We start from the raw sequence: 127267 nt of genomic DNA on the forward strand, positions 1-127267 counted from the left end.
GCTGAGGGGAGTGCAAAAGGTATCATTATCAGAGTTTGTGGAGTAAATCAGTCGTTGTCAAGAAGTCAATGAGAGAGTCAGGATTAAAGGAGGGTCCATCAGCAAGAAGGGAAGGTAAAGAGAGAATAGTAGAGCGGAGACGACGTTGGAGGTAAATTCTGCGTGCTCGTTGATAGAGAGGGCAGTCTAACAGAATGTGGCTAATTGATACTGGAACTTGACACTGCTCACAGAGAGGAACAGGGTGCCTCTCCATGAGATACCCATGAGTAAGTGTGGCCAACGCGAAGGCGGGAGAAAGTAGTCTCCCAACCTCGACGCTGATGACAAGAAGATGGCCAGTAACCTATGCTCGGTTTAATAGAATGAAGTTTGTTACCGAGCAGAGTTAACCAACGTTGTTGCCAATGGGTGTGAAGGTGGGTAGCTATTACAGTAAAATAGTCTGGAAACTGAACACCTCTATATGAAATTGGTAGGTCATGTACTGCTGATCGCACAGCAGTGTCTGCCTGTTCATTGCCCTGTACATCAACATGACCAGGGACCCAACAAAAAAACAATATCTTTATGCTTGGTAGAGATACGGCATAGCCAAAGTTGGATACGGAGAACTAGGGGGTGAGGTGTATCAAATTTCCGTATAGGCTGTAGAGCACTAAGGGAGTCTGAGACAACCACAAATGATGACACAGGCATAGATGCAATACGAATAAGTGCTGCAAGAATGGCATACAATTCAGCAGTAAAAATGCTAGCCGAAGATAGTAAATGCCCTCGCATGACGCTGTCCAGAAACACTGCTGCGAATCCGACACCGTCAGAAGACTTAGAGCCATCTGTGTGCACTGCGATGGCATGAGAATGAGAGTGGAAGTGGTCAAGAAAAAGAGAGCGGGAAGCCACCGTAGGCAGTTGGGCAGTTTCGAGCAAGGGAGTGAGAAAGAACAGACCCGAACAGCTGGACCTTCCCAGGGGGGTAGGGAAAAGTGAGATGCTACATGAACATATAAAGGTGATAACTGAAGGGAAGACAAGAGCGAATGTAGGCGAAGAGAGAAGGGACGGAGCAAACAGGGGCGGTGAACAAATAATGTCTACTAATATCGGTGACCATTCTATAAATTGAAGGATTGCGGAGATTGTGAGAGCGTACAGACAAGGATGGAACATTCGCTTCTGCATAGAGGCTCTCAACAGGGAAAGAGCAAAAAGCACCAAGATAAACATAATCCTTGGTGATGAATGGGGTTGAGGCTAGAGAGAGTAGCAGGAGAGGCCACTGAACAGATCTGGTCACCATAATCAAGTTTCGATAAAATGAGGGCTGAATGTAGGCGAAGGAGAGTTCGACGATCAGCTCCCCATGAAAGATGAGCAAGGGTTTTAAGAAGGTTCAGCCGGTTGTGACAAGTTGCCTTCAGAGAGGTAACGTGATGTTTCCAGGATAACCTATGGTCAAAGAGAAGGCCTAGAAACCTGACTATCACATTCAGGGATACAGGAGCCATAGAGGTACAAAGGATGATCGGAGCTGACAGAGCGTCTAGTGAAAGTAATTTGGTGAGTTTTGGTACTGGAAAATTTAAACCCGTGCATGGTGGCCCAATTGGAAACACGATCGACCGCATGCTAGGTTACTTCTTTCTTTTTAAGAAAAAAAAAAAGAAAAAAAAGGGGAATGGGGAATAGTTCCTAGGAGGAATGAAAGGGCCGGAAATCACTCTCCGCGCCCAAGAAGACCTCAACACCGCAAGTAGTGCAGATGCGGCATGGAACCCGTGCCATACCCTACCCTTCATGCCAGTAAACCAGCAATCCAGGATAGCAACCTCACATCTGCCGAGCTACCTCAGTGGACCAAAGAGAGGGCGGCCGGATATCTGCCACAAAGCATACCTCCTTTGGCCACCACCCCTGGAATCCAAAAGGCGGCCTCCAGAGATACACCCGTCACCCAAAAGACACCCAAAGCCACCCCCCGGAAGACCAGAGAGGGAATTGGATATCCCCAGGCAATCCAGATTCCACAGCAAACTACACCACCACAAGAACCTCAACGGAATGAGATTGACCCCGGTGCCCTTCCCCCTACCTAGGAACCAGTAAGCCTGTGGAAAGAATCCCAAAGGCCAAAAAGAGGAAGGGAATAAGGGAGGGATGGGGGGAGGAGGAAAGGAAAAAGGGGAGGATGGGATAGGAAAAGGGGGATTGGGGGGTAATTAGGTTTGGTCTGAGGAAGGAGACCAACAGGTCTAATTCATCAGACCAAGAGCCTCTTCACCATGCCAAGGAGCCCCCCTTGAAGAGGAATGCCAGTAGCAAGGGGCTAGTAACCCCTTCTCCTGTATACATCACTAAATATAAAAAAAGACTTGCTTTTCTATTTAGGTCGCCCTGCCTCAGTGGGATATGGCTGACACATTGAAAAACTTCTGAAAATTGTGAGACCTTTACTCACTCTGCCTGAGGTATCCCAGCAAGTGAGCATGTCTTCTGTATTATCCCAGTGCTTAACAGAATAGGAATGGCATAAGAGGGTACAAATAAAAATGGGAACTATGGCTATAGTTTACTTAATAACATAAAGAGCGAGAATACAACATATCCTGACGGAAAATTACACAACTGACCAATGAGACTTATTACCAGGGAAAGGGTAGATGTTATCAGTAACACAGACTTGTACTCTTAATTCACCGACCAGCTGACCCGAGATTCGCAATGCGTGGTCCACTAAACACACAGCTGTCCAGGGCTCCCATTCACTGGACCTGTCACCAACCTCCCTCTCTAGCTGTTTCCTTGAGCTTATATGGTCCTTAACCCTTTGAGGGTTTTGGTCGTACTAGTACGTCTTACACGTAGGGGTTTTTGTCGTACTAGTACGCATAAATTCTAGCGGCCTCAAATCTCGCAGGAAAAGGCTGATAAGCCTAGATGTGAGAGAATGGGTCTGTGTGGTGGGTGTGCGCAATAGGAAAAAAATCTGGGACCCAGTGGTGCATTGTGGGAATGCCATCATAGTACACAATTTCCACCGTGCCCTGCGGTAAGAAGTTCCTCACTCCTCGGCGAATTGGGACACTTTTGTTCCCCAGTGACAGTTCTAATACAGATGGAAGTGACAGTGAAGATGAGTTTCAAGGTTCTGGTGAGGTTTTGACCGAAACTAATGACCATAATATGGGTAATAGTGAGGAAAACCCAGACAACCCACAGCCTTCCACCTCTGGTGCTGGGCCGTCCTTCAATTGTACCAGAATCAAAGAGGAAACTCCTATTTTCCAAAATCCCAGACTCAGATGTGAGCATTGGTGATGATAATGATAGTGATTATGAACTACAAGCTCTTCAAACTTGTTCCAAGAATGGAGGAGGAGGAGGAGGCGGCAGAGGAGGAGGAGGCAGAGGAGGAGGAGGCAAGAGGAGGAGGAGGCAAGAGGAGGAGGAGGCAGAGGAGGAGGAGGAGGAGGAGGAGGAGGAGGAGGAGGAGGAGGAAGAAGAAGAGGAGGAGGAGGAGGAAGAAGAGGAGGAGGAGGAGGAGGAGGAAGAGGAGGAGGAGGAGGAGGAGGAAGAAGAATATGTAATGATAACAATAATACATAATAATACATAATAATAATAATACATAATAATAATAATACATAATAATAATAATACATAATAATAATAATAGGTAATAATAATAATATGTAATAATAAATGTTCACCCATGACAGTAACAAGATAAGGGGAGATAACATCTGATAAGTGCTGACGTTTGATGAGGGTAAATGAGGGTAGAGCTGATGCCAAAAGATGAGATGAACATCGCCCTCCCTTTGTTTTTGCTGGTATACTAACATTTCTGTCTGTCTATTTGCCTGTCTGTCAAGCTCCCTGTCTATCCATCTAGCTCTCTGTCTCAGAGAGCCACAAGACTGCGTCATCACTTTTACTCACATCTTCAAGCAGAGTATAGCACTTTGTCTGGGTTTCTTGGGTTATCCTAGGTAATTTATACTATGTATACTTGTATTTATGTGTACCTGTGAGACAGAGATAGACAGACAGATAGAATGAGGGAGAAAGATAATTAGATAAAATGGAGGAGGGGAAGCAGGATCCGACCCCATTGTTTTGACAGGCCGGAGGGGGAAAGAGTAATGAGCCAATATGTCACTTTGACAGCTGCCGACTCCTTGTAATTTACACTATGGACGAGGAGGAGGAAGAGTAGGGGGAAGAGGAAGAAGAGGAGGAGGAGGAAGAGGAGGAGGAGGAAGAGGAAGAGTAGGAGGAAGAGGAATAAGAGGAAGAGGAGGAGGAAGAGGAATAGTAGGAGGAAGATTAGGGGGAAGAGGAGGAAGAGGAAGAAGAGGAGGAGGAGGAAGAGGAAGAAGAGGAGGAGGAGGAAGAGGAGGAGGAGGAAGAGGAAGAGTAGGAGGAAGAGGAAGAGTAGGAGGAAGAGGAAGAGTATGAGGAAGAGTAGGGGGAAGAGGAGGAAGAGTAGGGGGAAGAGGAGGAAGAGGAAGAAGAGGAGGAGGAGGGTGGAACACTAGTACACTGGTATTGGTACACTAACATTTCTGTCTGTCTATTTGTCTGTCTGTCAAGCTCCCTGTCTATCTGTCTATCCGTCTAGCTCTCTGTCTCAGAGAGCCACAAGACTGTGTCATCACTTTTACTCACATCTTCAAGCAGAGTATAGCACTTTGTCTGGATTTCTTGGGTTATCCTAGGTAATTTATACTATGTATACTTGTATTTATGTGTACCTGTGAGACAGAGATAGACAGACAGATAGAAAGAGAGAGACAGATTGAAAGAGATAGAATGAGGGAGAAAGATAAAACACCATTGTGTATGACACCATGTTTCAGAGTTCCACAAGCTGCAGAACTAATAGGAATATGTTCAGTGACTGTATATTGGTATATACGTATATTATAGAACAATAATAATAAACAATGTTTTGTATTGTTTGTTTTTGTAAACAAGTTTTGTAAACAATATATTGATAATTATGTTTGTGTGCTTATTGTGTTGTATACAACGAGTGTATATATGTACATTGCACCTTACTTTGGTCTCATAGGCCACATAAGTTATGTGAAAAAATAAAATAGTGAAAAAAACAACAAACCTTCAAATACAAGTAAACTAAAGTTTACCGGGTGAGCGGCAGTCGCCGCTGTTGCCATACGCGGCTCATTTTCTGCAAACTTCATGCATCCATATCTCCGTAAGTATTGATGTTAAATTTTTTTTGTTTATCCTATAATGTTTAGAAAAAAAAACTATTTTTTCATAAGAAAAAATAATTTTTTTTTTTTTGAAATTTGGCCGACCCTGAGAACGAGTTTCGGAGAGGGCCTGTCGACCCTCAAAGGGTTAATTCGTTCCAGACACCCAGAAGTATCAAAAAAAAATTTTTTTTATCTCAAAGATAGATTTACATGCACAAAAGAATGGATTAAAGATAGATTTACATGCACAAAAGAATGGACATTCAACAGGACAGCTACCTTTATTGAAGGCTGTTGTTGATGAATAGAAGACAGGGAAGAGGAGAGAGGGAAGAGAGGTTATTGTTTGGAAGGGGAATCCCCCTCCATAATGACTCTAGGTCACTTCAGGGGTCACTTCCCTAGCTTAAATATAGATTTACATGCAGAAAAGAATGTGAAATAAATGTAAAGCACTAATAAAATGTATAAGTGAACATTTAACATCACAGTTACCTCTACTGAAGACTCTTGTTGGTGTATGGCAGACGGGGCAGAGGGAGGGGAGGCGAGTTCATTGTTGGAGAATATGACACTAATATCAACTCTACGGCTTATTTATCTATCACAATTCAACTAATATGACATAATAAACAATATTAATAACATAGAAACATGGAATATACTCTAGAAAGAATAAAATAAGTCATTATGTATGTCACGAGAGGTGTTGTGTTGTGTGGTTGAGTGTATAAGGGCCACTGAGAGCATAAGAAGTCCATAATGGTAGTGAAGCAGCAGCTGAGGTGGCAGTGTTTTCTGTAGCCCTATATAACTCCAACAACATTGGAGGAGTTCGTAGAATCGCTGAATTACTGAAGAAGGCACCCTCTACCACCATCACAGCCACTACCATCACTCCCACTCTCTACCATTATCACAACTGCTATCACTACCAACACCACTTTAATATTTTTCTACAAACTTTTTCTTAAATTATATGTGTTTCTCACATTCTTTACCAAAGGGCTGGCACTAGAAGCTTTCTTTGGAGCCATGGTGGCTTATTTAGCAGTTGCCAGCACTAAAACGAATGAAATACATATTATGAAATGTATCGTATAAACTTGTGGGATCATCCTCACTCACTGATAAACAATGGCACACTGGCTGGGAATGGTGTGGGGCTGCTTGGGGTCGTGCATATGCATCCGAGACAAACGACTATTTGCGAGTCAAATGACGATTTTCATGTCAGTGTTTTGACGAAAAAACGTTACGATTTTCGAAAATTACGACTTTCAAGCATTACGAAAAACGAGGATCCACTGTATTATTATTATTATTATTATTATTAATACATACTTTTTTTTTTCAACAAGTCGGCCGTCTCCCACTGAGGCAGGGTGACCCAAAAAAGAAAGAAAATCCCCAAAAAGAAAATACTTTCATCATCATTCAACACTTTCATCACACTCACACATTATCACTGTTTTTGCAGAGGTGCTCAGAATACAACAGTTTAGAAGCATATACGTATAAAGATACACAACATATCCCTCCAAACTGCCAATATCCCAAACCCCTCCAGGACTCAAGTCCGACTATATGAAAATAACCAGTTTCCCTGAATCCCTTCACTAAATATTACCCTGCTCACACTCCAACAGATCGTCAGGTCCCAAGTACCATTCATCTCCATTCACTCCTATCTAACACGCTCACGCACGCTTGCTGGAAGTCCAAGCCCCTCGCCCACAAAACCTCCTTTACCCCCTCTCTCCAACCCTTTCGAAGATGACCCCTACCCCGCCTTCCTTCCCCTATAGATTTATATGCTTTCCATGTCATTCTACTTTGATCCATTCTCTCTTAATGACCAAACCACCTCAACAACCCCTCTTCTGCCCTCTGACTAAAACTTTTATTAACTCCACACCTTTTCCTAATTTCCACACTCCGAATTTTCTGCATAACATTTACACCGCACATTGCCCTTAGACAGGACATCTCCACTTCCTCCAACCGTCTCCTCGCTGCTGCATTTACCACCCAAGCTTCACATCCATATAAGTATATAGCTAGTAGGTTGGTAGACAGCAACCACCCAGGGAGGTACTACCGTCCTGCCAAGTGAGTGTAAAACGAAAGCCTGTAATTGTTTTACATGATGGTAGGATTGCTGGTGTCTTTTGTCTGTCTCATAAATATGCAAGATTACAGGTATGTCTTGCTACTTCTACTTACACTTAGGTCACACTACACATACATGTACATGTTCATTTGTACACACTCATCTGAGTTTTCTTTGATTTTATCTTAATAGTTCTTGGTCTTATTACTTTTCCTTTCATATCCACGGGGAGGTGGAATAAGAATCTTTCCTCCGTAAGCCATGCGTGTTGTAAAAGTCAACTAAAATGCCGGGAACAATGGGCTAGTAACCCCTTTTCTTGTAAAGATTACTAAAAACAATAAAAAAAAAAAATTATTAATACTTATTATTATTATATACTCCAGTGTATCCAAAACATTGCTGGGACTTATAAATACTATGTATATATTTCTAGACAATAGTATGTGACTAAGGTAGGTAAAAATGTTCACCTGTCACTGTTTGTGACTAAGTGAGCACTATTTCAGTACCTAATATTAGTATCAGAACAAAGATTAACTATGAAATCACAAGAACTACTACAAATTGTCATTATCAGAATATAAAAATTATACAAATTAAAAAAAAAAAAAAAAGAGATAAAAAGATATATTGGCAACACATCTGTAAGTGGCAGTGCTTCAGGTTGCCATTAGATGAGTGATAAGTGCCGACTTTGCGGCCTTATACGTATCTCTAAGTGTACTGACTCTAATTTTTTTTTTATTACATTACTTTATGTAAAAAAAAATGTCCTCTTCATTTAAAAAAAAAAAATTATTTTTTTTTGTTTTCAAAATATTCAGAGCGCTGGGCAAGAGAACGTAGATCTACGTTTGGACAGTTAACCCTTTGGGGTTTTTGGCCATACTAGTATGTACGGCTTATGCCCCAGGGTTTTTGACGTACTAGTATGCCTAAATTCTAGCGCCCTCAAATCTAGTAAGAGAAAGCTGGTCTATGTGGTCAGTGTGTGCAGTATAAAGAAATCCTGCAGCACACACTGCGTAATGAGAAAAAAAAACTTTGACCGTGTTTTAGGATTAAAACAGCGACTTTGCACTGTATTTTCATATGTTATTTATTGTTGTATTCTAGTTTTCTTGGTCTCATTTTATAGAATAGAAGACATATTACAGAAATTGAGATGATTTTGACTGGTTTTACAATGAAAAGTACCTTGAAATTGAGCTCAAAGTAGCAGAAATGTTCGATTTTTACCAAAGTTCAAAAGTCAACAAATCATGCCAAGCGTCCAATACACGTCAACTGGTGAGTCTAATATTCTTTCACAAGTGCGCTGATATTATTTATATCATTTCTACACTAATGCAGTAGTCTGCATAACAGTAAATCTTCTATTTTTTGTAAGAATAAAAATTCAAAGTGGAAAGCCAAAGAAATATAAGAGGGGCCTGGGGATGTGACTAACGAACAGAGAACTTGTTATTTTAGTGCCAGGAATGTCTTTCTTGTTTATTCTGGACCCTATTCGGAAATTGGCATCTTTTGAAAATTGTGTGAAATTGGCAAAATTGCTAAATTCTGACCACTTTATTGGATAGTTGAAATCAGTAAATGGGTGGTTTCTTGTACTCATTCGATAGAAAAAATGGAGTTCTAGCGAAATAGTTATGATTTTTGTCGACTAGTACACTGGAATTGGCCGAAAATAGGGCTCAAAGTGAGCAAAATCGCCGATGCGTAAACATCGTCAAGACTGCTAACTTCGCGAAAGCATAATTCCCTAAGTTTTCCATCAAATTTCATACTTTTGGTGTCATTATGACCGGGAAAAGATTCTCTATCTTTTCCTAAGAAATTTTTTTTTTTTTTTTTTTGAAATTTTGGTGACCCTGAGAACAAGTCTCTGAGAGGGCCTGGCGACCCCCAAAGGGTTAAGGGGTTAACCCCTTGACTGTCGCAACCCCGAATCCTGAGGTGTCTCCTGGTGTTGCAAAATATAAAATTTCTTACAAAATGATAGAGAATCTTTTCCCGGTTGTAATGACACCAAAAAAAAAAAAACGAAATTTGATGGAAAGCTGACAGAATTACGCTCTCGCAAAGTTAGCGACCTCGGCAATATTTACAAATCGGCGATTTTGCCCACTTTGAGCCCTATTTTCGGCTAATTCCATTGTTCCAGTCAACCAAATTCATAGCTATTTCTTCAGAATTTCGTTTTTTTTCTATCACCTGAGTACAAGAAACTGCCTATTTACCGATTTCAACTACCCAATAATGTGGTCAGAAATTTGCAATTTGGCCAATTTCACGAAAATTAAAAAATATGACAATTTCAAAATAAGGTCCAGAATGAACAATGCAGACATTCCTGGCTCTAAAATAATATTTTCTTTGTTCATCAGTCACGTCTGCAGGCCTCTCTGATATTACTCTTGCTTTCTATATTGAATTTTCATTCAAATAAAAAATAGAAGATTTGCTGTTATGCAGACTACTGCTATATTTTAATAATTGTACACATAATGTCAACCCATTCATAACTGCATATTAGAATGGCTAGTTGGACATTTATTGGACAATGACATCATTTGTTTACTTTTGAACATCAGCAAAAATAAAACATTTCCCCTAATTTGAGCTCCATTTCCAGGTTCTTTTTATAATAAAAACCAATCAATATCACCTCTATTTCTATAATATGTTTTCCATTCTATCAAATGAGACCAAGAAAATGAGAATACAACCATAAATACTACATGTATATGAAAATAGACCACAAAGTCGGCATTTTAATTAAAAAAAAAACGGTCAGTTTTTTTTTCTCATGCACCGCGTGCTCCAGGATATTTTTATATGGTGCACACTGACCACACAGACCCATTCTCTCACATGTGGGCCTACCAGCTTTCTCCTGCTTGATTTGAAGCCGCTAGAATTTATGAGTATACGTATATATGTCAAACACGGTACCTCGGAGGACGTATATATACGACCAAAACAGTCAAAGGGTTAATATAAATGTTTTCATTAGTCTATCTATGATATTTTTTTCAAAATTATGTAAGAAACACGTTACATAGCATATATATAGGTGATACATACACCCAAAGTACAATAAATTTCGCATTAATATGAGATGTGATACCGGGAGGATGGGAAGAATTCTGTTTTCTCTGATCCAGCACCAAAGAAAATGTATATCAACGTGCATTTAATGCACTCAGCTTTGTTTATAAATTGTCGGCATGATTTCTCATCACTTCTGTTTATGATGCATATAAAGGTAGTTGTTAGAAATGATTAAACCCAGTGAACAAGATATGTTGATGGTAATAATAATAATAATATTGCTCTGGGGCGCTTTAAATATCATATATTACGCTTAGGTGTGGTAGCCAAGCGGCTACTCCTACCGGGCTACTTACACCTGACTTCCTACAAATAAATACTACTTACCTCTTACCCTACATTAAGACTACATATTTTAAGATAAGTAATGAGTGTACTGTATGTGAATTTTATCGCTCTGGGCCGCTTTTAATATCGTACCTATCTACACCTACCGGCTACCTATACCTACCAGATACCTGCAAATAAATACTATTCACCTCTCACCCTACATTAACCCTTAAACGGTCCAAACGTATATATACGTTCACTCGCGTAGCGCCTCAATTTTTTTGAGAGAAAAAATTGTCTTTTTTTAATAGGAAAAAAAGAGCATATGGTACCCAGGCGTCCCCAATTATTTTAATATGCCGCACAGTGAGTGCGCACACCCATTCTCTCATGTCTAGGTGACTCAGACTTATCGTGGCAATGTTGAATGAATGACAAAGAAAACATATATATACGTTTGGGGCGCTACGCATGTGAACGTATATATACGTTTGGACCGTTTAAGGGTTAAGACTACAAATGTTTTAAGTTAAGTAATGAATGTACTTTGTATGTATTTTACATTTGTTTTTTAATGCCTAATTCTACTGTTAGCTAAATATATGTTAATATAAACTTGTTATCTGGCATTTGTATGCATTTATAAGTGGAACAAAATGGCATTCTGCTTTCTGGTGGTAGCTTGGAACCTAACCTGCCATATAAGTGGGGCCCTACTCTGTGTGTGAATATTACTTGATAAAGACAATTTTCTGCAATGCAGCCATATGCTTACTTTATTCCACTCTCATAATAATGTTAGTAATTTTCCTTTATCAAATTCAAAATTAAAGCAAGCAAGGCACTTTAATAATGATGTGATTTCTCTTTGGGATAAGCTGTTAAATGTTTTGCTTTATCAACTTTAAATAGTATATTTTTCATACTGAACAGTGATGTAGTTTATCACTGTTTTCATAATTACAAATTACAATTATGAAAACACTTTAAATTGGTTGGTTTCTGCAGAACTTCTCATAATGTTTTCTTAGTGTGCAGTTATGTGAGAAGTGTTTCAAACACACATTACACTGAAATGGTTTCTCTCCTGTATGACTTCTCATGTGTGTTATAAGATTGGCTCTTCGTGAAAAGCATTTTGTACATACTTTGCACTGAAATCTCTTCCAACCTGTATGAACTACAGTGTGTGCCACTAAACAAGATATATCTGTAAAGACTAGCTTACATTCCACACATACATGTTCTTTTAATTCTGCATGAGCTGACCTATAATGCCTTGCCCAATGATTTTTACGGGCATAACCTTTATCACACACTGAACATTGATAGTAGTGTGATTTTTCTCCTGTACAGATATCTTTAACATGTACCATTTGATGCAAAACATCTGGAAAGTCTTCCATTGACTTATGTGATTTGTTTTTTTGATGAGAACTCAAATGTGTTGCTAAATCTGTTTTGGTTTTAAAATTTTCCATACACTCTGGACACTGATAAACAACTGCTAAATGACCAAGTCTCATATGTGATCTTAAATTTATTGGCTCTTTGAAGACTTTTAGGCATATTGAACATTGGTAGGGCTTCTCTCTAGTATGGACTTTCATGTGTTTTCCAAGACCAGATTTGCTTGAAAAAGTTCTTGAACATTCTGAACACTTACATTTCTCCACTTTGTGAGCTCTCACAGATGTTTCCAAAGATTTTCCTGAAGAGTTTGGCACAGCATTACTCATAATTTTGGAATGAGTTAAGTTTCCATCAATTCCTTTTGTTTTTTCATATTTTTAGATGCTTTCAACACCTAGATAACCACTTTCCTTACTCTACACATTATAATTATGAAAAATACTTTCAAGAAGCCGAATTATGATTTTTTCTTTGATGCTTCATGTGTTGTGCCACAGCAAACATGAATGAAGATAGTAAGTATAAAAAAAATACTTAGGAGATGAAACACACCCAGTGCAAATACAATACAAAAAAAAAGGAACAAGAATTACTCAAGTGTTAAAAACACTAATGTGCTGGTGAGCTTCCTGGGGTGTTAATACTGCTGGTGATATACATATACGCATATTATATTATATTTCACAGAGGCTGCTGAGGGTGTGTTGTGAAGCAGTCAGCTTGCTGGAGACAGCTTAAAGACAAGTATTCCACTTCTTCTATAACATAAATGATGCCAGTGCACCAGACACTGTGCTGACAGCTGTATATGTACAATTTATTTTTGTACAGTGTTCCTGCAGCTTACACCAGCTTACTGACAGTGGGAGTGTATGCTTGGTGTTGAAACCAAGTGTTGAAAATGGGTGTTGCAGCTGCAAGTCTACCACTGTTGGTGTCAAGATGAGCCTGGAAAAGATGAGTTAGTGATTAGGAAGATGAAGCAATGAGTTTTTTCTCCAACATTATGTTAAGAGCTTTAGCTAAGAGTCAGCCGAATAATTTTGGGATATTGACAGTTTAGAGGGATATGTTGTGTATCTTTATACGTATATGCTTCTAAACTGTTGTATTCTGAGCACCTCTGCAAAAACAGTGATAATGTGTGAGTGTGGTGAAAGTGTTGAATGATAATGAAAGTATTTTCTTTTTGGGGATTTTCTTTCTTTTTTGGGTCACCCTGCCTCGGTGGGAGATGGCTGAATTGTTGAAAAAAAAAAAAATCATCTTCTGAATACAGTAAACCCACAATAAGAGAGACCTCTATAAAGTGGAAATCAGCAAGAATGTACAAAAAATCTGACTGAACAAAGACTCAACTAGTACATTTAACCCTTTCAGGGTCCGTCCCGTAGATCTACGGCTTCACGTTGAGTGTCCAAACCGTAGATCTATGCCAAAATTCTAGCGCAGTCAAATTTAGCGCGAAAGCGCTCATAGGCCTACATGTGAGAGAACGGGTCTGCGTGGTGGGTGTGCGCCATAAACAAAAAATCTAGGCGCCCGCATAGCATTGTGGGAACGCCGGCTCAGTTACCCTTGTTCACCATGACTTGTCGCAAGTCAGCTCTCACTCCCCGAAAAATTGGGACTCTCCTCTTCCTATCTGATAGTTCTGACACTGATGGAAGTGGAAATGAAGACGAATTCTATGGCTTTGATAAGTTAGTGACCGAAAAGAATGACCAGGATATCGATAATAGTGCAGAAAACCGTGACGATCCTCAACCTTCTACCTCTGGTGTGGGCACTCGTGACTCATGGTCGGTTGTTCCTCAACGCAAGAGAAAACTAATATTTTCGCGTGGCCAGGCCTCTGACTTCAGTAATGATGATGATAGTGACGTGGATTGTGATTTTATTGAGCACAACGATCATTCGAGTAGTGATAGTGAGGAATCATATTCACCAGTGAAGCGTCGGTATGTTCGCCGCCGCATGCACTCGGGTAGTGTACCCTATGCTGTGCCCAGGGGACGGAGTACATCCCAGAGTACATCCCGTGGCCCTACACCAGTTTTAGGTAGTGATAGTGAGGATGATGTGGCTACACTTGGCATGGATAGACCACAGGCATCAGTGGATGGTGTTAGTGGTGATGGTAGTGGCACCGCCATGCGTGACTCACCAGCCCACGCTGGGACCCACGCTGCTGACTCGTCAGCTCAAGGACAAAGTGGAGCGTCAGCCACCAGCCCACCACAACCACAATCACCCGCACAACCAGCCTATGATGTCCAGTATCCACCAGCAAACCGTATGTGGGATTGGCAGCAAAATCCCAATTTTGTTCCCAAGCCTCACCACTTTGATGACTCTCAAAGTGGAATTCTACCTACTTGTCCCCTTGGAACCACGGCCAATGAACTGGAATTCTTTGAATTATTCTTTGACCAGCCATTGATGGAAACTATTGTCAGGGAAAGTAATAAGTATTTTGAGTACACCATGACAAATACGATCATATCACCACAGTCTAAGACTACACAGGTGGAAAGAGACGACTGTTGCAGAAATGTATTTGCTTTTTGCAACAATAATGCTTATGCCTCATGTCTATAAGCATAATATAAAAGCATACTGGTCCACAGATCGGCTAATTTCTACCCCGGTCTTCAGTGAAATCATACCAGTGAACAGGTTTATCTTACTCTTATGTATGTTGCACTTCTCTGACAAAACCAGGCCTGACAGAAGTGACAGGTTATACACGATTATAAATGTTTTCATGTATCTCAAACAAAAGTTCAGCATATACTTTTATCCATTCAAGAATCTTGTAATTGACGAGTCTTTGATTTTGTTCAAAGGTAGACTCTCATTCAAGCAGTATATACCGAGCAAGAGGAAACGCTTTGGTATAAAACTGTTTGTACTCTGTGATTGTGACAGTGGCCTTGTGTTGGATATTGTTGTATACACGGGTAGTAAAACATTGAAAGATACCCAGATGTTATTGGGTATCTCAGGTGACGTAGTGAGAAACATGATGGCACCTTATCTTGGTAAGGGGCATACATTATATACTGATAACTGGTACACAAGCCCATTACTCAGTGATTTCATGCGAGTGAACAAGACAGATGTGTGTGGCACAGTGCGTTCTAATCGTAAACATATGCCCAGGCTCAACGCAGGTGCTCGTGGTGATGACGTGCAGGTGTTTACTGCCAATGACATCATGGCATTACGGTGGCATGACAAACGAGATGTCACATTGTTGACAACCATTCACTGTAATGAAATGCAAGACAGTGGCAAAGTTGATCGAGTGACTAATGAATGTATTCAAAAACCAGTGACAGTGATTGATTATACACAAAACATGCTCTTGGTTGACAAATGTGACATGCAGATTGGTTTTGTTGACTGTGTTCGTAAGAGTTACAAGTGGTACATGAAACTTTTCTTCCATCTCATGGACATTTCAATGCTCAATGCATATAATATGTACCAAATAAAGACTGGCAACAGACCACCGTATGGTGAATTTTGTTTGTCTGTTGTCAGACAACTCATAATGAAGTACCAGGTAAGAACATCTGCTATACAACAAGGTCCTCGAATTACTCAGGATATACCCAAGCGTTTGAGGAGGGAAGGTGATCATTTCATAATACAACTTCCTTCAACTCAGAAGAGATGCATCGTCTGTGCACAAACAAAACGACGGCAACAAAGATGCAAAGATACTCGGTTTATGTGTGAGGAATGTAAGGTGCCTCTGTGCATGGTGCCTTGTTTCAAGGAGTTCCACAAGCTCCAGCAGTTCTAAAACCATGTCCAGTGATTGTAAATATGTAAATATATGATAGAACATTAGTATTATACAAGATTTGTGCATGTTTATTGTAATAAACAACAGTGGTAAACAATAATATGATAATAACTTCAGTGCGGTTATTGTGTTCAATACAGTGAGTTTATATATATACATTATATACGGTATTGGTCTCTCAGGCCCCAAATGTTAGTAGGAATAGAAAAAAATTGGAAAAGAAAAGAAAAAACTATAAAAAACGCAAAATAATGTAATGCGCGTATGTGGAATTCGTCGATGTTGCCGCCACCACATCATTTTTGACAAACTTCTTGGCACTGTATCTCAGTAAGTACTGATCAGAATTTTTTTTTTTGTCTTATTACCTTCACAAAAATATGCTCTTTAATTCTGTAAGAAAAAATATTTTTTTTTTTTTTTCAAAATTTCTTTGACACTGGAGCACCACTTCAGATTTTGGCCTTGGACCCTGAAGGGGTTAATGGGTTGTTTGATTAAAAGAGCCATGGAGCAGACCAACTCCACTTAATCGCAAATTTGTCCGGTCCAGGCTTCATCCTGGATACATCTAATTTCACTGTTCATGGGCAGTGGGACCAGTAACTCGGCCCACGTCAGTTTGTTACTGTCCGCATGCACACTCACATACCACTGTCATTTCGATTCCAACTGTCCCTTGATTTACATTGTTTTTAATAATTTTATTAAAGTACCATATACGTACAGTGGAACCTCTGCTTACGAACTTAAACTGTTCTGTGACCTTGTTCTTATCCTGATTTGTTCAAATGCTGAGTTAATTTTCCTCAGCAATAATTTTCCTCAGCCATTAATCCATTCCGGCAGAATTCCTGCTCTCAAGAGGCAGGAAAAATACACCTCAATATAATGTTAATATCAAAACTTGATGGCTTATTTATCTATCACAATTTATCTAATATGGCATAATAAACAATATAAATAACATAGAAACATGATATATACTCTAGAATAAATAAAATAGACCAAAATATGGCGAGTGGAGGCGGCCATAACCGCTCCCACATTGTTGTGGTATTCACTGCCTTTCGAAGCTGTCTAATATTATAATTATTACAGTGCTTTATTATATTATTATAATTTATTTATGTCTTTGCAAATAGTACAGTGAGATTATGTATTTACAATAATGGGTTGCAATGCAAAGAGAGCTTCTATTATGCCTAGGCATTATGGGCCAACTTAACAATATTGGCTTACTGACTACTTAACCCTTTCAGGGTTGGTGCCATACTAGTACGCATAAATTCCAGCAGCTTCAAATTTAGCAGGAAACAGCTGGTAGGCCTAGATGTGAGAGAATGGGGTCTGCATACTTAGTGTGCACAATAAGAAAAAATTCTGGGACCCAATGGCACATTGTGGGAATGCCATTTTGGTACACCTTGCTCACCATGCCTCACGGTACAAAACTCCTCACTCCTCGGCGAATTGAGACACTTTTGTTCCCCAGTGACAGTTCTAATACAAATGAAAGTGCCAGTGAAGATGAGTTTCAAGGTTTTGATGAGGTTGTGAACGAAACTAATGACCTGTTACGTTGGTTTGTCCCTTATTACTTTGATAGTAAGGTTCTCACTACATGTTCTAGTGTGGGGTAGCTTTTACTTAATGGCCTTATTTGTCTAGGGGTAATACTTACATCATGGCTGATCATCTTGAGTGTCTCTGATACCCTTTCACCAGCCCTCTTCACAGGTTATGTAAACTACTACTATAAAAATATAACTGTATTCTCAATAGATATGTACAGAATATACAATCACAGCCTCCATTTTCAAAACAAAATCTACACACTCCATACCTGTGCTCCACATGGTGTGTTGCAACAACTCTTGTCCTTCACTCTTCCTGACATAACTCTGGGCTAACCAGTGTTTTGACACACTTTAGTCACCCTGGGTATGGTGGCCAAAACTTAAATTATAAAAACTCACCCCTGGAGCACACATGATGCCCCAAAAGATAGGAGAAGGACCCAGAGATCCTGCCAGGTTGAAGGTCAGCCACAGAGAGAGAGAGTCAGTGAGAGGGAGAGAGAGAGAGAGCCTGGCTAAGCTCCTCCCACCAAAACAAAAGACTGTTGCCAAGCACAATTCTCCAGTTACCACAATTCTACCACACCTTAATTTTACTTTTACAAAAAGAAATACAACTTTATAAACTACTTATTTAAATTGTGTGTTTATGTGTCTATAGTATAACCTATTATATTGAGAAAAATAGGCTTGACCCAGCTGCCTCTCAGTCATAAGGTTGATCAGTCCTTCTGACATTTAGAGCAAAGTCCCCATCAATTCAATATAATTAGGTATTTCAGAGTAACTGTTACTTATAAATACATGTTGGGTCCTATAGCCCCATAACACCCCCACCTCCAGACGAAGTCTCACAAAAGCTAGCCGTGTCCCTCAGGATACGGCTAGTAAAAAGTATATTGCTTAAGTCTGAAGGCGGTAACCAAGACTACTAGAAATGCTACATATTTCCCAGCACCATAACTACTCTTCACTTTACTGTTATTTACAACAGATTGCAGATTTTTTTATAAAAGCATTTTAACCATACCCATATACTCAAGGGTGTAACTATTTACAATTTTAGTGACTTTTAAACAATACACATTACAATGCAAAATTGCACACAATGCCCACTGTGAAAGCCCGCACCAACAGGCCTGTGCCTCTGCTACGGTAATCCAGCAAGCAACTGGTACTCCAGGGTGGCATCTTCCTGATCAGGAGACGAGAGTAGAGCCAAACCCAGAGCAGTCAGGTGTACACCAGGCAGGAAACTTCACAAAACATGTCAAGGTGTCTCTCACTTGGTGGCCGAACCAAACAGTGAGACTTCCAGTCAACACTCACGATCCTTAACATGGTCAGGCACTCAAGCCCATCTTCCGAGGTCCCACTCCACACAGATCCTCCAAACTTATGAAGAGGAGGCTGACATAGAACATGGAGGGGTCCAGGGGACCACAAAGGCAAACCGTCGGGCCGTTTTGTATATAGAGCACACCAAGACACAACATACCTTCCTGAACGTCTCATGTTACCGAAGGTTGTCAACCACTGCCTCAACTCACATTTACGTACACCCTGACCCTCGTTACACTTTTGGCTCTGACTCGACCCCTTCACAGTCAGATGGCTGGTAGAGAGTACTCAGGCTCGCTGAGAGTTCACCACTGCAAAAACAACAAGGTCAGCACAAGACAAACACTATGTACAAAGTACGCACCATGCATCTACATGAAACATCTAGAGAGAGCATCAGCAACCACATTCTCTGAGCCTTTTATATATTTGACTTCCAAATTAAAAGGCTGTAGGAACAAAGCCCATTTTAAGAGTCTGATTTTAGTCACTATACACAGGAACAGGATGAAGAGATCCTGAGACATGTACAAATGCTGAATAGCCAGCCCCAAAATGAAAATTTTCTTTCCTGTGGTAAAATGTTGACATTTAAACTTAGAAGGTTGTTCATAGACAGTAACAGTTCTGCAACCTCTCGCAGTGCAACAACAAACACCAAAGACATCTCTTTGCACCCAGGTTGGATACATCAAGTTTACACAAACACCATCACGTTCCATCTCACACAAATTTTAAACACACAATGAACACAATTTGCATTACACACATTAAAATGGTGCTTGAACACAGACCATGGAAATCACATCTTCCATGTTTTAGCTTATTTAAAATGTTTGCATCTTTTAGTGCATAAGTATCAATCTTTCTAATTCTGTAAACCTTAGTTGTTAAACGTACTCTGTGGTAGTCAGTGTTTATGCCCAGGGTGCCATCTAATTTGGGAACCATGAAGCATGGGAATGCCAACTGACTCTCACTAAGCACTACAAACTGGTGTTGGAAGAATTTCACTTCTTCCTCCATCTCCAATTTTTCATACAGATTTTTCCCACACAAAAATTGTTGAATTGGCTCAGTTTCCTTAACAATTTCCTCATTGAGTTTCAACTTTTCCCCATTACTGACATCCCAAACTTTTATAAAGTTCCAAGGTGGCTGAGCCAACTCTCCAACATTTTTCTCATTAAAACCAAGCATGCATTTCCCAAAATCTTTTACACATGTTATTTCTTAAATACACTTTTGGTATTTCATACTGATTATTGTTTTGCAGCCCTTTACATTCCATTAAAACATTGGTCTCTCTGAATTTTTGACATAACTTCAAACCCTTTAACCGGTTACTGTGTACACTATACTCATTCTTTTCTTGCTTGGGGGTGTGGGTTTTATATCTAGCCCCTGGGAACTTTCCCCACAACATGTTCAGCTCACAGCAACTTGCCATACAGATTTTCACATGAATTGGCTCCAGTATCAGCACTTCCTCTCCAGCCTCCAGAGTATCATGGTCCACATTATGGTCCCACATCATCATCCTGGTCTGGTTGATGAGCACGTTCACTGGTACCATCCACCTCATACGAGCCAAACAGTATCTGAAACTGAGAAAAAGCTCCGAGGGGGGAGCATCACCATCCTCCCCAAGCCAATAGCTCAGAGATTCCAGAGTGCTTCCCCACTCAGCAAATACAAAGAAAGAGATCCTCTCATCCCTGTTGTTAGTATTGTCTATACCATAGGCTTCCATCATTGTCTTGAGGGCTTGATGTAATTTCTCTATTTCCCCTTGAGATGGAGGGTGATAGGCCATTACAAAGTTAGGCTCTACTTTTAATTCCTTCAAAACATTTCTAAAAGACTTTGAGGTAAAGTTAGGCCCCTGGTCTTTTTGCACTGCTTGTGGAAAACCAACATGAAAAAAGAACTTCATCAAAACCCTTAAGACTACATGAGCAGTTATCTTATGTAGAGGGACTGCTTCCAGGTACCTGGTAGTGGAGCAAATATTTGTGAGTAAATAATCATTTCCCAGTTTGGTCCTTGGGAATGGACCAAGTACATCTACTACCAGCTTGCTGAAGAGCTCACCTGGTGCTGAAATAGCCTGAAGGGGAACAGGGTTAATACTTCGACTAGGTTTCCCTATAAATTGAAAGACATGACAGGTCTCAATGTACTCTCTGACAGTCTCCCACAGCTGAGACCAGAAGAAATGCCTGGAAACCTTGGACATCACCACCTGGGGACAAAGCCCTTGTTCTCCTTCCATCGATACTGCAAACAGAGGTGAATTCTTTATAAGAGTTTCCTCCCTGAAATGAAAACACTTATTTAACTGTAAAATCTCTTCCTCAGCAACAGCGACATTTTCCTGCACAGAAATTAATTGCCCCCTAGCAGGTGCAGCCTCTCTCACACTATTTAACTGATCCATTCTCCAATCAGGCTCAGCTCTGGCTGGAACATCCTTTACTTCAGTTGACTGCAGTTCAACATCAGAAAGCAGAGTTACCAAACTTAAGCCTTCACCATCCTCATGAGAAATATCATGAAGACTGTTGGTAGCATGATCATGAGCCATGCTTCTCATGGTGGAACCATCAGGGAGAAGGTCTGGCTGGGTTTTCCTAGCCATTTCCTCCCAACATTTTGGACTTGGTTTCCCCCAAACTAGTTGTTCCTCACTGTCTAACAGGCCCATAACATTATTCCCTAATAAGAGGTCGACCCCTTTGAAGGGAATTTCATCTGAGATACCTACAGGGAGATAGCCAACTTGGTATGCAGATTCTACCCATAATTTGTGTACTGGTGTCCTTATGGTTGAACCTGTAATACCCTTCAATAATATATCTACTCCAGTATAGGTATCCTTAGACACTGGCAGCACTCCAGCACGTAGCAAGGAGTAGGTGCTACATCCATCTCTCAAGGACACTATGTTCTCAACCCTACCCACATCCTTATGCAAAGCAACTGTGGACTTACTAGAAAATATACGCATCCTGGGGTCTAGATCCAAAAGTTCCTCCTCACCTTGCCTTGAAGACCTAATGCAGGCAACTGGATGTATCTCTGCAGTTAGAGTCCTCTGGGGTGGTTCCTCCCTTTCCTGATCTCGCCGCCTTGACCAGCAAAACTTTTGTGTGTGTCCAGTTTTGTTACAGTAGTAACAGATAAAACTCTTAAAGGTATTTTTACCATTTGGTGTAGGACTGGTACTGTTTACTCGAGGACCTGAAGCATTATCTGATTGTCTAGGTAAACTTTGAACTCCAGCTGACTTACCTTTTCCTTCTGTTTTAGAGGGCACCTCAGCCTTCATTTGTCCCTGAAAATTCTTGTCCCACTTACCTTTATGACCATAGGACTTGGAATAAGGTTTAGAATGAGTGGAGAAATTTTCAGAAGCAGCATGACTGTTTTTACTTACCAATTCCCTGTGAGCCAAGAATCGGTCACCTAGATCCAGTGCTTCTGAAAGATTATCTGGGTTTTTGTCCTCCAGATACTCTCTGAGGTCAACAGGGATTGTATTGTACAATTCCTCATGAACCATCAGATCTACTAATTTGTTATAGTCTTTATTAACTCCTTTGGAACAAACCCATTTCTTAAAAAGGAACAGTTTCTCATTCCCAAACTCAGTTAAGGTCTGCCCATCCTGAAATTTTTGATTCCTGAACTTTTGTCTATATTTCTCAGGTATCATTTGGTATGCAAGCAATACTTCCTCTTTAATCTTATCATAATCAGAAAAATCTTGCCCCTCCAGAGTCTCTACTCTCTGGAATCCTTTACCTACAAGTTGTGTGCGAACTAGGGTAGCCCACTTCTGTTTGGGCCATCCTTGCTCCAAAACAGTCTTCTCAAAAAAAGAAAAATATCTATCTGGGTCACTCTCTGTAAACTTAGGGACAAAATTTGCAGCTTTAGTTATGTTAAAGTACTGCTCAGGCTCTTGTTCTGAACCTCCTAACCTTTGACGTTCTTTCTCCTTAGCTTTCATTAATTTCATTTCAGCCTCTAGTACAGCTAATTTCAGTCTCATTCTCTCCATTTCCATATCACCTGGAGTAGGTGATTCCTCATCTTCACTATTAACAGGCATGTTTACTGATGAATTATTACCTTCTTCCCTGAAGCCTAAAAAATCTGAAGACTCATCTTCTGACATAGTTTTATCTTTAAACACTTGCTTCCCTCTTACAGTATCAGTGGACAAAGTTTTCCCACAGGCACATAAAATAACACAAATTGAATGTAAACTATGCACATAGCACTTACCATAACCACAACAAAAAATGTGTTACTCAACCTTTCTCCTACCTTAGGAGAAAAACAACCTGTAACTAATATATGAAAACAACACTTCCACTGACCCACCTTGATAAATCTTCTACCAGAAACATGCAACTGTTATTACCCCATACCAGCACATATAGTTCAAAGAATGTTTTGAGTTATTTTAGCAGTCAAATAACTCTCCCGGTCAAGCTCCCATGTTACGTTGATTTGTCCCTTATTACTTTGATAGTAAGGTTCTCACTACATGTTCTAGTGTGGGGTAGCTTTTACTTAATGGCCTTATTTGTCTAGGGGTAATACTTACATCATGGCTGATCATCTTGAGTGTCTCTGATACCCTTTCACCAGCCCTCTTCACAGGTTATGTAAACTACTACTATAAAAATATAACTGTATTCTCAATAGATATGTACAGAATATACAATCACAGCCTCCATTTTCAAAACAAAATCTACACACTCCATACCTGTGCTCCACATGGTGTGTTGCAACAACTCTTGTCCTTCACTCTTCCTGACATAACTCTGGGCTAACCAGTGTTTTGACACACTTTAGTCACCCTGGGTATGGTGGCCAAAACTTATATTATAAAAACTCACCCCTGGAGCACACATGATGCCCCAAAAGATAGGAGAAGGACCCAGAGATCCTGCCAGGTTGAAGGTCAGCCACAGAGAGAGTCAGTGAGAGGGAGAGAGAGAGAGAGAGCCTGGCTAAGCTCCTCCCACCAAAACAAAAGACTGTTGCCAAGCACAATTCTCCAGTTACGCAATTCTACCACACCTTAATTTTTTTTTTTTTTTTTTTTTTCAACAAGTCGGCCATCTCCCACCGAGGCAGGGTGACCCAAAAAAAAAGAAAGAAAATCCCCAAAAAGAAAATACTTTCATCATCATTCAACACTTTCACCACACTCACACATTATCACTGCTTTTGCAGAGGTGCTCAGAATACAACAGTTTAGAAGCATATACATATAAAGATACACAACATATCCCTCCAAACTGCCAATATCCCAAACCCCTCCTTTAAAGTGCAGGCATTGTACTTCCCATTTCCAGGACTCAAGTCCGACTATATGAAAATAACCGGTTTCCCTGAATCCCTTCACTAAATATTACCCTGCTCGCACTCCAACAGATCGTCAGGTCCCAAGTATCATTCGTCTCCATTCACTCCTGTCTAACACGCTCATGCACGCTTGCTGGAAGTCCAAGCCCCTCGCCCACAAAACCTCCTTTACCCCCTCTTTCCAACCCTTTCGAGGACGACCCCTACCCCTCTTTCCTTCCCCTATAGATTTATATGCTTTCCATGTCATTCTACTTTGATCCATTCTCTCTAAATGACCAAACCACCTCAACAACCCCTCTTCTGCCCTCTGACTAATGCTTTTATTAACTCCACACCTTCTCCTAATTTCCACACTCCGAATTTTCTGCATAATATTTACACCACACATTGCCCTTAAACATGACATCTCCACTGCCTCCAACCGTCTCCTCGCTGTTGCATTTACCACCCAAGCTTCACATCCATATAAGAGTGTTGGTACTACTATACTTTCATACATTCCCTTCTTTGCCTCCATAGATAACGTTTTTTGACTCCACATATACCTCAACGCACCACTCACCTTTTTTCCCTCATCAATTCTATGATTAACCTCATCCTTCATAAATCCATCCGCCGACATGTCAACTCCCAAGTATCTGAAAACATTCACTTCTTCCATACTCCTCCTCCCCAATTTGATATCCAATTTTTCTTTATCTAAATCATTTGATACCCTCATCACCTTACTCTTTTCTATGTTCACTTTCAACTTTCTACCTCTACACACATTCTCAAACTCATCCACTAACCTTTGCAATTTTTCTTTACAAAAAGAAATACAACTTTATAAACTACTTATTTAAATTGTGTGTTTATGTGTCTATAGTATAACCTATTATATTGAGAAAAATAGGCTTGACCCAGCTGCCTCTCAGTCATAAGGTTGATCAGTCCTTCTGACATTTAGAGCAAAGTCCCCATCAATTCAATATAATTAGGTATTTCAGAGTAACTGTTACTTATAAATACATGTTGGGTCCTATAGCCCCATAACATGACCTTAATACCAGTAATAGTGAGGAAAACCCAGACGACCCTCAGCCTTCCACCTCTGATGCTGGGCCGTCTTGTTCACATTCAGTTGTACCAGAACCAAAGAGGAAACTCCTATTTTCCCATATCCCGGACTCAGATGTGAGCATTGGTGATGATAGTGATAGTGAATATGAACTATAAGCTCTTGAAAACAGTTTCAGTAGTGATAGTGAAGTGGAATATTCTCCACTGAAGCGTCAGTATATGCACTCTGGTAGTGTGCCATATGCTATTCCAAGGGAAAGGAGTACATCTCGGAGTACATCCCGTGGCTGTACAACATGAACAGATAGTGAAAATGAAGATGACAGTGTTGCAATTGGGATGGAAAATGTGCATGGTGGTGGTAGTGGTGGTGCCAGCTGTGAGGCACCAGCAGTGGGCCATGCTGCCACCCACGCCGCTGCCTCAGCTGATCTACAACAAAGGCCACCATCCCCCACCCACCCACCACACCAGCCTCCACAACCACAACCTCTACAACCACAACCACCTGTCCATATCCAGTACCCACCAGCAGACTGCACTTGGGATTGGGAGGAAACTGCCAATTTTGTTCCAAATCCCCATCAGTTTGATGAAAGCCAAAGTGGAATACGGCCATCTTGTACACTTGGGAACAATGCCACTGAACTGGAATGTTTCGAGTTATTCTTTGACAAACCCCTGATGGAAATTATTGTCAGGGAAAGGAACAGATACTGCGATTACACCATGGCAAACACAATACTTTCACCAAACTCATGCCTACACCAGTGGAAGGAGACAACTGTGGCTTACATGTATCTTTTGTTTGCCACAATAATGCTTATGCCACATGTGTATAAGCACAGTGTGAAATCATACTGGCCAACAGACCGCCTGATTGCAACCCCAGGTTTTAGTGATATAATGGGAGTGAATCAATTTGTGCTACTATTACATATGCTTCACTTTTCAGGCAAAACCAGGCCTGACAGAAATGACAGGTTATATAAGATTAGGAATGTGTTTGTGTATCTGAAACAGAAATTAAATATGTATTTTTATCCCTTCAGGAAGCTTGTTATTGATGAGTCTTTGATTCTGTTCAAAGGAAGACTCTCATTCAAGCAGTACATACCAAGCAAGAGGAAACGCTTTGGTATAAAGTTGTTTGTGCTTTGTGATTGTTACAGTGGTCTTGTATTGGATATAATTGTGTACACTGGAAGTAATACATTGCAAGATACCAGGAAGTTACTGGGTATCTCCGGTGATGTGGTTAGAACAATGATGGAACCATATCTTGGTAAGGGCCATATATTATATACTGATTACTGGTACACAAGCCCCGTACTCAGTGATTTCTTGTGAGTGAACATGACAGATGTGTGTGGCACAGTGCGTGCAAATCGTAAACATATGCCCAGGTTCGACGCTGGCACTCGTAGAGGTGAGGTGAAGGTATTTGCTGCCAATGACATCATGGCATTTCAGTGGCATGACAAACGAGGTGTCACACTGTTATCAGTTCACCCTAACGAAATGGCAGACACTGGCAGGCAGCATAGAGAAAGCAATGAACCCATTCTAAAACCTGCAGCTGTGATTGACTACACCCTCAATATGCATTCAGTGGACAAATGAGACATGCAGATTGGGTTTGCTGATTGTGTTTGCAAGAGTTATAAGTGGTACATAAAACTCTTTTTCTATATTCTGGACATTTCCATGCTCAATGCTTATAATATATATAACATGAGGACCAGAAACAAACCACCATATGGCGAATTTTGCTTGTCTGTCATCAGACAAATAATAATCAAGTACCAAGGAACAACACCTGCAATAGAAAACCGCCCACGAAATTATCAACAACTACCTTCTCGACTGAAGCATGGTGATCACTTCCTAACAAAACTGCCTGATACTGCTTTCAAGAAAAAGGCTCAGAAGAGGTGTTACGTCTGTGCACAAACAAAAAAGAATGCCCACAACAATGCAGAGACACTCATTTTATGTGTGAGGAGTGTAAAACACTATTGTGCATGACACCATGTTTCAAAGACTTCCACAGGCTGCAGAACTTCTAGAAACATGTCCTGTGACTGTATATGTGCATATAAAATATAGAAAAATAGTAATAAACAACATTTTATATTGTTCATTTGTGTAAACAAGTTTTGTAAACAATATAGTGACAACAGTGTTTGTGCAGTTAATGTGTAGTACAGAAATAGAAATAACTTAAAAAATAGTGCTCATATTGGTTTCACAGGCCATACAAGTTACTTGAAAAAAAATTAAAAACAGAAAATAGTACCAAAAAAAGAAAAACAAATACCGGGTGACCAGCAGTTGGCGATGTTGCTGTATGCCGGTCATTTACTGTCAACTTCACGCCTCCATATCTCGGTAAGTATTGATGGTAAAAAATTTTTTGTTTAACCTATAATGTTTAGAAAAAACTATCTTTTCCTAAGAAAAAAAAAAATTTCTTTTTTCAAATTTTTACCGACCCTGAGAACAGGTTTGGGAGAGGGCCTGCCGACCCTGAAAGGGTTAACACTAAAGAATTATATCATAGTTGTACAGTAGCTCTATTAATTATAAGTGAATCTAATTTCTATAAAACAAAAGATATATTCATATACATGTATTCAAAAATGCTTTTTGTGAAACAATGACTCAATTATATTCCTGTCAGCAATGGACAATAGGTTCAAAAGTAATTAATGAAATTATGACATGGGAATACGTATTGAGTATGCGAATACTGAGTATTGAGCATTTAGTCTAGGGTGATTAAGTGACTTTTGAGAAGAGTCTTAAATTGATTTTCAAACTGGGTTACTTTAGTATCTTCTGGTAATGAATTCCATATTTTGGGGCCCTTTATGTGCATAGAGTTTTTACACAGTGTGATATGGACACGGGGTACGTCAAAAAGAGATGTGTGTCTTGTGTTATGGTCATGTGTCCTGTTAACCCTTTCAGGGTCCAGAGGTCAAATTTCAAAGTGCACACCAGGGTCCAAGAATTTTCAAAAAATAATTTTGTTATTTTTTCTTATGAAATGGTAGAGAATCTTTTTCTGAAGGTAATAAAACAAAAAAGTACGAAATTTGATGGAAAACTGACGAAATTATGCTCTCGCAAATTTTGATGTGTCAGCAATATTTACGCATTGGCAATTTTGCCAACTTTGACTCCCATTTTAGGCCAATTACATTATTCCAGTTGACCAAATTCTTAGCTATTTCACTAGTATTACTTACATTCTATCGATTGAGCACAAGAAATCACCAAGTCAACTGTTTCAACTACAAAATAAAGTGATCGGAAATTGGTAAATTGGGCAATTTAATGCAAAGTTCAAAATATTCCAATTTCAAAATAGGGTCCACAATAAACAATGCAGACATTCCTGGCACTAAACACTTCGTCTGTTCATCAGTTACGTTTTCAGGCTTTACAAATGAATTCCATTTTGATTTTTAATTCACATAATGAATTTTTATTAAAACCAAAAAATAGAAGATTTACTGTCATGCAATATTGCAATAATTATATAAATAATATCAGCACATTTATGAACATATATTAGACCCACCAGCTGGCGTGTATTAGATGTGTGAGGTCATTTGTTTACTCTTGAACATCGTCAAAAGTTTAACATTTCCGCTACTTTGAGCTCAGTTTCAACCCATTTTCAGTACTAAAACCAATAAAAATCATCTCTATTTCTGTAATATATCTTCCATTCTATCAAATGAGACCAAAAAATCGCAAATACAACTATGAAAAACATATGAAAAACACTGCAAAGTCGCTGTTTTAATCTAAAATTTCGGTCTCAGTTTTTTCTCTCATTATCCACTGTGTGCTGCAGGATTTGTTCTATGTGGTGCACACATACCACACAGATGTATTCTTTCATATCTAGACCCAAATTTACCACTCACAGCTTATCAGAGTGAGCTGAGCTCATGGCGTAGATCTACGATTTGGACCCTCAACGTAAAGCCGTAGATCTACAGCAAGGACCCTGAAAGGGTTAAGGTTGGTGAGAAGTTTGAGTGGAGGGTGTGGAAGCACTTGTGGGGGTAGGGGATGGAAGGTATTCAGGCTTAATTTACGGAACTGGAACATAAATCAAATTCCCTAGATCAAGAGCCCCTCACCAGGTACGTACTAATAATAATAATAATTATTATTATAACAATAATAACAATACAATATAATAGTAATAACAGTAATAACAACAATAATAACAGTAAAGAGAAACTTCAAAAGGCTGCCTGTAGTTGGTGCCACCATCAGCAAAACTTTGGTAACTACTTCTTTTCACCTGTCTAGACTTAAATATGCCATAAGTATTAAGTTAAGTCTGCCCAAAATGCCTCAGCATGATAGTGGCTTTCTTTGCTCCAATCATATTACATGTATATGTAAACACACATTGTAATCTTTGCAAAAAAAAAAAAAAAAAATTTATTTATTTAAGGAACCTCCCTTGAGGGGAAAGTATGCAACCTGAAATTTTGTATCCAGAAGCCAAAACTCGACTGAACGACGGTTGGTATCCTGAAAAGTTCACATGGTGGGGTGTTCATAAGCCGAGGCTCCACTGTATAGTTATTAACAATGGTCTCTAAAGAAATTGATGACAAGAATCATGTGACCTTGACTGTTAAACAGAAACTTGAATTAATAAGGAAGCTGGAGGCTGGCACTTCAGTGACTTGGGTGTGTGAGGAGTATAGTGTAGCAAAGCAGTGTCTGACATTTATAGAAAGAAGAAAAAATTAACATAATTTGCTCTGAAGTACATATAGTGCAGACCCTAACCTAAAAGGTTCTTTAGTTATTCATAGGAAGCATATGAAAATGGAGCAAGTGATGACTGGCTATGGTACACTTCCATAAGTGCTATCTATGGGCTGATTAACCCTTTCAGGGTCCAGAGGCCCTCTCCTAAACTCGTTCTCAGGGTCGAAAATTTTTCGAAAAAAAAAAAATTATTTTTTCTCATGAAATGATAGAGAATCTTTTCCCAATCATAATGACACCAAAAGTATGAAATTTGATGGAAAACTTACAGAATTATGCTCTTGTGAAGTTAGCGGTCTCGACAATGTTTACGCATCGGCGATTTCTCCCACTTTGAGCCCTATTTTCAGCCAATTCCAGTGTACTAGTCGACAAAAATCATATCTATTTCGCTAGAACTCCATTTTTCTATCGAATGAGTACAAGAAATCACCCATTTACCGATTTCAACTATTCAATAGTGGTCAGAAATTGGCAATATTGCCAATTTCACACAAATTTCAGAAGATGCCAATTTCCAAATAGGGTCCAGAATAAACAAGACAAACATTCCTGGTACTACTAAAATAACATTTTCTCTGTTCATTAGTCACGTCCCCAGGCCCCTCTTACATCTCTTTTGCTTTCCACTTTGAATTTTTATTCTCAATTAGACTCGCCAGTTGAAGTGTATTGGACGCTTGGCATGATTTGTTTACTTTTGAACTTTGGTAAAAATTGAACATTTCTGCTACTTTGAGTTCAATTTCAAGGTACTTTTCATTAAGAAACCAATCAAAATCATCTCAATTTCTGTAATATGTCTTCCATTCTATAAAATGAGACCAGGAAAACTAAAATACAACCATAAATACCATATGAAAATACAGTGGACCCCTGGTTAACGATATTTTTTCACTCCAGAAGTATGTTCAGGTGCCAGTACTGACCGAATTTGTTCCCATAAGGAATATTGTGAAGTAGATTAGTCCATTTCAGACCCCCAAACATACACGTACAAACGCACTTACATAAATACACTTACATAATTGGTCGCATTCGGAGGTGATCGTTATGCGGGGGTCCACTGTACATTGCAAAGTCGCTGTTTTAAACCAAAAACACAGTCGGAGTTTTTTTTTCTCATTGTGCACTGTGTGCTGCAGGATTTTTTTTATACTGTGCACACTGACCACATAGACCCATTCTTTCCTATGTAGGCATACCAGCTTTCTCTCACTAGATTTGCAGGTGCTAGAATTTAGGCATACTAGTACAGTGGTCCCTCAATAATCGTCCAGCCTGAAAGTCGTCCATTTCGGAAATAGTCCCGTTATTTTGTCTAAACACTGGCTCGCAAATGGTCCATTAACTCGCTAATCGTCCTGCGTCTGGGACGCGTACTCACGCTCTGAGCCGTCTGGGCCTGCCTTCCCAGCCAGTGTGCCATTGTTTACCAGTGAGTGATGGTCCCCTCACTTGATCCTACGAAATATTTCATAATATTCCATTGATTTTAGTGCTTGCAAGTGCTAAATAAGCTACCATAGCTCCAAAGAAAGCTTCTAGTGCCAGCCCTTCGGTAAAGAATGTGAGAAACACATATAATTTATGAAAAAAAAGTTTGTAGAAAAATACAAAGGTGGTGGTGGTAGAGTGGAAGCAGTTGTGATAGTGGTTGAGGGTGGTAGAAGGTAGTAGTGATGGTGGTAACAGTTATAATAGTGGTAGAAGGTCATAGTGATGGTGGTAGAGGGTTCCTTCTTTAGTGATTCAGTGATTCTACCAACTCCTCCAATGTTGTTGGAGTTATATAGGGCTACAGAAAACACCGCCGCCTCAGCTGCTGCTTCACCATCATTATGGACGGCTTACTCTCAGTGGCCCTTATACAGTGGACCCCCGCATAACGATATTAATCCGTTCCTGAGAGCTCATTGTTATGCGAAATTATCGTTATGCGAATGAATTTTCCCCATAAGAAATAATGGAAATCAAATTAATCCGTGCAAGATACCCAAAAGTATGAAAAAAAAAATTTTACCACATGAAATATACATTTTCCTACACACAAAGAGAAGGATACATGCACAAAAGTAGAGTAGTACATGCACAATATATATTGTGCATGTACTACTCTACTAAATGAAGAATAAATGACACTTACCTTTATTGAAGATGCAGCAATGACTGATGAGACATTGTGTCCTGGGAGTGCCTTTTCCTCCTGAGTACTGTAGGTCCTGTTTGGCATTTTCTTCCAGAACAGGCCTTATCACACTGTGTATGCCACTACGATTCTTAAATCTCTCAAACCAACCTTTGCTGGCTTTAAATTCACCAATATGAGCACTAGTTCCAGGCATTTTTCCCTGTTCACCTGGGTGTTAGTCGACTGGTGTGGGTTGCATCCTAGGAGACAAGATTAAGGACCCCAATGGAAATAAGTTAGACAGTCTTCGATGACACTGACTTTTTTGGGTTATCCTGGGTGGCTAACCCTCTGGGGTTGTTTCTTGGTATTCTCAATAAGCCACACCAACAATGGTGCTACAGCAGCAGCAGCAGCAGCAGCAGCAGCAGCTGACAGTGCTACAGCAGCAGCAGCTGACAATGCTACAGCAGCAGCTGACAGTGCTACAGCAGCAGCAGACAGTGCTACAGCAGCAGCAGACGGTACTACAGCAGCAGCAGCAGCAGCTGACGGCGGTACAGCAGCAGCAGCAGCAGCTGACGGTGCTACAGCAGCAGCAGCAGCTGACAGTGCTACAGCAGCAGCAGCAGCAGCAGCTGACAGTGCAGCAGCAGCTGACAGTGCTACAGCAGCAGCAGACGGTGCTACAGCAGCAGCAGACGGTACTACAGCAGCAGCAGCAGCAGCTGACGGTGCTACAGCAGCAGCAGCAGCAGCTGACTGCTACAGCAGCAGCATCAGCAGTTGACCATGGTACCACAGTATTTCGATAATATTTCTCACCCTTTTTACCACAGGTTTGGCCCTAGAAGCTTTCTTGGGGCCCATGGTCACTTATTTTGCAGATAAAATCACCAAAAACGCTGTAATAATATGAAATGTTCCGATTGTATGCTTGGATGTTACCGCGGAGGCTGGCTTGTAAACAATGCCACCGGCGGAACATGTGAGGCTGGCTCAGGCCTCACATAGACGCGTCTCGGACGAATAGCGTTGAGCGAGTTTTTTAGCGCTATGCGAGGCAAAATTTTAGTGATAAAATGTATCGCTATGCGGATTTAACGTTATGTGATGCCAACGGTATGCGGGGGTCCACTGTATATTCAACAACAACACAACACAACACCTCTCGTGACATACGTAATGACTTATTTTATTCATTCTAGAGTATATTCCATGTTTCTATGGTATTAATATTGTTTATTATGTCACATTAGTTGAATTATGATAGATAAATAAGTCGTAGAGTTGATATTAGTGTCATATTCTCCAACAATAAACTTACCATCCCTCCCTCACACAAACAAGTCTTCAATAAGAACATAAGAAAGGAGGAACACTGCAGTAGGCCTGCCGGTCCTTCACAAATCCAACCCACTAACAGAACAAATGCTACCCAAGCAATAAGCTCAGGTGCAAGTCTGACTCAAATCCAACCCCTCTCACTCATGTATTAATCCAACCTAAATTTGAAACTACCCAAGCCATAGCTTTTAGAACATAAGAAAGGAGGAACACTACAATAAGCCTGTTGGCCCATACTAGGCTGGTCCTTCACAAATCCAACCCACTAACAACAAATGTTACCCAAGCAATAAGCTCAGGTGCAAGTCCGACTCAAATCCAACCCCTCTCATTCATGTATTTATCCAACCTAAATTTGAAACTACCCAATGTTTTAGCTTCGATCACCCTACGATCACCCTACTAGGCAGACTGTTCCACTCATCAACTACCCCTATTACCAATGTTCATTTATACATTTTATTAGTGCTTTACATTTATTTGGCATTCTTTTCTGCATGTAAATCTATATTTATGTTAGGGAAGTGACCTAGAGTCCTTATGGAGGGGGATTCCCCTTCCAAACAATAACCTCTCTTCCCTCTCTCCTCCCTGTCTTCCATTCATCAACAACAGCCTTCAATAACGGTAACTGTCATGTTGAATGTTCATTCTTTTGTGCATGTAAATCTATCTTTTAGGTAAAAAAAAAATTGTTGTTGATACTTCTGGGTGTCTGGAACGAATTAATTGGATTTACATTATTTCTTATGGGGAAAATTGATTCGAAAATCGTCTATTTCGATAATAGTCCCACTTCCAGGAACGGATTAAGGACGATAATTGAGGGACCACTGTATGTCAATAACCCTGGTGCGTAAGCCGTACTAGTACGCTGGAAACCCTGAAAGGGTTAATTAGAATACTTATGGTGAAGCTAGCAGTACACTCACGGAAAAAATTGACCCATTCAAATTACTAAATGACCTTATGGAGCATGAAGGGATCCTTCTATCTGAGCTCTATAATGCTGATGAAACTGGTCTGTTTTGGTGATCGTTACCTTTTCACACTCTAGCCTTCCAGCATGAGGAAAAGACACCAGGCTGCAAGCTCAAGAAAGACCTCTTTCTCAGTATGTACACTGGTTCTTTCATTTATGATAATAATAATCCATTCCAGAAAATGTATTGTATCTTAAAACTATCGTAACTCAAACCCTAAAATATATTGTTTTATGGTAATTCATTCCAAGATGCCAGAACATACCCCACGTGTCCTTGGATACTTTTGCTGCTTAACCCTTTGAGGGTCGACAGGCCCTCTCCGAAACTCGTTCTCAGGGTCGGCCAAATTTAAAAAAAAAAAAAAATTATTTTCTCTTATGAAAAGATAGAGAATCTTTTCCCGACCATAAAGACACCAAAAGTTTGAAATTTGATAGAAAACTTACGGAATTATGCTCTCGCAAAGTTAGCGGTCTCGGCGATGTTTACGCATCGGCGATTTTGCCCACTTTGAGCCCCATTTTCGGCCAATTTCACTGTACTAGTCGACAAAAAACATGAATATTTCGCTAGAACTCCAGTTTTTCTATCGAATGGATGCAAGAAACCACTCATTTATGAAATTCAACTATCCAGTACAGTGGTCAGAATTTAGCAATTTTGCCAATTTCACACAAATTTCAAAAGATGCCAATTTCGGAATAGGGTCCAGAATAAACAAGAAAGACATTCCTGGCACTAAAATGACATTTCCTCTAGTCATTAGTCATGTCTCAAGTCCCCTCTTATATTCTTTTGCTTTCCACTTTGAATTTTTATTTTCACAAAAAATATAAGATTTACTGTTATGCAGACTACTGCATTAGTGTAAAAAATGGTATAAATATTATTGGTGCACTTGTGAAAGAATATTAGACTCACCAGTTGACGTGTATTGCACGCTTGGCACGATTTGTTTACTTTTGAAGTTTGGTAAAAATCGAACATTTCTGCTACTTTGAGCTCAATTTCAAGGCACCTTTCTTTGTAAAACCAGTCAAAATCATCTCAATTTCTGTAATATGTCTTCCATTCTATAAAATGAGACCAAGAAAACTAGAATACAACAATAAATACCATACGAAAATACACTGCAAATTCGCTGATTTATTAAAAAAAAAATGGTCAAAGTTTTTTTTTTCTCATTATGCACTGTGTGCTGCAGGATTTTTTTTAGACTGTGCACACTGACCACATAGACCCATTCTTTCATATGAAGGCCTACCAGCTTTCTCCCACTAGATTTGAGGCCGCTAGAATTTATGAGTACTAGTACGTCAAAAACCCCTACGCGTAAAACGTACTAGTACGACGAAAACCCTCAAAGGGTTAATCCTGTGACTGCCGTGGCCCCAAATCCTGAAATGTCTCCTGTGTCGCAAAATATTTGAAAAAAAAAAAAAAAAAAATTTCTTACCAAAATGTTAAGATTAATTTGCTGATTGTTTTAAGCCCCCCCCCCAAAAAAAAAAAAAATTGCGATCCGTACTTGCTGATTATAGAGGTGTAAAGTTGCCAGAAAATGAGCTGTGTATGGCAACAGCAGCGAATGCCGCTCGCCCAGAAAATTTTTTTTACTCCCATTCGAAGGTTTCTTGTATTTTCCAATATTTTATTTTTTCAAGTAACTTATGTGGCCTGTGAGACCAAAGTAAGGTACAATGTACATATATACACTCATTGTATGCAACACAATAACCACACAAACATTATCATTATATTGTTTACAAAACTTGTTTACACAAACCAACAATACAAAAAATTTTTTATTACTATTTTTCTATTATATACAAATGTACGTACAATCAATGGACACGTTCTTAGAAGTTCTGCAGCTTGCAGAAGTCTTTGAAATATGGTGTCATGCACAGTGGTGTTTCACAGTCCTCACACAAAATGAGTGTCTGCATTTCTGTGGGCATTTTTTTGTATGTGCACAGACAAAAACCTTCATCTGAGCAGCTTTCTTCAAAGTAATAGCAGGCAGTTGTTTTAGGTAGTTATCCTGGGTAAATGGTTGTGTGTCATCATTCCTTCCTTCCTTCCTACCTTCTTTCCTACCTACCTCCCTACCTTCCTTCCTCTTTCCTTCCTTCCTTACTTCTTTCCTTCCTTTCATCTTGTCCTTCCTTCCTTTCTTCCTTCCTTCTGGTTTCTATAATATATATACACATATATAGTCATTGGACACTTTCCTAGAACTGCTATTAGCTTCTGGAAGCTTGGTGTTGTGTATTTGGACTTGTAAAGCTACAACACTGTATACACACTATTATCAGGGAGACTGTCTTTCCTATGACAAAAAAGTTCTAATATTATTTTCACTGGCACTCTAGGCCTAAAATTCCCCTCTGAGAGTATGGTTCTGCTTTGTTACTGTACACTGATTCTCCTTTTTTGCCTCAGTAGATATTATTTTTTGCTAGATTACAGTGGTCCCCCGCTGCTTCGTAGTTCCCGGCAATCGTAAAATTCGCCAATCATAGGGGTATTTTCGTATAAACATGGACTCGCTTTTCATAGGTTGACTCGTGAGTCATAGTTCGTCCGGGACGCGTACGCACGGCGTGGGCCAGGGCGGCAGCCAGTCTGGCATTGTTTACCAGTGAGTGAAGGTCCCCTCGCGTGCTCCAGCAAAATATTTCATAATATTCCATTTATTTTAGTGCTTGCAAGTACTAAATAAGCTACCATGGCTCCAAAGAAAGCTCCTAGTGCCAAGCCTGTGGTAAAGAAGGTGAGAAATACGACTGAATTTAAGAAAACCATCATTGAACAATGTGAAAGTGGTACAAGTGTGGCCGAACTGTCCAGGATGTATAAGAAACCCTACACAACCTTATGTTCCATAGTGGCCAAGAAAAATGAAATAAAGGATGATGTTGGTGCAAAGGGAGTAACTATGCTGACAAAAATGAGATCACCAGTACTGGAAGAGGTTGAGAAGTTATTATTGGTGTGGATAAATGAGAAACAATTAGCAGGAGATACTCTTATGACTTCGTTTATTTGTGAAAAGGCTAGGCAGTTGCATGAAGATTTGGTAAAGAAATTGCCTGCAAATAGTGGTGAAGTGAGTGAATTTAAGGCCAGCAAAGGCTGGTTTGAGAGATTTAAGAACCGTACTGGCATACACAGTGTGGTAAGGCATGGTGAGGCTGCCAGTTCGGACCACAAGGCGGCTGAAAAATATGTGCATGAATTCCAGGAGTACATAAACAGTGAAGGACTGAAACCAGAACAAGTGTTCAATTGTGACGAAACAGGCCTCTTTTGGAAGAAAATGCCAAAGAGGACCTTCATTACACAAGAGGAAAAGGCAATGCCAGGACATAAGCCTATGAAAGACAGGCTGACGCTAATGTTCTGAGCCAATGCTAGTGGGGATTTCAAAGTGAAGCCATTACTAGTGTACCAATCTGAAAATCCCAGTGTTCAGGAAAAACAATGTTATGAAGAGTAAATTGTGTGTGTTTTGGAAATCTAATAGTAAGGCATGGGTCACGAGGGAAATTTTCGTCGAGTGGTTCAATTAAGTGTTTGGCCCTAGTGTGAAGGAGTATCTCCTGGAAAAGAAATTGGATCTCAAGTGCGTGCTAGTAATGGACAATGCACCTGCTTATCCTCCAAACTTGGATGACCTAATTTTCGAGGAGTTTGGGTTCATCACAGTAAAGTTCTTGCCCCCAAATACCACTCCTCTCCTCCAACCCATGGACCAGCAGGTTATTGCAAACTTTAAAAAACTCTACACAAAGCAATGTTTCACAGGTGCTTGACTGTGACCACAGACACTCACTTGACCCTAAGGGAATTTTGGAGAGAACACTTCAGCATCCTCCACTGCATAACCCTTATAGGTATGGCTTGGGAGGGAGTGACTACCAGGACTTTGAACTCTGCCTGGAGAAAATTGTGGCCAGATTGTGTCGACAAGAGGGATTTTGAAGGATTTGGGACTGACCCTAATGAGCCTATGTCTGTTGTAAAATCAATTGTGGCACTGGGGAGTTCCATGGGGTTGGATGTGAGTTTGGAGGATCTGGAAGAATTGGTGGAAGACCACAATGAAGAGCTCACCACTGAGGAGCTGCAAGAGCTTCAGCAGGAAGAGCAACACATCGCAGCTCAGAAACTTGCTGCAGAGGAGGAGGAAGAGAGATGGAAGAAGGTGCCTTCTTCAGAAATTAAAGAGATTTTTACTATGTGGGGTAAGATGGAAAGCTTTATGGAGAAACATCACCCTAACAAGGTTGTTGCAAGCCAGGTTGGCAACATGTACAGTGACAAAGTCTTGGGCCATTTTAGGGAAGTGTTAAAGAGACGCCAGAAACAGAGCTCTCTCCACAGTTATTTTGTGAGACAGGACTCCAGTGACTCTCAAGGTGGTCCTAGTGGCATTAAGAAACAGAGAAGAGAAGCAACCCCAGAAAAGCAAATGGTACCTGAGGTGTTGATGGAAGGGGATTCCCTTCCAAACTATAAACAATCCACTCTCTCTCCTCCTCCAGTCTCCCATACACTAAGAAGAATCTCCAATAAAGGTAAGTGTTATGCTGTTAATGTTTCATTCATCATTTCCCATTGTATTGTTTATGAGGGGAGGGAGCGGCAGCGGCAGCAGCAGCAGCAGCATCCTACCAGCTCTTCTTCCTCAAAAAAACATCGCTCATCAAAACTTGTGATGGCCTAAGTGAAAGTTCAACTACATGAACCCACGTAGACCACAAAATGACCCAAGAATACTAAGAATGTAACCCAAATCTTGACAAAAATAGAAGATCTAAGGAAGACAGCCCTGCTAACCCAAACACTGCCTCCGCTACCAGACAACCACTTAACCCAAGCTCCGAGAAAACAAGCCTTCTCCATTGCTACACAGTATCTACTTCAGTGATACTATGAAAGGATATCGCAGAAGAAACAACATCAGTAATAAGAGAATAACAGCAAGGACCCTAGAACTCAACTTGTCTACCCAGCAGGACGCCGGTGTATCATCAACCCCCCTCACCGCCGCCACCCAGGGAACAACAACAACAACAACAAACATGGCTGACTCCCCTTCCAACTCCACTCTCTTCAAAGGATTCACCCATGATTACTCAGGTATGATTATTCCTGACAATATCAAGGACTACATCGTTGCTCTAGAAAACGAAATCAAAGATATCAAAGCAACACTCGAGCGACGAGAATCCAAGATAACCAACCTCGAGAACAAGATCCAAAACCTTGAAGAGAAGATTACATCGGGAAGTGTTGACACAGAAAATACTCCGAAAGCAGCTATAGCCAGTCACACCGAACAAATAACTACAATAAATATGAAGGTTGAAGAAGCAATCAAGGACTGGAATCAGAACATGCACACTTGACTAAATGAATACCTTGATTTCCAAGACGACAAAACTGAACAAGATAAGTTGTCTGATGCAGTTATAATAAACAGTCCACACATTCCAAGTGACATAACAGAAGCTCAGTGCAAAGAAACTGCTGTCAGGATAATACAGGACCATGTACAAGTCATCGTGCAAAACAATGAAATCAAAGAAACACATTTGTTAGGAAAACCAGGAAGTAAACACAGTATAATGATCAGACTTCATTCATACGATAAAAGAAAGGACCTAATTAAATCAGCAATTACAATGAAAAATGGAGTGTACATAAATGAGTGTCTAACAAGAAAATGTCAAAACCTTCTGTTCAGGCTGAGAAAACTTAAACAGGAAAACAAAATACATCAGTGTTTCACGCAAGATGGGAAAATACTAGTAAGGAAAACATCAACAGGACAACAATATACTATCTCAAATGAACACGATTTCTCTACCTTCCTTAGAAAAGCTGTCGTTTCTGTAACAGATTAGATAAGTGCCCTTAATACATATATACGTGTGGTGCATATAGTGTACCTTACTATTATATTGTGCATTATTATTTTTATTATTTTTTCATCACAAGCTAATGCTAACTACCTCCAATACTTTTTTACTTCTTTCTTACTGCTATTAATTGCTCATAATTTTATGTTACAAGTCAAATCTTACTCCAAATTAATATTATTCATTGTTCTTACCTGTCCATTTAATTTTGTTTACCACTACTTGTTTTTTTAGTCACTTTTTATTGTGTGTGCAATTAGTGTATATTCCAATTACTTTTTTGCAAGTACCAAAACTATCTTTTGCTAGCTAGTACCAACTACCTCTTTTTTTTTACTTTTTATTGTGCAATAAACTGCTCAACTTATTTAATATTACAAATCAGATCTTACTCCTAAACCAATATTATTTCATAGTGACTATCTGTCCATTTAACTTGTTTACCATTACTTAATTGTAGTCCCTTATATATTTTTTTTTCCTTTATTTTAGCTTTATATAACTACCTTAGCTCATATATTCATAATTGTTAAAATAATCAAGGTGCTATTCTCAGGTGCTAAAGTTAATAAGTTCACTATTTTGCCATTATACTCCATAGCTCATTTATTTGATTACCACTTTATCGTTCACCACAACTTATATTAGTCCCTTTTATATTATAATTTTATATTATAATTCTAACTTTAAAGAATTACCTTTAAAGTACTACCTACTATCATATTCCCAAGCTCCATTATTTGATCATCACTTTATTTGTTCACCACAAATTATTTTAGTCCCTTTTATATTGTCTCCTTTATTTTAGCTTTAAAAAACTACCTTAGCTCATTATTTTTACATTTGTTAAATAATTCAGGTGCTATTTTTTTTTTAGCTTTAGAATATTTACTTTATTTTTTACTTAATTCTAACTATAGATTCACTACAAATCTTATGATTACAAGCATTGATCCTGACACCAACCTCTTATTTAATGACTTAAATGATTCAAACAGTTACTGTAATTACTACACAGCAGAACAATCAAAGGCACTTCTCAGAGCCAACAACAACATAACTATTTTATTTATTTATTTATTTATTTAGAAATTTAGCATACAAACAGAGGTACAAAAAATACAGGTAAGAGCAGCATGCCAAAGCCACTTATATACATAGCATTACGGGCTGGCTTAAAATTAACTTAAGATTAACTAAGCAATGATGAAATCAGTGATAAGACATTATTGTAAACAGATAACTATAAAATACAAATGAGTATTACAAAGACAGGTCATATGGTTGCATGCATTGCATGCATAGAATGGAGTATTCTGTTAGGTAGTGTATTTAAAAAAAATAACAAAGTTAGGTTTAACATTTGTGTGATATAATTGTGAGTAACATTTAGGATATACAATTTATATGGTTCAGTTATTCAGTATTTAACTACAATATCAGATCTTTAAGCAAGCATTATGATGACCTCCTAGCATTACTAAATTCCTTGCATGCCAATATGTCCATCATTACACTAACTGAAACCTGGCTAAAGCCTGATACTACAGATGTCTATGCCATTCCTGGTTACACAGCCATACACAACTGTAGGCCAGACCAACAAGGGGGTGGCACTGCTATATACTACTCAGACCAACTAGAATGTATCACTAATACTTGCACAAGGGATGAACATGGGGAATATATAATAGCTAAATTCAAATCCAAATACCTACAAAAACCTCTCACAGTGATAAACATCTACAGAGTTCCACAATCAAACATTAGCCAATTTAGTCAAAACCTAGGAAGTATGATAATTGATGCACGCATGAACAAAGATCACTTACTACTCTCAGGTGACTTCAATATAAATCTCCTGCAAGACCAGGACCCACACGTTACTGAATTCACAAACATAATGAGTAACTGCATGTTGCTACCAACAGTAACAAAACCTACAAGAGTTACAGAGACTAGTGTTTCCCTACTTGACCACATCTGGACCAACACCATATCCCCTTTAAAATCAGGCATAATTACAGATAATACCACAGACCACTACCCTACTTTCCTCATAACAACTCTTGGTAAAATACCCCAAGACACTAAAGTCACCTTCAGACTTCACAATGAGGCAGCCATTAATAACTTCACAACAGCAGTAACAAACATTGACTGGCACACTGAGCTAGAAATCTATACAGATATTGACGAATGTTTTAATAATTTTCTAAAAAAGACCCAATACCTTTATAACAAGCACTGCCCTAAAAAAACTAAACAGATGACAGCTAAGAGACTGAACAGTCCCTGGCTAACACCCAGCATTCTCAAATCCATAAATACAAAACACCGATATGAAAAACAGTACAGAATGGGTCACATAACCAGAGACCAAACAAAACGTTACTCGTCACTCCTAACCAGCCTGATAAGAAGGGCAAAAAAATTGTATTATGAGAACAGATTATCCAACTTACGAGGTGATATAAAAAAGACCTGGAAGACCCTATCAGAAATTCTGGGAACAAAAAAGATATCACGACATAGCGAAATAAAATTAGCAAAATCAGATGAACCCCAACTCCCACCAACAGAAACAGCAAACAGACTCATTTCCCATTGTATTGTTTATGAGGGGAGGGAGCGGCAGCGGCAGCGGCAGCAGCAGCATCCTACCAGCTCTTCTTCCTCAAAAAAACATCGCTCATCAAAACTTGTGATGGCCTAAGTGAAAGTTCAACTACATGAACCCACGTAGACCACAAAATGACCCAAGAATACTAAGAACGTAACCCAAATCTTGACAAAAATAGAAGATCTAAGGAAGACAGCCCTGCTAACCCAAACACTGCCTCCGCTACCAGACAACCACTTAACCCAAGCTCCGAGAAAACAAGCCTTCTCCATTGCTACACAGTATCTACTTCAGTGATACTATGAAAGGATATCGCAGAAGAAACAACATCAGTAATAAGAGAATAACAGCAAGGACCCTAGAACTCAACTTGTCTACCCAGCAGGACGCCGGTGTATCATCAACCCCCCTCACCGCCGCCACCCAGGGAACAACAACAACAACAACAAACATGGCTGACTCCCCTTCCAACTCCACTCTCTTCAAAGGATTCACCCATGATTACTCAGGTATGATTATTCCTGACAATATCAAGGACTACATCGTTGCTCTAGAAAACGAAATCAAAGATATCAAAGCAACACTCGAGCGACGAGAATCCAAGATAACCAACCTCGAGAACAAGATCCAAAACCTTGAAGAGAAGATTACATCGGGAAGTGTTGACACAGAAAATACTCCGAAAGCAGCTATAGCCAGTCACACCGAACAAATAACTACAATAAATATGAAGGTTGAAGAAGCAATCAAGGACTGGAATCAGAACATGCACACTTGACTAAATGAATACCTTGATTTCCAAGACGACAAAACTGAACAAGATAAGTTGTCTGATGCAGTTATAATAAACAGTCCACACATTCCAAGTGACATAACAGAAGCTCAGTGCAAAGAAACTGCTGTCAGGATAATACAGGACCATGTACAAGTCATCGTGCAAAACAATGAAATCAAAGAAACACGTTTGTTAGGAAAACCAGGAAGTAAACACAGTATAATGATCAGACTTCATTCATACGATAAAAGAAAGGACCTAATTAAATCAGCAATTACAATGAAAAATGGAGTGTACATAAATGAGTGTCTAACAAGAAAATGTCAAAACCTTCTGTTCAGGCTGAGAAAACTTAAACAGGAAAACAAAATACATCAGTGTTTCACGCGAGATGGGAAAATACTAGTAAGGAAAACATCAACAGGACAACAATATACTATCTCAAATGAACACGATTTCTCTACCTTCCTTAGAAAAGCTGTCGTTTCTGTAACAGATTAGATAAGTGCCCTTAATACATATATACGTGTGGTGCATATAGTGTACCTTACTATTATATTGTGCATTATTATTTTTATTATTTTTTTCATCACAAGCTAATGCTAACTACCTCCAATACTTTTTTACTTCTTTCTTACTGCTATTAATTGCTCATAATTTTATGTTACAAGTCAAATCTTACTCCAAATTAATATTATTCATTGTTCTTACCTGTCCATTTAATTTTGTTTACCACTACTTGTTTTTTTAGTCACTTTTTATTGTGTGTGCAATTAGTGTATATTCCAATTACTTTTTTGCAAGTACCAAAACTATCTTTTGCTAGCTAGTACCAACTACCTCTTTTTTTTTACTTTTTATTGTGCAATAAACTGCTCAACTTATTTAATATTACAAATCAGATCTTACTCCTAAACCAATATTATTTCATAGTGACTATCTGTCCATTTAACTTGTTTACCATTACTTAATTGTAGTCCCTTATATATTTTTTTTTCCTTTATTTTAGCTTTATATAACTACCTTAGCTCATATATTCATAATTGTTAAAATAATCAAGGTGCTATTCTCAGGTGCTAAAGTTAATAAGTTCACTATTTTGCCATTATACTCCATAGCTCATTTATTTGATTACCACTTTATCGTTCACCACAACTTATATTAGTCCCTTTTATATTATAATTTTATATTATAATTCTAACTTTAAAGAATTACCTTTAAAGTACTACCTACTATCATATTCCCAAGCTCCATTATTTGATCATCACTTTATTTGTTCACCACAAATTATTTTAGTCCCTTTTATATTGTCTCCTTTATTTTAGCTTTAAAAAACTACCTTAGCTCATTATTTTTACATTTGTTAAATAATTCAGGTGCTATTTTTTTTTTAGCTTTAGAATATTTACTTTATTTTTTACTTAATTCTAACTATAGATTCACTACAAATCTTATGATTACAAGCATTGATCCTGACACCAACCTCTTATTTAATGACTTAAATGATTCAAACAGTTACTGTAATTACTACACAGCAGAACAATCAAAGGCACTTCTCAGAGCCAACAACAACATAACTATTTTATTTATTTATTTATTTATTTAGAAATTTAGCATACAAACAGAGGTACAAAAAATACAGGTAAGAGCAGCATGCCAAAGCTACTTATATACATAGCATTACGGGCTGGCTTAAAATTAACTTAAGATTAACTAAGCAATGATGAAATCAGTGATAAGACATTATTGTAAACAGATAACTATAAAATACAAATGAGTATTACAAAGACAGGTCATATGGTTGCATGCATTGCATGCATAGAATGGAGTATTCTGTTAGGTAGTGTATTTAAAAAAAATAACAAAGTTAGGTTTAACATTTGTGTGATATAATTGTGAGTAACATTTAGGATATACAATTTATATGGTTCAGTTATTCAGTATTTAACTACAATATCAGATCTTTAAGCAAGCATTATGATGACCTCCTAGCATTACTAAATTCCTTGCATGCCAATATGTCCATCATTACACTAACTGAAACCTGGCTAAAGCCTGATACTACAGATGTCTATGCCATTCCTGGTTACACAGCCATACACAACTGTAGGCCAGACCAACAAGGGGGTGGCACTGCTATATACTACTCAGACCAACTAGAATGTATCACTAATACTTGCACAAGGGATGAACATGGGGAATATATAATAGCTAAATTCAAATCCAAATACCTACAAAAACCTCTCACAGTGATAAACATCTACAGAGTTCCACAATCAAACATTAGCCAATTTAGTCAAAACCTAGGAAGTATGATAATTGATGCACGCATGAACAAAGATCACTTACTACTCTCAGGTGACTTCAATATAAATCTCCTGCAAGACCAGGACCCACACGTTACTGAATTCACAAACATAATGAGTAACTGCATGTTGCTACCAACAGTAACAAAACCTACAAGAGTTACAGAGACTAGTGTTTCCCTACTTGACCACATCTGGACCAACACCATATCCCCTTTAAAATCAGGCATAATTACAGATAATACCACAGACCACTACCCTACTTTCCTCATAACAACTCTTGGTAAAATACCCCAAGACACTAAAGTCACCTTCAGACTTCACAATGAGGCAGCCATTAATAACTTCACAACAGCAGTAACAAACATTGACTGGCACACTGAGCTAGAAATCTATACAGATATTGACGAATGTTTTAATAATTTTCTAAAAAAGACCCAATACCTTTATAACAAGCACTGCCCTAAAAAAACTAAACAGATGACAGCTAAGAGACTGAACAGTCCCTGGCTAACACCCAGCATTCTCAAATCCATAAATACAAAACACCGATATGAAAAACAGTACAGAATGGGTCACATAACCAGAGACCAAACAAAACGTTACTCGTCACTCCTAACCAGCCTGATAAGAAGGGCAAAAAAATTGTATTATGAGAACAGATTATCCAACTTACGAGGTGATATAAAAAAGACCTGGAAGACCCTATCAGAAATTCTGGGAACAAAAAAGATATCACGACATAGCGAAATAAAATTAGCAAAATCAGATGAACCCCAACTCCCACCAACAGAAACAGCAAACAGACTCAATGATTTCTTCTCCACTATAGGTCAAAACCTTGCCAATAAAATCCCAAGCTCAGATACCCCACCAAATGACTACCTCACTGGCAACTACCCGAACACACTGTTCCTAGCTCCGACTAACCCATACGAAGTCTCCCTTACTATCAACGCACTGAAAAACAAGGCAGGAGATTTAAATACCTTACCACCCTTTATATACAAAAAAGCGTCACAAGTACTATCACCAATCATTGCAACGCTCTTTAACAAATCCATTGAATCCTCCACCTTCCCTACAGGGTCACCCCGATCCATAAAGGAGGAGACCAAACAGAGTTGAATAACTATAGGCCAATATCCAATTTACACCCTCTCTCAAAAATCTTCGAAAAATTAATTCATAAACGAATCTACTCCTACCTCATCTCCCAAAACATTCTCAACCCCTGCCAATTTGGATTCAGGCCTAATAAAAATACTAATGATGCTATTATACACATGCTAGAACATATATACAATGCAATAGAGAAAAAAGAAGTCCCACTGGGGATCTTCATTGACTTACGTAAAGCTTTTGATACAGTTGACCATGACTTGCTCCACGTAAAATTGTCACACTATGGTATTAGAGGGCACTTCTTCAACTACCTCAAGTCTTACCTCAGCAACAGAAGCCAATATGTGTACGCAAATGGGGCAAGCTCTTCCGCACAACCAATTACAGTTGGTGTCCCACAGGGAAGTGTCCTTGGCCCTCTTCTCTTTCTCCTATACATAAATGACCTACCAAATGCTTCGCAATTACTCAAACCCACACTTTTTGCAGATGACACTACATACATCTTCTCTCACCCGAGCCCAGTCACGCTAGCCAATACTGTAAACACCGAATTACAGAAAATATCTACCTGGATGAGGACTAACAAACTTACACTAAACATTGACAAAACCTACTTCATTCGGTTTGGTAACAGAGCTACAGATGTACCTCTTAACATAACGATAAACGGATCACCTATCACAAAGCTAACAGAGGGAAAATTCTTAGGAATCCACCTCGATAATAGACTCAAATTTCATACACATGTACAACAAATTTCTAAGAAAATTTCCAAGACTGTAGGCATACTATCGAAGATACGGTACTATGTTCCACAGTCAGCCCTCCTGGCCCTTTATCACTCTCTTATTTACCCCCCCTCACCTATGGAATTTGTGCATGGGGCTCAACAACAATTAACCATCTCAGACCACTAATTACCCAACAAAAGGCTGCAGTTAGAATGATAACAAATTCTCACTACAGGCAACACACTCCACCAATATTCAAAACACTCAACCTACTCACCATACAAAACATCCATACTTATTATTGCACCTATTACATACATAGAACACTTAAGTCTGATATTAACCCTCCCCTCAAACATCTCCTTGCCAACCTCAACAGAACACATGACCATAACACAAGGCACAGATCACTCTTTGATGTTCCTCGTGTCCATCTCACACTATGCAAAAACTCAATGCACATAAAAGGCCCTAAAATCTGGAATTCATTACCTGTAAATATAAAAGAAACACTACCTGTTTACAAATTCAAGTCTCTTCTCAAAGTTCACTTACTCACTCAAAACCAAATAAATACTGAATAACTGAACCTTATAAATTGTATATCCAAAATGTTACTCACAATTATATCACATAAATGTTAAACCTAGGACCCAATCTAACTTTGTTATTTTTTTAAATACACTACCTAACAGAATACTCCATTCTACTGAATGAACAGCAATGCATGCAACCATATGAGCTGTCTTTGTAATACTCATTTGTGCTTTATAGTTATCTGTTTACAATAATGTCTTATCACTGATTTCATCATTGCTTAGTTAATTTTAAGCCAGCCCGTAATGCTATGTATATAAGTGGCTTTGGCATGCTGCTCTTACCTGTATTTTTTTTTGTACCTCTGTATGTATGCTTAAATTTCTAAATAAATAAATAAATAAATAAATAAATAAATAAATAAATACTATATGTATATTTCATGTTAAAAATTTTTTTGTTTTAATACCTCTGGGTGTCAGGAACGGATTAATTGTATTTACATTATTTCTTGAGGGGAAAATTGATTCGTAAATCGTAAATTTCATTTATAGTAACAGCTCCAGGAACGGATTAATTACGAACAACGAGGGACCACTGTAGTTCCAAGTGCTGGAGGGATATATCTTATAAGTTCACTGGCAGAGTTTAAAGTTCTAGCATGCAAGAGAGACAGTGAAAAACATGAAAGAACACGGCGACACTAATACTGAATTCAATGACGATCACCAAGCCAATATTTTAACAAAAAAAAGTTACTTATTCTGAATGTTATGAAATCCGACAACGACGTAATCTGGGGGCCCACTGTACAGTGGAACGCCGAGTGTTGTCCGCCCTGAGTATCATACACTTCGAGTTTAGAACCGTTTTTTCGGCTAAATTTTGTCCCAAGTTTCGCACTGTGCCCTGTGTTTCATCCCATGTACCAGACCTGTCCGCTTGCTCTCACACCTCCACATGCAGCCGTCACGAGTCAGTCTGGCTTTGTTTCTCCTCAAGTGAAAATTACATTATATACTAGGCATTTAAAGTGCCCTAGAGTGATAAAATGCATATACAGTACACTCATTCTTACTTTTAAATATTTTTAGTCGTAATGGTCCTAATATAGGGAGCAAAGTGAATAGTAAGGTAGGTAGATATCAAAGCCTGGTAGGTATGTAATCCCTCATCTGGCTACCCCACCCACATATTATATACTAAGCTTTTAAAGTGCCCTAGAGCGATAAAATGCACATACAGTGGACCCTCAACTAACGGTGGCATTAAGTAACGGCAATTTTGTCTAATGGCGCTTTTTGGCATAAAAAAAATGTCTCTACCAACTGCGAAAAACTCTACCAACGATGTTCGTCCGGAAATTGTCCATGTGCCAGAAGCGCGGCCTGAGTGGGCCCAGCCACTCCGAGACTCAGTGTGTCATTTTTTACAAGCTGTTGCGGTCAGTTTCCACGTGTGCCTCTCATATATTTTGGATTATTCCACTGTTTTTAGTGTTTGTAACCATTAACTAAGCCACCATGGGCCCCAAGAAAGCTTCTAGTGCCAAGCCTGTGTTAAAAAGGGTGAGAATTACGATGGAAATGAAGATCATTGAAAAATACGAGAGTGGAATCTGTATGGCTGAGTTGGAAAGGCAATACAACAAATCACATTCAACCATCAATTCTATCTTGGCGAACAGACAGGCAATCAAGGAAGCTGTTGTTGCAAAAGGTTCAAGCATCTTTTCAAAACGGAGACCGCAAATAATTGAAGAGGTAGAGAGACTGTTATTGGTATGGTATCAGGTGATAAGTGTTTCTCAGTCTATAATTTGCGAAAAGGCAAGGAAGTTGCATAATGATCTCATTAACCCTTTGACTGTTTACGCCGTATAAATATGTCTTACGTGCCACTGTTTTTGACGTATATATACTCAATAATTCTAGCGGCTTCAAATCAAGCGGGAGAAAGCTGGTAAGCCCACATGTGAGAGAATGGGTCTGTGTGGTCAGTGTGCACCACATAAAAAAATCCTGCAGCACACAGTGCGTAACGAGAAAAAAAAAAAACTGATCGTTTTTTTGGATTAAAACGCCGACTTTGAGGTGTTGTATTCGCGTTTTCATGGTCTTAGGTGATAAAATGGAAAACATATTACAGAAATAGTGATGATTTTCATTACTTTGACGATGAAAACGACCTTGAAACTGAGCTCAAAGTAGCAGAAATGTTCGATTTTTACCAATGTTCAGGAGTAAACAAATCACACCACACGTCCAATACACGTCAACTGGGGAGTCTAATATTCTTTCACTAGTGCACTGATATTATTTATACCATTTTTATAATAATGCAGTAGTCTGCATAACAATAAATTTTGTATTTTTTTGTATGAATAAAAAATCAAAATAGAAAGCAATAATAATATAAGAGGGGCCTAGAGATGTGACTAATGAACAGAGGATATGTTATTTTAGTGCCAAGAATGTCTACCTTGTTTATTCTGGACTCTATTTTGAAATTGGCATCTTTTTTAGTTTGCGTGAAATTTGCCAAATTGCCAATTTCTGACCACTATATTGGGTAGTTCAAATTGGTAAATGGGTGGTTTCTTGCACTCAGCTGATAAGATAAAATGGAGTTCTAAAGAAATAGCTATGAGTTTGGTCAACTGGAACAATGGAATTGGCTGAAAACAGGGCTCAAAGTCGGCAAAATCGCCAATACGCATATGTCGCCGAGACCGCTAACTTCGCGGGAGCGTAATTCCGTGAGTTTTCGACCAAATTTCAAACTTTTGGTGTCATTACCATCGGGAAAAGATTCTCTATCATTTCATAAGAAAAAATAATTTTTTTTTTTTCAAAAACTTATCGACATAGAATGACAGTTTCAGAAAGGGGCCTGCAACAGACAAAGGGTTAAGAAAATGCCTCAAAATAGTGCTGCTGCTGTTGAATTTAAGGCCAGCAAAGGCTGGTATGAGAGATTTAAGATTCGTAGTGGCATACACAGTGAGGTAAGGCATGGTGAGGCAGCCAGTTCAGACAAAAATGCGGCTGAAAAATATGTGAAGGACTTTAAGAAATACATAGAGACTGAAAACTTAAAGCCTGAACAAGTGTTTAATTGTGACAAAACAGGCCTGTTTTGGAAGAAAATGCCAAACAGGACCTACATTACTCAGGAGGAAAAGGCACTCCCAGGACATAAGCCTATGAAAGACAGGCTGACATTAATGTTGTATAGTAATGCTAGTGGTGATTTCAAAGTGAAGCCTTTATTGGTGTATCACTCTGATACTCCCAGTGTTCAAGAAAAACAATATCATCAAGGGTAATTTATGTGTGCTGTGGAGATCAAACAGTAAGGCATGGGTCACTAGGGAATTTTTCTTGGACTGGTTTTATGGTGTGTTTGGCCCCACTGTGAAAAATTACCTCCAGGAAAAGAAATTGTCACTCAAGTGCCTCCTGGTAATGGACAATGCTCCTGCTCATCCTCACAACATGCAAGAAGAAATTGCAGGGGAGTCTGGTTTCGTTAAGGTGAAGTTTTTGCCTCCTAATACAACTGTATTTGTGTATACCTGAATAAACTTACTTACTTACTTACTCCTCTCCCTCAGCCTATGGACCAGCAGGTCATTTCAAACTTCAAAAAGCTCTACACAAAAGCAGTGTTTCAAAAGTGCTTTGAAGTGACCTCAAACACTCAACTGACCCTAAGAGGGTTTTGGAAAGATCACTTCAATATCCTCAGTTGTGTAAAACCTTATAGGTAAGGCTTGGGAGGGTGTGACTAAGAGGACCTTGAACTCTGCTTGGAGGAAACTGTGGCCAGAATGTGTAGAATGGAGGGATTTTGAAGGGTATGGGGCTAACCCTCAGGATGCTATGCCATCAGTGGAAGCTATTGTGTCATTGGGGAAGTCCTTGGGGTTGGAAGTTTGTGACGAGGATGTGGAAGAGTTGGTGCAAAACAACGAGGAAGAACTAACCACTGCAGACCTACAAGAGCTTCAGGTGCAACAGCAACAGATCACATCTCATCAATGTTCTTCAGAGCAGGATGAAGAGAGATGGAGGAAGATGACTTCATCAAAGATTAGGGAAATGTGTTCAGTGTTTACAAAGGTGCAAGCATTTATCGATGAATTTTATCCTGTCACAGAAGTTGCAAGCTGCATTGGCAACATGTACAATGACACTCTTGTGTCCCATTTTAGGGAAATCCTAAGGGCACGTGAGAAACAGAGCTCTCTGGACAGATATTTTGTGCGACAGGGATCCAGTGACTCAAGCTGGTCCAAGTGGCATTAAAAAACCAAGAAGGGAGATAACTCCACCAAAGGACTTGGTACCTGAAGTCTTTATGGAAGGGGATTCTCCTTCCAAACAATAGACAATCCTGAATCTCTCCTGCTGCTGGCACATCACTCATCAACAACTCCACAATAAAGGTAAGTGGCATTTAATTATTGTTTATTGTGCATGTCCCATTCATTTTGGTGTAAGGAAATGTATATTTCATGTAAAAAAAAAAAATCAGACTTTGGGGTGTCAGGAACAGATTAATTCTATTTCCATTAGTCCTTATGGAGAAAATTAATTCGACTAACGGCAAGGTCACTGGAACGGATTAATGCCGTTGGTTGAGGGACCACTGTACAATACACTCATTGCTTTTGTTATGGGACTATGGGACCCAACACATATTGATGTATATAAGTAACAGTTATGCTGGAATATCTAATTATATTGAATTATGGGGACTCAGCACCAAATGTCATAAGGGCAGATCACCCTTATGGCTGTAAAGCAGCTGAGTCAAGCCTGTTTTTCTCAATATAATAGGTTATACTACACACACAAACACACAAATTAAATAAGTAGTTTATAAAGTTGTATTTCTTTTTGTAAAAGTAAAATAAGGTGTTGTAGAGTTGTGGTAACTAGAGAATTGTGCTTGGCAACAGTCTTTTGTTGTTTTGGTAGGTGTGGGAGGAGCTTAGCTAGGCCCCTCCCTCTCTCTCAGACTCCTTGTTGGCCTCGAGCTGGTAGGACCTCTGGGTCCTTCTGCTTATTTTTTGGGCGTTGTGTGTGCCCCAGGGGTGAGTTTCATACCTTAAGTTGTAGCCACCATACCCAGGGTGACTAAAGTGTCAAAACACTGGTTAGTCCAGAGATTAGTCAAAAAGAAAGAAGGGCAAATTGTTGAGATGCACCATGTGGGCTGTTCCTAGGAGAGCAGCTAGGGAGTGTGTAGACTTATGTTTTGTATATTGTATATTCTGTATATATCTAAAATATAGTTCTATTTTTTATAGTAGTTTAAATAACCTGTGAAGAGGGCTGGTGAAAGGATTTCAGAGACACTAAGGATGATCAATCATGAATGTAAGTATTACCCTAGACTATTAAGGCCTTTATGTAAAAGCTACCCCACTCTAGAACATGTAGTAAGAACCATACTGTCAAAGCATAAGGGGCAACAATACAACACTTACCTTAAAATATTTGTAGTCTTAAGGTAGAGTGAGGGGTGAGTAAACAAGATGAGTACATGAAAGTACATGGGTACATGAGAGTATAGAAGGTTTGCTGAGTTTTGTAAACAAACCAGTTGTTGTTTTGTTGTTGTCGTTAGCAGTCCGGACATGAATGGTTTATGTTCACTCCATCAAGCCGACTGGAAAAACATCTCATATTTATGTTATTATTGTGTTATTATCATTATTAATATGGCATCTTAAAGACTAATAACACACACTCAGTGATTTTAAAGTGTTCCTGCACACCAGCACAGGTGCAAGATGTGGAGGTCAAAGCAGTTAAGCTCAGTCACAAAGTGTAGCATTAAGAGTAGCGATTAAGCGATAGAAAAAGGACGAACTAAAATAAACTCCTGACGCCTGAAGGAGGAACCACTTTCTGCCGCCACCACATACATAATGGCATATATATTTTAGTCATTCTAGAATGTATATCACGTTTTTATGTTATTTATATTGTTTATTTATATTGTTCATCCCTTTCAGGGTCGGCAGGCCCTCTCCCAAACTTGTTCTCAGGGTCAAAAATTTTCAAAAAAAAAAAAAAAAAAAAAAAAAATATTTTTTCTTATGAAATGATAGAGAATCTTTTCCTGATCATAATGACACCAAAAGTATGAAATTTGATGGAAAACTTACGGAATTATGCTCGCAAGAAGTTAGTGGTCTTCGGCGATTTTGCCCACTTTGAGCCCTATTTTCGGCCAATTCCAATGTACCACTCGACAAAAATCATACCTATTTCACTAGAACTCCATTTTTTCATCGAATGAGTACAAGAAACCACCCATTTACCGATTTCAATTATCCAATAAAGTGGTCAGAAATTGGCAATTTTGCCAATTTCACACAAATTTCAAAAGATGCCAATTTCTTAATAGGGTCCAGAATAAACAAGACAGACATTCCTGGCATTAAAATAACATTTCCTCTGTTTATTACTCGCGTCCCCAGGCGTCTGTTACATTTCTTTTTCTTTCCTCTTTGAACTTTTATTCTCACAAAAAATACAAGATTTATGTTATGCAGACTACTGCATTAGTGTAGAAATGGTATAAATAATATCAGCGCACTTGTGAAAGAATATTAGACTCACCAGTTGACGTGTATTGGTCGCATGGCATGATTTGCTTACCTTTGAACTTTGGCAAAAATCGAACATTTCTGCTACTTTGAGCTCAATTTCAAGGTACTTTTCATTATGAAACCAATCAAAATCATCTCAGTTTCCATGATATGTCTTCCATTCTATAAAATGAGACCAGGAAAACTAGAATACAACCATAAATATCATACGAAAATACACTGCAAAGTCACTGTTTTAAACCAAAAATGCGGTCGGAGTTTTTTTTCCTCATTATGCACTGTGTGCTGCAGGATTTTTTTTATACTGCACACACTGACCACACAGACCCATTCTTTCATATGTAGGCCTACCAGCTTTCTCTCGCTAGATTTGAAGGAGCTAGAATTTATGCATACTAGTATGTCACCAACCCTGGCGTGCAAGCCGTACGACACCAACCCTGAAAGGGTTATTAGATGAATTATGATAGATAAACAATCCGTAGAGTTGATAATAGCGTCATATTGAAGTACTATTTTGTCATGCCTCCTAACAGCAGGAACGGATTAATTGGATTTACATTATTTCTTATGGGAAATATTGCTTCAACTTTAGGATGTTTCGACTTTAGGCCTTGGAATGGATTAAGGACAAAACTCGGCATTCCACTGTATTCGGTAAGGAGCGATTCCTCGATCAGCGATGAATTCATTTATTGACATGGTCTTAGTCCGTCGGTAAGTGAGGAGAGGCTGTACTCACAAATCTAATACAGAAATCAAAGCAAATGTTTCATGAAAATGGATTTATTGAAATAAAAGGTAATATGAAGAGGACCTGGAAAACCCTCTCTGAAATTTTGGGCTCTAGAAAACTGTCTAAAAACAGAGATAAACCTAACCCTTTCAGGGTCGGCAGGCCCTCTCCTAAACTCTTCTCAGGGTCAGAAATTTTTCAAAAAAAAAAAAAAAAAAAAAAAAAAAAAAAAAAAAAAAAAAAATCTTATGAAATAACAGAGAATCTTTTCCCAATCATAATGACACCAAAGGTATGAAATTTGATGGAAAACTTATGGAATTATGCTCTTGTGAAGTTAGCGGTCTCGCCGATGTTTATGCATCGGCGATTTCGCCCACTTTGAGCCCTATTTTTGGCCAATTCCAATGTACCAGTCATAAAAAAAATCATAACTATTTTGCTAGAACTCCATTTTTTTCTATCGAATGAGTACAAAAAACCACCTATTTACCGATTTCAATTATCCAATAGTGGTCCAAAACTGGCAATTTTGCTAATTTCACACAAATTTCAAAAGATGCCAATTTCCAAATAGGGTCCAGAATAAACAAGACAGACATTCCTGGTACTAAAGTAACATTTCCTCTGTTCATTAGTCACATCCCCACGCCTCTGTTACTTTTCTTTTGCTTTCCACTTTGAATTTTTAGTCTCACAAAAAATAGTAGATTTACTGTTATGCAGGCAACTGCATTAGTGTAGAAATGGTGTAGAATTGGTATAAATAATATCAGCGCACTTGTGAAAGAATATCAGATTCACCAGTTGACGTGGTGGCTTGATTTATTTACTTTTGAACTTTGGCAAAAATCGAACTTTGAGCTCAATTTCAAGGTACTTTTCATTGTGAAACCAATAAAAATCATCTCAATTTCCGTAATATGTCTTCCATTCTATAAAATGAATACAACCACAAATAGCATACGAAAATACACTGCAAAGTCGCTGTTTTAAACCAAAAACATGGTCGGACTTTTTTTTTTCTCATTATGAACTGTGTACTGCAGGATTTTTTTATACTACGCACACTGACCACATAGACCATTCTTTCATATGTAGGCCTATCAGTTTTCTTTCACTAGATTTGAAGGCGCTACAATTTATGCGTACTAGTATGGTACAAACCCTGGCGTGCAAGCCGTACTAGTACGGCACCAACCCTGAAAGGGTTAACTGAACCAGATGGACCTCACATACAGCCTATAGACACTGCCAACAAATTTAATGTCTCCTTCTCTACTGTAGGATCAAAGTTAGCTAGCAAAATCCCAACCTTCTCATCCATACTTTAGACAGGATGGGCTATCCTGATCCTCAAAGGGGGTGACCCAACTGATCTGAACAGCTATAAACCTATGTCAGACTTGCCCTTACTTTCTAAAATCTTCAAAAAAATAATACATAAATGCTTACTCCTACCTAATATCCAACAACATACTTAACCCCTGCCAGTTTGGGTTTAGACCAAAAAAAAGTACGAATGATGCTATTATACAAATGCTTGAACTACTTTATGCAGCCCTCAATAAAAATGAATATCCACTGGGGCTCTTCATAAGACCTATGGAAAGCATTTGATACAGTGGACCAGAATCTCTTGCACCTAAAACCAAACCATTATGGCATTAGAGGACATTCCCTCGATTACCTAAAATCTTATCTTAGCAATAGACACCAGTACATGCAAATGGAATTAACTTCACTACCCAGCCTGTAGCTGTCGAGTGCCCCAGGGTAGTGTCCTTGGCCCACTCCCCTTTCTCTTCTGCATCAATGATCTCCCCAATGCATCTCAACTCCTTAAACTAGTTCTATTCGCAGATGACACTACTTATGTCTTCTCCCACTCAAAGCTGGCTATGCTTAGAGACACTGCAAACAATGAACTGCAAAAAATATCTACTTGGATGATAACCAACAAACTCACTCTCAATACAGATAAAACCTACTTCATGCTGTTTGGAAACAGAGCCTTAAATATCCAACTTAACATATTGATAAATGGTTCCCCCATTACAAGACACGCTGAGGGTAAATTTCTAGGTCTATACCCTGACTGTAATCTTAAATTTCATTCCCACATCCAGCACATATCCAAGAAAATTTCCAAATCAGTAGGCATCGTTTCTAAGATACAGTACTATGCACCCCAAACAACCTGGAGTTTACCTGGATAGAGTTCCAGGAGTCAATGCCCCCGCAGCCCGGTCTGTGACCAGGCCTCATGGTGGATCAGAGCCTAATCAACCAGGCTGTTACTGCTGGCTGCACGCAATCCAACGTACGAGCCACAGCCCGGCTGGTCAGGTATCGACTTTAGGTGCTTGTCCAGTGCCTGCTTGAAGACAGCATATTGGTAATCCCCCTTATGTATGCTGGGAGGCAGTTGAACAGTCTCGGGCCCCTGACACTTATTGTGTTGTCTCTTAACGTGCTAGTGACACCCCTGCTTTTCATTGGGGGGAATGTTGCTTCGTCTGCAGAGTCTTTTGCTTTCGTAGTGAGTGATTTTCGTGTGTAAGTTCGGTACTTGTCCCTCTAGGATTTTCCAGGTGTATACAGTGGACCCTCAACTAACGATGCCATCAGCTAAAGTTAAATCCAGCCAACGATACATTTTAACGCAAAAATTTTGCCTCGGCTAACGCTAAAAAACTCACCCAACACAATTCGTTCGAAACGCGTCCACGTGTGGCCTGAGCACGCCTCAGTTGTCCCGTGGGTGCCAGTGTTTACAAGCCAGCCAGTACAGTCGCATCCACGCATACAATCGGAACATTTCATATTATCACAGCATTTTTAGTGATTGTACCTGCAAAATAAGTCACCATGGGACCCAAGAAAGCTTCTAGTGTCAACCCTGCAGGAAAAAGGGTGAGAATTACTATAGATATGAAGAAAGAGATAATTGCTAAGTACGAAAGTGGAGTGCGTGTCTCGGAGCTGGCCAGGTTGTATACCAAACCCCAATCAACCATCGCTACTATTGTGACCAAGAAAACGACAATCAAGGAAGTTGTTCTTGCAAAAGGTGCAACTTTGTTTTCGAATAAGAGGTCACAAGTGTTAGAAGATGTTGAGAGACTGTTATTGGTGTGGATAAACGAAAAACAGATAGTAGGAGATAGCATCTCTCAAGCGATCATATGTGAAAAGGCTAGGAAGTTGCATGAGGATTTAATTAGAAAAATGCCTGCAACTAGTGGTGATGTGAGTGAATTTAAGGCCAGCAAAGGTTGGTTTGAGAGATTTAAGAATCATAGTGGTATACATAGTGTGATAAGGCATGGTGAGGCTACCTGTTTGGACCAAAAACCGGCTGAAAAATATGTGAAGGAATTCAAGGATTGCATAGACAGTGAAGACTTGAAACCTGAACAAGTGTTTAATTGCGACGAAACAGGCCTGTTTTGGAAGAAAATGCCAAACAGGACCTACATTACTCAGGAGGAAAAGGCACTCCCAGGACATAAGCCTATGAAAGACAGGCTTACTCTCTTGGTGTGTGCTAATGCTAGTGGTAATTGCAAAGTGAAGCCTTTATTGGTGTATCACTCTGAAACTCCCAGTGTTCAGGAGAAACAATGTCCTCAAGGCTAATTTGTGTGTGATGTGGAGGGCAAACAGTAAGGCATGGGTCACTAGAGACCTTTTCCATGACTGGTTACACCATGCATTTGCCCCCACTGTGAAAAATTACCTCCTGGAAAATAAATTGGACCTTAAGTGCCTCCTGGTATTAGACAACGCTCCTGGTCATCCTTCAGACTTGGCAGAGCAACTTTCTGGGGACATGAGCTTCATTAAGGTCAAGTTTTTGCCTCCTAATACCACTCCTCTCCTGCAGCCCATGGACCAGCAGGTCATTTCAAACTTCAAAAAACTCTACACAAAAGCTATGTTTCAAAAGTGCTTTGTAGTGACCACAGACACTCGACTGACTGAGAGAGTTTTGGAGAGATCACTTTAGCATCCTCAATTGTGTAAACATTATACGTAAGGCTTGGGAGGGAGTGACTAAGAGGACCTTGAACTCTGCTTGGAAGAAACTGTGGCCAGACTGTGTAGACAAAAGGGATTTTGAAGGATTTGAGGCTAACCCTGAGAAGTGTATGCCAGTTGTGGAATCAATCGTGGCATTGGGGAAGTCCTTGGGGTTGGAGGTTAGTGGGGAGGATGTGGAAGAGTTGGTGGAGGAGGACTGGCTGGCTGGCTGCCAGTTGTTGGGGTCAGAGGGAGGGTAGTAGGGACTCGCGGGTGGCGGAAACTTAAATATGATTTGGCGGCTAGGAATTTGGCAGTTGGGAATTTGGCGGTTGGGAATTCATGAATGTGTGAAGCCCACGAAAGTTGAAAACGTGAACTAACCACTGATGAGCTGCAAGATCATCTTCAACAGCAAGAGGCCAGACCTGAGGAAACTGCTTCGGAGGAGGGGATAGAGAAATTTAAGAAGTTGCCTACCTCAAAGATTAAGGAAATGTGTGCAAAGTGGCTTAAAGTGCAAACCTTTTTTGATGAAAATCACCCTCACATAGCTATTGCAAGCCGTGTTGGTGACTATTACACTGACAATGTTGTGAACCACTTTAGGAAAGTCATAAAGGAACGAGAGGTACAGGCCTCTATGGACAGATATGTTGTGCGACAGAGGTCCAGTGACTGTCAAGCTGGTCCTAGTGGCATTAACCCTTTGGGAGTTTCGGCCGTACTAGTACGGCTTATGACCCAGGGTTTTTGACGTACTAGTACGTCTATATTCTAGTGCCCTCAAATCTAGTGGGAGAAAGCTGGTAGGCCTACATATGAAAGAATGGGTCTATGTGGTCAGTGTGTGCAGTATAAAAAAAAATCCTGCAGCACACAGTGCATGAGAAAAAAAAAACTTTGACAGTGTTTTTGGAATAAAACAGCGACTTTGCACTGTATTTTTGTGTGGTATTTATTGTTGCATTCTAGTTTTCTTGGTCTCATTTTATAGAATGGAAGACATATTACAGAAATTGAGATGATTTTGACTGGTTTTACAATGAAAAGTACCTTGAAATTGAGCTCAAATTAGCAGAAATGTTCAATTTTTACCAAAGTTCAAAAGTAAACAAATGCTAAGCGTCCAATACACATCAACTGGTGAGTCTAATATTCTTTCACAAGTGCGCTGATATTATTTATACCATTTCTACACCAATGCAGTAGTCTGTATAACAGTAAATCTTCTATTTTTTGTGAGAATAAAAATTGAAAGTGGAAAGCCAAAGAAATATAAGAGGGGCCTGGGGATGTGACTCATGAACAGAGAACTTGTTATTTTAGTGCCAGGAATGTCTTTCTTGTTTATTCTGGACCCTATTCAGAAATTGGCATCTTTTGGAATTTGTGTGAAATTGGCAAAATTGGTAAATTCTGACCACTTTATTGGATAGTTGAATTCGGTAAATGGGTGGTTTCTTGTACTCATTCAATGCAAAAAATAGTTCTAGCGAAATGAATTTTGTCGACTAGTACATTGGAATTGGCCAAGAATAGAGCTCAAAGTGGGCAAAATCACCTATGCGTAAACATAGTCGAGACCACTAACTTCGCGAGAGCATAATTCCGTAAGTTTTCTAACAAATTTCATACTTTTGGTGTCATTATGATCGGGAAAAGATTCTCTATCTTTTCATAAGAAAAAATAATTTTTTTTTTTTTAAATTTGGCCGACCCTGAGAACAAGTCTCGGAGAGGACCTGTCGACCCTCAAAGGGTTAACCCCTTCAGGGTCCAAGGCAAAAATCTGAAGTGGTGCTCCAGTGTCCAAGAAATTTTGAAAAAAAAAAAATTATTTTTTCTTACAGAATTAAAGAGCATATTTTTGTGAAGGTAATAAGACAAAAAAAAAAAAAACTGATCAGTACTTACCGAGATACAGTGCCAAGAAGTTTGTCAAAAATGATGTGGTGGCGGCAACATCGACGAATTCCACATACACGCATTACATTATTTTGCGGTTTTTACATTTTTTTCTTTTCTTTTCCAATTTTTTTCTATTCCTACGAACATTTGGGGCCTAAGAGACCAATACTGTATATAATGTATATATATAAACTCACTGTATTGAACACAATAACCACACTAAAGTTATCATATTATTGTTTACCACTGTTGTTTACAATAAACATGCACAAATCTTGTATAATACTAATGTTCTATCATATATTTACATATTTACAATCACTGGACATGGTTTTAGAACTGCTGGAGCTTGTGGAACTCCTTGAAACAAGGCACCATGCACAGAGGCAACTTACATTCCTCATACATAAACCGAGTGTCTTTGCGTCTTTGTTGCCGTCGTTTTGTTTGTGCACAGACGATGCATCTCTTCTGAGCAAATTTCTCCTGAGTTGAAGGAAGTTGTATTATGAAATGATCACCTTCCCTCCTCAAACACTTGGGTATATCCTGAGTAATTCGAGGACCTTGTTGTATAGCAGGTGTTCTTACCTGGTACTTCATTATGAGTTGTCTGACAACAGACAAACAAAATTCACCATACGGTGGTCTGTTGCCAGTCTTTATTTGGTACATATTATATGCATTGAGCATTGAAATGTCCATGAGATGGAAGAAAAGTTTCCTGTACCACTTGTAACTCTTACGAACACAGTCAACAAAACCAATCTGCATGTCAGAATTTGTCAACCAAGCGCATGTTTTGTGTATAATCAATCACTGTCACTGGTTTTCGAATACGTTCATTAGTCACTCAATCAACTTTGCCACTGTCTTGCATTTCATTACGGTGAATGGTTGTCAACAATGTGACATCTCGTTTGTCATGCCACCGTAATGCCATGATGTCATTGGCAGTAAACACCTGCACGTCATCACCAAGAGCGCCTGCGTTGAGCCTGGGCATATGTTTATGATTAGAACGCACTGTGCCACACACATCTGTCTTGTTCACTCGCATGAAATAACCGAGTAATGGGCTTGTGTACCAGTTATCGGTACATAATGTATGCCCCTTACCAAGATAAGATGCCATCATGTTTCTCACTACGTCACCTGAGATACCCAATAACATCTTGGTATCTTTCAATGTTTTACTACCTGTGTATACAACAATATCCAACACAAGGCCACTGTCACAATCACAGAGTACAAACAGTTTTATACCAAAGCGTTTCCTCTTGCTCGGTATATACTGCTTGAATGAGAGTCTACCTTTGAACAAAATCAAAGACTCGTCAATTACAAGATTCTTGAATGGATAAAAGTATATGCTGAACTTTTGTTTGAGATACATGAAAACATTTCTAATCTTGTATAACCTGTCACTTCTGTTAGGCCTGGTTTTGTCAGAGAAGTGCAACATACGTAAGAGTAAGATAAACCTGTTCACTGGTATGATTTCACTGAAGACCGGGGTAGAAATTAGCCGATCTGTGGACCAGTATGCTTTTATATTATGCTTATACACACGAGGCATAAGCATTATTGTTGCAAAAAGCAAATACATTTCTGCAACAGTCGTCTCTTTCCACCTGTGTAGTCTTGACTGTGGTGATAAGATCGTATTTGCCATGGTGTACTCAAAATACTTATTACTTTCCCTGACAATAGTTTCCATCAATGGCTGGTCAAAGAATAATTCAAAGAATTCCAGTTCATTGGCCGTGGTTCCAAGGGGACAAGTAGGTAGAATTCCACTTTGAGAGTCATCAAAGTGGTGAGGCTTGGGAACAAAATTGGGATTTTGCTGCCAATCCCACATACGGTTTGCTGGTGGATACTGGACATCATAGGCTGGTTGTGCGGGTGGTTGTGGTTGTGGTGGGCTGGTGGCTGACGCTCTGCTTTGTCCTTGAACTGACAAGTCAGCAGCGTGGGTCCCAGCGTGGGCTGGTGAGTCATGCATGGCGGTGCCACTACCATCACCACTAACACCATCCACTGATGTCTGTGGTCTATCCATGCCAAGTGTAGCCACATCATCCTCACTATCACTACCTAAAACTGGTGTAGGGCCACGGGATGTACTCCGGGATGTACTCCATCCCCTGGGCACAGCATAGGGTACACTACCCGAGCGTATGCGGCGGCGAACATACCGACGCTTCACTGGTGAATATGATTCCTCACTATCACTACTCGAATGATCGTCGAGCGCAATAAAATCACAATCCACGTCACTATCATCATCATTACTGAAGTCAGAGGCCTGGCCACACGAAAATATTAGTTTTCTCTTGCGTTGAGGAACAACCGACCGTGAGTCACGAGTGCCCACACCAGAGTTAGAAGGTTGAGGATCGTCTGGGTTTTCTGCACTATTATCGATATCCTGGTCATTCCTTTCGGTCACTAACTGATCAAAGCCGTAGAATTCGTCTTCATTTCCAGTTCCATCACTGTCAGAACTATCAGATAGGAAGAGGAGAGTCCCAATTTTCCGGGGAGTGAGAGCTGACTTGCGACGAGGCATGGTGAACAAGGGTAACTGAGCCGGCGTTCCCACAATGCTATGTGGGCGCCTAGATTTTTTGTTTATGGTGCACACCCACCACGCAGATCCGTTCTCTCACATGTAGGCCTATGAGCGTTTTCGCGCTAAATTTGATGGCGTTAGAATTTTGGCATAGATCTACGGTTTGGACACTCAACATGAAGCCGTAGATCTACGGGACGGACCCTGAAAGGGTTAAAAGAAGAAGGGAAGTAACCCCGGAAAAGGCCTTGCCACCTCAAGTCCTAATGGAAGGGTATTCCCCTTCTAACCATTAACAACTTCCACACTCTCCCCTCCTCCCATCCCATCAATCATCACCAGATCTTCAATAAAGGTAGGTGTCAGTTTGTGTGTATTAAAATTAATATTTCATGTGGTAAAATTTTTTTTTTCATACTTTGGGGTGTCTTGCATGGATTAATTTGATTTCCATTATTTCTTATGGGGAAAATTAATTCAGCTAACGATAATTTCATCTAACGATGAGCTTTCAGGAACGAATTAATATCGTTAGCTGAGGGTCCACTGTATAATCTTGTATCTCTCCCGCCTGCGTTCCAGGGAGTACAGGTTCAGGAACTTCGAGCGCTCCCAGTAATTGAGGTGTTTTATCTCCATTATGCATGCCATGAAGGTTCTTTGTACATTTTCTAGGTCAGCAATTTCGCCTGCCTTGAAAGGTGCTGTTAGTGTACAACAATATTCCAGCCTAGATAGAACAAGCGACCTGAAGAGTGTCACCATGGGTTAGGCATCCCTAGTTTTTAAAGTTCTCATTATCCATCCTGTCATTTTTCTAGCAGATGCGATTGATACAATGTTATGGTCCTTGAAGGTGAGATCCTCCGACATGATCACTCCCACTCCTTACCCTATACCACTCTCTAATATATCCCTACCTCACCTACAGTATTTGTGCCTCGGGATCAACCACGGCCAACCACCTACAACCTTTAATAACCGAACAAAAAAAGCTGCTGTGCAGATGATCACCAATTCCTGTACCAGAGAGGTGGCCCAGTGGCCAGGTGGCTAAAGCTCCCGCTTCACACAAGGAGGGCCCGGGTTCAATTCCCGGCGGGTGGAAACATTTCGACACGTTTCCTTACACCTCATTACTTTGTAATTTGTTCATGACTGTAACCATGTATAGGAGTGAGGCTGATTCATTACCTCTGTAACTTGCCATGATTGTGACCAGATCTACCTGGAGTTCTTTACCTTTGTAACTAGTTCAGCTATCATAACTTTGGGGTCCAGTCACTGGACCCATTATGTACCTTTGTAATCTTTTGACTACTGCCCACAGGATGGGTATGGGGTGCATAATAAAGATATTAAACTAAACTCTGTGTGTGTGTGTGTGTGTGTGTGTGTGTGTGTGTGTGTGTGTGTGTGTGTGTGTGTGTGTGTGTGTGTGTGTGTGTGTGGCATGCAAAGAGTACGTAACCTTTATTCGACGCATGTACACACCCTCATTTACAGGCTATCTCCCCCAACCAGCGAACCAGGTTGCTAAGAGTTGATGATGGGGCCCCGTCATTCAACTAGTGACCAGGTTCTAGCCAATAAGAAGATGGTTTTGGCAATTGCAGAGGTTATGTGGGTACCACTCTCCTGTCTGCCCTTGTCATTCCCATTCTAGAGCTGGTTGAAGCACGGTCTGCTGTCTTGTGGCTTCTATTTCTGCCTTGCTTACCATGAAGTGCACTATACTTATCACTGTACATAGTGTACATATTGCTGTTCTAAACTGGTGAAGGATAATATGTCTAAACTTTTTCTGCTGAGTTTATTTTGCTCCCATTACACCCGGGATAACAGGTCATTTGGAATCCTGGGTTGTAATATGGGTAGCCTGTCCGAGAGCTGGAGCTGGACTTAGAGAAACGGTTGAGCTTAGGGTGAAGCTCGTAGCAGGAACATTGTGCAGCTTGCTGTCTGGCATTGCATTGGCTTTGCCAACGCTTTACAAATTTTGCGTGTCAGTTGCTTTATGGTCAGCCTTGCTATTGTGTGATCGTTCAACAGCTCGCTACTAGCTTGTTCGGTGTGCTCGCTTCGCTACGGTCAATCTTCTAGAACAGTGTAGCTGTCTGGCATTGCTTCACAAATTTTGTGTGTCAGTTGTTACTAGCCTGTTTGGTGTGGAGAATTTTGCAGTCGGCTTTGCTTGTATGCGTATTCTGCAATCGTACTGTGCATAGCTAAGTGTGTTCTGCAAATTAACGTGTTACGTTGGGGCATTCTGCAATCGTACTGTGCATAGCGAATAACTTATGCCACCTAGACGAGTCAGACGTCTGGTGTCGGCATATACTTTGCATAACCTACCTAAATTGTCCCTACAGCGTTGTTGGAAAATTGCTCGTTCCATTGGCATTAAATATAAACGCACTCTCACAACTGCGCAACTGCGTTCACTGATTGCTGACAAACTTATAGAAGAAGAGATGGCACATCAGACTCCTCCCTCTACGGGAGCTAGGGCAAAAACTACTATGTTCTCGCAGGAGGAAGATGATACACCTACGGAGCAAAATGGTCAGTAAAGTGCAGCTGGGTTGTCTCAAGGTGAATCAGTGTCATTGGCACTTGAGCTGGCAAAAATCAATCTTGAGCAAACTAGGGAACAGAGAGCATTCGCAAGGGAAGAATTTGATAGGGAAAGAGAAAGGAGGCAGTTTTTGCATTCTGTAAATGATTTTAGTTTACAAGAAGCAGTACAGTTTGTTCCCCACTTCAATGAGGCCGAACCAGAACAATTATTCGAAAGCTTCGAAAATCAGGCTCGAGCCTTGAGGTGGCCGGAACAGCATTGGGCATCGTTGGTTCATACAGCATTATTGGGTAAGGCACAGGAATTTACGTCAGTATTAAATGACGCTGAATTTTCTGATTATCAAGTAGTGAAGACCACAGTGTTGGGAGCATATACATGTATCCCAGCCAAATATAAAAAAATTTTTAAGCTGGGCAGACGACAGCTTGGTCAATCCCTAGTGGACTTTGTGAGACAGCAAACCAAAGCTTTTACCAGCTGGTATAAGGCAAGTGGTTTCTCTACCTTTGAGGAGCTGGTACAGCTTATTCTGATTGATAACCTGCTGGAGTCTGTGGGACCAGAGGTTCGAGTCTTTCTGCAGGATCGTGACTTAACCACTGTATTGGAGGCAGCCAGGTTGGCTGATACCTTCGAAACTAACCGCTCCTTGTCCGAGCGGTCCCGTCTCTCTTTTCAACAGCCTGGCATGAGCAGAGATCGTCAACCTTGGAGAATGAAGTGCCAGCCGGAGGGAGAACGTCTACATCAGCCAACTAAGTCACCTGGTGAGCCACGCTTCTCAACTTATGGTCCACCTGCGGAGAGGCAAACTACTCATGGTGCATCTCGACAACAGTATCCAGAGAGACACCAGCCAGAACGACACCATTTACGTCAGCAAGGAGTAAAGGGCAAGCCTGTCGTCTGCTTCCTGTGTAATAAAGTAGGTCACATCCGTCCCAACTGCCCCCATAAACCCCAACCCATTGGGAAAATCTCTAATATCCCTAGTAACATGTCCCCTAGAGAAGTAGAAAAAGGTATGGCCCCTTATTATTGCAAGTCTTATTTCCCTTCAGGAAAACTCAGAAACAACTGAAGTAAAGACCTTTAGAGATACTGGAGCATATTGCTCACTTGTAAGAGAAGGAATATTACCCCTTTCAGAGAACAATTCCTTAAATTCCTCTGTTTTATTAGAAGCATTTGGAGGAGCTATATATTCTGTCCCTTTGCATAAAATTTATGTACAGTGCAAATATTACACTGGGTACTTGAGTGTAGGTGTCTCAAAAGGTTTCCCCATGAAAGATGCCATGTTATTACTGGGTAATAACATTACTACTGTTAGTGCGTGTCCTGAACCTATAATGAGTAATTCTTCTCCGGTGTTGGCCATAACTCGGGTAACATCCCAAGGGTTGTCTGGAGAGAATGTTGACCTATCCTTGGAGACTCCGATCTCGGAATAGCCACGTTGTTTTATGAGGCACACCGGCCGGAGCCTCGTAAATCAAGTGAACAGACCCCGATCAAGCCTTCCTATTCCCAGGTTGCAGGATTGCCAGATGTCTCTGTTTCCATGCCCGAGGGACTGTCCTTCCAGGAGGAACAACGAAAAGACCTTTCTTTAAAATCCGCTTTTCAGGAAGCCATGGGTAAATCCTCTTTGGGTCATCCGGTCAAGTATGAAGTTAATAACGATTATTTGATCTGCACTGAGACTGGTAAGGAGATAGAGGGCCGGCAATTGTATGACAGGTTAGTGGTTCCAACCAAGTTTAGACCTCAAATACTAAATATAGCTCATAATACTTCATTAGGAGGTCACTTAGGAATTACAAAAACCTTGTATAGAATCACAAAAGAATTTTATTGGCCAAAATTAAAGAAAGATGTGAAGAATCATATTAGGTGTTGCCGAGAATGTCAGCAAGTAGGGAAAGCTGGACATTCCATTAAACCTGCACCTCTCCAACCTATACCTGCTGATGGAGAACCTTTTGCAGATTTAATTATAGATTGAGTAGGTCCACTACCTAGGTCAAAGTCTGGAAATCAATATTTATTTACGATTATGGATAAAGTAACCAGATATCCTGAAGCAATTCCCATGTGCAGTATTAATACTAAAGCTTTATAGTTATCTGTTTACAATAATGTTTTATCACTGATTTCATCATTGCTTAGTTAATCTTAAGTTAATTTTAAGCCAGCCCGTAATGCTATGCATATAAGTGGCTTTGGCATGCTGCTCTTACCTGTATTTTTTTGTACCTCTGTATGTATGCTAAAATTACTAAATAAATAAATAAATAAATAAATAAATAAATTCATTTCTTGTTTTGGCATTCCTAAAACTATTCAAAGTGATCAAGGTACTAACTTTACTGCCAAAGCATTTAGGGAAGTATTAACTAGGTTAGGGATAATCCACAACTTATCCACTGTCTATCATCCTCAGTCCCAAGGCGCCTTGGAAAGAGTCCATCAGACATTAAAAACTATGATGAGAACTTTTGCATGCACTTTCCTACAGACTGGGATGAATCACTACCTTTGTTGCTGCTCTCAGTACGAGAGACGGTTCAAGAGTCTACAGGGTATAGTCCGTTTGAGCTGATCTTTGGGCACAATGTACGAGGTCCTCTTCGGGTGCTCAAAGAAGGATGGATGGGAGAAGACGTTAGCTCGACACTCTACAACCCGTCTTCAAGGTTGCAGGTGGCACGTCAGTTAGCAAAGGCTAACCTAAAGACGGCTCAAAGTAAGATGAAACAGAGGTATGACAGAAGTGCAAAATTCTGCTCCTTCCATCCAGGAGACAAGGTGTTGGTGCAGGAACCTATACCTGGCCACACCTTGAAAGCTAGATTTATGGGACCTATGCAGATTGTAAGTAGATTATCTGATGTAAATTATGTGGTAGCTCCCATTGATAAGACCTCAAAAACTAAAATTTACCACATCAATCAATTAAAATCTTTTCATACACCAGATAAAGTCCCAGTAATGATTCTGTCCTCTACCTCTGAGGACGACTTTGATTCTTTGCACTTTATCTCTGAAATTAATATTAAACTTTCAAATTCTGTCCTCCTCAAGGATCCTAGCCCTTTAATGGAGGGACTATCTGAAACGCAAGCAACAAATTTAACTGAGCTTCTAGTCATATCCTAATATTTTTTCGGATGTGCCGAAAAAATGTACGTTAGGTTATCATGATGTAGATGTGGGAAACTCTAAACCAATTAAACTCTCCCCCTACAGAGCTAATCCTGAAAAGCAAAGGTTACTTCAGCAGGAAGTAGAATTATTGTTAAAGCATGGTTTAGTGGAGGAGTCATCTAGTCCATGGGCTTCACCGTGCATCCTTGTGAAGAAGGCTGATGGAGGGTTTCGTATGTGTACAGACTACTGTAAGGTGAATGAGGTCACAATTACAGATGCTTACCCTCTTCCTCGTCTGGATTACGTAATTGACTTTGTGGGTAAGGCTACTTTTGTGTCCAAGTTAGATCTCCTTAAAGGTTACTATCAGATACCTTTAACGGATAAGGCGAAGGAAATCTCTGCCTTCGTAATTCCAGGAGGCCATTATCAATACACAGTTACCCCCTTCGGAATGAAAAATTCCCCCTCTTCATTCCAGAAACTTATCCATCAGGCTATTATAGGACTTGAAGGCACGGCAGCGTACCTAGATGATATTGTTGTGGTGTCTGATACTTGGGATCAACACCTACTTAGACTTAAGGCTCTTTTTGAGACCTTTCAGAGTTCCCATTTAACAGTTAATTTATCTATTATATGCCCTTGATCTAATACACGGAACATAAGACCCCATCTTTGACTTAAATTTTCATTTAGGTTTTGTGTACAAAGCATATATTTTTTTTATTGGTCTAAAAGTCGACCAAGTGACACTGCGGATACAGCCAGTGATAACCAAATAATACAAACCTTTATGGTCTACCTTTATTAGCTTAATTTATACTTCAGTTACTATATAAAAACTGCAAAACTTTACATGTAAACTAAACCTGAATAAAAACTTAATTGCGAAGCCTATATTACAACTAATTTATTATCACAGACGTGGCACTTAATGTTGTAAGTTACAGCCAGGTAAATGGGAGGTTATGAGGCTAACTTCTGTTAAGGTTGGGCAGCTTCAGTTCCTTGGATCAAGTCCTTCATCGGCATGAAGACAGTTTTCAAGAATATTGAACTTGTAGGAACACATAAGAACCCTAACGTAAAAAAAAAAAACTTGAATATGTGGGTTATCCCATGTTTAATCTGCATAATTTTCAACAAAAGTATGGCTAGAGTTATTGTCCTTACTGCAACTACTATATAACTATATAAACATTTCGAAAAACCATAAAAAATAACCTTATAAAAGTGAAGCAGAAGAGTTGTTGTTGAGTCTGGTCGGTTATCTCAGTAATAACATCTATCATCCTCCCCTCACACTATATTCTACCAACTAAACTATTTTGTACAATTTACTATAAACAACAATATTTAAGTAAGGTTATTCAGGTACAGGCACAAATAAGTATAATTATTATGGTAACTGGTGTAAATTACCTAGGATAACCCATAAAAAAGTTTGACACAGAATTATTTCCATCGGGGTTCTTGTAATGTCTTATTTAAACCTTGAAAGTAAAACTGCTAAGTAACTCAACTACGTGAAAATCAGTTACAATAAAATAAGATATACCAGGAATAAGGTAAACTGGGTTATTTACATTAACATTAGATACTACCAGTAATAAGTACGTGTGTTTACCTGGAGTTTACCTGGAGAGAGTTTCGGGGGTCAACGCCCCCGCGGCCCGGTCTGTGACCAGGCCTCCTGGTGGATCAGCCCCTGATCAACCAGGCTGTTGCTGCTGGCTGCACGCAAACAAACGTACGAGCCACAGCCCGGCTGATCAGGAACTGACTTTAGGTGCTTGTCCAGTGCCAGCTTGAAGACTGCCAGGGGTCTGTTGGTAATCCCCCTTATGTGTGCTGGGAGGCAGTTGAACAGTCTCGGGCCCCTGACACTTATTGTATGGTCTCTTAACGTGCTAGTGACACCCCTGCTTTTCATTGGGGGGATGGTGCATCGTCTGCCAAGTCTTTTGCTTTCGTAGTGAGTGATTTTCGTGTGCAAGTTCGGTACTAGTCCCTCTAGGATTTTCCAGGTGTATATAATCATGTATCTCTCCCTCCTGCGTTCCAGGGAATACAGGTTTAGAAACCTCAAGCGCTCCCAGTAATTGAGGTGTTTTATCTCCGTTATGCGCGCCGTGAAAGTTCTCTGTACATTTTCTAGGTCAGCAATTTCACCTGCCTTGAAAGGTGCTGTTAGAGTGCAGCAATATTCCAGCCTAGATAGAACAAGTGACCTGAAGAGTGTCATCATGGGCTTGGCCTCCCTAGTTTTGAAGGTTCTCATTATCCATCCTGTCATTTTTCTAGCAGATGCGATTGATACAATGTTATGGTCCTTGAAGGTGAGATCCTCCGACATAATCACTCCCAGGTCTTTGACGTTGGTGTTTCGCTCTATTTTGTGGCCAGAATTTGTTTTGTACTCTGATGAAGATTTAATTTCCTCATGTTTACCATATCTGAGTAATTGAAATTTCTCATCGTTGAACTTCATATTGTTTTCTGCAGCCCACTGAAAGATTTGGTTGATGTCCGCCTGGAGCCTTGCAGTGTCTGCAATGGAAGACACTGTCATGCAGATTCGGGTGTCATCTGCAAAGGAAGACACGGTGCTGTGGCTGACATCCTTGTCTATGTCGGATATGAGGATGAGGAACAAGATGGGAGCTAGTACTGTGCCTTGTGGAACAGAGCTTTTCACCGTAGCTGCCTCGGACTTTACTCTGTTGACGACTACTCTTTGTGTTCTGTTAGTGAGGAAATTATAGATCCATCGACCGACTTTTCCTGTTATTCCTTTAGCACGCATTTTGTGCGCTATTACGCCATGGTCACACTTGTCGAAGGCTTTTGCAAAGTCTGTATATATTACATCTGCATTCTTTTTGTCTTCTAGTGCATTTAGGACCTTGTCGTAGTGATCCAATAGTTGAGACAGACAGGAGCGACCTGTTCTAAACCCATGTTGCCCTGGGTTGTGTAACTGATGGGTTTCTAGATGGGTGGTGATCTTGCTTCTTAGGACCCTTTCAAAGATTTTTATGATATGGGATGTTAGTGCTATTGGTCTGTAGTTCTTTGCTATTGCTTTACTGCCCCCTTTGTGGAGTGGGGCTATGTCTGTTGTTTTTAGTAACTGAGGGACGACCCCCGTGTCCATGCTCCCTCTCCATAGGATGGAAAAGGCTCGTGATAGGGGCTTCTTGCAGTTCTTGATGAACACAGAGTTCCATGAGTCTGGCCCTGGGGCAGAGTGCATGGGCATGTCATTTATCGCCTGTTCGAAGTCATTTGGCGTCAGGATAACATCGGATAGGCTTGTGTTAATCAAATTTTGTGGCTCTCTCATAAAAAATTCATTTTGATCTTCGACTCTCAATCTGGTTAGCGGCTTGCTAAAAACTGAGTCATATTGGGACTTGAGTAGCTCACTCATTTCCTGGCTGTCATCTGTGTAGGACCCAGCTACTGATTTTTGCTTTTAATACATTCTTTTATTATTATATTCATTAGCTCCTTTATTTTAGCTGTAAATATCTACTGTAGTTCATAAACTCACTTGTTAAAATAATTAAAGGTGCTATTAGATGCTTAAGTGTATAACTGAATTATCTATTCTGTAATAATCCCTTTTTCTTTCAATTTTTTACAAGTTTTAGATTAATCACGGTGTCTTAGTCATAAGTCTAGTTGTATATTCAATATAAATCTTATATCATTTTACTCAGAAAATCTAGTTTGTAAAATTACTCTCATCCTATGATTACAGACATAGATCCTGATGTAAACTTTTTACAAAATGAATTACACGAATCAACCAGTAACTGTAATTACTACAGAGCATACCAAGCAAAGACATTACTCAGTGCAAACAATAATATAACCATCTGTAAACTCAGCATTGTAATCCTTATAGAGAATAAACTTTGAATTTGAATTTGAATTTGAATCTTTAACTACAATGTCAGATCCTTGAGCAAACATTATGATGACCTCACAGCATTGCTCAATTCCCTTCATTCCAATATATCAATCATCACACTCACAGAAACCTGGCTTAAGCCTGATATTACAGATTTCTATACCATTCCTGGCTACATGGCCATATACAACTGTAGAACAGACCAGCAAGGGGGAGGAACAGCTATATACTGCTCAAATCAACTCAAATGTATCAATAAATCTTGCACAAGGGACGAACATGGAGAATATATCATAGCCAAATTTAAATCAAAAGACCTGCAAAAACCCTCACAGTTATAAACATCTACAGAGTACCACAGTCAAACATTTATCACTTTAGTGAAAAACTAGGAAACATGATTACTGATGCACACATGAATAAAGACCACCTACTACTAACAGGAGAGTTCAACATAAACATACTACACCACCAGGACCAACAAGTAACCGCATTCACAAACACAATGAGTAACTGACTATTTCTACCAGCAATATCTAAACCTACAGGAATCTCCGAGACAAGCATCTCATTAATAGATCACATCTAGACAAAGACCATATCCCCTTTAAAATCAGGCATAATCACAGACAACACTACAGACCACTACCCAACCTTTCTCATAACTAATGTGGACAAACTGCCACAAGACTTTACTAAAGTAACCTTCAGACTACATAACGAGACAGCAGTTAACAACTTTATAGCAGCAATGAATAACATCGATTGGAAAAATGAGCTCGAAACATATACAGATATACAATAAGATCACAGTAAACAGGTGATTTCAGAATATGCAAAACAACCACTCTGAAAGAATAGAGAAATTCCAAGCGCTTTCGTGACTATGTGAGTGATTATGTGAGTAGTCACGAAAGCGCTTGGAATTTCTCTATTCTTTCAGAGTGGTTGTTTTGCATATACAGATATAAATGAATGTATAAATAATTTTCTAAATAAAGCCCAATGCCTCTATAACAGACATTGCCCTAGAAAAACTAAACAGATCACAGCAAAGAGACTGAATAATCCCTGGCTAACACCAAGCATCCTCAAATCCATTAACACAAAGCATAAATGTGAAAAACAGTATAGAATGGGTCAAATAACTAGAGAACAGTTGAAAAGTTACTCGTCAGCACTTACCAGCCTGATAAGAAGGTCAAAAAAATTGTATTGTGAAAATAGATTACATAACATTAAAGGTGATTGTGACTAGACCTACCTGGAGTTCATTACCTTTGTAAATTGTGAGTTCATTACCTTTGTAAATTGTGAATTCATTACCTCTGTAACTTGCTCAGCTATCAAAACTTTGAGGCCCAGTCCCTGGACCAATTATGTACCTCTGTAATCCTTTGACTACCGCCCACAGGATGGGTATGGGGTGCATAATAAACATATTAAACTAACTAAGGTGATATGAAAAAAACCTGGAAAACTCTATCTGAAAATCTTGGAACTAAAAAGTTATCCAAAAACAAAACAATCAAACTAACAAAACCAGATGAACCCCCACTCACTTCAACTGAAACAGCAAACAGACAATGTTTTCTTCTCCACCATAGGAAAAAACAGCAAACAAAATACCAAGCACAAACACCCGTCCATCAGACTACCTCATAGTACCTACCCAAATACGTTATTCCTAGCTCCAACCAACCCCATAGAAGTTATGCTCATCATAAACAACCTTAAAAACAAGGCAGGAGACATAAACAACTTGCCTACTTTTATGTACAAAAAAGCTTCTCAAGTATTGTCACCAATTATTGTAATGCTCTTTAACAAATCCATTGAATCATCTACCTTTTCAACAATCCTCAAAATAGCGAGGGTCACTCTGATCCATATTATTATTATAATCAAGGGGGAAGCGCTAAACCCGGAGGATTATACAGCGCCTGGGGGGGGGATGTGGAAGGCATTCAGGCTTAATTCGGGGAACTGGAGCACAGATCCAATTCCCTAAATCAAGAGCCCCTCACCAACATCAAGGAACCTTCCCTGAGGGGCTCTGATCCATAAAGGAGGTGACCAAGCTGACTTGAATAACTATAGACCAATATCTAACTTACCACTGCTCTCTAAAATCTTTGAAAAATTAATTCATAGACGGATCTATTCCTACCTCGCTTCACACAACATATTAAACCCTTGTCTATTTGCATTCAGGAATAATAAAAGCACAAATGATGCTATCATACAAATGCTAGAACTAATATATATCACATTCGTCTCTCTACCCTTGAGTGGAGAGGACGTGTGCTGCTGCTGCCCCATGGAGTTGTCTGGTTTACCTGGAGAGAGGTCCGGGGGTCAACGCCCCCGCGGCCCGGTCTGTGACCAGGCCTCCTGGTGGATCAGAGCCTGATCAATCAGGCTGTTGCTGCTGGCTGCACACAAACCAACGTGCGAGCCACAGCCCGGCTGGTCAGGAACCGACTTTAGGTGCTTGTCCAGTGCCAGCTTGAAGACTGCCAGGGGTCTGTTGGTAATCCCCCTTATGTATGCTGGGAGGCAGTTGAACAGTCTCGGGCCCCTGACACTTATTGTATGGTCTCTTAACGTGCTAGTGACACCCCTGCTTTTCATTGGGGGGATGTTGCATCGTCTGCCAAGTCATTTGCTTTCGTAGTGAGAGATTTTCGTGTGCAAGTTCGGTACTAGTCCCTCTAGGATTTTCCAGGTGTATATAATCATGTATCTCTCCCGCCTGCATTCCAGGGAATACAGTTTTAGGAACCTCAAGCGCTCCCAGTAATTGAGGTGTTTTATCTCCGTTATGCGCGCCGTGAAGGTTCTCTGTACATTTTCTAGGTCAGCAATTTCACCTGCCTTGAAAGGTGCTGTTAGTGTGCAGCAATATTCCAGCCTAGATAGAACAAGTGACCTGAAGAGTGTCATCATGGGCTTGGCCTCCCTAGTTTTGAAGGTTCTCATCATCCATCCTGTCATTTTTCTAGCAGATGTGATTGATACAATGTTATGGTCCTTGAAGGTGAGATCCTCCGACATGATCACTCCCAGGTCTTTGACGTTGGTGTTTCGCTCTATTTTGTGGCCAGAATTTGTTTTGTACTCTGATGAAGATTTAATTTCCTCGTGTTTACTATATCTGAGTAATTGAAATTTCTCATCGTTGAACTTCATATTGTTTTCTGCTGCCCACTGAAAGATTTGGTTGATGTCCGCCTGGAGCCTTGCAGTGTCTGCAATGGAAGACACTGTCATGCAGATTCGGGTGACATCTGCAAAGGAAGACACGGTGTTGTGGCTGACATCCTTGTCTATGTCGGATATGAGGATGAGGAACAAGATGGGAGCGAGTACTGTGCCTTGTGGAATAGAGCTTTTCACCGTAGCTGCCTCGGACTTTACTCTGTTCACGACTACTCTCTGTGTTCTGTTAGGAAATTATAGATCCATCGACCGACTTTTCCTGTTATTCCTTTAGCACGCATTTTGTGCGCTATTACGCCATGGTCACACTTGTCGAAGGCTTTTGCAAAGTCTGTATATATTACATCTGCATTCTTTTTGTCATCTAGTGCATTTAGGACCTTGTCGTAGTGATCCAATAGTTGAGACTGACAGGAGCGACCTGTTCTAAACCCATGTTGCCCTGGGTTGTGTAACTGATGGGTTTCTAGATGGGTGGTGATCTTGCTTCTTAAGACCCTTTCAAAGATTTTTATGATATGGGATGTTAGTGCTATCGGTCTGCAGTTTTTTGCTGTTGCTTTACTGCCCCCTTTGTGGAGTGGGGCTATGTCTGTTGTTTTTAGTAACTGTGGGACAACCCCCGTGTCCATGCTCCCTCTCCATAGAATGGAAAAGGCTCGTGATAGGGGCTTCTTGCAGTTCTTGATGAACACGGAGTTCCATGAGTCTGGCCCTGGGGCAGAGTGCATGGGCATGTCATTTATCGCCTGTTCGAAGTCATTTGGCATCAGGATAACATCGGATAGGCTTGTGTTAACCAAATTCTGTGGCTATCTCACAAAAAATTCATTTTGATCTTCGACTCTCAGTCTGGTTAGCGGCTTGCTAAAAACTGAGTCATATTGGGACTTGAGTAGCTCACTCATTTCCTGGCTGTCATCTGTGTACGACCCATCTTGTTTAAGTAGGGGCCAATACTGGACGTTGTTCTCGACTTTGATTTGGCATATGAGAAGAAATACTTTGGTTTCTTTCGATTTCATTTATGGCTTTTAGTTCTTCCCGCGATTCCTGACTCCTATAAGATTCCTTTAGCTTAAGTTCGATGCTTGCTATTTCTCTGACCAGTGTCTCCCTACGCATTTCAGATATATTGACCTCTTTTAGCCGCTCTGTTATTCTTTTCCGTCGCCTGTAAAGGGAGTGCCTGTCTCTTTCTATTTTACATCTACTCCTCTTTTTTCTTAAATGAATAAACCCTGAGCATACATCGAATGCCACCGAGTTAATCTGTTCTAGGCATAAGTTGGGGTCTGTGTTGCTTAGTATATCTTCCCAGCTTATATCGTTTAGGACTTAGTTTACTTGGTCCCACTTTATGTTCTTGTTATTGAAGTTGAATTTGGTGAAGGCTCCCTCGTGACTAATCTCATTTTGTCGGTCTGGGGCTCCGCGCATACATGTCTGAACCTCGATTATGTTGTGATCTGAGTATATTGTTTTTGATATGGTGACATTTCTTATCAGATCATCATTGTTAGTGAAGATGAGGTCTAGTGTATTCTCCAGTCTATTAGGCTCTATTATTTGCTGATTTAAGTTGAATTTTGTGCAGAGATTTAAAAGCTCGTGTGTGTGTGAGTTTTCATCAGAGCTGCCTCCTGGTATTATCACTGCAACAACATTATTTGCTATATTCCTCCATTTTAGGTGCCTCAAGTTGAAATCCCCCAGGAGCAAGATGTTGGGGGCAGGAGCTGGAAGATTTTCCAGACAGTGGTCAACTTTTAACAGCTGTTCCTGGAATTGCTGGGACGTTGCATCTGGAGGCTTGTAGACTACCACAATGACTAGGTTTTGATTCTCGATCTTTACTGCTAAAACTTCCACTACATCATTTGAGGCATTAAGCAGTTCTGTGCAAATAAGTGACTCTGCGATATACAGGCCAACCCCCTCCCCTTTTGCCTGTTCACTCTGTCGCATCTGTATAGGTGGTAACCTGGGATCCATATTTCGTTGTCCAAGTGATCCTTTATGTGGGTCTCTGTGAAAGCCGCGAACATTGCATTTGCCTCTGCAAGCAGTCCACGGATGAAAGGTATTTTGTTCGTTGCTGGCTTTAGACCCTGTATATTTGCAAAGAAGAATGTCATCTGACTGGTGGTATTGGTGGTACTGGGGATGACTTTTTTTTCCGGCACTAGTATCTGTATCTGTTGGTTTGGAGCGGAGGCCATCGACTGTGGTTCCACTCCAGAAATGACTGAATTTGGCGTACGATTTCTGACATTTCCTGCCAGTTTTTTTTTTCCTTTCTGGCACTAAAAATCCTCTCCCTCTTGAGTGGTTGTGGCTACCCAGGTTTTCTCATGGCCTGGATGTTTTGTATCGTTTTGTCCCCTGTGACATGTAATCATTAGTGAACTTGCCAGAATGGATGTTGGAGGATGGCTTCTCCGCTGGATTAAAGGTTACCTGTCCAACAGAAAGTCGTCTGTGTTGTTCCAGGGACATAGAAGTGTAACTAAAGATTATGAATTAGGAACCCCACAGGGAGGTGTGCTTAGTCCCACCCTTTTCAACATTCTGATTAATGCCTTACTTAATGCTATGCCTAGCCAGCCCCATCATTATATGATTAGTTTTGCTGATGATATAATGATTCACACCACCGGATTCTCCAACACCCAAAACATTCTTAATCATGTACTAGCCTCGTGTCAGGACCTGGGGTTAATAATCTCAGGGGATAAAACAAAGATACCCAACAGGCGTCCTCCTCGACAGAGAGGCACAGTTCGTCAGATCCAGTTGCATGATGGGTCTCTTCTAGAATATGTAAGCAGATACAGGTATCTAGGCTTTGAGGTTCCACTACTTGGACCTGTTGAAACGAGACTTTGTCGCCAATACAAAGAAAGGCTGAGATCACTTAGAGTTGTGGCAGGTTTTCATCCCAGGTATGGAGCTAATGTTAAAATTGTGAAAATGATGTATCTTACCTGGAGTTTACCTGGAGAGAGTTCCGGGGGTCAACGCCCCCGCGGCCTGGTCTGTGACCAGGCCTCCTGGTGGATCAGAGCCTGATCAACCAGGCTGTTACTTCTAGCTGCACGCAAACCAACGTACGAGCCACAACCGGGCTGGTCAAGAACCTGCCAAAATTTTAAATATGCAGAAAGAACTTAATATTCCAAGCATTAGAGATCGTGTTACTGAAAGAAATATCCTTATTGGGGTCATGCTTAGGTTAGCCCATTCAAACCCCTCCAAACTTTCCTCAGCACTGGTGAACATCCTTCCCGATGGATCGAAAAAACTGGAACCGACCTCCGCATGAACCAGTTACATGATCTATGTCAAGTTAGGCAACAGAGACACTTCCCTGCTCCATGGGATATTACCCCATTCCAAACTACCATTCCTCCATTTCCCCCAAAACTCTTCTTAAATCACAACCAAAGCTTAGGCTTGAAGCCAAACATGATGCCTTAAGCTGTATTGATAACTTAGTCACACAGAACACTCTTTCACAAATTATTTACGTTGATGGTTCTGTTCACCAGTCCACTGGTGCAGCTGGTAGTGCTGCTGTTGTCGTACAGAGTGATGGCTCTCATAAAGAAATTGGAGCACGCATCAATAACTGGGCCTCTACCCTTCAAACAGAACTGTTTGCCATACTCCTTGCACTCAAATGCGTCCATGTATCTAAGGTTGACACTTTAACTGTAACTGATTCTCTGTCATCCATAAATGCTCTCAACTCATTAAGTATAAATTGTGGCATGCTTGTGTCAGAAGCCAGACATAGGTATGGTAAGATTGTGGAACATCTAATTGGGAAAAGAAATGGAGAATTACGACTAATCCTGACAAAGTCCTTGTTAGCACGATAGGATGTTTTGCACCAACCATCGAAGATAAAGGGGGTATCTCCATCAGAGGTACACCTGTAGCCATTAGAAACCCTAACAAGATCTTGGGATATGAAATAGACAGGCTGCTCCACTCAACATCTCATGTAAATAAAAAGATCAACATAGCCAAAGCAGGTCTTAACAGTCTCTTTAGATTTAATCAAGCCCCTTCACATGTCAAAAAACATCTGTATAAAATGATAATAAGACCTATACTCGAATACCCACGTGTCCCAATGTCACTAACAACAAAGACCAACATGCTACGGTTGCAACGGGTCCAGAATACAGCTCTCCGCTTCATTACGGGCACCAGGAGGAAAGACAGAGTTAAAATGGCAGATTTACATGTACAAGATATTACTTCCTTAAATGTACGCCTTGACACCCTGAAGAAGAAACAACTCTATGCAATGCAAGAACTATACATGCCAGACAGAGAGCATCCTCTCCAAGTTGAAAATACCACGGATTATATCATCGATACTCCTCCTCACAGGACTCAAAGAATGACTCTCAGATCAGATCAGATCGGACTCACAGGTAAGTACCCACGAGGGGCGAGGGGCAAGTGGGGACAGGACGAAGAATAGACGGGGAGAGGAATGTCTTGAGTCGAAGAGAGAAGAGTCAGGACTAAACCCAACTGCTAAGCCTGGATAACAATGACGAAAGACGATGTAGAGACAACAGGAACTCTGTAGGAGCTGACTGCAACTTGCTGGATGGAAGATTACTGCTTCTTGATGGTGATTGGTGGCTGCAGGCGACAAGGGAGGAGCTCAACGTTGATTGGTCATTTCATAATGGCTTGGTGGTTATCTAGACTTGTGGTGTTTTTTTCTTCATTTTTTCTAAGTAACTGAGTGATGTTCCATTGTCAATACGTTTAAATCGTTGGAGAGGAATTTTAAAGAGACGAGTTAACGAGTGTCTATAGTGAGGGTTTTTGATTAAGTTTTCAGCATGCTTTATAAGGTCTGCAAGTTCAGTTCTAGCAGCTTTTTGTCCACAAGTAGCTTCGGTATCTACAAGAAACTTGACTGTTTTTTGGATGAGGTGAGATTTGAGTTCAGCTGGCTCCATGTCTTGAGGATAATTGTCTGTGGTAAAGAAAAATATTCCATGCCAATCAAGATAATCCTCACCTTCAAATGGTTGCTGGTGAAGTACATGTTTCGGATAGTAGTGTTGGTGCTGGTGAAGGTTCATTTTCCATCTTCTTCTTCTTCTTCTTCAACTTCTTCTTCATCTTCAATGGACGAATGAGAGGATGTTTCTGGTGGAAAGGCTTCTGATTGGTCGGTCTCGTTGAGGAGTGGAGGCGATGGAGACTTCTCATTGGACGTTGTTGGAGTGACGTCACTAGTTGTTGATGGTGTTGGAGCTGCAGGCGTAGAGGTGTTGATTAAGTCCTTGGTGAATTTTAGTATTTCTTCCGAAGGTGGAGATGCTGGGAATATAAATGATGGCATATTATTTAGTGCAAATAACTCGTTGATGGTAGAGTTAAAAGATCCAGGTACAGCCATATTCTGCATGTGAGCGTATAGTAGACAGTAGTGGATCTTGGTTACGTCACAAGCTGGAGGAGTGATGATGGTGGAGGCTGGCTGAGTAGTAGCTTGAAGTAATTTCGTAGTATTAGCTTGGATCTTTGCAATTGCTGCATACGTTGGTGTGTTGCTAGTAGGTTTTTTCTTTGCTGCTTCTTGTGTTTTCTTCACAATATCCTTACGTGTAGGACATTTTGCTGCCAGTGTATGGTGGTCGTTGCTCTTACAGTTTAAGCACGATGGTTGTGGTGGAGTAGCAATGGTGCAGGAACTGAAGGTGTGTCCCTCACTACCACATGTAGTGCAGAACTTCTTGTCTTTTACTGGACATGCTTTGGTGGTGTGATGGTAAGAATAACAGTTCCAGCAGTGTTGGATGTACTGATATCTTTCTGCTTCGATGTAAGTTGGACTGATGAAGTAGTAATAAACAGCAAGACCTTCGTTCAGAGCAGTGGCAGCCATGTTAACGTCGGTGAAGGTGACCTTGAGCATGGACGATGCATTCGGGATTTTTGTGATGCTGTCAACAGTAGCCCAAGTATTTTGAGTCTCGATGGATGTCTTGAGTTCTGCAGGTGACTGAGATGTCAGAATCTTGTCTAGTTTTTTAAGGAATACTGATTTCCTGGCCTTGAGGGCAGGAGATGACATAACAGTAAACCCTTGAGCAGTAAGTGTAGTGGTGGCATCTGTAGTGAGTAGCTTCTCTGCTTCAGCATCATCGTGACACACAACAATGAATGCTTCTTTCAGAGACAAAATGGTGTTGAATTTAACTTTCAGTGTTCCTTGAACAACAGTTGCAAGAGCAATCTTCGTTGAATCATCAACGGTACCACTTGTTGGCTTGATCTTGACACGATTTGCGTAGCTCATCGTGCAAGTCAAGGTGAAGACAACGCTGGTAAAGGTTCCCCTCCCCAACGGGGATCGTAGGGAGACTGAGTAAGTAAGGAGAGCTGCTATGACCTGCCAGGGCAAGAGTCAAGAGCCGAGTGTCGAGGTCTGTCTCCCAACCAGGAGCAGGAGCAGGAAGGTACGTCTTGCCATAGGATAGGATAGGATAGGACTCACAGGTAAGTACCCACGAGGGGCGAGGGGCAAGTGGGGACAGTGCGAAGAATAGACGGTGAGAGGAATGTCTTGAGTCGAAGAGAGAAGAGTCAGGACTAGACCCAACTGCTAAGCCACAATAACGATAACAAAAGACGATGTAGATACAACAGGAGCTCTGCAGGCACTGACTGCAACTTGCTGGACGAAAAATTGCTGCATCTTGATGTTGATTGGCGGCTGGCAGGAGCTGGAGGAGTGGTCAAGGGAGGCAAGCTTCTTGATTGGTCAGGTGTCTTTTATATGTGTGTCTGGAGTTACTTCGTTTCTTTCGTGAAGGAGGCATTCCTTATGTTGTGCAGTTTTTGGATGGAAACGATCTGTAGTCTTGTAATCTTAGGTCGAAATGCTGGGTTGGCTAGTAACTGGTCAAAGGTCATCTGGAGAGTAGTGATGGAGCAGTGGGATCCTTTACGGTTTGTAAACTTGACTCTACTGTCGATTATTTTCTTGTACAAAGTGTCGACATCCATGTTAGGTTCTTGGTCAGGAGTCGTATAAAAAGTTATATCTTTCCAGTGCAGGTATTGATCTTGATGTTGGTCTTCTATATTAATACGTCGAGAGATAGCTGGAGAGGTTTTTGTTGGTGGTTGCCGCATTGAAGGTTCTTTCAATGTTGGTGTCTCCGCTAGAGAGTGTGTAGAAGACTGTGGGAGAATCGTGGCTTCTGATTGGTCCATATGAGTAGTGGTGGGTGGAGGTGAAGGAGGTACGCCGCCACGACGAGCCAATCGACGAGCAGGAGGCGATCGACGAATAGGAGGCCTTGTTGGAGTGACGTCACTAGGTGTTGGTGGTGTTGGAGCTGCTGATGCAGAAGTGTTGATTAGATCCTTGGTAAATTTGAGTATTTCTTCCGAAGGTGGAGATGCTGGGAATATAAATGATGGCATATTATTTAGTGCAAATAACTCGTTGATGGTAGAGTTAAAAGATCCAGGTACAGCCATATTCTGCATGTGAGCGTATAGTAGACAGTAGTGGATCTTGGTTACGTCACAAGCTGGAGGAGTGATGATGGTGGAGGCTGGCTGAGTAGTAGCTTGAAGTAATTTCGTAGTATTAGCTTGGATCTTTGCAATTGCTGCATACGTTGGTGTGTTGCTAGTAGGTTTTTTCTTTGCTGCTTCTTGTGTTTTCTTCACAATATCCTTACGTGTAGGACATTTTGCTGCCAGTGTATGGTGGTCGTTACTTTTACAGTTTAAGCACGATGGTTGTGGTGGAGTAGCAATGGTGCAGGAACTGAAGGTGTGTCCCTCACTACCACATGTAGTGCAGAACTTCTTCTCTTTTACTGGACATGCTTTGGTGGTGTGATGGTAAGAATAACAGTTCCAGCAGTGTTGGATGTACTGATATCTTTCTGCTTCGATGTAAGTTGGACTGATGAAGTAGTAATAAACAGCAAGACCTTCGTTCAGAGCAGTGGCAGCCATGTTAACGTCAGTGAAGGTGACCTTGAGCATGGACGATGCATTCGGGATTTTTGTGATGCTGTCAACAGTAGCCCAAGTATTTTGCGTCTCGATGGATGTCTTGAGTTCTGCAGGTGATTGAGACGTCAGAATCTTGTCTAGTTTTTTAAGGAATACTGATTTCCTGGCCTTGAGGGCAGGAGATGACATAACAGTAAACCCTTGAGCAGTAAGTGTAGTGGTGGCATCTGTAGTGAGTAGCTTCTCTGCTTCAGCATCATCGTGACACACAACAATGAATGCTTCTTTCAGAGACAAAATGGTGTTGAATTTAACTTTCAGTGTTCCTTGAACAACAGTTGCAAGAGCAATCTTCGTTGAATCATCAACGGTACCACTTGTTGGCTTGATCTTGACACGATTTGCGTAGCTCATCGTGCAAGTCAAGGTGAAGACAACGCTGGTAAAGGTTCCCCAACCCCTTCCCCAGCTACAAGAGTGGGGCCAACTGTCTGCCCAGGGGCAGGCAGCCAGCTCGAGTGTCGAGGTCTGATCCTCCCAACCAGGAGCAGGAGCAGGAGCAGGTACGTCTTGCCAGTGCAGAAGCCAGTCGAAGAGTGTGATGGTCTCTCTCAGTCGAAGTTCATTGTCGTTTAAATATCCGTTGTGCAATCGCAAAAAAAAAAAAAAAAAAAAAAAAAAAAAAATGCAACTTGTATATTTACTACCAATTCCGAGTCATGCACTTATATATCTGTTATATCTATGTGACTCAGATGGGTTAGTATTATACCCCTTCAAGAATATTTCATTATTCCACATACACTTTTTAAATTACACCAAAGTGGTTGGGCCACTTACCTTTTATATCCTACCTCTCTCCCCCCTCCCACCCTTTTCCAATATTTCCATCCTTACCCATCCTTATTCCTTACCCATCTTACCAAAGCTCTGGTCATAAGAAGAAGGAGTCAGAGTGCACATGCTGTGGATTCCATCTCACATTGGTCTTCAGATGCATGATAGAACTGATAAATAGACTAAGCTGTATGCTTTCAAAGATGGAGTAGATTACAATCTTGGGTTGTCAGTTAGCAGTTTGAGAACAATAATACGAAAAAGAACTTCAATTAAACTTTATTGACTTAGGGAGATTGACACAAGTCAGTCCATCTATCATCATTCCATCATGCAGGAGGAGCCACATGTCTATGGTGCATCCAACAAAATAAGCAGACTCTTGGATGTCACTACTGCCCGGCTCCGGCTGGGTTACAAGTATCTTTGGCAGGTTAAATCACCACCACAAGATGTAGACCAAACGAAATGTAAACTTTGCCAGATGGACTATTGTCACACCTTGCGTCATTATGTACTGGAGTGCGATCATATTAATGAATTTAGAGACAACTCACTCAGAAATGTTCAAGAAATGGCAAAGTATTTTATCCACAGTGGTATATTACAGACCATTCTGGAGAAATACCCTGACTTTGCTAGCTGTAAATAAAGCATTACCACGTGTGTGTGTGTGTGTGCGTGCATGTTGTGTGTATGCATATATTTGTACGCTCGTGTGCATGTGTCTGTGCGTGCGCCCTCATGTGTACATGTGTGCGTGTGCACTCGTGTGGGTGTATGACCCACTTAACATTTGTATTTATAACTCATTACAACTGTGATCAGGTGTGGACGTATCAGTGGCTCATTACTTCGTAATTTGTTCATGACAGCCCCACTCCACATAGGGGGCAGTAAAGCAACAGCAAAGAACTACAGACCGATAGCACTAACATCCCATATCACAAAAATCTTTGAAAGGGTTTAGAACAGGTCGCTCCTGTCTGTCTCAACTATTGGATCACTACGACAAGGTCCTAGATGCACTAGAAGACAAAAAGAATGCAGATGTAATATATACAGACTTTGCAAAAGCCTTCGACAAGTGTGACCATGGCGTAATAGCGCACAAAATGCGTGCTAAAGGAATAACAGGAAAAGCCTCACTAACAGAACACAGAGAGTAGTCGTCAACAGAGTAAAGTCCGAGGCAGCTACGGTGAAAAACTCTGTTCCGCAAGGCACAGTACTCGCTCCCATCTTGTTCCTCATCCTCATATCCGACATAGACAAGGATGTCAGCCACAGCACCGTGTCTTCCTTTGCAGATGACACCCGAATCTGCATGACAGTGTCTTCCATTGCAGACACTGCAAGGCTCCAGGCGGACATCAACAAAATCTTTCAATGGGCTGCAGAAAACAATATGAAGTTCAACGATGAGAAATTTCAATTACTCAGATATGGTAAACACGAGGAAATTAAATCTTCATCAGAGTACAAAACAAATTCTGGCCACAAAATAGAGCAAAACACCAATGTCAAAGACCTGGGAGTGATCATGTCGGAGGATCTCACCTTCAAGGACCATAACATTGTATCAATCGCATCTGCTAGAAAAATGACAGGATGGATAATGAGAACCTTCAAAACTAGGGAGGCCAAGCCCATGATGACACTCTTCAGGTCACTTGTTCTATCTAGGCTGGAATATTGCTGCACACTAGCAGCACCTTTCAAGGCAGGTGAAATTGCTGACCTAGAAAATGTACAGAGAACCTTCACAGCGCGCATAATGGATATAAAACACCTCAATTACTGGGAGCACTTGAGGTTCCTAAACCTGTATTCCCTGGAATGCAGGCGGGAGAGATACATGATTATATACACCTGGAAAATCCTAGAGGGACTAGTACCGAACTTGCACACGAAAATCACTCGCTACGAAAGCAAAAGACTTGGCAGACGATGCAACATCCCCCCAATGAAAAGCAGGGGTGTCACTAGCACGTTAAGAGACCATACAATAAGTGTCAGGGGCCCGAGACTGTTCAACTGCCTCCCAGCATACATAAGGGGGATTACCAACAGACCCCTGGCAGTCTTCAAGCTGGCACTGGACAAGCACCTAAAGTCGGTTCCTGACCAACCGGGCTGTGGCTCGTACATTGGTTTGCATGCAGCCAGCAGTAACAGCCTGGTTGATCAGGCTCTGATCCACCAGGAGGCCTGGTCACAGACCAGGCCGCAGGGCCGTTGACCCCCGGAACTCTCTCCAGGTAAACTCCAGGTAATGTATAGGAGTGAGGCTGATTCATTACCTTTGTAACTTGCCATGATTGCGACCAGATCTACCTGGAGTTCATTACCTTTGTAACTAGTTCAGCTATCATAACTTTGGGGTCCAGTCCCTGGACCCATTATGTACCTTTGTAATCTTTTGGCTACCGCCCACAGGATGGGTATGGGGTGCATAATAAACATATTAAACTAAAACTAAAAACTCCTGCCCCAAACATCTTGCTCCTGGAGGACTTAACCTACGGCACCTAAAATGGAGATATTGTCAACAGATATTGTCGACACTCTGGGGTCCATTGAAATTTTTGCTTCTGATTGGTGAGGTTAGGGGGGCTACATCTGCAAAGTCCTTACAGAAACGTCTGTAGAACCCTACCATCCTTGAGAAAAGCTGGAGGGATTTCCTATTATGAGGTACTATGTAATTCTTAATGACAAGAATTTTAGCAAACTTAGGGGTTACTTTACCACTACCTACTTCATGGCCTAAAAAAGTAATAGTAGACTGGCCAAAGGATGACCTACATAGATTTACAGTCAACTGGAAATTCTTGATTATTATAATCAAAAAGAAGCGCTAAGCCACATGGAAATTCTTGAGCTCCTCAAAGAGAGCTTTAAGTCAGAAAATATGTTGGTCCCATCTATCGAAAACTATATCGTCCAGATCAGCTGCCATGCCTTCAAGTCCTTTAATAGCCTGATGGATCAGCTACTGGAATGTTGCTGGCGAGTTCTGCATTCCAAATGGGGTTGCTATATACTGATAGTGACCCTGAATTATGAAGGCAGAGATAACCTCTTATCTGTCAAAGGTACCTAATAGTAACCTTTAAGGAGGTCTAGTTTTGAAACAAAAGTAGCCTTACCCACAAAGTCCACTACATCATCCAAATTTGGCAGAGGGTAATTATTATTATAATCAAGGGGAAGTGCTAAACCCGTAGGATTATACAGCACCTGGGGGGGATGTGGAAGGCATTCACGCTTAATTTGGGGAACTGGAGCACAGATCCAATTCCCTAAATCAAGAGCCCCTCACCAACATCAAGGAACCTTCCGTGAGGGGGCAGAGGGTAAGCATATGGAATAGTAACCTCATTCACCTTACAGAAGTCTGTACACATTCGAAAATTTCAATCAGATTTCTTAATAAGCCCATGGACTGGACTCCTCCTCCACTAATCTGCGTTCTAACAGAAATGCTACTTCCCGTCTTTCAGGATTAGCTCTTTAGGGAGAGAGTTTAACAGGCTTAGTGTTTCCATCTACATCATGATATCCCAGGGTACATTTTTTCGGGACATCCAAAAATACATCAGGGAAAGTTTGTAAGAGGGCAGTTAGACTTATTATTTGATCTTTAGACAGCCCCAACATTAAAGAGCTAGGATCCTTGAAAACAGAATTAGGAAGTTTAACTTGAATTTTTGGAATGGTATGCAAGGAATCAGGGTCGTCTACAAAGGCAGAGGACAGAGTCATTACTGGGACTTTATGTGGGCTATTAAATATTTTAATCTGATTTATGTGATAAATTTTACTTTTCGTGGGTTTATCATTTTTGGCCAGTAAAACTTTTTCAGTATTCTATACAGAGTTTTTGTAATTCCCAAACGACCTCCTAAAGAGGAATTATGAGCTATGTTCAAAATTTGTGACCTAAATTTCTTAGTAGCTACCAGTCTATCTAATTGTAAGCTTCCCTCTACCTCCTTACCAGTCTCTGTGCAGAGCAGTAGGTTGTGTTTAATTTTATATTTGACTGGGTGATCTGAGTGGGATTCACTCATGGCTGCCTGAAAAGTGAAGTGTAAGGAAGGATTTCTTCACTGTTTTTCCTGAAAGGACAGTCCTTTGGGCATGGAAACAGATATCTGGCAATCCTACAACCCTGGAGTATTATCAAAAAGAAGCACTAAGCCACAGGGACTATACAGTACAACCCTGGAGTAGGAAGGCTTGGTCTGGAACTTTTCACTACATTTACGAGGCTCTAGCCAATTTTCCTCTTAAAACAAATTGTCTAGCCCTAGATCTGAGTCGTCCAAGGATGGGTCAACATTCTCAACAGGCAGCCCTTGGGATTTTGCCTGAGTTATGGCCAACATTTGCAAAAGAATTATTAGTCACTATAGGTTCTGGAGATTTTGCCGAATTAAGAATCTTATTACCTAGCAATAACATGGCATCTTTCATAGGAAATCCCTCAGATGCACCCAGTCAAATATCCTGAATACTTACTGAGCACATGTATCTTTATATAAAGGGACAAAAAATACAGCTCATCCAAATATTTCTAAAAGAATGGAGGAGTGCAATGACGTCTTTTCAGAGATGGGGAGTACTCCCTCTCTTATAAGGGAACAATAAGCCCCACTATCCCTGAAAGTGGTTGCTCCAATTTTTTTTTTGCTCTCCTGAAGGGAGATGTGGCATGTACCATAGTATGGGGGCAATACCACACTCTACTTCTTTCTGGTTCGTCTCAAAAGAGAGGATGTTGATTTTTCCTAGGGGTAGGGGCTTAATTGGGCAATTGGACTTTATGTGATCTGGTTTATGACAACAGTAACAGAGGTCATACTTTAACTTGGCTCCCTATTGATTTTGTGGTTGGCACCACTCTGTGTACTGGCATTGTTCTCCACAAAGTTGACCAAGAGTTTGATGTCATTGATCACCAGGTTGACTGTGAGTTTGATATCGTTGCTCACCAGACAACTTAGTTGGTTGGCATTGTTGTTCACTTTCAGCCTGCCACTTCATCCTCCAGTCAGGGACTCAACCATGACAATCTCTATTCATGTCAAGCTGTTGGAAAGAGAGTTTAGATCACTCGGATAAGAAGCAGTTAGCTTCAAAAGTGTCAGCCAGCCTGGCTGCTACTAATGCAGTGATCAACGAATGATCTTCTAGACTCTAACCTATGGTCCAACAGATTCCAAAAGTAACTGCACTAAGTCTGTGAAGTTTGTGACACCACTCACCTTGTACCATTCTGTGAAATTTTTTGATTGTCGTCTTACAAAGTCTACATGAGACTAACCCAGCTGATGCTTGCACAATTTGAATTCCCTCCTATACTTCGTGGCAATACACTGATATGCCCCAAAAAGTTCTAGAACCATAGCACTAACCATAGCACCGATAGCACTAACATCCCATATCATAAAAATCTTCGAAAGTGTCCTAAGAAGCAAGATCGCCACCCATCTAGATACCCATCAATTACACAACCCAGGGCAACATGGGTTTAGAACAGGTCGCTCCTGTCTGTCCCAACTACTGGATCACTACGACAAGGTCCCAGATGCACTAGAAGACAAAAAGAATGCAGATGTAATATATACAGACTTTGCAAAAGCCTTCGACAAGTGTGACCATGGCGTAATAGCGCACAAAATGCGTGCTAAAGGAATAACAGGAAAAGTTGGTAGATGGATCTATAATTTCCTCACAAACAGAACACAACAGAGTAAAGTCTGAGGCACAGTACTCGCTCCCATCTTGTTTCTCATCCTCATATCTGACATAGACAATGATGTCAGCCACAGCACCGTGTCTTCCTTTGCAGATGACACCCGAATCTGCATGACAGTGTCTTCCATTTTCTGACACTGCAAGGCTCCAGGCAGACATCAACCAAATCTTTCAATGGGCTGCAGAAAACAATATGAAGTTCAATGATGAGAAGTTTCAATTACTCCAATATGGTAAACATGAGGAAATTAAAACTTCATCAGAGTACAAAACAAATTCTGGCCACAAAATGGAGCGAAAAACTAACGTCAAAGACCTGGGAGTGATCATGTCGGAGGATCTCACCTTCAAGGACCATAACATTGTATCAATCGCATCTGTTAGAAAAATGACAGGATGGATAATGAGAACCTTCAAAACTAGGGATGCCAAGCCCATGAGGACATTCTTCAGGTCGCTTGTTCTATCCATGCTGGAATATTGCTGCACACTAACAGCACCTTTCAAGGCAGGTGAAATTGCTGACCTAGAAAATGTACAGAGAACCTTTATGGTGCACATAACAAAGATTACTGGGAGTGCTTGAAGTTCCTGAGCCTGTACTCCCTGGAATGCAGGCGGGAGAGATACATGATTATATACACCTGGAAAATCCTAGAGGGACTAGTACTGAACTTGCAAACGAAAATCACTCACAACGAAAGCAAAAGACTTGGCAGACGATGCAACATCCCCCCAGTGAAAAGCAGGGGTGTCACTAGCACGTTAAGAGACAATACAATAAGTGTCAGGGGCCCGAGACTGTTCAACTTCCTCCCAGCATACATAAGGGGGATTACCAATAGACCCCTGGCTGTCTTCAAGCAGGCACTGGACAAGCACCTAAAGTCGGTACCTGACCAGCTGGGCTGTGGCTCGTACATTGGACTGCGTGCAGCCAGCAGTAACAGCCTGGTTGATCAGACTGATCCATCATGAGGCCTGGTCACAGACCAGGCCACGGGGGCGTTGACCTCCGGAACTCTCTCCAGGTAAACTCCAGGTAACCCAATAAACAGTAAATTCTTAATCATTTAAAGCAGCTATAAATTCTTGTTATTATTATTATAATCAAAAAGAAGCGCTAAGCCACAAGGGCTATACAGCGCTGCAGGGTAGGGAAGGAAGCGAGGGTATTGGATGGCAGAAGGGAGGGATGATCAGCAGGTTACAGAAAACAGCGGGGCAGGGGATAATACGGGGGTAGAGGGTAGCAAGAGATTGAAGTAGAAAGGGCTGAAGGTATCAGAATTTGTGAAGTAAGTCAGTTGTTGTCAAAAAGTCAATGAGAGAGTCCGGATGAAAGGTGGGTCCATCAGCGAGAAGGGAAGGTAAAGAGAGAGCAGCGGAGCGAAGACAACGACAGAGGTAAATTCTGCGTGCTCGTTGATAAAGTGGGCAGTCCAAAAGAATGTGGCTGACTGATAATGGAGCTTGGCAATTCTCACAGAGAGGAGCAAGACGCCTCTCCATGAGATATCCATGAGTAAGACGAGTATGGCCAATGCGAAGACGGGAGAGAGTAGTCTCCCAACCTCGACACTGGTGATAAGAAGACGGCCAGTAACCTATACTCGGTTTAATAGATTGAAGTTTGTTATCGAGCATAGTAGACCAACGTTGTTGCCAACGGGTGTGAAGGTGGGAAGATATTGCAGCAAAATAGTCCGTAAATGGAATACCTCTATAAGAAACTGGTAGGTCATGTACTGCTGACCGCGCAGCAGTGTCTGCCTGTTCATTGCCCTGTACGTCAACATGACCAGGGACCCAACAAAAAACAATATCTTTATGCTTGGTAAAGATGCGGCGTAGCCAAAGTTGGATACGGAGGACTAAGGGGTGAGGTGTATCAAATTTTTGTATAGCCTGTAAAGCACTAAGGGAGTCTGAGACAACCACAAATGATGACACAGGCATAGATGCAATACGGATAAGTGCTATAAGGATGGCATATAATTCAGCAGTAAAAATACTAGCCGAAGATAGTAAATGCCCTTGTACGACGCTGTCCGGAAACACTGCTGCGAATCCTACGCTGTCAGAAGACTTAGAGCCATCTGTGTACACAGCAATGGCATGAGAATGAGAGTGAAAGTGGTCAAGAAAAAGAGAGCGGGAAGCGACCGTAGACAGTTGGGCTTTCGAGCAAGGGAGGGAGAAAGAACAGACTCGAACAGTTGGAACTTCCCAGGGGGGTAGGGAAAAGTGAGATGCTACATGTACATAGAAAGGTGGTAGTTGAAGAGAAGACAAGAGCGAATGAAGGCGAAGAAAGAAGGGACAGAGTAAACAGGGGCAGTGAACAAATAAAGAATGTCTACTAATATCCGTGACCATTCTATAAATGGAAGGATTGCGGAGATCATGAGAGCGTACATAGTAGCGCAGGCAATGGGCATCACGGCGATCGGATAAGGATGGAACGTTCGCTTCTGCATAGAGGCTCTCGACAGGGGAAGAGCGAAAAGCACCAAGGCATAAACGTAATCCTTGGTGATGAATGGGGTTAAGGCTAGAGAGAGTAGCAGGAGATGCCGCTGAATAGATCTGGTCACCATAATCAAGTTTCGATAAAATAAGGGTGGAATGTAGGCAAAGGAGGGTTCGACGATCAGCTCCCCATGAAAGATGAGCAAGGGTTTTAAGAAGGTTCAGCCGGCTGTGACAAGTTGCCTTCAGAGAGGTAATGTGAGGTTTCCAGGATAACCTACGATCAAAGAGGAGGCCCAGAAACTTGACTGTATCACGTTCAGAGATACGGGAGCCATAGAGGTACAAAGGATGATCGGAGATGACAGAGCGTCTAGTGAAAGTAATTTGGTGGGTTTTAGTGCTGGAAAATTTAAACCCACGTGTGGTGGCCCAATTGGAAACACGGTCGACTGCATGTTGGAGAGAAACTGTAATGAGGTGACAGTCAGCGCCTGCACAGGCAATAGCGAAGTCATCAACATAGAGTGATGACCAAATATTTGATGGAAGACTAGAGGCCAAATCATTAATAGCAAGGAGAAAAAGTGTTGTGCTCAGAACACATCCCTGGGGGACACCTTCAGCTTGGATAAAGTCCAGGGAGAGCACATTATTAACCCGAACACGGAAATGCCTGTCAGTTAAAAAGTTCTTAAGGAAGGATGGTAGATTGCCTCGAAGGCCTAAGGAGTGGGCTTGGGCTAAAATATTATACCTCCAAGTTGTGTCATATGCCTTCTCAAGGTCAAAAAATATGGCAATAACTGAGTGGTTATTCGCAAAGGCATTACGAACATACGTATCCAAGCGTAGTAAGGGGTCTATGGTAGAACGTCCCTTACGAAAGCCATATTGACGAGTGGAGAGACTGTTGTGTGTCTCTAAATACCACACTAAACGTCTATTTACTAGGCGTTCCATTACTTTGCAAACTGCACTGGTAAGAGCAATGGGACGATAGTGGGAGGTTTCATGTCCCGTAGTGCCTGGTTTGCGGAAAGGGAGAACAATGGCGGATTTCCACAGCTGTGGAAGAACTCCTTGTGACCAAATAAGATTGTAAAGGCGTAATAGGACTGCAAGGGCTGACTGATGTAAATGTTGTAGCATACGAATATGAATGTCGTCGGGCCCAGCTGCCGATGATCGACAAGCTGAGAGTGTTGCCTCCAGTTCTTGAAGTGTAAAAGCCATATTATACTGTTCTTCTCTGAGAGAAGAAAAGTCCAAGGGTGCTAACTCTCTGGCAGACTTTGAGGAAAGAAATGAGGGGCATAGATGGAGTCCCTGAGAAATACGGACCAGATGATTGCCAATTTCATTGGCAACATCTAGTGGGTTTGCTATATCAACACCGGAAACCCGCAGAACAGGAGCCGGGTCAGGAGAATATTTACCACTCAGTTTTCGTACTTTTTTCCAGACTGCACTCATAGAGGAAGCAGAGGTGATGGTGGAGACATAATCTCGCCAGCAAGTGCGTTTAGTGTCACGGATGACACGGCGAGCGATCGCACACTTCTGTTTAAAATCAAGGAGTCTCTCTGTGGTTCTATTGTACCGGTACCTGCCCCATGCAGCGCGTTTCAAATGTACTGCACGAGCACAAGCAGGAGACCACCAAGGCACGCATTTCTGAGAATGCCTGCCCGAAGTTTGGGGTATAGAATGAGAAGCTGCGGTGAAAACGGAGGACAAGAAGAGGTGTAAAAGCTCATCGATGGAGGACGAAGAAGGAACCTCTTTAAAAACAGTTAGGTGTGAGTAAAGGTTCCAATTTGCCCGATTAAATTGCCAGCGTGGGGTGCGAAGAGGTGGCGAATATGAAGGGGAAGTAAGAATGATTGGGAAATGATCACTGTCATGTAAGTCCGGGAGAACAGACCAAGTGAAGTCTAATGCGGCGGAGGAAGAGCAGACTGAGAGATCGATGCAAGAGAGAGTATGAGTCCGAGGATCAAAATGGGTGTGAGTACCTGTATTTAAAACATGGAGTGGGTGGGTGGCAAGAAAAGCCTCTAACTGAATTCCACGGGAATCACAGTGAGACCCCCCCAGAGGAAATGGTGGGCATTAAAATCACCAAGTAACAGAATCGGTGGCAGTAATGACGAAACAAGGAAGGCAATATCCAGAATAGATAATGCCTGAGAAGGAGAGAGATATAAAGAACAGAGCATATACCACCTATGTAAGTGGATACGGGCTGCTGTGTAATGCAGCAAAGTATGAACAAATAGCTGATGGTACGGAATATCAGTGCGTAGAAGAAGGGCACTTTCATTAAAGGTCCCATCAGGAAAAGGATCTGAAGAATACAATAAATTATAGTCTGAGATGGGAGAAATAACAGCAGAGTGTAATTTTGGTTCCTGTAAGCAAACACCAACAGGGGCAAACTGGGAGAGTAACATCTGAAGTTCACCCCGATTACCCCTGAGGCCGCGTATATTCCAATGTAAATAGGCCATGATTGGTAATGATAAAGATACTTGAAATCCGCAGGTAAGGGTTCCTACGGACTAGAGGGGTTAGAAAAGTCCACATGCGGAGGCAGTGGAAAACGTTCAAGCAGCAAAGGAACGGTGCGCTGTGAAGAAAGGAGTTGCGCAGATGGAGCAGAGGAGAGAGAAAGAGCGGAAGGTGGATCAGTGTCTATTGATGGTTTGGTCTCTGCAATATATTCAGAGATTGCTTCAAGTGTTTCTGAATTCAGAGACGTCGTATGGGAGACAATATTGGAAATGGTAGGGGGAGGATGAGTAAAGATTGGAACTGTACTGGACTGTACCAAGGTAGGGGATGGGGCGAAAGGGTGGAGGGAACTGGAGAAGCGTGGCAGGGGACAGAAGAGGCAGGAACCTGGGAGGTGGCAGAAGAGGAAGAAACTTGGGAGGGAACAGGGGAGGAAGGTACAGTACGAGGAGGAGGGTGAACCTCTACACTTGTAACTGAACCAGTGAAAGGGGGAGAACCAGGGACAGAGACAGGGAGGGTAAAATGAGGAGGTGGAAGATGGGTAGGAGGTGTTAACGGACCTTTTTATGACTTTTGAGAAGTAGAGGGACGATTGGGAGGAGGTGTCGTACGAGGTCTCGTCGATACTGAGGCTTGTGAGAGAGAACTCGAAGAAGCGAGATCAGACTGAGGCGTTGAAGTAGGGACGTCTGAGCCGAGGACAGCAAAAGGATTAGATACAGGAGTGACTATGGGAGAGGTAACCACAGAGGTGGGTGTAGAAGATGGGATACCAGAAGTGGGGGGACGTTTTGAAACACGGGAATAAGAAACACGTGGGAGTTTCCCTTGGAGGCGGAGATGAGAAACTGCCATGGCATAAGGGAGACCTTCTGTCTCTTTGAGGTAACGGATTTCCCGCTCGTTTAAATAGACTTGACAACGGCGAGAGTACGAAGGGTGAGCCTCATGACAGTTAAGGCAAGAGGGAGATCGATTGCAAGATGTATTAGAATGGTCATCGGCACCACAGACTGGGCATTCGGCGATAGATCTGCAATATTTCGCTGGATGGCCAAATCGCCAGCAATTTCTACACTGTTGTGGTGTAGGGATCACCTTTCGAACTTGTAACCGATGTCCTGCTATATAAACTGAGGATGGGAGTTCTCGGCTATCAAAAGTTAAACGAGCCACATTGCTAGGGTATCGTCTCCGCCCGCGGGCAGGAAGAACGTAAGTGTCTACCTTGAGGATTGGGAGATCTTGGAGTTCCAGCTGTTCAAGAATGTCAGTGCCACATGTCTGGAAATTTTGTTGAACTATGGTATGGGGCAGAATGACGGTACCACTACAAGAATTGAGGGAATGATGTTTTTCAAGAGTGACAGGAACAGTATCGATATGGGAAAGACGAGAGAGTTCATGAGCCTGGGTAGCATTCTGTACGGTAATGATGCACGTACCGCTCTTAAGAGCATGAAAAGAAATATCTTTACCAACATGGCATAGGAGTGCCTTGCCAATACTGTGGTCAGAAAGATGGGCAGTAGAGGAAGTCGGTCGTAAAGTGAAGAATTTAGTCCACTGTTCAGTCTGAAACTGAGCGTGGAAAGGTAGTGAAGGACGTGTCGATCTTTTCTGAGAAGAACGAGAAGGTGGAGAAGTATCATCAGCAGGTAATTGTCGTTGGCGTTTAGGCGTGGGACCAGAGTTGGTCTGACATGGAATGGGTCGGCGATTTGAAAATTGCCGCACCGTAGAGGGAGAGGCCGGAAGCATAGTCAGAGGAGAGTGAAGGTCCGATAAATCAAAGGAGTCAGTCGAGGCCTCAGTACCTGAAGCGGGTGAGGAAACAGCACCGGCAATAGGTACAGAGGCATGAGGAGTGTCTGAAGAGTGGTCCAAAGACGAGGCGGGGTCAGAACGGGGTGCGGTATCAAGAAGGGGCCCGGGGGTAGTAGGTTCATGGACTAGGGCTGCCGTGGTTAGGTTACTTCTTTCTTTTTGTTTTTAAGAAAAAAAAAGAAAGAAGAAAAGAAAATAAAAATAAAAAAAGAATAAAAAATGGGGGGACCAGGGAGGGATAGTTCCTAGGAGGAATGAAAGGGCCAGAAATCTCCCTCCGTGCCCAAGAGGACCTCAGCACCGCAAGTAGAGCAGATGCAGCATGGAACCCTTGCCATACCCTACCCATCATGCTAGTAAACTAACAATCCGGGATAGCAACCTCACATCTGCCGAGCTACCTCGGTGGACAAAAGAGAGGGCGGCCGGATATCCACCACAAAGCATACCTCCTTCGGCCACCACCCCCGGAATCCGAAAGGTGGCTTCCAGAGATACACCCGTCGCCTGAAAGACACCCAAAGCTACTCCGGGATACTGGAGAGGGATCAGGACATCCCCAGGTGATCCAGATTCCACGGCAAACTACGCCACCGCCAAGAACCTCAACGGAATGGGATAGACCCCGGTATCCTTTCCCCTACCTAGGAACTAGCGCGCCCGTGGGAGCAATCCCAAAGGCCAAAAAGAGGAAGGGCAAAAGGGAGGGGTGGGGAGGAGGAGGAGGAAAGGAAAAAGGGGAGGATGGGGAGGATGGGATAGGGGAGGGGAGATTGGGGGGTAATTAGGTTCGGTCTGAGGAAGAAGACCGACAGGTCTAATTCCTCAGACCAAGAGCCTCTTCACCACGCCAAGGAGCCCCCCTTGAAGAGGTATAAATTCTTGTGCTTTGCCGTACCACGCTGTATGCACCAATTTGCCAAGTGCTACCCAGGCCACCTCGGTGCTCGAGCCTGGTTTTCAAATGCCTCGAAAAACTGTTCAGCCTCATACTCGACAAAGCGAGGTACTAACGGCACTGCTTGTTGTATGCTAAAGTTGTCACAAAGTCTGCTGATGTACAGAGAACCTTCACGGCGCGCATAATGGAGATAAAACACCTCAATTACTGGGAGTGCTTGAGGTTCCTAAAACTTTATTCCCTGGAATGCAGGCGGGAGAGATACATGATTATATACACCTGGAAAATCCTAGAGGGACTAGTACCGAACTTGCACACGAAAATCACTCACTACGAAAGCAAAAGACTTGGCAGACGATGCAACATCCCCCCAATGAAAAATAGGGGTGTCACTAGCACGTTGAGACCATACAATAAGTGTCAGGGGCCCGAGACTGTTCAACTGCCTCCCAGCATACATAAGGGAGATTACCAACAGACCCCTGGCAGTCTTCAAGCTGGCACTGGACAAGCACCTAAAGTCGGTTCCTGACCAGCCGGGCTGTGGCTCGTACGTTGGTTTGCGTGCAGCCAGCAGCAACAGCCTGGTTGATCAGGCTCTGATCCACCAGGAGGCCTGGTCACAGACCGGGCCGCGGGGGCGTTGACCCCCGGAACTCTCTCCAGGTAAACTCCAGATATTGTCTCCTCGCCTTCTCTATATCAAACTCCTCTTTAGCAAATGCTCACTGCTCTCTGGTTGTTTCGAGACTGAGTTTAGCTAACGCAAGTTCCAAGGAAGCTGAGTTGCCCCGAGACAAACCCAGTGCACCACCTGCTTCACGAGACTGCTGGTCTGATTGCTCTGGTGTAAGCCCTCCCACATTACAAAGGAACCTAAGCAGAGATCGGCGATTAATAGCTCCTGTAGCAGGAGATACCTCAGTTTGGTGAGCCATAGTTGCTTCAGCCCTTAATTTGATATGAATAATGTCATGACTCTGTGCAGCTGTGAGAGTTTATTATTCTATGACATTTGAACAAGCAATTCAGCAACAATGATCTAGAGATAGTTTGGGCAGATTTAGGAGAGTATATTCAGACACCAACTGCCTTACTCGTGCTGGTGGCATAACCCACTATAAAATGCTGTTTGCAATGCATGCAACAAGCTGCAAAAGCATAGTACAACTTGCAGGATACACACAGTAGCATGACTGACAAGCAATACAGAAAGTGATAGCAATGCAATCCAAACGATATCAAGACTAGCTCCAGCTTCAGCTCTCAGACAGGGCTCCCATATTATGGACACAGGTATAGCATGGCCTGCGACCTAGTTGAAATGGGTTTCAAAGTGGAGCAAACTCAGCAATAGTATATAAGTTTTATTTCCATCACCAGATATAGCTAGCTAGATATATGTACAAGTATATACAGTATGTACAGAGGGTGAATAGTAAGTTCACCACATGGTGACAAGATGGCAAAAGCAGATGCCAGAGAGTGTACTGCATCTACCACCAGCTCAGGCAAGTCTGACAATTCGCTTGGCACAAGTGAACCACAGGCAACTCCACTTTGGCTGGGTTGCCTGTGATTGGCCACTGAACCAAGGTACTGATTTAATGATGGGTACCCTATGATCGTTAAACCCTTAGCACCCAGTTTGCTATTTAGGAGGCAGCCTATATGGAAGTGTGACATATGCTGAAAATTACAAAAAAAGTTATTTTTAAAGATGGTAGTTTTACTCATTTTGTAATAAAGAGTTCGGGATACATAAATAAAACATTAAAATCAATTAATCTTTAATATAATATAAAAACAATCTTTGGTCTAGAGGTATTTAAAATATATATACATGTTACAATAATAAATTATTAGCATCTTACTAAAATAATAAATAATTCGTGACCCTACACAGGGTACAACTTCCTTGACACTACTGTGTCACTATGTATATATATCTATGCTAAAATAATAAATTATAAATAACATTTGTATAATAAATTACAATCAACTCCTTATGACGCTCCGCGTCTCTCACGACACTTATCCGTGGTGTGTTGCGATGCTCCCTCTCAACTGTGTCACTTGACACCCTTTCTTCCGTGTAATGACGCTCCTGCTCAACCGTGTCCACTAGACACCCTTTTCTCTGTGTCACACGACACTCCTACTCTCCGTGTCACACGACACCCTTTTCTCTGCATCATACACAATATCTCTACTGTGTCACTCTTGACACCCTTGTCTCTGCGTCGCACACTATCACCCATAGCGTCTTTCTCGAGGCCAGTCACATGATACTATTCAATGTACACTACAACCTGACCATCTTCAGTGTCACACGACACCCTTTTCTTCTCAGTGTTCCACTGCGGTCCTGTAGCATATCTCAGTGTTCCACTCCATCATACTTCCCTAAGTGTCACACTACGGTCCTAGCCCAGTTCAGTGTAACACTCCAACCTTTTCTTCATGTAATGTCCCACTAAAACAGCATCAGTTGACTCCGGCCCACAGTTGACCAGCGTAGGCGGTGAGTCCGCAGACATCACCGGTAGTCCTGTAAATACTCTCCAAGGCCGGTAGAAGTACACCGTATGATGGTCTGGTGAGTACTATCTACCGCCTTCAAGACCAATTGACACACCGCAAGGTGGTCCAATGAATTACTAGCAGAACACCATGCTGCAAGCTCACTGAGTGCGGCTGTCAAGTAACTGAGGCCATCAGACTCAGTGAGCTGCGGTGAGCGGCTCTTCTAAAATCAGTAGAAGCCAGTAGAATACCAAAAGATGGGCAGGAGAATACTCTCTACTGCCAGTAGATCTATACTGTAAGGTGTTCTGGTAATTACTGCTGCGTACCGTGAGGTGTTCAGGTACTTACTGCTTCTAAAGCCAGTAGATGTGTACCATGAGGTGTTCAGGTACTTACTGCTTTTAAGGCCAGCTCAGCAGTCCCCACAATGGGTTTGATGATGTACCCACTGGTACTGCCGGCCGGCAGGGTAACTATTTAACCGCTAGTTTGGTAGGGGGCCGCAACACTGAATAAATTGTAACATACTCTTTGCATGTCACACTCCTCCTCTCCCCATCCCTTTCCTGTTTTCAGCTTTCGAGGTTGTTGCCCTAGGCACTGTAGTTCCTAGACCTGGGAAAGGTTTCCGGGGTCCATCCCAATCCGTTGAGGTTTTTGGTGGTAGTGTAGTTTGCCATGGAATCTGGATCGTCTGGAGATGCTGATACCTATCTGGTCTACTAGGGGGAGGCTTTGAGTGTCTTTCAGGAGATGGGTGTATCTCTGGAGGCTGCCTGTCGGATTCCAGGTGGTGGTGGCCAAAGGATGTATGCTTTGTGGTGGGTTGCTATCCCAGATTGCTGGTTTACTGGCATGAAGGGTAGGGTATGGCACAGGTTCCCTGCTGCATCTGCATTACCAGATGTGCTGGGGTCCTCTTGGGCATGGAAGAGGAAACTTATGGTGGCCTGTGTCCTGGTGACAAAAGCTCTCATTTCACATGGTGAGTGTCCAGGTTCGATTCCTGGCGAGGGTAGAAACATTGGGTGTGTTTCCTTACACCCATTGTCTATGTTCACCCCTCAGTAATAATGGGTACCTGGGTGTTAGTCAACTGGTGTGAGTCACATCATGGGACAAAACTGACCTAATTTGCCGAAATGCTCTGCATGACAAGGAGCTTTCTATGCAGAAGTATGCCACCGATGTCAGCTGGGCCTGTATACCTTGTACATGCACTTGTAGAAATAAAGATATTATTGTTATGGTCCTTACCCCCTAGGAGCTACCCCTCCATGTTCCTCCCCCCTTTTTTCTTAAAAACATAAGGAAAGAGTCATGACCATGGAGTCCCAAATCCATGAAACTCCTCCTCCTGGGCCCCTTTCTGTAGCAGCACCCTTTTATGACCCTGCCTTGTTACCGGACCATACTTTGGACCTTTCTAATGCCCCTATATCTTCTGCAGGTGACACTTTGTGGCACGCTCCTGATACCAAGGCTCGGCCTGACTTCTTTGACACATCTGACCTCTGCACGTCTTTTACCATACTTCCAGCTTCTCCCCACATTGTGTGGTGGTTTTCATATCACCTTCGGTCCTGCACCTAAACGACTATGACTTTCCTCTGATAACAGTTTCAAATGCCTCTCACTCTCCTCAAAAAAGATCAACATGACAATTGCTCCCTTTACATGCTATGTATCATAGTACACAATGGACTAAGTTTTTCACTCTGCAGCCGATATCTTCTTCAGACTGTCTTTCTGATCATAGTATCAGCAAGGCATTCATATGCCATGTTGGTCAAAATATTCCATTTCATGCTCTCAAGAGGGGTGCACATATTGTCATAGTATAAAATGCTACCCAAGCTCACAATCTTTCACTCTTTACCACCATAGATGCTATTCTTGTAACAATTGAAAAACACCATTCTCTCAATTCTTGTAGTGGTACCATCATTCTACCTCATACCATTGTTCAATGTAATTTCCAGACATGTAATGACATTCTGGAATAGCTTGAACTCCAAAACCTCCCAATTCTTAAAGTAGACACGTATGTACTACCTGCCCGTGGGCGGTGACACTATCCTTGCAATGTAGCTCACTTAACTTTTGACTGCCGTGAGCTTCCATCCTCGGTTTATATTGTGGGACACCGTTTAAAAATCTGAAAGGTGATCCCTACACCACAACAGTGTAGAAATTGCTGGCATTTTGGCCATCCAGCAAAATATTGCAGGTCCATGGCTGAATGCCCAGTCTGTGGTGCTGATGACCATACCAATACATCTTGTAGTCTACCTCCCTCTTGCCTTAACTGTAATGAAGCTAACCCATCTTATTCTCATCACTGCCAAGTTTACTTAAATGAACGAGAAATCCATTGTCTCAAAGAGATGGAAAGCTTTCTTTACACCATGGCAGTCTCTCATCTATGCCTCCAGGGAAGACTTGCCCGTATTTCTTATTCTCGTGTTACTAAAAGGCCCCCCCAACCTCTGGGGTCCCAACTCTCTCAGTCTCTCCTGTGGTCACACCTTCCACAGTCACCTCTGTATCTAACTCTTTTGCGGTCTTGGACTCCGAGGTCCCTACCTCGTTACCTCATACTGCTCTCAAATCTTCAGTTTCTCACTAGCAATTTTCTATGTTTACAAGACCTTGCACAACAGCTCCTCCCCCTCACCCCTCTACTTCTCCAAAGTCCAAAAAATCTCCAAAGTGTAAATCTCTTTCCTTTACAGTCCCTGTACCTGGTTCTTTACCTTGTACTAGCTCTATTATGAGTGTGAAGGCTCATCCTCCCCCTTGTACAGTCCTTTCCTCTCCTGTCCCCTCATGGGTTTCTTCCTCTCCTGTCCCCTCCCAAGCTTCTTCCCAGGTTATCTCTTACCTTTTGTCCCCCCCTACTTCAGTAACTTCTGTCACCTCCCTCATCTTTACTCACCCAATGTATCTACCTCATCTGCTAGGAAAATGATAGTATGGATAATGAGAACCTTCAAAACTAGGGATGTCAAGCCCATGATGATTCTCTTCAAATCGCTTGTGCTCTCTAGGCTGGAATACTGCTGTACACTAATGGCCCCCTTCAAGGCTGGTGACATTGCAGACCTGGAGAGTGCACAAATAACTTTCACGGCACACATAAGTACAATAAGGCACCTAAACTACTGGGAATGGTTGAAGGTCCTTGATCTGTATTCACTCGAATGCAGGTGAGAGAGATACATGATAATATACACTTGGAAGGTCCTGGAGGGATTGGTACTAAACCTGCACACGAAAATCACTCCTTATGAAAGCAGGAGATGCAACATTCCCTCAATGAAAAGCAGGGGTGCCACGAGTACACTGAGAGACAACACAATAAGTGTTTGGGGCCCAAGACTGTTCAATTGCCTCCCAACATACATAAGGGGGATTACCAATAGACCCGTGGCTGTCTTCAAAAAGGCACTGGACAGGTCCCTAAAGTCAGTACCTGACCAACCGGGCTGTGGTTCGTATGTCAGCTTGCATGCGGCCAGCAATAACAGCCTGGTTGATCAGACCCTGATCCACCAAGAGGCTTGGTCTCAGACTGGGCCACGGGGGTACTGACCCCCAAAACCTTCTCCAGGTGAACCATTCCCCTTCTATATTTGATATCGACCCACATAGTAAAACACTTAAAGTTATCTCTGAATATATTGAAGAGACTAAACCACTGATGGACACTGCTCCACCTCCCATCACTACTCTTAACTCTTTTATTCCATCTGCACAACTCTTTTTCTTTGCAGCATTCCAGTCCTTCACTGCTTGTTTTCTGCTGCCTCCACATGTGGACTTTATTAACCCTTCTAGTCCATAGATACCTATTACTTCATATTTCCTGCATCCTTCTCTTTGCAAACCATAGCTTATTTACAATGGAATATCCGAGGCCTCAGGGATAACCAGGGTGAGCTTCAGGTATTGCTCTCCCAGTTTTCCCCCATTGTTTGTTTACAAGAACCCAAATTATGCTTCACTGTCATCCATCCCATCTTGGGCAATGTTTTATGTTCATCCAATATTATTATTATTGTTATTATTATTTTATTATTTTTTTTTATTATCACACTGGCCGATTCCCACCAAGGCAGGGTGCCCCGAAAAAGAGAAACTTTCACCATCATTCACTCCATCACTGTCTTGCCAGAAGGGTGCTTTACACTACAGTTTTTAAACTGCAACATTAACACCCCTCCTTCAGAGTGCAGGCACTGTACTTCCCATCTCCAGGACTCAAGTCCGGCCTGCCGGTTTCCTTGAATCCCTTCATAAATGTTACTTTGCTCACACTCCAACAGCACGTCAAGTATTAAAAACCATTTGTCTCCATTTACTCCTATCAAACACGCTCACGCATGCCTGCTGGAAGTCCAAGCACCTCGCACACAAAACCTCCTTTACAACCTCCCTCCAACCTTTCCTAGGCCGACCCCTACCCCGCCTTCCTTCCACTACAGACTGATACACTCTTGAAGTCATTCTGTTTCGCTCCATTCTCTCTACATGTCCGAACCACCTCAACAACCCTTCCTCAGCCCTCTGGACAACAGTTTTGGTAATCCCGCACCTCCTCCTAACTTCCAAACTACGAATTCTTTGCATTATATTCACACCACACATTGCCCTCAGACATGACATCTCCACTGCCTCCAGCCTTCTCCTTGCTGCAACATTCATCACCCACGCTTCACACCCATATAAGAGCGTTGGAAAAACTATACTCTCATACATTCCCCTCTTTGCCTCCAAGGACAAAGTTCTTTGTCTCCACAGACTCCTAAGTGCACCACTCACTCTTTTTCCCTCATCAGTTCTATGATTCACCTCATCTTTCATAGACCCATCCGCTGACACGTCCACTCCCAAATATCTGAATACGTTCACCTCCTCCATACTCTCTCCCTCCTATCTGATATCCAATCTTTCATCACCTAATCTTTTTGTTATCCTCATAACCTTACTCTTTCCTGTATTCACCTTTAATTTTCTTCTTTTGCACACCCTACCAAATTCATCCACCAATCTCTGCAACTTCTCTTCAGAATCTCCCAAGAGCACAGTGTCATCAGCAAAGAGCAGCTGTAACAACTCCCACTTTGTGTGTGATTCTTTATCTTTTAACTCCACACCTCTTGTCAAGACCCTCGCATTTACTTCTCTTACAACCCCATCTATAAATATATTAAACAACCATGGTGACATCACACATCCTTGTCTAAGGCCTACTTTTACTGGGAAAAAATTTCCCTCTTTCCTACATACTCTAACTTGAGCCTAACTATCCTCGTAAAAACTCTTCACTGCTTTCAGTAACTTACCTCCTACACCATACACTTGCAACATCTGCCACATTGCCCCCCTATCCACCCTGTCATATGCCTTTTCCAAATCCATAAATGCCACAAAGACCTCTTTAGCCTTATCTAAATACTGTTCACTTATATGTTTCACTGTAAACACCTGGTCCACACACCCCCTACCTTTCCTAAAGCCTCCTTGTTCATCTGCTATCCTATTCTCTGTCTTACTCTTAATTCTTTCAATTATAACTCTATCATACACTTTACCAGGTATACTCAACAGACTTATCCCCCTATAATTTTTGCACTCTCTTTTATCCCCTTTGCCTTTATACAAAGGAACTATGCATGCTCTCTGCCAATCCCTAGGTACCTTACCCTCTTCCATACATTTATTAAATAATTGCACCAACCACTCCAAAACTATATCCCCACCTGCTTTTAACATTTCTATCTTTATCCCATCAATCCCGGCTGCCTTACCCCCTTTCATTTTACCTACTGCCTCACGAACTTCCCCCACATTCACAACTGGCTCTTCCTCACTCCTACAAGATGTTATTCCTCCTTGCCCTATACACAAAATCACAGCTTCCCTATCTTCATCAACATTTAACAATTCCTCAAAATATTCCCTCCATCTTCCCAATACCTCTAACTCTCCATTTAATAACTCTCCTCTCCTATTTTTAACTGACAAATCCATTTGTTCTCTAGGCTTCCTTAACTTGTTAATCTCACTCCAAAACTTTTTCTTATTTTCAACAAAATTTGTTGATAACATCTCACCCACTCTCTCATTTGCTCTCTTTTTAATTGCTTCACCACTCTCTTAACCTCTCTCTTTTTCTCCATATACTCTTCCCTCCTTGCATCACTTCTACTTTGTAAAAACTTCTGCTGAACACTCTAACACTACATTTTTAAACCTACCCCATACCTCTTCTACCCCATTGCCTATGCTCTCATTAGCCCATCTATCCTCCAATAGCTGTTTATATCTTACCCTAACTGCCTCCTCTTTTAGTTTATAAACCTTCACCTCTCTCTTCCCTGATGCTTCTATTCTCCTTGTATCCCATCTACCTTTTACTCTCAGTGTAGCTACAACTAGAAAGTGATCTGATATATCTGTGGCCCCTCTATAAACATGTACATCCTGAAGTCTACTCAACAGTCTTTTATCTACCAATACATAATCCAACAAACTACTGTCATTTCGCCCTACATCATATCTTGTATACTTATTTATCCTCTTTTTCTTAAAATATGTATTACCTATAACTAAACCCCTTTCTATACAAAGTTCAATCAAAGGGCTCCCATTATCATTTACACCTGGCACCCCAAACTTACCTACCACACCCTCTCTAAAAGTTTCTCCTACTTTAGCATTCAGGTCCCCTACCACAATTACTCTCTCACTTGGTTCAAAGGCTCCTATACATTCACTTAACATCTCCCAAAATCTCTCTCTCTCCTCTACATTCCTCTCTTCTCCAGGTGCATACACGCTTATTATGACCCACTTCTCGCATCCAACCCTTACTTTAATCCACATAATTCTTGAATTTACACATTCATATTCTCTTTTCTCCTTCCATAACTGATCATTTATCATTACTGCTACCCCTTCCTTTGCTTTAACTCTCTCAGATACTCCAGATTTAATCCCATTTATTTCCCCCCACTGAAACTCTCCTACCCCCTTCAGCTTTGTTTCGCTTAGGGCCAGGACATCCAGCTTCTTTTCGTTCATAACATCAGCAATCATTTGTTTCTTGTCATCCGCACTACATCCACGCACATTTAAGCATCCCAGTTTTATAAAGTTTTTCTTCTTCTCTTTTTTAGTAAATGTCTACAGGAGAAGGGGTTACTAGCCCATTGCTCCCGGCATTTTAGTCGCCTCATACGACACGCATGGCTTACGGAGGAAAGATTCTTTTCCACTTCCCCATGGACAATAGAAGAAATAAAGAAGAACAAGAGCTATTTAGAAAAAGGAGAAAAACCTAGATGTATGTATATATATATGCATGTGCGTGTCTGTGAAGTTTGACCAAAGTGTAAGTAGGAGTAGCAAGATATCCCTGTTATCTAGCGTGTTTATGAGACAGAAAAAGAAACCAGCAATCCTACCATCATGCAAAACAGTTACAGGTTTTAGTTTCACAGTCATCTGGCAGGATGGTAGTACTTCCCTGGGTGGTTGCTGTCTACCAACCTACTACCTAAAAAGAAGCGCTAAGCCACAAGGTATGTTCATCCAATCCTTTTCACGATGGAACCTTTAATGAAAGTGCACATCTTGTACACACGGTTATACCATGCCATTAGACCTTTGTTCATACTTTGCTGCATTACACTACAGCATGCATCTCTTGAATAAGTGGTATATGATCTCTTCTTTGCATCTCTCTCCATCTCAGGCATTATCTATCTTAGATGTTGCATTTCTGGTTTCTTCATTACCACCACTTCTGTTATTAGGTGATTTTAATGCTCACCATTTCCTCTGGGGAGGGTCTCACCATGACTCTCGCAGCATTCAGTTAGAGGCTTTTCTCATTTATCTCCCCCTTCACATTTTAACCCTTTCAGGATCTAGAGGCCAAATTTTAGAGTGACAGCCAGGGTTGAAGAATTTTCGAAAAGAAAAAAAAAAATTCTTACAGAATTAAAGATAATATTTTTCTATAGGTAACAAAACAAACAAAAAATCCGATCTGTACTTACCAAGATATAGAGGCGTGAAGTTGACCCTCAATGACCAGGTGGCGGCAACATCAGCGATTTCCGTAACGTCACAGTTTTTTATTTTATTTTTTTGTTACTATTTTTTTCTTTTCTAATATATTTTTTCCAGTAATGTTGGTGGCCTGTGAGACCAATATAATATATAATATATAATATATAATCACTCTCTTATTTACCCCTATCTCACCTATGGAATTTGTGCATGGAGCTCAACAACAACTAACCATCTCAGACCACTAATTACCCAACAAAAGGCTGCAGTTAGAATGATAACAAATTCTCACTACAGGCAGCACACTCCACCAATATTCAAAACACTCAACCTACTCACCATACAAAACATCCATACTTATTATTGCACTTATTACATACATAGAACACTTAACTCTGATATTAACCCTCCCCTCAAACATCTCCTTGCCAACCTCAACAGAACACATGACCATAATACAAGGCACAGATCACTCTTTGATGTTCCTCGTGTCCATCTCACGCTATGCAAAAACTCAATGCACATAAAAGGCCCTAAAATCTGGAATTCATTACCTGTAAATATAAAAGAAACACTACCTGTTTATAAATTCAAGTCTCTTCTCAAAGTTCACTTACTCACTCAAAACCAAATAAATACTGAATAACTGAACCATATAAATTGTATATCCTAAATGTTACTCACAATTATATCACACAAATGTTAAACCTAACTTTGTTATTTTTTTAAATACACTACCTAACAGAATACTCCATTCTACTGAATGAACAGCAATGCATGCAACCACAGGACCTGTCTTTGTAATACTCATTTGTGCTTTATAGTTATCTGTTTACAATAATGTCTTATCACTGATTTCATCATTGCTTAGTTAATCTTAAGTTAATTTTAAGCCAGCCCATAATGCTATGCATATAAGTGGCTTTGGCATGCTGCTCTTACCTGTATTTTTTGTACCTCTGTTTGTATGCTAAATGTATATATGTACACTCATTATATTCAACACAATAACTGCACTAATATTTTCATCATAATAATGTTTACCAAACTTGTTTACAACAAAAAACATGCAAATATGTTGTATATTAGTAATGTTCTATTATATATTTACATATGTACAATCACTGGACATGTTCTTAGAACTGCTTCAGTCTGTGGAAGTCTTTGAAACAAGGTATTATGCACGGTGGTGTCTTAGGGGTGTCTTAGTGGTGTCTAAGTTTGCCCAAAATGCCTAGCCATGCTAGGGGTTCTAGAGGCCCCCTCTGTAATTAGTATTTTATTACATGTAAACTACACAATAACCAAAATCTGTAAACCCCACATTGTAATCCTTACAGAGAATAAACTTGATTGATTGATTGACTGATTACATTCCTTGCACATAAACCAAGTGTCTGCATTTTTGTGGCCATCTTCTTGTTTGTGCACAGACAACACATCTGAACCCATTTCTTCTTTGTTGGAGGAAGCTGTATTAGGAAGTGATCACCTTCCTCCCTCAAACGATTGGGTAATCAGTGATCAGTTCATGGATGGTTGTATATAGCAGGTGTTGTGACCTGGTACTTGATTATTATTTGTCTGATGACAGATAAACAAAATTCACCATACGGTGGTCTGTCTTCATTTGGTACATATTATATACACTGAGCATTGAAATGTCAATGAGATGGAAGAAAAGTTTCATGTACCACTTGTAACTCTTGCGAACACAATCGGCAAAGGCAAAATGCATGTCACATTCGTCAACTAAATGCATGTTTTGTGTGTAGTCAATCATTGTTGCTGGTTTTAGAATACAGTGGGCCCTCAGTTAACACCTGCATCAGATAACACCAAAATTGGATAACGCCTCACTCTGGTGTTAAAAAATTGGCTCAGATAACACCTAAAAACTTGTTTAGGAGTTTTCATCCCGAACGTGTCGGCACAGCGCCCTTAGCGGGCCCGGCCACTCACTCCACGTACTAGCCAGTGTGCTACTGTTTACAAAGCCAGTGAGGACGATTCTGTACGTACATGCGATATATTTTGTATTCCATTGTTTTTGGTGCTTGTAAATGCTAAATAAGCCACCATGGGCCCCAAGAAAGCTTCTAGTGCCAGCCGTATGGTAAAGAATGTGAGAAACACATATAATTTAAGAAAAAGTTTATAGAAAAATACAAAACTGGTGGTGATAGAGGGTGGTGGTGGTAGCGATGGTGGTAGAGGGTGGCGGTGGTAGCGATGGTGGTAGAGGGTGGTAGTGGAGGTGGTAGAGGGTGGTAGTGGAGGTGGTAGAGGGAGGTAGTGGTTGTGATGGTGGTATGGTTTGATAAGGCATGGTGAAGCTGCCAGTTCTGACAAAAAAAAGGCTGAAAAATATGTGCAGGACTTTAAGGGGGGTACATAAAGGCTGAAAAATTAAAACCCCAACAAGTGTTCAATTGTGACGAAACAGGCCTGTTTAGGAAGAAAATGCTGAACAGGACATACATTACTCAAGAGGAAAAGGCACTCCCAGGACACAAGCCAGAAAAGGACTTGTTACCTGAAGTCTTTATGAAAAGGAATTCCCCTTCCAAACAATAGAACACCTTCATCCTCTGCCCTCCTCCCATCTCATCATTCATCAACAACTCCACAATAAAGGTAAGTGTGATGTTATTGTTGTTTTATTCTTCGTGTATCATTGTTTTCTGTGTAGAGAAATGTATATTTCATGAAAAAAATTATTTTGTTTAATACTTTTGGGTGTTTGGAACGGATTAATTGGATTTCCATTATTTCTTATGGGGAAAATTAATTCGGTTGAAGGCTAAATCGGTTAAAGCCTAGCTCTCTGGAACGGATTAAAGGCGTTAACTGTACGTTCATTCGTCACTCTATCCACCTTGCCACTGGCTTTCATTTCGTTATGGTGAATGGATGTCAACAATGTGACATCTCATTTGTCATGCCGCTGTAATGCCGTGATGTCACTGACAGCAAACACCTGCACCTCACCACTACAAGTGCCTATGTTGAACCTGGGCATATGCTTACGATTAGAATGCACTGTGCCACACACGTCTGTCATATTCACTCACAAGAAATCACTGAGTAAGGGGCTTGTGTACCAATTGTCAGTATATAATGTATGCCCCTTACCAAGTTTAGTGCCATCATTGTTCTTACTACATCACCTGAGATACCCGATAACATCTTGGTATCTTTCAGTGTTTTACTTCCCATGTATACAATTATGTCTAATACCAAGCCACTGTCACAGAGTATAAACAGTTTTATACCAAAGCATTTCCTCTTGCTAGGTATATACTGCTTAAACGACAGTCTACCTTTGAACAAAATCAGACTCGTCAATTACAAGATTCTTGAATGGATAAAAGTACACGTTGAACTTTTGTTGCAGATACATAAAAAAAACATTTCTAATCTTGTATAACCTGTCATTTCTGTCAGGCCCGGTTTTGTCACAGAAGTGCAACATATGTAACAGTACATGCCTTTACTGAAGACTATTGTTGGTGTATTGAAGAAAGAGAGGAGGGGAGACAGAGTTGGGAATTCCCCTCCATAAGGACTTCAGGTATCGAAACCCTCTTTAGGGTTACTTCCCTTCTTTGTCATTTACTGCCACAGTACATTCATTACTTTCCTTAAAATATTTGTAGTCTTAATGTAGGGTGAGAGGTGAGTAGTATTTATTTGTAGGAAGTCAGTGGGGGCAGCAGTAGATGTAGGTACACACATGTAGCCCCCCTGGGCTACACTACACAAGCGTATTATTATCATGTTCACTGAGTTTAATCATTTCTAACAAATGCCTTTAGATGCAATCATAAACAAAGGGAGAAGTAATGAATAATTTATGCTGAGAATTGTAAAGAAACGCACATGAAGGGTTGTGACTGGGCCAGACGCCAGATTCACAGTTTTCTCTAACGCTGAATCAGAGAAAACGTAATGTTTACTCTCCACCCTATTCACCACTCAATAGAATATAAAATTGCATGTTTGTATGCTATATGCTATATAATGTGTTTCTTATATAATTTTGAAGAAAATATCATAGATGGATTAATGAAAATGTCTATATTAACCTAAAATAAGACATTGTCAATAAGACAGTGGACCCTCAGCTAACGATGGCATCAGCTAACGTTAAATCCAGCTAACGATACATTTTAACACAAAAATTTTGCCTCAGCTAATGCTAAAAAAACTCACCCAACGCGATTCATTCAAGACGCGTCCACGTGTGGCCTGAGCCCGCCTCAGTTGTCCCATGGGTGCCAGTGTTTACAAGCCAGCCAGTGCGGTCGCATCCAAACATACAATCGGAACATTTCATATTATCACAGCATTTTTAGTGATTGTACCTTCAAAATAAGCCACCATGGGCCCCAAGAAAGCTTCTAGTGCCAACCATGTGGTAAAAAAGGTGAAAATTACTATGGAAATGAAGAAAGAGATAACTACTAAGTACGAAAGTGGAGTGTCTCGGAGCTGGCCAGTTGTATACCTAACCCCAATCAACCATCACTACTATTGTGGCCAACAAAACTGCAATCAAGGAAGCTGTTCTTGCAAAAGGTGCAAGTTTGTTTCTGAAACAGAGATCGCAAGTACTCGAACATGTTGAGACTGTTACTGGTGTGGATAAATGAAAAACAGATAGCAGGAGATACCATCTCTCAAGCGATCATATGTAAAAAGGGTGGGAAATACGTACTATCGTACCACGGTCAGCTGCTGCTGCACCACCGTCAGCTGTTGCTGCACCACAGTCAGCTGCTGCTGCACCACGGTCAGCTGCTGCTGCACCACGGTCAGCTGCTGCTGAACCACGGTCAGCTGTTGCTGCACCAGTCAGCTGTTGCTGAACCATGGTCAGCTGCTGTTGCACCATGGTCAGCTGCTGCTACACCACCATCAGCTGTTGCTGCACCAGTCAGCTGTTGCTGAACCACGGTGAGCTGCTGTTGCACCACAGTCAGCTGCTGCTGCACCACGGTCAGCTGTTGCTGCACCAGTCAGCTGTTGCTGAACCACAGTGAGCTGCTGCTGCACCACGGTCAGCTGCTGCTGCACCACGGTCAGCTGTTGCTGCACCAGTCAGCTGTTGCTGAACCACGGTGAGCTGCTGTTGCACCACAGTCAGCTGCTGCTGCACCACAGTCAGCTGTTGCTGCACCACAGTCAGCTGCTGCTGCACCATGGTCAGCTGCTGCTGCACCACGGTCAGCTGGTCCTAGTGGCATTAAAAGAAAGGAAGTAACCCCGGAAAAGGACGTGCTACCTAAAGTCCTAATGGAAGGGGATTCCCCTTCTAAAAATTAACAAATTCCACACTCTCCCCTCCTCCCATCCCATCAATCATCACCAGATCTTCAATAAAGGTAAGTGTCAGTTTGTGTGTATTAAAATTAATATTTCATGTGGTAAAAATTTTTTTTTTCATACTTTGTGGTGTTTCGCACGGATTAATTTGATTTCCATTATTTCTTATGGGGAAAATTAATTCAGCTAACGATAATTTCAGCTAATAATGAGCTTTCAGGAATGGATTAATATCGTTAGCTGAGGGTCCACAGTACATTGCATATAAACATTGCATGTTTTTATATACAGTGGACCCTCAGCTAACGAAGGCATCGTCTAACGATAAATTCACCCAACAAAGCGTTTGAGCGTAAAAATTTTGGCCCGGCCAACGATGAAAAACTCGACCAACGTGATTCGTCCCAAACCTGTCCATCAAGCCTGAGCGTCTCAGCTGCCCTGCTGTCATTGTTTACAAGCCAGGTGGCCGGTTCCATGCATACATTTAATACATTTTGTATTATTTCATTGTTTTTAGTGCTTGTAACTGCTAAATAAGCCACCATAGGCCCAACGAAAGCTTCTAGTGCCAACCTTGTGGTAAAAAGGGTGAGAAATACTATCAAAATACTATCATACCACGGTCAGCTGCTGCTGCACCACCGTCAGCTCTTGTTGCAGCACCATCAGCTGTTCTACTCGAAGATGTGGAGAGACTGTTGTTAGTGTGGCTTAACAAGAATTATCAAGAAACAATTAACCCCAGAGCATTAGCCACCCAGGATAACCCAAGAAAGTCAATGCGTCATCAAAGACTAACTTATTTCCATTGGGGTCCTTAACCCTTTCAGGGTACATCCCGTAGATCTACGGCTTCACGATGAGTGTCCAAACCGTAGATCTATGCCAAAATTCTAGTGCCGTGAAATTTAGCATGAAAACGCTCATAAGCCTACATGTGAGAGAACAGGTCTGCGTGGTGGGTGTGCGCCATAAACAAAACATCTAGGCACCCGCATAGCATTGTGGGAACGCCGGCTCAGTTACCCTTCTTCACCATGCCTCGTCACAAGGCAGCTCTCACTCCAAGGAAAATTGGGACTCTCCTGTTCCTATCTGATAGTTCTGACAGTGATGGAAGAGGAAATGAAGACGAATTCTTTGGCTTTGATCAGTTAGTGACTGAAAGGAATGACCAGGATATCGATAATAGTGCAGAAAACCCTGACGATCCTCAACCTTCTACTTGTGGTGTGGGCACTCATCAGTCACGGTCGGTTGTACCTCAACGCAAGAGAAAACTATTATTTTCACGTGGCCAGGCCTCTGTCTTCAGTAATGATGATGATAGTGACGTGGATTGTGATTTCATTGCTCTTGACGATCATTCGAGTAGTGATAGTGAGGAAACATATTCGCCAGTGAAGTGTCGGTATGTACGCCGCCGCATGCGCTCGGGTAGTGTACCCTATGCTGTGCCCAGGGGACGGAGTACATCCCGTGGCCCTACACCAGGTATAGATAGTGACAGTGAGGATGATGTGGCTACACTTGGCATGGATAGACCACAGGCATCAGTAGATGGTGTTAGTGGTGATGGTAGTGCCACGGCCATGCGTGACTCATCAGCCCAGGCTGGGACCCACGCTGCTGACCCCGCAGTTCAAGGACAAAGCAGAGCGTCAGCCACCAGCCCACCACAACCACAATCACCCGCACAACCAGCCTATGATGTCCAGTATCCACCAGCAAACCGTATGTGGGATTGGCAGCAAAATCCCAATTTTGTTCCCAAGCCTCACCACTTTGATGACTCTCAAAGTGGAATTCTACCTACTTGTCCCCTTGGAAACACTGCAAATGAACTGGAATTCTTTGAACTATTCTTTGACCAGCCATTGATGGAAACTGCTGTCAGGGAAAGTAATAAGTATTTTGAGTACACCATGGCAAATACGATCATATCACCACAGTCAAGACTACACCGGTGGAAAGAGACGACTGTTGCAGAAATGTATTTGCTTTTTGCAACAATAATGCTTATGCCTCATGTCTATAAGCATAATATAAAAGCATACTGGTCCACAGATTGGCTAATTTCTACCCCAGTCTTCAGTGAAATCATCCCAGAGAACAGGTTTATCTTACTCTTACGTATGTTGCACTTCTCTGACAAAGCCAGGCCTGACAGAAGTGACAGGTTATACAAGATTAGAAATGTTTTTATGTATCTCAAACAAAAGTTCAGCATGTACTTTTATCCATTCAAGAATCTTGTAATTGACGAGTCTTTGATTTTGTTCAAAGGTAGGCTGTCATTCAAGCAGTATATACCAAGCAAGAGGAAACGCCTTGGTATAAAACTGTTTGTACTCTGTGACTGTGACAGTGGCCTGGTATTGGATATTGTTGTATACACGGGAAGAAAAACATTGAAAGATACCAAGATGTTATTGGGTATCTCAGGTGACGTAGTGAGAAGCATGATGGCACCTTATCTTGGTAAGGGACATACATTATATACCGATAACTGGTACACAAGCCCATTACTCAGTGATTTCATGCGAGTGAACAAGACAGATGTGTGTGGCACAGTGCGTTCTAATCGTAAACATATGCCCAGGTTCAACGCAGGTGCTCGTGGTGATGACGTGCAGGTGTTTGCTGCCAATGACATCATGGCATTACGGTGGCATGACAAACGAGATGTCACATTGTTGACAACCACTCACCGTAATGAAATGCAAGACAGTGGCAAAGTTGATCGAGTGACTAATGAACGTATTCGAAAACAAGTGACAGTGATTGATTATACACAAAACATGCGCTTCATTGACAAATGTGACATGCAGATTGGCTTTGTTGATTGTGTTCGTAAAAGTTACAAGTGGTACATGAAACTTTTCTTCCATCTCATGGACATTTCAATGCTCAATGCATATAATATGTACCAAATGAAGACTGGCAACAGACCACCGTATGGTGAATTTTGTTTGTCTGTTGTCAGACAACTCATAATGAAGTACCAGGAAACAACACCTGCTATACAACAAGGTCCTCGAATTCCTCAGGATATACCCAAGCGTTTGAGGAGGGATGGTGATCATTTCATAATACAGCTTCCTTCAACTCAGAAGAAATTTGCTCAGAAGAGATGCATCGTCTGTGCACAAACAAAACAGCGGCAACAAAGATGCAAAGACACTCGGTTTATGTGTGAGGAATGTAAGGTACCTCTGTGCATGGAGCCTTGTTTCAAGGAGTTCCACAAGCTCCAGCAGTTTTAAAACCATGTCCAGTGATTGGAAATATGTAAATATATGATAGAACATTAGTATTATACAAGATTTGTGCATGTTTAATGTAATAAACAACAGTGGTAAACAATAATATGATAATAACTTTAGTGTGGTTATTGTGTTCAATACAGTGAGTTTATACATTATATACAGTATTGGTCTTTCAGGCCCCAAATGTTAGTAGGAAAAGAAAAAAATTAGAAAAGAAAAGAAAAAACTACAAAAAATGGTAAATAAAGTAACGTGCGTATGTGGAAATCGTCGATGTTGCCGCCACCACGTCATTTGGGGTCAACTTCTCGGCACTCTATCTCGGTAAGTACTGATCAGAATTTTTTTTTTTTGTCTTATTACCTTCACAAAAATATACTCTTTAATTCTATAAGAATTTTTTTTTTTTTCAAAATTTCTTGGACACTGGAGCACCACTTCAGATTTTGGCCTTGGACCCTGAAGGGGTTAATCTTGTCCCCCAGGATGCGACCCACACCAGTCGACTAACACCCAGGTGAACAAGAAAAAATGCCTGGAACCAGTGCTCATATTGGTGAATTTAATGCCAGCAAAGGTTGGTTTGAGAGACTTAAGAATCATAGTTTCATACACAGTTTGATAAGGCATGGCGAAGCTGAAAGATTCCAACCCCAACAAGTGTTCAATTGTGACAAAACAGGCCTGTTCTGGAAGAAAATGCCAAACAGGGCCTACATTACTCAGGAGGAAAAGGCACTCCCAGGACACAAGCCTATGAAAGACAGGCTAACTCTCTTGTTTTGTTGTAATGCTAGTGGGGATTGCAAAGTGAAGCCTTTACTCATGTATCACTCTGAAAATCCCAGAGTGTTCAAGGAAAACAGTGTCTCATCACTCATCAATCCTCTTTAATAAAGGTAAGTGTCATTTTAACATTTGTTTATATAGTTATTGTACATGTCTCATTGTTTTCTTTGTAGAGAAATGTACATTTCATGAAAAAAACAAAAATTTAATACTTTTGGCAGTATGGAACAGATTAATTGGATTTCCATTATTTCTTGTGGGGAAAATTAATTCGGCTAACAATAATTTCATCTAATGATGAGCTCTCTGGAACAGATTAATATCGTTAGCCAAGGGTCCACTGTACTACTATATAACATGTTTCTTTGGGCCATGGTGGCTTATTTCACAGTTGCACTCAATAAACAACCACAAAAAACAATGGACTATAATGAAATGTTTGGATGAATGGGCGGAGTGTTGCTCGCTCACCCAGACACACAGCCAGACTGACTCATGCACGGGTGGGTGGACGTGTCCAATATGGCTAATTTCCAAGCTGCTGGCCAAAATCTAGGATAGAATTTCGGCCCAAAAAAAGTGGCCGAAATCTGATTTGGCTGATATCCAGAACGGCCAATATCCAAGAGTCCACTGTATTAGTCTGCCCAAAATGCCTAGGCATGCTAGTGGCCTTCTTTGTAATTCATATTTTATAATATGCAAACCACAAATTGTAATTAATATTCTATAATATGTAAACCCCACATTGTAATCTTTACAGAGAAATAAACATTTCAATTTCAAATTTCAACCAGGAAAGATTGATCATGGTTTACAGCATCCCAATAATTAAATCAGACCTTTTAAAAACTCATAAAATAGATTGGGGGTTGTTGGGAGGCCTTATCTGCCCTCTGAGATATTGGAAAAAGATTTGAATATTTCTGCTATTTTGAGCCCAGTTTTAAGCTACTTCCAGTCCTGAAACTAATCAAAATTGTCTTTATTTCACAAATATGTCTTTCATTCTATCTACTAATATCAAGAAACAGCCAATAAAAAACAGCCATGAAAACCATCTGAGCAAACACCGCAAAGTCACTATTTCAAACCATACACATGATTACAGTTTTTTCCCTCATCATGCACAGTGTGGGGTATGACCTTTTTTTTATATGGTACACATTCTCCACACATATCTAGGCCAAATTTACCACTCATAGCTTATCTGAGCGAGCTGTGCTCATGATGTAGAACTACACCAGGGACCCTGGCTTCACTTATGTAGTTCTACGTGATGGACAGTGAAAGGGTTAACCCTTTCAGGGTCCAGAGGCCAAATTTCAAAGTGCGCACCAGTGTCCAAGAATTTTCAAAAAATAATTTTATTATTTTTTCTTATGAAATGGTAGAGAATCTTTTTCTGAAGGTAATAAAACAAAAAGTATGAAATTTGATGGAAAATTGATGAAATTATGCTCTCGCGAATTTTGATGTGTAGCGATATTTACACATCGGCAATTTTGCCGACTTTGACTCCTATTTTAGGCCAATTACCTTATTCCAGTCGACCAAGTTCTTAGCTATTTCACTAGTATTATTTCTATTCTATCGATTGAGCACAAGAAATCGCCAAGTCAACTGTTTCAACTACAAAATAAAGTGATTGGAAATTGGTAATTTGGCCAATTTAGTGCAAAGTTCAAAATATTCCAATTTCAAAATAGGGTCCACAATAAACAATGCAGACATTCCTGGCACTAAACTAACACTTCCTCTGTTCATTAGTTATGTTTTCAGGCTTTACAAATGAATTCCATTTTGATTTTTAATTCACATAATGAATTTTTATTCAAACCAAAAAATAGAAGATTTACTCTCATGCAATATTCTAATAATTGTATAAATAATATCAGCACATTTGTGAACGTATATTAGACCCACCAGTTGGAGTGTATTAGACGTGTGAGGTCATTTGTTTACTCTTGAACATCGCTACTTTGAGCTCAGTTTCAAGTCACTTTCAGTACTAAAACCAATCAAAATCATCTCTGTTTCTGTAATATGTCTTCCATTCTATCAAATGAGACCAAGAAATCGCAACTATAAAAAACATACAAAAAACACTGCAAATTTGCTGTTTTTATTGAAAATTATGGTCTCAGTTTTTTTCTCTCATTATGCACTGTGTGCTGCAGGATTTGTTTTATGTGGTGCACACATACCACAGAGATGTACTCTCTCATATCTAGGCCCAAATTTACCACTCACAGCTTATCAGAGTGAGCTGAGCTCATGGCGTAGATCTACGACTTGGACCCTCAATGTAAAGCTGTAGATCTACGGCATGGACCCTGAAAGGGTTAAGTAACTTTACTGTCCAGACTTTCAATCTGAAACATGTCCATGCTGTCCAAGAATTTAAAAAACAAATTCTGATATTTTTTTTATGAAAAAGTAAATAATCTTTTTCTGAAGGTAATAAAACAAAAAGTACAAAATTTCATGGAAAATTGAAAAAATTGCGAATTTTACTGTGTTAGCGATATTAAAGCATCAGCAATTATATTCTGCCCCCTTTGAGTCCTGTTTTAAGCCAATTACATTGTTCCAGTCGACCAAATTCATTGCTATTTGGCTAGAATGTCTTCCAATTTATCAACCAAGAACAAGAAATTACCTAGTCAACTATTTCAACTATCCAATAAAGTGGTCAGAAATCGGTAATTTGGACAATTTCATACAAAATTCAAAACAGGGTCCAGAATAAACAATGTAGGCAGTCCTGGTACTAAAATAACATTTCCTCTGTCTATTAGCTATATTCCCAGGCTTTATGCATGAATTCCATTTTAATTTTTTATTCACACAAAGAATTTTTATTTACACACAAAAAAAAAATAGAAGATTTACTGTTATGCAATATTGTAATAATTTTATAAATAATAACAGTGCATTCATGACTGCATAGACCCACCAGTTGGACATGTAATGGATGTGTGATACAATTTGTTTACTCTTAACCTTTAGACTGTCGCAACCCCAAATCCAGAGGTGTCTCCTGGTGTCGAAAAATTTTTGAAAAAAAAAAAAATAAAAAAATAATTTTTTCTTATGAAATGATAGAGAATCTTTTCCTGATGGCAATGACACTAAAAGAACGAAATTTGATGGAAAACTTATGGAATTATGCTCTCGTGAAGTTATTGACCTCGGTGATATTTACGAATTGGCAATTTTGCCCACTTTGAGCCCTATTTTTGGCTAATTCCATTGTTCCAGTCAACCAAACTCATAGCTATTTCTTTAGAACTCTATTTCTTCTATCAATTGAGTACAAGAAACTGCAAATTTACCCATTTCAACTACCCAATAACGTGGTCAGAAATTTGCAATTTCACCAATTTCACGCGAATTAAAAAATACGCCAATTTCAAAATAAGGTCCAGAATGAGCAATGCAGACATTCATGGCTCTAAAATAACATTTTCTTTGTTCATCAGTCATGTCTCCAGGCCCCTCTGATATTACTCTTGCTTTCTACTTTGAATTTTTATTCAAACAAAAAATAGAAGATTTACAATTGTATAAATAATGTCAACTCATTCATGACTGTATATTAGAATGGCTAGCTGGACATTTATTGGACAATGACATCATTTGTTTACTTTTGAACATCGGCAAAAATCAAACATTTCCCCTACTTTGAGCTCCATTTCAAGGTTCTTTTCATAGTAAAACCAATCAATATCACCTCTATTTCTATAATATGTTTTCCATTTTATCAAATGAGACCAAGAAAATAAGAATACAACCATAAATACTATACGAAAATACGCCACAAATTCGGCATTTTAATTCAAAAACATGGTCAGAGTTCTTTTTTTCTCATTATGCACTGCGTGCGGCAGGATTTTTTTTATATGGTGCACACTGACCACAAAGACCCATTCTCTCACATGTGGGCCTACCAGCTTTCTCCTGCTTGATTTGAAGCCACTAGAATTTTTGAGTATACGTATATATGTCAAACACGGTTCGTAAGACGTATATATACGACTGAAACAGTCAAAGGGTTAAACATCGGCAAAAACCAAACATTTCCACTATTTTGAGCTCAATTTCAAGCTTTTTTCAGAGTTAAAACCAATCAAGATCATCACTAATTCTGTAATATGTCTTCCATGCTCTCAAATGATACCAAGAAACTGAGAATACAACCATAAAAACCATATGAAAATACACTGCAAAGCCACCGTTTCAAACCAAAAACACATTGCAGTTTTTTCTCATTATGCACTGCGTGTTGCAGGATCTTTTTTTATATGGAGTACCCTTACCACATCGACACATTCTCTCATATCTAGGTCCAAATTTACTGCTCACAGCTTGTCTGAGTGAGCTGAGACCATTATATAGTACTACAGCACGGCCAATGAACTCAAAGGCGTAGTACTATGTCACAGTCAGAAAGTGGTTAAATCTCTCCAAAAAAATTATATCACAAGAATTGTATGACTCACATTTTTTTATTTTTTAAGAAATATTATTAGTAAATTCTTGATTTAACAGGCCTTGATTTAATGGGTTTTGGAAATACAGGACAAAATCTGAGTCAACCGAATACAAAAGAAAAATGTCTAATAGCAGAATACAGTAAACCTTGAATATATTGGAACTTCAGATAGGAGACTTTTAAAATTGTAGGCAAAATTCACTGGCTGAATTGTACTTTTAACTCTCTTTATTTTTAATGTTTATTGTAGTATATTTGTAAACTATGTACATGGTACAGTAAGTTCTCGGCTTACAAACACATTGAGAATCTTCTGTATTGTGTACAATATCATTATTATATCAATAATGTGAATACTATCATTATTTTATCATTATTATACCCAGTACAGAAGGTCCCCTACATGTTCTTAAGTTGAAGACTTCCTGTATTATGAATATTATACACAATACACAAGATTCTCAACATGTACAGTACATATATAGTACAGTAAGTCAAGGACTTACTGTACTATATTTGGTATACAGTATTGCACTTCAGTGCATTTTTTTTATTTTTTTAAACATCATTCAGATATGTAGAGGAAGTCCCATTAGTTTGCAATATTGGACTAATACCGCAGTTCATTATTGTTACAATCACAACAACAAAAGAAACCCATCTCTATCCACCACAAGTGCTTTTACCAGCCATCTGCACCCCTCTATATGAAGGTGGGTATTGATAACTTTCAAAACAAGGGAAATAATGCCAATGATGACACTCTTCAAATCGCTAGTGCTCCCTCAGAATATTGCTCAGCGCTGATGGCCCTGTTCAAAGCAGGAGAAATACGAGAGCTGGAACAAATACAGAGATTGTTTAGGGCTCACACAGAGCCAGTAAAGCACCTAAATTACTGGGAATGCCTTCAAGTCTTGAATATGTACTCATTGGAGTGGAGGAGAGATACATGATAATATATACAGTGGACCCCTGGTTATCGGCTGGTTTGGTTATCGGCCAACTCGGTTATCGGCGGGGTTTTTGGCGCCTGGTTATCGGCCGTTCGCTTGGTTATCGACCATTTTGGACGCATCCATCCGCCAGCTGGGGCAGCTTGCGCTTCAGTTTGGCTTTGTCTCTTGGTGGCTGAGGAAGCTTCTGCTCATACATCCAAACACTTCGCTTGTTTACCACTATTTTTAGTGGGTTTTTTGCAGTGCAACTGTGAAATAAGTAAAGATGGCTCCAAAGAAAGTTCCTAGTAAAGTTCCTGTGGTAAAGAAAGTGAGAAACACCATGGAATTTAAGCGTGAAGTGATAGAAAAGTTTGAGAGTGGTATGAAGGTGATGGAACTTGCCAGGATGTACAGCAAGAATAAATTAACAATTATATCCATCCTGGCAAAGAAAGAACAAATCAAAGATGTTAATGTTGCAAAAGAAGTAACTTTTTTAACTAAACAAAGGACACCATTAATGGAAGAGATGGAAAAGTTATTATTATTTTGGATTAAGGAAAAAGAATTAGTGGAAGACAATGTTGTGGAGGTGATCATTTGCGAGAAGGCAAAGCAGTTGCATGGAGATCTTGCAAAGAAAATGCCTGGAACAAGTGCTGCAGTTTGTGAATTTAGGGCCAGCAAAGGATGGTTTGATAGATTTAAGAAGCATAGTGGCATACACAGTGTTGTAAGGTATGGTTAGGCTGCAAGTTCTGACAAATGTGCAGCTGAAAAGTATGTTCATGAATTCCAGGACTATGTAAAGGCTGAAGGATTTGAACCCCAACAAGTGTTCAATTGTGACGAAACAGGCCTGTTTTGGAAGAAAATGTCAAACAGGACCTACATTACCCAGGAGGAAAAGGCACTGCCAGAACACAAGCCTGTGAAAGACAGACTTATTCTTTTGTTGTGTAGTAATGCTAGTGGGGATTTCAAAGTGAAACTTTTACTCATGTATCACTCAGAAAATCCCAGTGTTCAAGAAAAACAGTGTCATGAAGAATAGATTGTGTGTGATGTGGAAAGCTAATCATAAGGCATGGGTCACAAGGCAAATTTTCAAAGAGTGGGTTAATGATGTGTTTGGCCCAAGTGTGAAAAAATACCTCCTGGAAAAGAAATTGCCACTCAAGTGCCTCCTGGTACTGGACAGTGCTCCTGCACATCCTCTAGACTTGCAAGACCAAGTGTTTAGGGACTTCAGTTTCATCACAGTGAAGTTCTTGCCTCCTAACACCACTCCTCTCTTCCAGTCTATGGACCAGCAAGTCATTTCTAAATTCAAAAAACTCTACACAAAAGCAGTGTTTCAACAGTGCTTTGAAGTGACCTCGGACACTCAGGTGACCCTAAGACAGTTCTGGAGGAATCACTTCACTATCCTCCATTGCATAAGCCTTATAGGCAAGGCTTGGAAGGGAGTCACTTCCAGGACCTTGAACTCTGCTTGGAGAAAACTGTGGCCAGATTGTGTCAAAGAGAGGGATTTTGAAGGGTTTGGGGCTGACCCTGACCCTGTGGACTCTATTGTGGCACTGGGGAAATCCCTGGGGTTGGAGGTGAGTGGCGAGGATGTGGAAGAGTTGGTGGAGGACCACAGGGAAGAGCCAACCACTGAAGAGCTGCAAGAGCTTCATCTTGAACAGCAACAGACTGCAGCTGAGGAACTTGCTTCAGAGGAGGAGGAAGAGGGAGTGAAGGAGGTGCCTTCTTCAGAGATTAAAGAGGTGTGTGCAATGTGGACCAGGGTGCAAGCTTTCGTAGAGGAACACCACCCTGACAAAGCTGAAATGAGCCATATCTGCAACATGTTTAGTGACAAAACCCTGTCCCACTTCAGGGAAATCTTAAAGAGACGCCAGAAACAGAGCACTCTGGACAGTTATTTTGTGAGACAGGGGTCCAGTGACTCTCAAGCTGGTCCTAGTGGCAATAAAAAACAGAGAAGGGAAGTAACCCCAAAGAAGGCTTTGCTACCTGAAGTCTTTATGGAGGGGAATTCCCCTTCCAAACACTAACTCCTCCCTCTTTCCTCCTCCC

The 127267-nt window shown here is 40.9% G+C and overlaps 1 long non-coding RNA gene across 1 annotated transcript; it reads right to left on the reverse strand.

Annotated features, from left to right (window-relative positions):
• Nucleotides 1-12250: 12250 nt before the first annotated feature.
• On the reverse strand, nt 12251-71721 carry LOC138854397 (uncharacterized). Its single transcript, XR_011393602.1, has 2 exons — nt 71482-71721; nt 12251-13095 (listed from the first exon to the last, which is right to left on the reverse strand). It is a non-coding gene; the product is annotated as an uncharacterized lncRNA (long non-coding RNA).
• Nucleotides 71722-127267: the final 55546 nt, after the last annotated feature.

Source organism: Cherax quadricarinatus, chromosome 57 (assembly GCF_038502225.1).
Source record: "Cherax quadricarinatus isolate ZL_2023a chromosome 57, ASM3850222v1, whole genome shotgun sequence".
Taxonomy (NCBI): Eukaryota; Metazoa; Arthropoda; class Malacostraca; order Decapoda; family Parastacidae; genus Cherax; species Cherax quadricarinatus.